Raw genomic sequence first — 144,179 nt, forward strand, 5'->3', positions numbered from 1 at the left:
TGGCAGTGCAGCCACCTGGGACTTGAGGGGGGAATACAGATGACAAACAATAGTAGATTCTCTCTAAGCTGATCTTATCCTATAGAAGGACATCAAACAGACCCCTCATCTTCTGAATGTTTCTACTCAGTGAAGTCCAAGATTGGCTTATAAGAGTGAAAACTCAAGAGGTAAAAACACATTCGATAAATTCAAATGACCGACTTTCAATTTCTAAAGTCACATTTTCTCAACTTGTAAGGGAATCTTAAAAACCAAAGCTCCAGGTGGCATAGACTGTCCCCCACACACGCACTCACACCTGCTGTGAGCAAAGCGTGGCCCTGGGGGACAGATACCAAGGGGGTCCTGCTCCTGCCCTTGGGAACCCAGACCTGGCGCCAAGGCCTGAGCTCTCAAATGCTTTGTATCCTGAAGGCTCTTCTGAAGGACTCCAGGCAATGGGGCAGAGGGTTGCTGACTCCCAGGGACAGCCCACACCCCAGCGGACCTTCCTGGCCCCGCCTGGCTTCCAGACCCAGGGCAGAGAGGCCTGTAGGAGGACAACTCCTCTGAGAGGTGCTGAGGGCAGACTGTCCCAGGGCATGGAGGTCCTGAGAGGAAGGAGGGCTGCCTGGGAGAGGCGGAGGCGAGGCCTGGGAGCACAACTCCGCCTGAGAACGGCAGGTAGGGGTCAAAGCCCAGGGGCTGGGCCCGGGGAGGTGGCCTGGGTTGAAGGCCCTGCGAGGAGCCGCTGTGCATGGAGAGGGCCCAGGAGAGAGGCCACTCCCAACTCCTGAGAGCAGAGCTCTGGAACCTGGGCTCTGGCTTTCTTCCAAAAACCAGGGAACAACCAGCCAGCCTGACCTTCGGAGTTCATCAAACCCGGGGCTTCGCTTTGCAGCAGCAAATGAGAGACAGCGACTTCCTGAGACCACATACCCACCGGAGGGCACTGCCAGCCCTGGAGGCCAGAGCTCTGCTTAGAGTGTGTGGCGCCCAATGGAGAAGGACTGCAGGGAGGATGGAGGCCTGCGTAAAGGCTGGAGACCCTGCGGTGGCCTTGCACATTTCAGGGCTAAACGCTGCCGATGAGCCTGAGGCTCTGTGGCACCAAGTGCCAGGGCTCGGCTTCCAGGTCAGGCGTGGCAGAGACCCCACAAATTCACTATTTCCTGAGCAGATGTGGAGTTGACGACCTGGGAGAGGGGGTTGGGGGGGTTGGGAGTGGGGGTTACAATTTCAAATGTTTTATAGCTGCACCTACAGCTCTAATGCTGAGGGGTGGGATTTTCTTAGGATGGGCTTGGCTGAGAGCTGTGTGGTCCAACACATAGCCTCCAACCACAATGGCTACTCAAAGTTAAATTTAGATTAATTAGAATTACATAACACGAGAAAATCCTGGTCCTTGGTCTCACCAGCCAACGTTCAGGAGCTCGGCATCCCCACGGGGCTAGCAGCTACCACATTAGATAGCACAGAACACGTCCACATCTCAGGAAGTTCTATTGGACAACACGGGTTTATAACAGGAGTCGATGATGCCCCAGCCTTGGGCCAGATCCAGCTGCCACCTGTTGTAGTAAATAAGGTGCACTGGACCACAGCCATGTCCACTCACTGATGTATGTGCACACTCAGAGCTGAGCAGTTACACAGAGAGCCCACGGCTTGCACAGCCTCCCATCCTGATGATGTCATCCTTATCAGATATCAGCCAAGTCCTGGTGCAGATCATCACAAAGCTGCATGAGGACTTTACTGCACAGACACTCACTGGCTTCTGTAGGAGGCACTTGTGTGTCCCCACCACTTGTCCGTCCTGGGAAGCCGGTGGGGGAACATAGAGCTATCAGTGCCATTGCTAAGTTTTACAGGGGTCCAGGAAACACCTCTTCTAGGGTGACTGACCTCAGAGACAGGCAACGGCAGTAGCATATGGGTGGCCACAAGACCACCCAGAAAAGGCACACGGAGAGACTCTTACCATTTGTTTTCTTTATTCTTTCCCATTCTTCCCAGATCAATGAGGCAGCAACATGAGTAAAAAGTGACACATGGCTGTTTGCTCGCTGATAACCCAATGACCCCTCCCTCTGAGGCTCCATGGGTGAGCCTCGGGGTTTCTCAGGGACTTCAGTCTGAGGAGGAAGACCTGCATTCCACACATCAAAAGTGACTCCCACCCGAGAGCGGGAGCAGAGAGGGGCTGGGAGGCCGACCTTCTCCTGGCTGTTTGCAAGTCCCAGCAGGCCACAGAGGAGACCCAGACTAACTCCTGTGGCACCTCTGCAAGGCTGGCACCTCTGGTTCCCCTCCGCCCCAGACACTGACCCCCATGCCTGCTGGGCCAGCAGGGAGTTGGGGGCTTTGGGGGCCCAGATTGCACGCGATAAGCCCAGTGCTGCCTGGCTCCCAGCAAGCACTTCTGTCCCCTTTTGTGGACACGATCTTTGCTGAAAAGGGATACTGGGCTGACCCCGAGGCCCACTGATGTTCACCTGGTAATGTCCCTATTGTCGTCAGAGTGCAGCATTTATCTGTAGCAGTTTGAAATGTCCTGGGGCCAGCCAGAGAGGGCGGGTTCTCTAAGGGCACCCAGGAGCATCTCCAATGGTAGCACTGGGGACGGCAGGCTCCAGGAGGGCTGCAACATCAGCTGGGCCAATCGCAAATGCAGAGGAAATTCCTGCTGACACGCAAGCGGGGAAGCCCTGGTCCTCCGCGCAGCCGCGAGGCCCTGAACCCAGAGTGGCTCCCTCCGCTCCCGGGGTTCACTTGGCGAATTCTGCCCCCTCCAGCCCTTCTTTGCTGCTCTGTCCAAGGTATTTGGAAAAATGGGAACAAAGGAAAGAAAATATCCTAAGCCTCCAGCATCAGATCAACCTCCAATGCACACCCCCGCCCCCCAGACGCTTCTTGAATTACAGAGAAAACAGCTTGAGCGAGTCCTCTACAAGCTACTACTAGGGTGGGTTTCCTTTGCAAGAGTCTGGGACGAGTCTCAGCCGTCCAGGAGGGTCACCCGTGCTGCCGTCTCTTTCTGCCCCTCAGCCTTGGCCGCCGGGCAGGCAGGCTGACAGGCTGCTTCCCAAACTTCTCCATGATCTCCCTGATCCTGGCCAGGTTGGTCTTGCTGAGCGTGAAGTCGCACCGCGTGGCCCCCATGTCGTAGCCGACCATACAGTTCTTGGTGGAGGTGGTGAAGCCCTCGGCCTTGGCCGTGACCACGTATTCGCCAGGGTTCAGGAGGCGCCAGTAATCCCCATCGCTGGCTGTGAAGAGAAACCAGGGCGGAGGCTCAGAGCAGTTCTTTTCTAACACAAATACCAGTGGCCTGTGCCAAGACTGCCCCCTGCGGAGAGCCTCTGAGCCCTGCCGGAACCCAGCCTGCAGAGCAAGCCCTAGTGCCTTCCGGAGGCCAAGATCTCTCCCTCTACTGGAAGCTGCCATAATGGGAAGGGGCTTGGGATGCAAGATACCCCTAATGATCGTGACCACTCCTCTCTCTGTGGCAGTACAAGCCATTCATTATGAATTTGAACTCACAGTGTGCCCTCACCACAAAACGCCATCAGGCCTCCTGATGCCCTTGGCATGGCTACAAATACAGGAAAACAATTTCTGAAAGGGCTGGGGTTCTTCACTTCTGAAAAGAGGAATAGACTACCTCGGAGGGCCTGCTACCTGCGGCCACTCCACAGTCACCGTTCATGGCTGGGGCTGAGGGAGACAGGGCCCTCACACACAGCTGCCATGAGGCAGAGATGCCCTGAGCTCACAAGCTGTGGCTGGACCCAAGGTGGAACCCTGACCCCAGTTAGGCCACTCACCCAGCAGGTACTCATTGACCAGGGTCCATCCCTGGCTCCCTGTGCCTCAGGACAGCCTTTGGCAGGGGCCAGCTCAGGCCTTGACTGATCCCTGTGAGCACCCGCTGTACTGCAGACTCCCCATATCCACCCGCTGTGCTAAGATGGCGTCTGGCCCCTGTTCCCTCATGTCTCTCCATCCCATTCAATGAGGACCACTTGGCAGAGTGCTGGACACACACTTGGAAGGACTTTCCAGCCTAGCCATGGGCCAAGACAGGAGCAGGAGGCCATCATCACTCTCAAGGACAGCGCTGGTGAAGGAGAGGAGGGTGGAGGTCCCGTGAAGGAGGGGCTCGCTCAGTCAGCCCAGGGAGCAGTGGGAGCCAGAGGCGTCTCGAAGGGGACCTGTCTGAGCTCAGCGCCAGGAGAGCCCCAGGAATCTCTCATCTGCTGAAAAGCCAGGAAGGCACTTTGTGTTGTAGAAAACCCTGCACTTTCACAAAAGGAAGAACAGGGAAAAACAGGGAGCCACCTCCCTCCGTGTGTGTGTGTAGGGGGCACCTGGCCTCTCTCATGGAGTCCCCATGTAGCAGACCACGTGCACCTGTGGCAAACAAACACCCCTGAAATTCCCTTTTCATAACAACTTGTGCTCCGGAGAGCTCACTGCATGACACGCAGTGTCCTGATGACTGAGACCATAATGTGAATTCAAACCTGAGGCTGCGAGTGTTGTAAGTGTACAAGGGACTCGTCAGCTTAGGGCTCGGTCAAATCCAGCCTTCGCTCTCAGAGCTCTGGGTGTCCCAGGACAGACCTGCTAGTTACTAGCTGTGTGGCCTCACACAATGGTGCTCAACTCTCAGGGCATCACATGGCACGGGTGGGAAAGGGAATAACCCGGCAGCCTCCATCGCGAGTGGCCTGGAGGGTCCGAGGAGTCAGAGCAAGCCCTGTCCTTCCACATGCCACGTTCTCCAGTGTCTCCTCTTCTGTCTCACAGCCTCTGAGGTGCCAGGGCCTGTGTTCCTGCCAGGCTGGAGGCCTGATGACTTCAGGCCGAAGCTATGTCTGTGCAACAGGGAGATCACACAAGTGGCCAGGGACTAGGAGACAGTGGCCCTGTCAGCTGAGGAGTCCCTACTCACGTAAGAGCTAAGCACTCAGCAAAACGCCACTCAGGTCTGTGGCCCTGCCCACCTCATCGCCGGCCACTGCCCACAGTGGCCACTCCAGCTACACAACTTCTCTTTGTTCCTGGACTCTTGACTCAGTAGCTACCCTTCCCTCCAGCTGCAGTGCTGTTCCCGGCTCTTCACATTCCCCTCTTTCCTGGCCCTGATTATGGTCTGCACTGAACTTGAAGTCTTTCCCTTATCCTCACTTGCAGGCCTCCATGAGAGGGCACATTGCTGGGGAGAGGAGTCCCCTTCTTTTCTCTTGCAGCATTTCCAGTCTGGCACCTAGTAGGTGCTCAGTAAGACATGTTGGAAGAATGAACGGGATTATCAGGAAGATGTGAACAGGAAGTGTGGCTCTGTACTCTGACAGTGTCCACTTCTGAAACCTGACCTGCTTGATTCTCACCTGGGCCGGGCAGGTGCACTATCCCTAGGAGCTCCTGGTCAAGGGGTTCCCCACCTTATCCCCAAGGCTCTGTTATCTCTGCTCCCCCCCCCACCCGACAACCAGAAATGAACATATACTGGATGAAACGTAGGGCACAGCGGCGGGTTCCTGTCCCGCTGAGCGAACCGCTGGGTCAGGGGTGAACACCCCAAGCAGCCACACAGGAGAGGGGATAAGGAATGGCACCACTGGGCATTTGTGGACAGCAGGGGCAGCCCAGGCCCATGAAGGTCCATCCACTAACAGTTCAGGTTGGTATCAACCAAACAAGAACAGTCCACAATGGAATTCCAAGTCAGGTGTTTAGCAATGCGTCCATGCGCATCTCCAAAGCATCCTTGAGCGCTTGGCTCCCTGTGGAATTGTCTGTTTATTTTATGCAAAATCCTCCTGAAACAAAACTTGTCAATAAAACTGGTCGAACAAGTCTCTGAATCAAGGCAAATTCCGAGCTTTTGTTGAGCTCCCAAAGACACTGAGACCAATAAAATAAACAGCCACGTGTAAAGTATGGAACACGCCTGTCAGGAGAACACACTGGGAAATCGCTTACGGGGGAATAAGAGCACGTCCCGTCAGCTCATCCAAACTGCCTCCCTGAATACAGGGGCTTCAAATGCAGAGCTCAGCCAGGCTTCTGCAGCCCAGGGCTTCCCTCCCTCCCACTCAGTTGAAAACCTGGTCTTCTCACATTGCCTCCCAGGCACTAAATAGTCCAAGGAATGATCCAGATGCCTTTATGAATCGCTGTTTTAAAGGATCGCTTAAGGGATATTTAAGATACCAATCCTATGCTGGCCCAGACCCAATGGCCTCCCTCATTCATAGTGACCGCCAGCGACCTGTCTCTAGCACCTTACTGTCCTCAGTTCACATTTGTTGAATTAACAGATGAACAACTGAAGGCAGAGCCTCTGAGGGGCTGCCATGTGTAAAGTCACACAATGAGGCGTGAAGCCTCGGGGTCAGCCGCTATCGGATCCGGGATGGTAAATGGTAAAAAGGTTCCGAAAATACAGAGTGAATAGGTCGGAACTAAATGGGAAGAACGCAATTTACGGCCCAATGAATGATATCATTTCAGACATAATTCATCCATCTAAATCAGTGGCACTGAACCCAAGGGCCAGGGTGGACCCCGCCTGTCCTCCTCCTATGTCCCAGGGTCTGTGTCTTTTCGCAGTTGAATGGACCACAGCTGGAGGGCAGGGTCCGACGACAGCTGTGAGCAGCGAGGACAGCCCCCTGGGTTCCAGGAAGGGGCTCTGGCTGTGGAGCCTCAGACCTGGGCTCCCTCCCAGCTTCGCTCGCTGGGCAACCCTGGAAATGCGTGAGGTCCGCCCACCGAGCGTTCATTCATTCAGGGAATATTCACTTACTGAGCACTGGCTACTCACGGTGGCCAGACAGCGTGCCCAGCAATAGCCAGGGATTCACCCTTGTGTGGGGGTGGGGCAGAAGCCATGATAAGCACAGTAAGTACTGGACGACGGCTGGATCGTATGGGAGATGACAGACGTTCCCTGGACAAAGCTGGGTGCTAAGAGGGACCGTCAAGGCGGGCAGGCTGGTGCATAGTGTTAGGTCGGTGGTCACACTGGCTGCCTTGAGTGGTGACGTCTGAGCAGCCTGGGCAGGGCTGAGGGGGGAGCCAAGGACTCCCTAGGGGTCCAGGCAGAAGGAGGAGCTACAGTGACAACCCTGACATGGGCTCAGTCCAAAGGAACTGCGAGTAGCCAGGTGGAAGGAGCGGTCACCCCTGTTTGCCAGGGACTGGGGATTCCTGGGACTTGGCATCTTCAGTTTTAAACTGAGGTCTCCCAGGCGATGACAGTGCTGGGACCGGAGGGCTTGAAACCCTGACAGTGGGAGCACCTTCTTTCCACTGCAGCGTCCCCGAGTGGATACTACAGAACACCTACAGGCGACCCTCCAGCCCAACCTGGAGTAAGGATGCAAACCAGCTCATCTCTGGAAACTCCATGGGGCCAACCAGCCTCTTGGAGCTTCTGCTTGTCACCTGAATAGGGGAAAGAACGGGCTGTCTCCCTCACAGGGCTAACACAAGAAAAGAAGAGAAAGAACATGTGCGGATGTTCTCAGGGAGGGGGAACAGGTCACAGGAGACAGCATCATGCCCCTGCTGCAGCTGAGTGACCCGGGGGACTTGGGGAGAGTCAGTCCTTTGCTCTCCTGAGGCTGTGTGGTCACGCCATGAATGCATTTGAAAGTGTGAGGTTAGCCGGGAGCAGCGGCACATACCTGTAATCCCAGTGGCTCAAGAGGCTGAGGCAGGAGGATGGCAAGTTTCAAAGCCAGCCTCAGCAACTTAGCGAAGCCCTAGGTAACTTAGCAGGACCCTGTCTCAAAATAAAAAATAAAAAGGACGGGGGATATGGCTCGTGGTTAAGCACCCCTGCCAGACGGGTTCAATCCCAAGAATCAAAAAAAGAAAAAAGAAAAAGGTGTGAGTTTTCTTTGGTATTTTAGGAACTGGACACCAACTTTGTAAGACTGGGTATTGCAAAAGAGTTTGCACAAGATTTCAGCACTGCCTTTTAGATATCATCTTCTAGCCCTTAGAGTATCCAAGATTCTGAATTCTCCACACTCCACTCAAATGGAGGTCAATGTGTGGTCCCTCAAGAGTTAACAGCCCAGCCCCTTTGTCCTTCAGCGGATGGGAGCTGGGTCTCCCTGCTGCACTTCTTCAATCCATGCAAAGCTATGGAGGGTGGCAGGCAGGAGATGCCAAAACAGCATGTGGGCTCATTGTGATCCTCTGCTTTACATCCGGGACTGGAGTCTTCCTAAAGCACGTTTGGTCATTTCCGTGGTTCAACAGAAAAACTGCATCCTCTCTGATCTGCAGTCAAGGCCAGGTTCTTGCCCCTCCCCAGCTGCTCCCTGGATGCGTCCTTTCTGATGGCTCCACCCCAGCCCCACCAGGTCCTCCGTGAGCAGGAACACCCAAGTCTACAGCGTCTCCCTTTAGGGGTGCCTGCCTGCCCTACCGGTCAGGGCTCATCCTGCTGACCTGGATGCCAAGCTGCTGCATAGGCAATGACCCAGGGGAGAAGGAGCTGCTGCTTCCTCCACCTCTCAGAAACTTCCACTGCAGCCAGGAGCCAAAGGGCTGCTCCAAGCCCATCCCAGGAAGCCAGAAGCACAGGCTGAAAACCTGGCTCCCCTGGGTCACTCGGGAAAGTGAAAGGAGGAGACTCTACTTTAGCTCTGAGCAAGGAGTTTCTGGCACTCGGGTCATGATTGGAACAGAAGTAAAGCACCTCAAGAACACAGGTATTTCTTATGGAGAGACAGTTTATAGACATTCTCCGTTACCTGTTCGGACGTCATGGTTAACGCCTTCTACGGAGATGATGGCATTTGGAATCCCCTTTCCATGCAAATCTCTCACCAGGCCTTTGATGCCGCGATGAACCTGCTCGGGACATGGGGAGACACAGTGAGCTCTGCACACTCAGCACAAGGAAGTGGCCCAAACTCCAGCCAGCCCCGTCCCTGCCAAGCAAGCACGCTCCCCGCACCAGGCCAGCCCAAGGACCCTGGCTCTGCACGGACCCAGTGCATTTTCCTGAATTCCATTTAGGGGTCCATGCACCAGAAAGTTTCCCTTTAAAATTAAAATATTCCACAGACTTAAAAAACATCAGGATCCAAGAGTTCATAAAAATACACCCACCCAAAATTAAAACTTAATGTTGATAAAGGCACATTTATTTGGATTTCCCTGGGCTCTATGGACTTAATGACTGAAGAGTCAGAGAGGAAAGAAAAGAACTGAGGCCTTTCTAGAAAGGCCCGCTGTGCCTGGGCACCTTCTGCTCATCAGCTGTATCAGGAGACATGTCAACTCTGAACCTCCTGCCTCGAGCCCCCGGCGTAGGATGACGTGGTGATCCAAGGTGACATGCCCTCATCTCCAAAGACATTCTTTATGCATACAACTGGGCCTGGGCTTCGTATCCACGGGAGGCTCTTTGGCTAAGTCAGATCATTGCTTCAGAATGACAAGTTGCTGCAGTCAAGTCTCGAATGCAAAGGGGAAGGCGCCATCCCTCACAAATTCCCGGGTCGGACAGACATGTTTTCATGGCTTCTCAAGAGAGCAGACTGGCTTGCATCTTTCATGCCAGGGAAGCTCACTGGGGCTGTGCTGAAGCTCCTGGGACCCTTGTGGGGCAGACTGAGAGGTCAGTTCCAGGTGCAGAGGTGCAGCCACAGGCACCAGGAAGCTGGCACCCAAGCCACGGGCGGGCTGCCTGCAGCTTCTGACTCATACACAATAACCCACAGGAGGGCACCTTGTGTGCAGCCCCAGGACTGTTCTTCCTCCAGCAGGGGTTAAGCAGAATCTAATTGGTATGCTGGCGGAGTCCTGGGCTCACTGTGCATATCCTCCTGATCTCCAGGAAGTCTGCTCCTGATCTCCAGGAAGTCTGGGCCTCTTTATGATGCAGCTAGCTTTAGCGTTAGACCTGGCTGACTCATTAATGCTCCATCGTGGGTGTGTCTTGAGAACACGCGGCAGGGAAGGTGTTCCAGGGGTCCAGTGAAGACTCAGGGCCTCATCAGTTGGCTGCAGGACCCTGGTAAAAGTGCTTCAGTCATCTCATGCCACACCCTGCAACGGTGACTCTGAAGGCCTGGGGGTTTCATGGGCTGCACTGGATCCCCCAATGTTTATCATGTGAAGCTTAATGCCTCCGACTGAGGCTGTCAAATGAAGCCATGGGCCCTAATCCAGCAGGACTGGTGATCTGGACACGCACAGATGTGCATGATCAGAGGAGTGACCTCCTGAGGCAGCAAGAGGGCCGCCATCTGCAGGCCACAGAGAGCAGCATCAGAGGAAACCACCCGCTGACCTTGCTCTTGGGCTTCCAGCTCCAGGACTGCCACTGGAGCCACCAGTCAGTGGTATTTTCTCCTGGTGAAAGCAAACTCAGACATGGGCTGCGGGCACACCTGCTCAGACAATGTCACCCACTCCCCACACAGCGCCCGAGAGCCCTGCACTGGCTGTGCCACCAGCGTGTGGAGGAGCCCCACTGGTCGGGAGCATTTCCCCCGCATCTCACTGGGGCTCTGGCCAAGTGCAGACAGGCCAAGGATCCAGGCAGCACTGTGGCTGGCCACGGTGACGGCCGGGCCTGGAGCACTAACTCAGCCCACGCCCTCAGCCACAGGACAGCCCCTTCCTCGGCTGCCCCACCCCAGCCGCGCGCCCCGCCATACCTGCTCCAGGAACACAATCAGCGATTCCCGGTTGTTCTCCCACTCCTCGGGCAGCTGGCTCTCGTGCGGGTACTTATCGCAGCCCACGTAGATGGACAGCTCGAAGCAGTTCGTGTGCAGGTAACTGAAGTCGTTCAGACCTGCCAAGACAAGGGACATTCTCACTGAACTATGCTCCTGGTGGCAGGGGAGCCAGCAGGGGTGTTCCCGAGCACTCGGAGGACGTCACTAAACCCACACGCATCGAGCACCTACCACTGACCAGCACCTGCAGGACCGCAGAAGTGAGGTCTGGAGAGAGTGGGCAGGGAGTGGGGGAAGGGCCAGGGGAGGACACTGCCCCAGGCGTCACTGACAGAGGAAGGGCGGGAGTAGGTGCTTTTATGTATTTATTTTATTAAGGCGGTTTAACCCACTATCAGTCATTAACACGGTGGGGCTTTTAAGTGTTGAATTAAATCTGTCTCCACAGCCACACGGACCCCAGCTTCAGCCCATTTCCTACTCTGAGCCATAAAATTGGCGTAATTCCATGCCATGTTTTACTGAGTGCCTTCTGTCATCCAGGGCCTGTCCTAGGTCCCCTGCATCCCCTGGAGGAGTCACTGTATCCCCCCACCCAAGCACCAGAGGTACGCAGAGGGCACATTTTTACACATAAGAAAATTGAGACCCCGAATGATCAGAATCAGATCTCGACTGTGGGCCCGGGTCTGCCTGGTGACAGCCCTTGCTCTCATCTCCAGACCACGAGTCACCTTCTTGTGGACTGCGGGGCAATCATGCCCACCTCGAGAGCCCCAAGCAGACAACCCCCACATCCAACATGGCCAAGCACGACTAAGCAGGGTGCCAGCGGCCGCCCGGGCAGGCAGACAGGCTCTGTGCAAGGTTCCCAGCCTGCAGCTGCTAAGGGCCGCGTCTGGCTTAAAACGGACTGGAGCTCACTCCCTGTGGTTCTAGAGGCTGGACGTGTGAGATCAAGGTGCCTGCCCTCCCCCAAAGCCTCTGGGGGGTCCCTTCCTGCCTCTCTGCTCTTCGTGGCCCAGGTGTTCCCCTCTCTCTGCCCTGTCTCTACATGGTCTCCTCTGTCCCTTACAAGGACACTTCTCAGGGTTTTAGAGCCCACCTGGGTGACCCAGGATGACTGCATCTTGAGGCCTTTAGTGTAATCAGCTTCAAAGACCGTGGTCTCAATAAGGTGACATTCCCAAGTAGGGGGGCCACCGGTGAAGCCACCGCCTCACCTAATATTTGTGCAAAAGCCACTCTCTACCAGATTCTGGGTTCCAATCACTCAGAAGCCAGCAGCAATGGGCTTTGGTCACTCATTGTGATAACAGAAGGAAGGACAGGAGCGGTGGACGGCGTGGCTGTGTCAGGGAATGTGAGTCCTCCGCCAGGGCCTGGCCTGGCTGCAGAAAGCTGGCCCCGTGCCCAGTCAAGTCACTCAGGCAAGTCCTGCAGAGGGCCTCGGGGCTGGGGCAGTGTCCACTTGGGTTAGCACGGCTCTCCACCGGGGGCTGGACATCTCATGGCACACAGAGTGTCTGTGGCCACCCTCTCGGGCCTTGCGGTACTGATGAGGTGATAAGGAGACCTTTTGCAAATGTCTCTAAAGGTCGGGAAGCCTGAGCGGCAGGATGAGAAAGCAGAACTGGGGGAAGCTCGGGCCAGGCCGGCTTTGCTGCTGACGCCACCCAGGGCCAGGCCCCGCGAGGACGGCTCCCACAGCCAGCTTCCTCCACCCGAGCACAGGGGACGAGGTGCTGCGGCACTGGGCAGTGCTTGTCAGGCCTCCGGTCCTGGCCGTGCAGGGGACATCCCCTGGTGTTTTCGGACTAGACCAGCTTCATGGGGGACACAGGGCCACACACTCCTCAGAGCTCTGTGCACCTGCCTCCTTGGAGGACAAGGCACAGGACCAGAGGCCTAGGACAGGGAACCCGACGTCTGTCTCCGTGGTGCTCGATGCGCACCGTGCCCACGGTGGCTTTGTGAAGTTGACTGAGCCTGGCTCTCAGCTGTCCCTCCCCCATTAACCAGGAAGAACTGGACCAAAAGTGAGAGTGAGAAATCACATTTCATTAACCTCCAAAGGACACACCTGCAGACTGTCGCCCTTTTCGAGGGAGGACAATTAAAAAGGCCCGAGCCAGCAAGGGCTCCGCCACCAGGTCCCTGGAATCATGGGAAATATAATTGAGAGAGAAAAACGCACCCCTGATCGCTGCATAGACCCTCCTTTACTCCCGCCTGGGTGTGTGTGTGGGGGGGTGGTTGCTCTCCTTTTATAAGTGAGATAACTGAGCGTTGGAGACTGGTAGGGGTCTGCCAAGCAAGAAAGGGTCAGGCACAGCTGACTCTGCGAGACGCAGCCGGTGACCCAACCCCAATCCCACTGCGACCACACCCCGCCTCATCACAGCAGCCCCTGAACCGCTGCACTTGAAGGTTTCCCTAGGTAGGTCCTGGGGCTAAAACTGAGCGTGTGAAGTGTGATTTGCCCCTAGGGACTCTTCCTGATAGACGGGGATTTGCAGCTCTTAAACATTTCATATGAGGCAAAAATCATGGCGCAGACAAGAGGGAACACCTCCACTTGGTGTTTAATGGAGAAAGAGTCGGGGAGGGAGGCTCTCTGGGTTTTAAAATGGCCATGGGAACACAGAGTTCTACTTTTTGTCTTTCCCAAGGGTGGAAATATACATGAAAATTACGTGAAGGCGAAATTTAAAGCAAAGTCAAGTCATACGAAAGCTCATTGGTACAGTCTACAGAGAATAAGAAGATCATCAAAAAAGAGATTCACAGTGAGTCTGCCCTGAAAGAAGGAAAGGGCAGGGATGGGAACTTGCCCTGAGGGTCTCTGAGAAGCAGACATTGAGCAGCCCACCCCTCCACCTTCTCAAGACACCTCTCAGGAGACATCACCACCACCACCACCATGGCCACCATCATGCCAACTTTACTAGTGGAAACATATGGGGGTTCAGGGGGGTAAACTAACTTGCTCAGGGTCACACAGCCTCTCAGTGATAGAGGTGAATTTGAATCCAGGTCTTTCTGATGTAGAGTGTCATTCAAATCCATCATTGGATTAACCAACCTTCACAAAATCAAGAAAATAAGCAACAAGAATCATGCTGGGGTCTTACACTCCAACGCTGGGGACCTCGGGGAATATGCCATCCTTATCCCTCTTGGATTAGGAGCCTGGGGATGAGAACAGCCAGAGTCAGGAAGCCAGGTGGAGGTTTCTGGTGGAGGCATCGCCAGGCCTATTGGATTCTAGAAGGAACAACACCTCACGGTTCCCACTCTGCACACAGCTGCTGTGACCACGTGCAGTGGTGAGTCTGGAGGCCAGGCCTGCTGGCCTGCAGTGGACAGCAGATATGGTCTCTACCATGCAGGGGTCTCTGGACACACCTGCAGCCCACTCACTTCACACCTGAGCATGAGATCAGTGCACATCCCCTTCACGGGCTCCAGCACAGCAAACCCCAAACCAGAACAGCTCCGGGTAAAAGCCCAGCTCTGGGCCAGCAGGCTCTGCTTCCTCACGGGGCTTTCTTTGGGGTCCAACACCACCAAGTCCACTTTCGCCCATCTGTGATCCTATAACGTCTGCATAGCTCAGTGGCCAAGAGCAAGGGCAGGCAGACCCCAATTTACCCCTTTCTTGCTTGGCAGACCCCCACCAGTCTCCAAGGCCCAGTTATCTCACCTATAAAAGGAGAGTAACCACCTCCCAGACCCAGGCGGGAGTAAAGGAGGGTCTATGCATCGATCATTAGTAATGGCACTGAGGGTCGCCTGTGGCCTTCCTGTGGGGCCAGCTGTCTGTGAGTGCGTGGCCTCCAGGGCCATGAGACTTACTTCCGGCAACGGTGTGCCAGGAAGCCCCGTTGACGGTGCCCTCCTCCTTCTGGAAGTCCTCTGTGTGGCACACCCTCCTCCTGGCGTCCGTCATGAGGCGGTGGGTGGAGGCGTAGGAGTAGGCCAGCCAGCGGAACACGTGGTCGTCGGGCGTGGGCGTGTGCTCCTGGGTCTTCCAAGTGGAGCGCACCATGTCGTAGGGGTAGGCCACCACCAGCTCGCCCCCCTGCAGGTTGCCACCCAGCACGAAGGGGATCTTTTCCATCCAGCCAATGACCGCTCTGGTCTCCGCGGCCACCTGTGAGCGTGGAAAATGGATGGGTACCATGAGACAGAGACTGCTTCACCCCGGTTCTCAGAACAGCCGCCAGTTCAAAACAGCAGCAATTTCCTAGAATAATCTTAGAATTGCTAGAATTTCAAAATCTGTCCTGGGGAACCTGGACTTGTGAAAACAGTGGATTTAAAACAAAAAAAAAAAAAGGAAGCCAGGAAAGTGTCTGATTTCCATGGTGGGAATATTCCAGTGAACACCATTGTGAGAAGCCCTGGCTGGGTTCAATCCACAGTACTGCAGCTACATTCCCAGCCTTTTTTATTCTTTCTTTTGAGACAGAATCTTGCTAAGTGGCTGAGGCTGGCCTTGAACCTGTGATCCTCCTGCCCCAGCCTCCGGGGTCACTGGCAGAGTGATGATTCACTCCAACACCACTGAATCGGTTCACAGGCAGCACATCACCCACGGCTACCAATGGCACCAGAGACCAGCACCCCGAGTGTGGCCGAGCCCCCACCCAACTGTGGGCCTTGCAGTTTCTGTCACGATGATTCAACTGTGCCCTGCAGCAAAGAAGCAGCACAGACAGAAGGCCAATGTGCACCCACAAAAAACCAGTTGCCACAACAGCCCCGGCGGCCTGGCCCCACTGAGGCCCGCCAACCTACTCTGTCCAGGCTCAGTCCCATGCCAGCTGCCTGGAGGTACCAGGGATGCATGCGTGACATCACGGGACACCACTGGCTGCACCAGACAGCAGAACACGCCAGAGAACCCAGTGGCTCACGGTCCAGCGTTACAGACCACGGGGTCCCAGGGAAAACCCTCAGCTTCAAGGAGACTCAAAAGACTTCAGAGCCTTGAAACCCACGGCTTCATGTGCATCTTGACTTGAGCAAGCTGAGGGGTTAGGGGGACCAAAGGGGCTCAGAGAGGACGGAGGAAGAGTGGAAAATGGGGAGGAAGGGAGCTCACTGACCAGTGTAACAGGGGGAGTGTGGACACTGACCAGACATTTTATAATATTAAGACATTATTTATTTGCCATAATAACGGTAATAGATTATGGTACATTACTGTCTCATTATCATTTACTTCCTATAGTAATGGTAAATACGGCTTTGAAAAAGAGCCCCCATTTTTTACAGATAGCTGTTGCAAAATTGATGGGTGATTGACACAGCCTCTAGGAACCGCTTCAGTCAGTGGGGAGGAAAAGAATGGGGGTGAAGTGTTAGAGTCTGTAAACAAGTCTGGGTGGCGCCTGGCAAAATGCCAGAGAGCCATTAAGTGTGGAGATTCCTGATTGGTTGGCTGCTGTATCTAGTTTATGCTAATTAAGATAAGCTGTGTGGAATGTATAAAAACCTCTGTTGTCCTACAATAAACGGCTCCCATTCCTGCTGTATCAACGTACACAAGTTGTTCGTCACCCCCCCACCCTCCCTGGTTATTTTGCTGCAGCCGGACTGCGGCAGTGAAGGTATCAACAAGTCAAGCCAAGTGACAAAGTCGGCCCCAGCCCCTGAGGGGCTTCCCAACTTACTGGGATGGTGCCTGTTTGACTGCTCATAGCTCCTGCGGATTCCACCCGCCCCACCCCTGGATCCCACTCAGAGGGAACAGACTCCTGAGATGAAGCTCATTTTCTCTGTTTCATCCCATATGCAAATGTCCAAAATATGCGATTTAGTTTCATTTGCTCTTGATCTAAAGAGGAGGGAGTGACCACGCTGATGGCTGACTTGTACATCTTCTCCACTCAACTGATGTTTCTAACGCTCAGCCCCAACGTCGACTCAAGCCATGGTTCAGTCTTTGTCACTTCAGCACTAAGATCTCAATCTATTCATGCTTAAGAGGACGGCATGAAGTAACCTCCAATCTTTGGCTGTAATGGACAGGGTGCTTTGACCTTTCTGGCGCTGTCACCTGGCACCCACCTGCTGAAACTTCTCTTCCCTGTATCACAGCATTGGAATTGCAGGTAACATCACAGGATGTGGAAATGTCCCAGTTTCACAAGGTAATCAAGCTGGTCCCCAAAGTCGCGACTCTCACCACCAAGGTATGACACCCACTGGGCCCATCCTGTCTGACATCTGGGTGTTGCTGGGCCTCTTGTTTTTGCTGCTTGGTGGATGTGCAAGGTTCTCTCGTCCACACTTCCACACGTCCACATCTCCGGTGAGACCAGCCCTACATCTCCTCCTCTGTGAACCTCCTTCCGTGTCTTTTCTGCGGGGCTGCTTACATTTTTCTTGTAACTCTTTATACATATTTTGGAAATTCTACTTCTTTTCAGCTACATAATTTGCAAATAACATCTTCCAGTTTGCATCTTATCATTATAGTTTATTAAATCTTTTGATGAGTAGATTTTCTTATTTTGAGGTAGTTGAATTTATTAATCTTTTATGATTAAGCCTGTGTGCATCTTGCCTAAAATAGGCTTTCTCACCCGGAAAGCTAATCATGTATATCCAGAGGTTTACTGAAGATTTTACTGTGAATTATTTTCAAGCTTTATCAAATGCTCCTTTCTGCAGACAAATTACTTTGTATTTGTGGGGTTTTTTTAATCATTTCATTTCTTGTTATCTTTTTGATAACTTCTCAAATTAATTAATTTTTGGCCTTTCTTCTTTTGCAATAAATTCACTTAAAGATACACGTTTCTCTAAAGCACTATTTTGGGCTGTACTCCATAAATTCTGATAATAATGTTTTGTTACCATTTGCTTAATGTTTTTTGAGTTGCCAGTATAATTATTTTCCTCTGGCCTATTAGTTAGAAGATTTTAAAACTTTTTCTAAATACATACTAATTTTTTCATTCGTCTTATCATCATCTTCCAGTTCAGACAGAAGGTGATGAGATTGTGTTTGCCTGAGTTCTATTCTCTGAAATTCCATCATAGCTCCATTCACCCTCAATTTTTGAAAATGTTCCAGGATTAATGAGAATATTCTCTAATTGTTGGTTGTAGAATTCTTATGGGTTCCTTATGTCAAGCCTATTGGTCTTGTTAATTAAATCTTACTTTTACTGATTTCTCACCTCTAAACTGTCCGTAATTGAGAGAGGGATTGGTGATGCTGTGTAATTCTCCTGTACTTCTAGAGAATGAGAAGCTTAGAAAACTGAATTCCAGGCTTAAAGCAAAGTCTGAACTCTGAGGAGCTGAGCCTGGCTGTGCTGGAGTAATGGGGGGACCAGAGCTGGCAACCAATTCCAATTTTGATCCAAGTGCTCCCAAAATATAGCATCACTTGAATTCTTAAGTTTGCCAGGTATCATTGGGATGTTATGGACCAACTGGGTTGGACTCGAAACCAGGAGAAAGATTGAGAAGACCTGGAGCTCATAGCCAATGAGGTCAATCCCATCCCTGCATCATCTTGTGGGCATCCTCACCAACCACAGGGTACCACCATGGTCTGTTCCCCTCAGTCAACTTCTGGGGACCTGCTTGGCCCTGGGCTGTGGGCCACTGAAGGAGACCACATGCTGACCCTCCACCAGTAAGAGGCCCAGCGTGCTGTGCTGCATGGGCAGGGGCTCGAGGCAGCATCCCTCTGGATTAGCCCGAGCGTGCTACCTAGACTACAGCTTCCCAAAGCAGTGGATGCCCTGTGCAGAGAAACTGCCCAGTGAGATTTCAGCCCAAGTCTGCAGGGATTCTAGGAAGGCCTCCTACAGGACACCGAGCTGCCCGAGAAGGGGACCTTAAAAAAACAAAAACAAAAACAAACACAGGAAAAAAACCTTCTCTCCTCTTTCTTCACAGTCATGACAGCCAGAGCACCGGCTGCCACCCTGGATTATGACCTTGAGGGTGAAAGTCACACGTCTCCATGGTAGAGGCAGAAAGACAGATATTCATCTGGGTTCCTGGGGTTCAACTACAAGGTCGAACTAACACCTAGGTTCCAATCAAGGCAGACCGGGTGAAGGACATATGAGATCAAAGAATAAGGGAAAGGAAAGGAGTTACCGCTGGCAGCGAGGGCACCCCAACCAGGCACGGTGCTTTCATGAGAACATATTTGTGAAACAGGAACAAAGGCATTTGGTGAAAACATTTCCTACCCAATTTCATTTTTTGTTTCCAAAGATGTGACACATGCAATAAACCCACAGGGACTTATTCAAATAGAATCAGATGTGTCAAGCAGTCAGTGAGGGCTGTGGGTAATGTCATGGAAGACTGACAGGGAGGACAGGATGACAGCAACCAACAGGTACAATTCAGACACGTGTGCTGTGGTCTCTGCAACACTGTGCGGTTGTCAAGAAATGTAATTCAGTGATTTCTAGGGAGAACCTCCAAGTACCCATTCGGAGGGGGCTCCCTCCCTGCCCCCTTCCCTGCTTCTGGAGAAAGCAAAAGCACATGGCTTTGCCCTGCTCCTAAGTGCCAGGCCTCGGCCATAGCAGGTGTCCTCTGGCTGCCCGCTGCTCAGCAGATCGGGATACTTTTACTCACGGTGGCATTTTCAGACAGAAACCACTCAGGGATGGCAATGTGGTGATTGGGAACTTTCCTGGGGACGTTCTGCCGATCCTCTGCCTCCCAGAGCAGCGTGTTCAAATCAGGAAAGTTGTTGTTGATGTCAATCCCGTCGTGGGTCCAGCGTCCCAGGGACCAGCCTCCCAGCTCCGAGCCCTGAGAGAAGATTCAGAATGTAAGGAACCCGCAGATGTAGGAAAACCAACCCCTGCCCTAGGAGACGCACATGTCCACCTCCACCCGTGTGTCTCGGAGCCTCTGACACCCTCTGACCTAAAGATGGCATCCAGGAGAGTACCGAAAACCTGCTGCTGGAATTTGATGGGTGACGAAGGGTAATACAGCAAGGTCACTCCACAGAGGGCACCCAGAGAACCACCCCGCCACCTGGCACTGCTCAAAGGGATGAGACCCCTCCTCCCACCTCTTCCTCCTCTCTCCTGCACAGCTCGGTGGGACCTCTGAGTGACCACGAACCTAGGACTCCACCCCTGCAGGGCGACACGAGGCGGGCACAGCCTAGAGTGCTTGTTCTGCCGCCTGCCCAGGTTCTGACCTGCAGATCCCCAGTGAACAGAACCAAAGCTCTGTAACCTAAAGCTTGCATTTGATAGGTGCCACTGTTTATACAGGGGTCCACTTTATCCTCAGATACTATGGTAAATCATCGTGGACCCACAACACAACATAGTTCTAAGTACCGTCAGCACATATTTACGTACATAGGCTTGTTTTATATCTACCGATGACCTACGAAAATTGTGCATCAGAGTTTGGACAGGAATCATAAATAACATCTCAGAATAATAAAAGCAGCTCTCCTTACAGGGCTGTGGAGAGAGTAAAGGTGCTGCACGTGGCTGGCACCTGGTTTCAGGGTGCAGTCAACACAGGGCGTAAGTCTTCCATCATTTCATCCTATATATGTTATTATTCATGTTCTCTCTGTCCATTTAGTGGGCATGTCCCTCTTTCAGGGTCGCCATGGTTTGCATCCCCCATAAACCTCGTGGCTTCCTGGCCACAGCAGGGAGGCACCAAGAAGAAGCCTCCTGAGGACCTCCCGTGGCCGGGTGGCCGAGCACACCCTGGGCTGGGCCTCACTTTACCCCTTCGTAGGCCTTCTCGTAGCCGTCGGGGTTGAGGGAGGGGACGATGTGGATCCGGGTCTCCTCCACCAGGCGGACGATGCGCGCATTCTGGCCCAGGTACTCCTGGCACAGGAACTGCAGCAGCAGCAGCAGCAGCTCGCGGCCCAACACCTCGTTGCCGTGGGCGCCCGCGATGTAGTGGAACTCGGGCTCACCTTCACAGAGAGAGGCACAGGCTGGGCGGGCGTGCACACGGCCAAGGGCGCCTGTCCGTGCCTCTGAATGATACAAACTTAGCTACGTAGCCCAACCTGTTCTTTCCAATAAACCTCCCAAATTATACTGGGATAATTTTTAAATTCCAAAATAGTCAGGTATGTAGGCAAAGACAGAAAAATCCCGGGTGGCACGAGCCACGGGCAGTCCTGCTCATTCTTACGAGGTTTAAGGGTTACAAGTCACAGCAACCATATTCTCTCTCCTTTTCCATGTCTCAGAAAGACACAAAGATGAAAGGACACAAGCAGAAAAGAGTCCTGCAGGGCAGGTTAACAGCAGTACAGTTGGCAAAGGGGCTGAGCATTTTCTCTTTCAAAGCTCAGCTTCTGAAATATGAGGGGTGCTATGGTTTAATGTGGGTCTCTCCAAAATTCACGTGTTGGAACTAAGACCCATGTGATCATATCCAGAGGTAGGGCTGCAGCTGATTAGGAGCTAGTACCCTTTAAAAGGGCCTAAGGGAACCAGCAAGGGCCCTTTCCCCTTCAGGCTTCCGCCCGGAGAGGACACAGCAAGAGGGAGTCTTGAGAGAAACTGGCCTCAGCAAACAATGAACGTGCCGGCCCCTGGTCTTGGATGTCCAGCTTCCAGAACTGCGATAAACAGATTTCTGTTGCTCATATGTGATCCAGTCTCTGGAATTTTGTGAGAGCAGATGCACAGATCAGACATGGGGCCATCTGTGCTGGGCAGAGCTGACAATTCTCTGCCCCTTATTGTCCTCCCCGCTGCTGAGGACAATGTGATTGACCAGCAGAGCTGACATCTGCCCTTCAAAAGAAACTCCTGGGATTCAGCCGAATGCGAGGGCTGAGTGAATCTGACAATCTCTGAACTGAAATGGCAGTGGATTTCTAAGCAGCTGGCAGATTTACCAAAAAGGAATCCAGAGAAGCCCACCCTACCTGCAGGGGCTCAGGATGGGGAGCAGGTGAATGGGAAGTGGCTGAATGCAGGAATGGGTAAAGAGAGGACTGACATGAAAAAATAAAAAAGAGGGAGCCAGCCAGGCATGGTGGCGCACACCTGTAATCCCAGCAGCTTGGGAGGTGAGGTAGGAGGATCAGGAGTTCAAAACCAGGCTCAGCAAAAGCGAGGCGCTAAGCAACTCAGTGAGACCCTGTCTCTAAATAATATATAAAAATAGGGCTGGGGATATAGCTCAGTGGTCAAGTACCCCTGAGTTCAATCCCCAGTCCCCTTCTCCAAAAAACAAAAACAAAAACAAAAACAAAAAAAACAACAGAGTGAAGCGCTGTAGCTTAAGCCATCAATGAGCAGCATTTCCTCCTGGGAGAGGAGTCTAGCCACTTTCTTCCTCGGCTGTTGTGAATGACCTTGGAGGGGACACAGGATCAGGTGCGGGCTCTATGGAGAGAAGGAAGGTGTGTCCAGCTTAAATAATCTGCGGCCTGTGTCACAGGGGCCAGAGGCTCTCAGGTCTCCAATCTGTGTGCCCTGCAGAGTCCACCCTATGAGACGGCTGACGATGGCCAGTGCAGGCCCTGCTTCCTGAACGTTCTCGGGGACAGAACATGATGCCTGAGGAGGCACCGTGGATAAGGCGGATCACCGTCACCCCAGGGCCCCTCACCGACTTCGTGCTCGCCCGGGTGGTCCGAGATCTCCACGGCGTACAGCTTCAGGCCCTGGTGGCTTTTGCCAATGTTGTAGATCCTGGTGATATTGGGGCACATTTCGTTCACGACCTTCATCAACTGAAAGACAAAGTCCATGAACCATTTCAAGTAACGATGGGGCAGACGTCTCAGGAGGTCAGCCGCTTCCCGTTCCCCACAGGGCCCTTCTCCCACAGCCCGGCTGCTCCACGTGGACGCTCCTCCCCACAAGCATCCCCCAAGGCTCTCAGCACCCACCTTTTGTGCCAGCCTGCCCTGGGGTCGTCTCTAAGGAGGCGCTCCTGGCCATTGCCCACCGCGGCTCTGGACGCTGAGCGCCCCTGGCTGTGGTACCACCTCCTGCCGCGGTCTGAATGTTTGCGTCCCCCAAAAGCATACACTGAGACCTAGTCACCAAAGCCACGGTGTCCAGAGGTGAAGCTGGCGGGGCGACTAGGTGCCAGGGCAGAGGCCTGGGGAACAGGAGTGGTGACTGCGTAACTGGGGGAGCTCGCTTGCACGTAGGCACGCGGGGACAGCGCGCCTGTGAGCTGGAGGGAGAAGTCTCCAGACACAGCTCTGCCACTGGCTTCCTCCAGAACCCAAGCAACAGCTGTGGCCAGCAGCTTGTTCATGGTGCTTTTGTCATGGCGGTCCTGTGAGCAAAGAGGTCTCCCTGGCTGTGGCCGTCACCTCCCTCCAATAGGGCTGTCACCTCCTCGACTGTGGCTGTCACCTCCCAGGTTGTGGCTGTCACCTCCCTGGCTGTTCATCACATTTGTCATCACCTCCTTGACTGTGGTCATTATTTTTCACTCTATTTCCTGCTTTCTTAATAAATATCCTTGGACATGGATGGTCCACCTGAGTGTCTCTTGAATACAATTTCTCATGACCTACGCACGCGGTGCTAGGATGGGGGACACTCCCCGCTCCGCGTTCCTGAGCTGCTGTGCCGGCACAGAGGGGCTGAGAGCACCACTCCTGTGAGTGCTGAGTGAGGACGCGTAACCGGTGTCACAGGGGAAGGGCGCAAAGCAGGCGGCAGCACAAAGTGAAATCCGTCTGTGCTGCTTTCTGGATCTTGCCGTTGGAGTTGGCTGGTCAGACTGACAGCTGTGGTCTGCGAGAGCGACACAAGTGCTGAAGGAGTCACCAGGCTCCACAGCCACGCGGACGAGCTGCCCTTGTGGGGGAGGACCAGAGACACCTCCCTGGAGGCTGCCTTGCCTGGACCACTCAAAGAGGCCCCGCCAGTCTGCTTTGGGGCGGCTTGGACTTGCCAGCTTGGTTCAACTTGTTTAGCCACTCCAAGTGCAAGGGTCATGGTCCATTCACTGCATGTTTATTGAGAAGCCTGCCCCTTACCAGGCCCCGTGCTCCTGGTGGACGCTTCACTCATCATGGGACAGCTGCACCATCCTCTGTGAATGTCAGGAAGGGTGCAGCCAGGATGGTTGGCAGATAGCACCCATTAGGAAGGGCTCCACCTTTCTGAAAGATGAGCTGGACTGCTCAGCAAGGGAAAGGCACAGTCCCCGAGGGACAGCAGGGGCCTGCAGGCACTGGAACGATCTTTCAAAGGTTCCTGGTCAGCAGAATGATCCACTGAAGGTCCTTGTAAATTGTAAATAGGCTGCTGCAACTTTTATAGTGGATGAAAATCTATTCAAACTGGAAAACTGATATTACACAGAGCCTAGGACACAGACAGGTGTCATGCTGTGGTCGTTGTCACCTGCAGAACACGGCATTCTGCCATCACCGGGCAGAGCAGGTTAAGGAGCATTCCTGAGGGCTGAAGGATTTATCCTCACTACCTTGGCTTCCGGCACACCTTCGAGGGGTGACAGGCGCTCCTCTGGTTAGGAATTCAGGGTCTAATTCTCTCGTTGAATCTGGGGGAGAGTGTGCTTCACTCTGCAGCGACTCACTTTGTGTCGCAATATTCAGTTGGGAGAAAGCCAATTGCTAAAGACCCATGTTGGCAAGACAGCTGAGGCAGACACCTGCCACAGGGGAGGTGCGTGAACATCACAGGGACACACACAGGTGGCAACAAAAATGGCTACAAGAAAGAGCACCCACATCCCTGCCAACATAAAGGAGACAGCAAAAATGTGTCATCTCACCACCAAGACCTCCAGGTGAGGTAGACAAGGCAGAGAGACTGCCCCCATTCTAAAGACAGCCGGGCTGAAACTCGGAGACACACCGCGTTTCCTGCCCTGAGTCGCTAAGGGGTGATATGCGGAAACCTAAGATCCAATGAGATGCTCTATAGAGATGGGCCTTCAGGGGGTGTCCTAATGAATGAAATGAATATCCTTTTAAAAGGTCTGTAGGGAACTGTAGCGAGGCCCTTTCCCTCTTCCACCTCCCACCACAGGAGGAGAGAGCAACAAGGTGCCATCTTGGAAGTGGACAGCAGCACTTACCAGACATCAGATGAGCTGATGCCTTGACCTTGAACTCCAGAACATGAGAAATACCCTTCTGTTGTTTGTGAATTATCCGTTCTCTGGTATTTTGTTACCATAAGTATGAACAGACTGAGACATGTGAGAAAATGTAAGACTGAGGCAGGTAAGAAAGTTTGAGAAGGATCTATCTGTAGGTTTGGGGTCACATATTGATACAACAGTGTTTGTCCAGTGAATGAAAATGTTTAAAGAATAAACAAAAGGAGGCAGAGGAGAAAAAGTTCTCTTCCATGGTCTTTCTTCATTCACCTGGGAAACAGACTGCGCCGGGTCAATGGGAAAGGAATTCCACAGGGCGGGAAGAGGGAGAGGATCGCTGGGAGGGACCTCCTGGCTCAGGACTTTGGTGTGTCTGGACCCCCAGGCCGCTGCCCTGCCCTGTCCCCCCACCACGACCTCCCCCAGGGCCAGGCTCAGCATGGAGAGGCTCATGTCTTGTCCCTTTACCTTCATCTGCCTGAACCTCACTCTCCACAGATCAGCCAAGCAACCAGGGCTTCCTGAGCACGGGGCCCCGGCAACACTGTGCCCCCCAAAAAGAGTCAAGTTAAACCTAGTCCTCAAAATCACTCTCTCCTTCCTGGGAAAGCACCCACTCCCCTGCAGGACACGGCCAGAGTCCTCTCTCTCCCCAACTCACTTCACCAGGTGGCCTCAGACTAGCCAGAGGGCCTCAGAGAAGCCTCCCTCCATCTTTGTCCAGGCCCAGGAGGCCCCTGGCCTGGGGACCCAATGGCTCTTATTCACCTTCTCTCCACACAGATAAGAGGCCCAGCCTTGCTCAGCGAGGAACCCCAGGACCAGGCTCATTCCCAGCCCACTGCCCACTGTGGCGGACACTCCCTGAACGCCCCACCTCCAGGCCGTGGTTCTCGCTGCCCTTGCTGCTGGCCATGCCCTCCTCTGTGCCCGCCTGCCAAAGCCCTCACCGGCTCCAATGAGGGAGACGGACAAGGTGTCTGTGAAGGAAGAGCAGCCAAGTGATCATAAGTTGTGACCCGCTCTGAAGGCCTTCTGCTTCTCCTGGCCCGGCTCTCCCATTCGGCCTCCACCTTCTCCCCTGCTTCTCGGCTCCCCCCCGCCCACCCCTGCACCTCCCTGGGTCTGGGCAGAGCCTCTCAAGTTGGTGCTCAGGAGAGTTCCTGAGCCCGGGAGGCTGCACACCTGGCCTCTCCCTCCCATAAGGTGTAAGATTTTTCACTTTCTCTTCTTGCTTTTCACTGCTGTTTCTCTTTTTATTTTTTTACTCATCACAAATGTCTCTGTCAACAGTAGGGTAAACTAACCATTGTCCCCAAGGTAGAGAGACGTCTACGGTAACCAGCCGATGCCACGAGGGAATCCAAGTGGCAAGTCACACTCGGGAACTTGCCATGCAATGGAGAAACGCTCCCTGGACAGTCTCCAGTTGAGCACTGCCAGGCAGGCGGACCCTTGAGGACTCAGTCAGTGTCCCTGAGGCAGCTGACTGATGATTCTATGTCCTTGGAGTGGCTTTGACACCCGCCCCCCTCCAAGTGACAGTGACCTTGCGTGATGAAGGCTGCTCCACCAGCTCTCCTTGAGAGAGGAGCCCCGTTGTCTGTGTGCAATGGCTACTGACCAACACCAGCACCCACACACTTCGGTGCAGCCTGCTGCCTTTAAGTGCAGATTTATGGCTCAGATTTACGGCTCTTGATGTTCACTGCACCAACTAAATTGATATTTTTCTCTCTTCTGGACTCAGTGGGATGTCCTGAGATGTCCAGAAAGCAGTTCTGGGTCAATCCATGGTGCCCCTGTGATAGAACTGGGGGCAGAGCCACAGACACCCCAAGAATGCATAGCCGCAGGCATGAGTCACGGACCTCAAGTCCAAGGACATCATCTTGGTTTCCGAAGAGCAAGAGGCTCAGCACTGCCATCTCCCGAGTCAGTGCTGACAGGTATCTGGAAGCTGCCTGTCAATTAAATGACCCTGGGCTGCCGGGCGTGTTCCCTTCATGGACTGGGCTCAGCCTAGAGGCCCCGAGCTCAGACACGTCTTCCACATTTGTCTTGGCGTCTGCTCCTTCCCTCTGCTCCTCCAGCCCTCCCTTGAGCCTCAGTAATTTGCCTGAGTGAATCCTTCTCTGAAAATACATTCTCACGAACAGTCCTGCTCGTTCTGACTCTTCAGACTGACGCTTTGATCTCTAGGGACTTCTTGTCTGCCCACACCCCCTGTGCATTTCCAGCACATGTGGGGGGCAGACATGGAACAGGATGTCAGGGGCAATGCGCTCCACCCAGGGGCTGTCCCTTACCTGTTCTGATGAGTGGTGGCCCTCCCCCCCTTCCTCAGCCAGCAGGCACAGGCTGCCACTGCTCAGACTGCGGGCCTCGCTGATCAAACCTGGGGAATCTCCTCTGATGGTCTTTACCTGCCAACTGTACCCCCCACTATAAAGGTGTCAAGCAGAAGCTCGGAGACCTGGCTCTGCAGCAGAAGCCCAAGGTCAGCTTTTAAAATCTTGAGTCCCCAGGTCCTTCTCCTAAGGGTTCTGCTTTACTTGTTCTGAAGCGAGTTCAGGAAAGCGTATTTTTACAAATTCCCCCAGTGTGACTGTGACAGGCAACCAAGATGGAGACTGAGAATCTGTGTAACACAGGGAAGTGCTGTGCAGTGACTTGGTGACTTGGTTTCCTCATCTGTAAGAAAGGATGACCGCAGTGCTACCCTCCTGGGGTGTTAGAGGACTGAACGCAGTGATGTGGGCTCCAGCAGAGTCCTGCCAACAGCAGGGTCCCCATGTGCTTCCTCTTCTTCGGCTCTGCACATGACTGACTTCCTCCGTCCCTGACCTGGCTCACACACACGGTGGTTCTTAGGAACTGGAGTGTTAAATGAGAAGAGAGTCTGGATTTCAGGCCCATTTCAACCCTGGTCACTGAATCCCAGAAAGACCCCTCAGTCTTGAAGCTGCGAGCATTCAGTGTGTCTTCCACAGCCAAAGGGACCATTCAGGTTCCTGTCCCTTGAACATGAACCCTACATACGAAGTGCTTAGGGCATTTGCCCTGCACAAACTCCTGGCCTGAGGCTACAAGCTCTGTTTCTTGTTTGGTTCTGTGTTTATGTTGTGAGGTGCTGGTGTTGAACCCAGGGCCTCATGCACGCTAGAGGAGAGCTCTACCACGGAGCCACGGCCCCACTCCCCGTGTCCTGGGTCTTACCTGGCGCATTTCCTTATAGTTGTGGTGCTTAAAATCCAGGTCATCCGTGGTGGTCATTTCATTCCGTCGGTGGTAATAGTTATTAGGATCTGGGGACAGAGAGATGACCTTGAATTCATTCACACCATTCTGTTACTTGTGGTGACCCTGTTAGGGCTTGTCTCATGCCAGCACCGGGGGGATGGCAAAGCCTTCCCAGCCCAGTCCAACCTCGAGCTCCTAACATTGGCTCAGAGGCAGAGAACCGAGACACAGGGAGCAAGACAGGGTTTGGAATCACCCAGTGGCTAAGGGTGCAGAGCCAGGGTGCCTGGGTCCAGATCTTTTCCATTTATGTGCTATGTGACCTTGAGCAAGTCACTAGTCAGTCTTTGCCTTCGTTTTTCACCCATAAACAGGGAATAGAGTGGTTCTGGCCTCACCGATCTACTGGTAGTGGTAGAGGGGACATCCTATGTGCCTAGCAAACAGCCACTCTAAAGAAATAGATGCAACATCAAAGCTGCGCGCATATGCGGAGACTTTAGGAAGTGTGTGGACACTGCTGGGCTCTTACTGGGGACACATTCCTTTGGTTCTTCCTAACAGAGGCCCCACATTTGGAAATCCCCTCTTCCCACCTCTAGAAAACTCAGGGCCCCAGCTCCAGGCCATCAAAGCACGCCCCCCCCCCCCGCCACTCTAACTGCTCCAGCACTTGGGCACAGAGGAGGACGGGGAAAGTGTGCAGAAGCACATCGCCTGCTTGCCACAGTGGGCATCTGACTACAAGAGGAACTAGCCCCAGGAGGACGTCAGGGACATGGACTACCAGGAGCAAAAGACAGAGAAGCCCAACTACATCAGGAGCTGCTGAATAGCCAGCCCCGCAGCCCGGCCCTCCCTGGACTTGCACTCACAAGACACAGAGTGACCATAATGCCGAAGTCAGTGAGTTCCCTTCACGGGAGCAGAAGTTCCTTGGTAGGTGTAATCAGACCATATTAACCGCGGTGACCCTGAGGACGAGGGCTTGGGCTCTGGGGAGGACATGCATGCTCTTCGCTTGATTCCCTTCCAGAAGCATAAGTTGATTTTTAACCCTTTAATTTCTTAAGCTTGTATTCTGCATATAATTATGAAAACCAAAGAACACACAGAAAGAAGGGGACACGGAGGAGGAAGAACAAGGAGGACAGCAGGAAGGGACATCAGCTGGTGCTGAGGTCCTTCTCCTCATCTGATGATGACTGGAAAGGAGGGTGGCAGGCCCCAGCCAGCCTGGTAGCATCTCCACCAGCACCAGCTCCCGACAGGAAGAACATGGGAGCTTTGGAAGGCCGACCCACAACCCTAGGAGCATGTGAGCAGCTGGAGAGTCACAGCGGCCTCGGCTTGATGCAGGAGGCTCCAAGGTCATTCTGGAAGCAGAGCCAAGGTAGGTGGCAGAAGGACGGGCACTTGCTCCCTAGGGTGGCAGGCTGGGCCCTATCTCTGATCCGAATGTGCAGCACTGGCCCTTTGTCAGAACCAACCTGACAGAACCTTCTGACTCAGCAGGCTAGAACCACACTTTAACAGAACGCCAGCTGACCCTGCAGGCCGGAAGGCTGAGAGCCGCCCAGTGTGTGGCGGCAGGGAGGAGGCATCAGCGACGTTCCACCCAGCCGGTCAGCTGAGCCAGCCCTGCGCCCTTGAAGATGGCTTCACCCTTCAGAACTGAGGTCGCCTGCCACAAGGTAAGAATCACAGACGGACCCAAACACTGAAAATAGAATTTTAAATCTTCACAAAAGGTTTTCCAGTGATACAATCAGATACGAGTAACCAAGGAGGAAAGGGAGTGTCTCCGGAGGCAGGCGGGCATGCTGGCCAGCAAGAACAGAGAGGCTCGGCCAGAGGCCCACTCATTTCTCCAACACTTTCCTTTGGGGAGTGGGCTGACCACACCTCTGGCAAGCTGCCTTCCCTTTGAATTCCAAACCTGCAGATTTCAAAGCAAATGAGAAGCATATTTTTTTTTGCATTCATTTCCACCACACCTACCCAGTCATCTACAGTGAACCTAACCAGAGCTGTGTGCTGAGAGCTATTCCACACCCTGCCCCAGTCTCTGGGGCCTCTTTCCAAAGGACTTGAAAGCCCCCTTTGTTTTCCAACACAAGTTCTGCCTTCAAGGTTGTGAAAAGGAGTGAAGAAAAACTGAGAGCCTCCAGGACAAAAGAACTCTGTGTCTGGGATATTCTTCCTTCCTTACGACTAATCAGTTTGCTGAAAGGTTCAGGTACAAGTTCCAGAACTGTCTCAAAGCCACGGCGAGTTTGCACAACTTTCAGTCTCCCTATCCTGAAAAAAATCCTTCTTTCCTGTCCATTTATTCTGACTGGCCAAGGTTTTAATTGAGGCTCTACTAGGAGCCACGCACTGAAGTAATGAGTGCACACAGAGCACTTGGCATCCCAATTGTCCATCCCCAACTTCCCTCTGTGGACAAAAGAATTCCTTTCCCTGTGAGTTCTCAGGGAGCTGCCCTGCCATGTGACTCAGGCCAGCCAGTTAACACACTTGTTCTGGCCACAGTCACTGGGCCCAGTGATCCCAGGATCCACACGGGGCCACCAGAAGACTCTTAGCCCAGAGCTGAGGAGTCTCCCCTACTGGAATCTCTCTGAAGAGAGGACGACTTTGGTCATCAGTGGCCACCTGCCTGTCTGCAAGAGACCAAGTGAGCCCTGACCTAGAAGGCCCTGAGACAGTAGACCTACCCTAACCTGAAGCCAAAATCAGACCCGCTCCTAAGATTTGACATCAGCCCACTTTTTTCTCTTAAGCTAGCTGGAACAGCGGGCTCCCATCTGAAGCCCCAGCTGCCTCAGTCTACAAGCCCGACTGTCTCAGACGGAGCTTTGGCTCCTGTCTCCTTCGGGGCACATCCCATATGCTGAAAAACAGCTGATTCCTTAGAGACACCCTAGTTACAGGGACAAACTCCAGACCTTGGTACCTAAAACTGTCTTCCCAACAGACTCCCCTTACCAAACTCCCCAAATGCTCTGTTCCCCTGATTCTGCTGACTGAGATGTGGTCTAACCAGAGAGAGGCCACCATGTGCTGGTTTGCTTGGGGCTGTCCTGGTTGATAAATTGAAAACTTCCTGTGTCCCAGACAATTGGGATGGGTGGTCACCCCATCTAGCAAACAACTCTAGCAAGCAGATCTCCCTTTACAAGGCAGTATACTCATGCAGCTTAAAGGCTCAACTCTCACAGCAGATGCACATGTATTCCTATTAAATAATTAACTGTTAATTCGTTGGCCCATTGTTCACTACCTCAATGACCACAGTAAATGAGAGCAATCTTGTGATCTCATCTTCAGTTGGATCTGGCCTGGGTCCGGCTGACACCCCCGGTGCTTGATGGAGACATGGCTTCCGTCTTGGAGCGAAAGGCCTTCCCTCGCTTGGTGCCATTGTTACGGAACACTGCTATATGCCCCGTGCTTCACACAATATGGGCAGCACTATCCAGCTACAGAACATTTTTCATCTTGCAGACCTGAAACTCTAAACCCATGCAACTACAGCTCCCCATTTTCTTTTACTTCTGAGCTTTAAAAATCCTATTAATAGTCCATGGTCTATGGTAATGCACTTTCCAGCTCAAAGATTTCTGGAAATATTCACCAAGTCTTAAAAAGCAACCCGCACCCTCCAAGTCCGCCTCCACCAGAGGCCTCACAGGAAGAGGAGAAGGGAGGGCATGGTTGGAATGCAGAGATGCAGAATGGAGGTAAGTACATTTTTCATAAAAAGAATTCCAGGAAGAATGGAACTGGTGGCTGCATTTAGACCTCAAGGTCACCTTGGGTTTGGGGAACTGCATTGTCTGCACAACTCTGGCTTCAATCTCATTAACTTTCATGAAGGTATCTTTTCCGCACAGCGATGATGAGAGGCTCAATTTGGACCTTTGTGCCGCCCTGGTCCTCGGACCTGACTACCACCAGGCGGCATGTGTGAACACTAGTGCACCTCTGGACAGAGTGCTAAGTAACTTCTAGAAGAAAAATGGCCCTAAATATTTAGGGGGGGGGGACAGCAGAACCCTGCTGAGGCCATACTTGACAGCCACCCAGATTTCACAACGCAACTGTCTCTGCGAGTGATTCAACAGCTCCCAGGACCTATCTTCAAACACACCCCAAGAATAACTTCACAGGGAAATATTTATTTCGTGAGACTCGCACAGGCTGCCCTCTGCCCTCTGCTAACAACAGATGAATTCCTGCCTGCAGAGAAGAACCATGACCCTTCTCTTTAAAGCAAACAGACTGACGGTTGCTGAACAAGAGTCCCAGGTTCATGTAAAGAGGGCCAGAGCCCATGACTCCCCCTCTGCAGATACCTACTGACTTCAGGACCTTAGGGCACACTGAGCCCGGCAGGCCCCGGATGGCAACAGGCTGGACCTGGACAGCAGTGCCCAGTTCCAACACAACAGGCCACAAAAGGAGCCTTCAATCTCAAACCAGGCAGCCTCTCCCCAAGCCGTCCTTGACAATGGGCGCTTCCTTTGTCCCAGCAACCCCACTCTCCCCAAGGCCATCCTGGGAATTAACCGTGGACATGCACACGTGGAATAGTGACATGGAATGGTGATGGAGGAACAGGGATGCCCACTGCGGGTGTTCACGGAATCAGGACGCTGGAAACAACTCCACTTCCAACTCTCCAGGGCAGATTAAAAACACAGGATCTCTCCATGGATTAGGAGAGAAAGCATCAGTAAGACAGTGGGACTCTGCCAGTTTTAATGACATACAAAAAAAGGTAGGTGTGAACAATTATAAAACAAAATATCTGACATGAGGGAAATTAAGTAGGTACCTAGATTCAACTTGGTCTCTAAAAATCCATGGTTGCCAAAGCGAGTTCATAGAAACTATGGGATTGAGAGGAAAAGAGCACAATGACAGAAACACACTTGAAAACCCAGTAAAAGTGAGTTCATGATAGGGGTGGGGTCGTGATAGACACAGCCTCAGAGCTGGAGGTGCCAGGCCCCCAGAGCACTAGGAAGAACTGGGGGTCCAGAGGGAGCTGGGGTCAGCTCACACCTGCAAGATCAATTGCAGGGAGGCTCCCTGGAGGAGCAGCCTGGGAGAGATGAGTCATGGCTCGCTCTGGGTCCTCCTGACTCAGGGTGCCCAGGAATGAGAAAGTTCCTGCCTGCTGCCTTCCCTGGAGATGTCAGGGCAGGAGGAAGAGGCTGCTACCACAGGTCCCTGAGCACACAAGCCAACCATCTATGAGAGCCGGCTCAGGCCAGCCTGTCCAGAGCAAGACAGAGCAGGGACCCAGCTGGCTCAGGAGTCCCCACCATTCTCCCTGTTACCCTAGGGTCACACACTAAGACCATCATGTAGAGATAGGACCAAGAAAACACAACCAATAAGAATAAGTGACCCAAGACACAGGCATCCCGTGAAGCTCTCTAAACAAGACCACATCAAGGGTCAAGTTTAAAGTGAACTTCTGCTGCTGCTGCCCTACCTCCTCTACCTAGAAGAGTGGGATCTGAAGAGACAAATAAATGTGGCCTCCAAAACTTTTTTTTTTTTCTTTTTTGTAGTGCTAGGAATGGAACCCAGGGCCTTGCACATGCTCACAAGAGCTCGATGGCTGAGTTGTACCCCAATGCTCCAAAACCCCTCTATAGAGTCTCTGCTCACCCTTGAGTGGTGGGGTTGGGTAACTGTCAACCTTGAAATATGCACAATGGGAAAAACCTCCCTTGGCAAAAGACCTCGATACCCCCCATGTTCATGATGCCTCTTAGCAGGATAATGGGGGTACTTGTTTTCTTTTGGGCTCACTTGTATTTTCAAAATATTCTAAATAGACACATCTCTTCTTTTTAACACCAGAAAACAATTGTGCGGCTTAATTTTACTCACCCCGGCTGGCACCTGTTTTGTGTCAGCATCCTGTCCTGCAGGAAGTGCAGGTGGGTGGACTCACCTGGCAGTGGGCAGCCTAGGATCTCCATCCTCAGACAGATGCTGCCGTTGTCAAACCAGGACTGCGGGTTGATGCGGATGTAGCGGGCCACCATGGGGACAGGCAGCTCGTTGAGCACAGGGATCTCCTTTTCACTGTTTCCTTCAAATATCTATTTATGTTCAAGGGGGAAAGGAGGCTCTTGTAGGGTTTGATTATCGGGGGTGCAAGATTGGCAGTCCACTGGCTCAACAAGAGGCTGTTGAGGAATACCTAATGTGTGTTGAGCGCTGAGGGGAGGGAGAAAGGAGTCAGGTCCCAGGAAGCCCCCATCGATTGGGGCCTGGGGAGAACCTGTTGACTGTAGGATAACTATCAAGGTCAGGGCAAAGGGACACCACAGAGCTTTTGGATTTCAGCAGAAGAAGACCAAGCAAAGCTGTGGGGAAGCAGTTGCATTTGACCTGACATGGGGGGAAAGACATACCTATCTTGGAATATTCTAGAGAAAGACACAGCAATGGGTTCCCAGGTAGAAGAGCAGCTGGCACCCTTCTACCAGGACACAGGGATGTGGGTGATAAGGAATCTGCAGGTGGTGTGCGAGATGGGTGTGGGACAGGGGACATGGTGCTGGGAATGTACCCTTGAGGATCTCAGTGTGACTGCAGTGTGAAGCTGCACCACATCACAGAGCTAGAGATCCAAGGGCATTAGAAAAAGTTAGGAAACTCATAACCGAACAGCTGTGAGGGGCCCTGCATGCTGTCTCTCTCCAGGGCTGGCCTGGGTGTGGGTAAGAGGCTGGGTTCAGACCCTGCGACAGGAGGAAGGCAGGAGTCCACATCGTCCCCAAAGGTGACCACCTGGTGCTGAGCTTTGGGCCATGGAAAGGGGTCACTGTCCATCACACTCTCAGGGTTGGCTGGAGTGGACCCAGAAATGGTAAGTCCCAGGTGACTGGGCATATCACGTCTCTCTGCAGGCTCCCACACAGCCAGAACCAAGAAGAGACTCACCATGTCTCCAGATCCGTTCTTGACAGTGACCCACGTGTGGCTGTCATTGCTCACCATGACCTTATAGGACGTCACCCAGTCACTCCTAGGAGAAAACAAAGCATCACTGGATCTGTACAATGTTTACCTCCTCCGGGTGGGTGGAGAAATAAGACAGCAGAGGCTCTTGTGGGGTTCAATTACTGGGGGTGTGAGAGTCGACGGTCCACTCGTTCAACAAGAGGCTGTTGAGGAACACCTAACGTGTGTGCAGTGCTGAGGGGGAGGGAGAAAGGAGAAAGGTCCAGGAAGCAGACATGCTCTTCCCAGCACTGGGCCAAACCCTGGTTCCAAGACACCGGCTATGCAACCTTGGCCAGGTAATTGACCCATCTATGCCGCTGGTTACTCATCCTTAGGCTGGGAATCATGGAAGCACCTACCTTAAAGGATTTGGGAAGCAAAGAACAGTTTGATACCCTCTAACATGTGGGACCATGCCCAGCCCCAGGCAGCGCTCAGCAGTAACCACACATAACAGGGCATTTGTTTGTAGTCAACAGTGACATAGCCCACAGGAAGAGTTTGGGGAAATAGTCTCAGGACAGGCCAGAAACTGCTTAAACATTTCATTCGGGAAACTGACTTGGGAATGTAACAAACCAGATCCTGCAATTGCAAACCAGATCCTGCAACCGGAAACCGAACCGCTTGGGTCTCTGAGAGACGCTGAGTCTCTCCCTGGCTGTCCTGGCCACACAGGTGGTCCCTGCCAGTGGTGTCCAGACTCAAAGCCCAACCTCTGTCAGTACATCCTACTGCCCCAACGTCACGGGGGACAAAGCAGCTGTAATCTGACTTCCCGGAGAAAAGCTCAAGGGGAGAGACTCAGCAAACTCAGAGCAAGAACTTGCATGTGGTGAGAACACTTCTTCCCTCTGCCTCATTTCTCATAATATCAATTCTTAGGCAGGGTAGACAGTTCCCCTCTGCCTTCACCCTTCCTCATTTCTTAAATACTGGCCCTAAGCACCTTCCCTGGTTTTCTCGCAGACTCTGCCCGCTGAACTGCTTGGAATCCTTCCCGTGCTGTGAAGTCCACTTGGTCTCGGGGTCCAGAGCTTTCCCAAGAAGGTTCTGAGCTTCCTGTCGAGTCAGGAGTGGCCAGTGAGTCTTCAGACACAGCAGCTGGTTTTATTCATTCTGGTTCATCTGACAGACGTGGCATGAAAGTTCTTCTCGGGGGCTTTCACACAGGCTTGGAAACAAACCCGCGCCTGTCACCTTCTCCCCTCTTCCCTGCTCCCCACCAACTGCTCCAGATCCCTGCAAGAAGCCAGAATCTCCCGAGCAACACGACTCCCCCTGCGAGCCCCAGGCTGGAGCCCACCACTGCAGTGGACGCAGCAAACAGGCCCTTGAGAAGCACCTCCCTCGGCTCAGGTGTCCTCTGCTGGACAACCACCCTCCCCCCAAACAGCAGCCCCTTTACCCCATCTCGATTCCCTAATGACTCACAGGAGGTGCCGCTTTGTGTCAGCTGACACGTCCCCACTGGGCTCTGGAGGCAGAGGTCAGAGGTGGGGTCTGCAGCTATTGAGGGAGAGGTGGCACATTTAGGTGACCCCTCAGGCAAAAGAAACACACACCCCATAAAAGGGAGGTAGAAAGAAAAATGGAAATAAATCCTCCGAAGAAGGAAAGAGAGAGAAACAAAGAGAAGGAAACAACTTCTCAAACTTAAAAAACATAAAGATAAAAATTGTGTTTGTTTGAATAATGCCTCGGTGATGCCTGGGAACTCTGTCTGAACTGTAGAGCAGCCGGGTCTCCTGCCCACCTTACCCCCTACTTGATGTCTAAGTGACATCTCTGAGCTTTCTGCCACTGTGCACCCCAACATGGTGGCCTCGGGAAAGTACCACCATGCTCCCAGGCGTCAGGGTCCAGGAACCATCCTTGGCTCTCACACCCCGCCCCCCCCTACATTCCAGTCACCATGTTTAGGCTATTCGACCACCCACATCTTTGCAGAAGGCTCACAACTCTGTCCTGCCTCCCTTGTGACCAACCCAGCCCATTCTCTGGGGCCGGGACTATTACAGTTGCCTCTACATGGTCTCCTGGAATCTAAACTGCTCCCCAATAAATCCCAGAGTCAGAGGCTCACTTTGCTAGTGAAATATCATGTCACCTCCTGCTTGAAATACCTCTTAACTTTAAGCATCTGGCCTTCCAACGGCAGGTGTACCCTCATCTTAGTATGAAGACCAAAATCCTCACCATGCTGTGCAAGACCCTAGCTCACCTCTTGTTTTCTGTGTTCTCTCCTTCAATGCCCCATATGGAAACACACTCTGCTGCCTCAGGGTCTTTAACCTACAGTTCCATCCGTCTCAACTGCTTCTTCTGTTTGCCTCTAAATTATTCAGAAATCAAACTGTATCAAAAAGCCTGTCCTGGCCCTCGTATCTAGCCAAGTTTTCATTGTATGTCCTCTTCCTTCTTAGTTTGGGTTTGGGATTTTAAACTCCTTTTTTGAAATCGTCTGATAGTGTCCTTTATCCCCTACTGGAGTCCAAACAGCTCACAGATGGAGAAAGGAGAGACCGGGTGCTCTGGAGGCCACACAGGAAGCCTGGAGCACCCAGTGAGGGCCAAAGGGGCAGGGCCAGGCCAGGTGGGCTCTGGAGGCCATGTGGTGGGAGTGGGACTTCTCTGCCATGCAGTAGGGAGCTGGCCCCCAGCCCTGAAGTCCACCAAGCAGCCCGGCCAAAAGTACCTGAAGGCCAACTAGAAGTTCTCCTCTGCCTCCTAAATTTGCCTCATCACAGGATGCTTGCTTTTCGGAGACGTAGGTCCCTGTTTACACTGTAAAGCTGCCTCTCCTTCCCCGACCTTTGAACCCAGCTGGGGTGAACACGCCCACAGAGGGGTCTTCTGGCCCCAAGTTCTCCTGAGGCCTTTGCTCATTTTGTCTCAGACTTTGTCTTACTGTCTCATGATGCAACGCTGTAGATGCAACCCGGGGCCTCTGCCTGGCACACGCTGGGTGAGTGCTCTGCCCTGGGCCACGCCCCAGCCCGCTGTCTCCCGCGGTTCCTATTATCACCTACAGCCATGATTTTCCTTCCACTCTCCGTGCTTTCCAGTATTCCTCTCTGAGCAGATACTCCACCTTATCTGCCCACTTTACTGCCAGTGAGGATCTGAGTCGTTTGGGGTCTGAACTATTAAAAGCAGTGCTCCTGTAAATATTTTTGTTATGTGTCTTTTGGCAAATTTATACAAAATCCTGTTTGGTGTATAATTGGGAGAAGAATTTCTGGGTCACTGAGTCATAGATGTCTATTTATATATGTATGTTCAGCTGCAGCCATTTTCCAAGTTAATTGGAACTATTTGCACTCAGGCCCCAGAGAGCCCCCACTGCTCCGGGTTCTCGCCAACATGTGGCACGTCTTTCCCCTTCATCTTTGCCATTCGGGTGAGTGTTAAGTGAACTACTTGGCAACTAACAGAGCCCTAGGTTTCACAGGTCTATTGACATCTGAGTAACATCTGTGAGGTTCTTACATTCCCCCCTTCTCCAGTTAAGTCAGTCACTTTTTTAATACAGGTTTTCAAGAGTTCTTTCTGCATTCTAGAGATGAGATTTTTGATTGAATATATGGTCTGAAAGTATTATCTCTGATTCCGTCATTTCATTCACTTTCTTTTTACCTTTTGACAAAAAGATTTTCTTAATACCAATCAATTAACTATTTTTCTTTATTATTTTTTAGTATTTGTGCCCTTTTCAATAAATTTTTGTTTCCTCTTGAAAGCTTCATTGCTTTATCTTTCACATTTACTTCTGCAACCCATCTGAAATTGATTATCGTATGGTGTGAAGTAGGGGTTAAGATACATTAGGTGCAGGGTCTCTATTCTAGTGCCTAAGTCTTTGATCCACTCTGAGTTGATTTTTGTGCAGGGTGAGAGATAGAGGTTTAATTTCATCTTGCTACATATGGATTTCCAGTTTTGCCAGCTCCATTTTTTGAATAATCTATCTTTTCTCCAGTGAATGTTTTGGGCACCTTTGTCTAATATAAGATAACTGTATCTGTGTGGGTTTGTCTCTGTGTCTTCTGTTCTGTACCATTGGTCTACAAGTCTATTTTGGTGCCGTTTTTATTACTATAGCTCTGTAGTATAGTTTAATGTCTGGTATTGTGATGCCTCCTGTTTCACTTTTCCTGCTAAGGATTGTTTTGGCTATTCTGGGTTTCTTATTTTTCCAAATAAATTTCATGATTGCTTTTTCTATTTCTATGAAGAATGTCCAAATCTTCACCATGTTGGCCTAATATCTGACTTCCTTAATAAGACCCCTAAAGCACAAGAAGTAAAATCAAGAAATTTAAATTAAATTAAAAAGCTTCTTCTCAGCAGAGGAAACAAACAATAATGTGAGGAGAGAGCTTAAGATTGGGAGAAAATCTTTACCACATGCACCTCTGATGAAGCATTAATCTGTACAATATATAAAGAACTCAAAAAATTTGACACCAAAAAAACACAAATAACTCAATCAATAAATAGGCTAAGCAATTGAACAGACACTTCACAGAAGAAGAAATACAATTGATAAATAAAATATATGAAAAAATGTTCAACATCTCTAGTAATTAGAGAAATGCAAATAAAAATTACACTAAGATTTCATCTCACTCCAGTCAGAATGGCAGTTATCAAGAACACAAGCAACAATAAATGTTGGCAAGGATGTGGGGGAAAAGGTACACTCATACATTTCTGGTGGGGCTGCAAATTGGTACTACCACTATGGAAAGCAGTATGGAGATTCCTCAGAAAACTTGGAATGGAATCACCATTTGACCCAGTTATCCCACTCCTCTATTTATACCCAAATGACTTAAAATCAGCATACTACAATGATGCAGCCACATCAATGTTTATAGCAGCTCAATTCACAATAGCTAAACTTTGGAACCAACCTAGGGGTCCCTCAATAGATGAATGGGTAAAGAAAATATGGTATATATATACACAATGGAATATTACTCAGCTTTAAAGAAAAATGAAATCACAGCATTTGCTAGTAAATGGATGGAGGTGGAGAATATCATGGGAAGCAAAATAAGCCAATCTCAAAAAACAAAGGCTGAATGTTTTCTCTAATATGCAGATGCTAATTCACAAAGAGGGAGGGGCACTAGAGAAGTATAAAGTTACTTTATTTACATAGAGGGAAGTAAAGAGAGGGGAGGGGATGTGGGGAGAGGAAGGATAGTAGGCTGAAACAGACATTATTACTTTATGTACCTATATGACCACATGACCATCGTGATTCTACAACATGTGTACTCAGAAAAATGAGAAATTATATCCCATATATCTATGTATATCAAAGTACATAATGCATTCTGTTGTCATGTATAACTAATTAAAACAAATTTTAACAAATCTTTTAAAGATATATTGTTTTCCATATGGGCTTCCAATTAACTCAGGAAATTTACATGATGATCTTACTGCTGCTCCTCTGTGGCACTTTTGTTATAAGTTGTATTACTATTCATGTGGAGGTATGTTTCTAGACCCTCTATTCTGTTCCCTTGGTCTATTCCATACCTTATCCTAAACCTGCCTTAATTTCTACAGATTTATGACAGATTTTAATATCTTGCATTGTGTTTCCCCACTTTGATTTTGCTTTTCTAATTTATCTATCCTTGGCCCTCCCATATAAATTTTAGGATCAGTATGTTAATTGCCAAAACAGAGTCTTCTGGGATTTTAACTGGCATAACATGACATTGAGTATAGAAATGAGTTTTATACTTTTGCATCTTTACAATATTAACTCTTCCAATCCATAAACATGGTATACCCACCTATTTATTTACATTGATTGCCAGATTTGCTATATTTATTCTTAAGTAGTTGATTTTTCAATGATTTTAAAGATGATATCACTTTAAACTTTATTTTCAACTTGTTTATTGTAAGGATATATAAATGCTTTTTGTATCCAGCTATTTTGCTAATTCATTAGTTAATTCTAATAGTTTGTAGATCTCTTTAGCTATTTTATGGATATGATTATGTCATCCAAAAGCAATGGCAGTTCTGTTTATTTCCAATCATTAGGTTTTCAATTTCTTTTTCTTGCTTTAGTACTTGCTAAGACTTCTAGTTGAATGCTGAAAGCCGTGGTAATAACGGACATTTTTGTCTCCTCGCTGGGACTGAAGGAAAGATTTCAACATTTCACCATTGAACAAGACCACACATGTCCACGTTTAAAACCACTTGGCCTTTAGTAAATGTACAATAATAATATGAGCAGAGAAATGAATTCTAACCATTTTATTAGCTCTAATCCAGTTTTATTCTTTGTAACTACATGAACTTAAAAAGCCACCTCTTCTTCTGAAAATAATAGCTACCAGGAGAATGTGTGTTCATTTTTAAATTAAGAGATGTTATAGTGGAAGGTTAAGACTGCTGGTTCTGAGGTCAAGAAGCCAAAAGTTAAATTCTAGTTCTTCCACTTCCTGCCCTGTGACTTCTTACAGCTCGGCTGTAAAAAAAAGACACCAACTCTACCTTCTTGTTCAGTCAATGAGATGGACCAAAGCAGTAGGGGCTGAGCTCAGTGCCAGATGCACAGCAGGTGCCCTCTCTAGAGGGGCTGTTAGTAAGGATTCCCTCCTCCTGGGCGTCTGTCAGATCCCAGGCTGGCCCCGGGATGTCAGGCTGGACGGAAGCACAAGCGGAGGCTTCTCCAGGTGCTCTGGGGAGCGGCTCTTCAGGCTTAACCTTCCTGCCCTCGTGATGGGAATGAGCTGTCAGAGCCATAAAGAAATTAAGAAGGAGTTGTTTTAATTAAAATTAATAGGTTGATAATACAGGGTGAGAGAAGAGCCACCTGCCCGTCATTGTGACGCTGGGACTGACTGTGCCTTCCACAGGAAGAGGCTAAAGCCACGGGATGGCTAAGTCCTGCTCCCAGCCCTACAGCTACAGCACCCCTGACATTTCCAGCTCCAGCGTGTGGCGGAGGGAGTGAGGCGCCCGCAGCAGAGGCGGGGAGGCGGGGCAGGCTGGCTGGCACACCTCACCCTTGTCCACTCCAAGGCTGCATATTGGATTCCTTTGTCAGGGCTCACTCATTGTGTGGAGAGCTAGCCGTGTAGACTGCAGCCACAATGGCCCTGCTCTTTGGTCTCCTGATCCTTAGGGAAGGCTTGAAATTCATAGCACTTTTGTGGCTTTTCTTCCACTTCCCTGAGAGAGATTATTCCACATCACAAAGCCACCTTGATATTCAATCCTCAGCACTGAAGGCTTTGACTCAAAGCCCCAGGGTCCAAGCAAAGAAGCCCTGCATCAGAGGCTTCTGGAGAGCAGACAGGGTCCTGGTGACGCTCCTCTGGGGCCGCAGCAGCTCCCTCAGCTTAGAAATGTGAAAACACAACAAAACACCCTCCTATGCCATTATCACACCCCCAGTCCAGCCTCCCTTAAAACCAGGGAAACAGAGGAGTGGGCCACAAAGAAGAAGCGGAACTCGGGGAGACAGGACTGCGTGGTGAAGACCTGGTGTCCATACAAATAAAACGCCACAGCAAAGGGTCACGGAGCCTCCACTGTGGCTCAGCCGCGCCCTGGTTACCCTGAAGCAGCCCTCAGAGGGCAAAGAAGGGGTGTCTGCACGCAGGGCCCTGCATAGGGGCCAGGTTAGGGGGGGAGGAAAAGAACAGCAAGCAGCGTGCCAAGGAGACACCTGGGCTGCGGGGGAGGGCATCCAGACATTACGCCAGGAAAGCTGGACTTTTCCCAGGACTCTCAAAGGGACAAAAATGGCCTTACACAGGAGCGCCTACTCGGTTCCCGAGGAGCACCCAGGAGGTTCTCTGAGGTTTCACTGGTGGGATCTAGAAGAGCTGGCAATCTTAAAACATCATTGAACCTATGAGAAAACATCCCCTGGGAGAAACAGCTCATTTAGATCCCAAAGAACTTCAGATTTTGAAACTATTGCATACATATTTTTTATTTTCTTTATCAAAGATGCAAACAGATGCTCCTCCACTCAGGATGCAGTCACATTCCCACAAACACAGGTTCTGACCTACTGTGCATCACGGCTTGGTGACTCGGCCCACTAGAGGCCACATGGGCAGGGCCAAAGCTCACTGCCACTGCCCAGCATCAGGAGAGAGCTTCCTACCAGCCCAGGAAGAGAGACATCGCCTGCACCTGCACTGCCTTCGCAGCCCTGGCGGGGTCTGGCTCAGTGGCATGGTGGGCTCATGGTGTTGGTTTTATTGTGATGCTTAAAGCCTTACAAATAGATTACACTCATCTTTTGTATCCATCAAATGTTACAGAAGGAGAAAGAGAAAATATTTATTTGAATGTTGTATAATAGGCTGACAAACAGGACAGTACCATAGTTCTCTTGCAAAAAAGGGTGTATGTGAAGATGCCACTCATCTCCTAAAGGCAGACTTTAAGAAAAAAAAGATAAATCTTATATAACTTCTTATATGCAATTTTTCTGTCCTTGAAAGAACAATTCTATTAAGATTTCCTAGTAATAATTCAAATGGCACGTTAGTCTTCAAAATGCCTCTGCCTACTTGGTCTGATTTCATCCCAGAAAAACAAGCAAAGTTCCTCATTAGGCACATGGTTGCTAACTGGCTTGGTAGGGAAAGGGCCATGTCACTTTTATTCCTATACATAAATGCTCCAGTCTCTCCTCTGGTCTTCATCAAACTTCTCTCGTCCCTTGGTTCTGGGTACAAGGTTTCAGTACCCAGACCTATCCAGTGCTCCAGGGGTGTGTGAGCAAGCTATTGTAAGCCACATGTGATGAACAGTAGCTGTTCTTCTCAAAAGTACCTATCACCAGCACTTCTCAGTCATTTGCAAATAACCTCCCTTTCTACAAACACAGTCTGGGGCTGATGCACCATCACAAAACAGTTCCCGAATGTGGAACACAGAAAGCACCAGACAAACATCTTGCATCACTCCCCCCCCCCAACCACCACGAGGCCCTCTCCTGAAGAGCCAGAGTCCAAGGAAACAAAGAAAATTCCGTCCCACCTGACAACTCATGATCGACTTCTCAACCCACTGACTGTAATTAAAACTCCCTGGTATTTCTCAAGATATCTGGCTCCTTCTACAGGGTCAAAGCTGTGTTCCTGGAAGAGGCGGTCCACTCCTCACCCAGAGTCAGCCCAACTGGCAGGAGACATAGTGTCGGCCACTGCAGATTCCAGAAACCCCTCCCGTGTCAGCCCAGGCTCCCTGCACTCCTCTGGGCCCCCAGCAATCATGCAGGTGTAGCCCACGGCTCTGCAAGTACAGCGAGGGCTCTCCAAGAGGGTGTTTCTGCCCCCGGGGGCATCTGCAGTGTCTGGGGCCATTTCTGGTTTTTATGACTGTGGGGCTGGGGTAGGCCGCTACTGCAGGGTGAGGAGCATCTCCTGGGCAGAGGCCAAGGGTGCTGCTGAACATCCGAAAATACACAGGAACGATTCCCATAGCAAAGACTTATCCTCCCCAGACTGCAACAGTGCTAGGGTGGAGAAGCCCCATTCTCAACCATTCAAATAGCAAGATGGGTATTCTCCACTGAGGTTGTTCAAAACTATACTGAGGGAAGAGTGATGTCACCCCAATTTATCAGTGTGGAAACTAAGGCACAGCATTGTCAGGGGCTATGACACTTTAGAGACCAGAGTGGATATCAGATAATACAGGCTTCTTCAACATGCCTGTTGATTTGCCTGAAAGAACAGGAAGGACTCAGAAGCAGGTATGCGGTAGCAAGAGCAGTTTTTCAGAATGTGGCTCAGTTACCTGTCAGACACGTGCAATGAACAACTGTTCAGTGAACAGAAACTGGTTCTTCCAAAATATTTTCAAATGTTTTGGACACCCCTGCACCAGGCAATCCTATTTCTCTCTTACCAAAACTTGTCTTTACAGACAGCCTGGGGTGCAGCCCAGACCTGGCTCATATTACCCTAGAAGCCACAATGTAGACTCGTGTTATGGTTTGGATGTGCGGTGTCCCCCAAAAGCACATGGGTGAGATAATGCAAGAAGTTTTGGAGGAGAAATGATTGAGTTATGAGAGCCTTAATTCAATCAGTGAATTAATCACCTAATGGGATTAATTGAATGGTAGCTGAAGGCAGGTGGAGTGTGGCTGGAGGAGGTGGGGTGTCAGGAGGCATGACTTTGTATCTGGCAAATGGAGTCTCTTTCTCTCCTTCTGGTCAACCCCTCTGCCACACTCTTCCACCATGATGTTCAGCCTCACCTTGAGCCCTGAGGAATAAAGCCTTCTGTCCATGGACTGAGACCTCTGAGACCATGAGCCCCCCAAAAAACTTTTCCTCCTCTACAATTGTAGTGGTTGCATCTTTTAGTCATGGTGGTGAAAACCCCGAATAAAACAACTCATGACCAATACTTGTCAACAGCAGGGACAGGGAGTAGGCCAGCCCCTGCTCAGTGACCCTGGGCACAGGGAGTTTACAGTCTAGAGAAGAAGGCAGAGATTGCATAATTAATAATGCAATTAATAATTGAACTGCCATTGTGATGTTGTTCAAAGGAGGAATATACAAGGCTTTTAAATGGGGCAGGGGTTGACTTCGTCCAGGGCTGGTTGGAGAAGGCATTCCTGGGGAGGCTGTCTTTGAGCTGAGACATGAAGAGCAAACAGGAATAACTAGGTAAGAATCAGATTCATTTTAATCCAGTAAGAAAAAAAGCTGAGATTTAATAGGTAAATAATAATTCTAAAAAAAGCAGAAGAAAATGGAGCAGAGATTAATAGTAAGAACAATAACATAATATAAATAGAATACCTTAGAGCTAAAAAGTATGAGTTCCTGTATTTCAAGGTCATATCAAGTTTCAGCTATAACAAAGTACAATATTGTGTGGGTTTTAGCACAAGAGATATAAAAATAACCCTAAAAACTTCATAGAGGAAGAATTATTCAAAGATTCTTAGTAAGTATGATGTCCTCAGACAAATATATCATTAACATTGAAGGTAAAGAAGCAACAGAAAAATTCAAGACTTTGAGAGGTAACATGGTTTCTTTCTGGCATAATGAAAATGTTCTAAAATTGATCACGTGATGATTGCACCATCTTGTGAATATATCAAAACACTAAATCATGCCTTTAAATAGGTGACTGTATGGTATGCATTATAGTACAGCAGATGACCTGGCTGTAAATAATAACTCAATATGACCATGATATAAGAATTAAGTGCTGATTTCACAAAAGATTTTTTGAGAGAGAGAGAGAGAGAGAGAGAATTTTTTTAATATTTATTTTTTAGTTTTCGGTGGACACAACATCTTTATTTTATTTTTATGTGGTGCTGAGGATCGAACCCAGAGCCCTGTGCATGCCAGGCAAGCGCACTACCGCTTGAACAACATCCCCAGCCCCACAAAAGTTTTAATATAGCTCCTTAGGAAGAATGAAATGAGAGAGGGGGGGTAGAATATGCTGGACACAGGTCAATAAGAGTTCCATTCTTACTTTTCATAGCAGAATGTCAGCAGATAACTAATTTAAAAGATTAAGAAAGAGCACTGAGAACATTTTATTTAGAACCTGGGGATTAAGAAAAATAAAACACAAGAACTAGCTGTCCCAGAGACTAGGAGATGGGACTGTTATTTGTAATTGTCATTAATGCTATTTGACTTTTTAAACAGCAAAATAATTTTCAATTAAAGAATAAACCCACGTTTTTCTCATTTCCTCTTCATTTCTCTGACACTTTTTAAATTCTTCACTCATTCAAGGTCTTTTTCTTCCAACACATGCGCGAATTGAGGGCAATTTATATGTTACAAATTCAAAGCAAGATGAAAAAGCAGAATTTCTTTTTTCCTTTTAAGAGTTCACATTTTACTATGGTGTGAACTCGAGAGAAGGTCAGGGGAATTTTATGAGAACAATTGGGAAGCACGTGGCCTTTCGCCCCTGTTGGGCGCCCTGTGTTCTGAAGCGCTGCCAATGGACTACTTAGCTGGCAGCACGAATGTTATTTTTTAGATGGACTTTAAAGAAAAACTGGAGAACCGATGGTTATTTTAAAAGAATAAAAACAAAGTCTTCCGTGAAACTTAGCCAAGAGTTTACTTTCAAAAATGCTGGGAAAACCTTGTACTTGATCGCTCCTTCAACCTGGATGGACAGCTAGCATAATACGAAAATTCTGCACTTGAAAGAGATCTTTGTAGAAATAGGAAGCTTCCTACCAGGCATGGAAGAGGGAATCAAGTGAGCAAAATGCACACCATGAGAGCTGCCTGCCCTTCAGCCCTGCTGGAGAGGGAGCAGGCACACCTGCTGCAGAGGCTGGTGTGGTGGAGGGCCTCCTACGAGGCAGCAGCATGGGGCTCCAGGATGCCCTCTGACCCATACTGACCATGCCACTCTGGCAGGTGCAGCTCTTTGCACCAAGCTGATAAACCTAACTTCCAAAGGCGTTGGGAGGAACGATTACCAGCACTTGCCATGATGGTAGCTCAGGACAGACTAGCTGTTTCCACCAAGACCGTTTCGTGATGAAACATGCCATCTTCCAGCATCTTCTATCCTGCATGACAGGGAGCAAGGACGCAGGCATTCAACTGACAGCATTTTTCCAGGACCAGAGAGGAGCCCGGCCAATACAGAACAGGCACCTAGAGGAAGCAGGTCTTCTCCTAGTTGTGTCTCTTTTTTCCCTCCAATCAAAATTAGAAGATAATGATTAAAAAATTTCCAAGGTGACAGCTGAACATGTACCAGAAATCTAAGACCAGAGTTTTGTGGTGTAGGATGAAGAAGGGAAAGTTTTCCTCTTCTAGACCTTGATGACCTGTGCCTTGACGACTTGGAATGGACTTCATGAAACTGGGAAGCCACTGGCTAGATGTCCTGTAGGCCTCTCACACTTTGGCTCTATCCAGATACACAGCGTGCATATACTCCATAGAGGAAAGAGAGAGAGAGGAATAATGCCAGCAAAAATCCAAACCACCATCAACTCCAGCCAGCGTCACTGGCTCATCACTGACACGGCAAATGGGCAAAGCCAGTCACGCACAGGTGGAGGAGACCTGATCTGGAAATCCAAAATCTGAAACTCTGAGCACCCATGTGACGACCCAGTGGAAAACCCCCCACCTCACCTGATGTGATGGGTCACAGTCACACCACAAGCATCTAAAAACAGAGGAAACTGCCTTCAGGCTGTGTGCTGAAGGTGCGAGGGAATAAATGAATTCTGTGTTTAGACTTGGGTCCCCTTACCAATGCACATAATGTATGTCAAATATTCAAAAATAATAATAAGAAGCCCAAATCCAAAATACTTCTGGTTCCAAGCATTTCGGATAAGGGGTACTAGGCCTGCTGCAGGATCACCACTGGCCCTTGGCCCCTGGTGGTGACCAGTACCAGGTGTCACCCACTTCCATACAGAAGCAGGGCCAGCAGCGCCAAGTTCCTCTTCAGTTAGAAGAGGGAGAGTCCCAGGGCTCAGGCCTTTGTAGGCCAACTCTCTGCTGGAGCCGTGAGGAAGCTGGCAGCTCCCCGTCTGTCACCTCACGAGGCAGCGTTCCAGCAGCCTGGCAGGCTCGAGTCTTGCTGGAGGCCAAGCTATAACTTTGGGCAGGAATACTGATCCCAAGAGGCCTAGACCGCCTTCAGCAGCTTCTGGAGACAACGTGTAAAAAGCGAAGTCCTATCTCTTGTCTACAATAAGCAGAGGCATGCACAGCAGCAAGAACACAGTGTCCTCATTCTGCCTGTCTGTCCATCTGTCTGTCTCCCCCCCACTCTTACTCCCCAGCCCTTCTCTGCTGGAACCACTCTCAACAGCTGAATGGTGCTGCCACATCCTCAGAACAGCCAGACGTTGGACACTGTGTGAAACATCAGCCCACTGATTTATGGGATTTCTCACTTTGGGCTAGTTACCATGGCTCTTCGAGACAGCAGGAAGGAATGTTATAAGCTTAGAAATACTATCTATTTTCCATTACCTCCAGTAAAAACGTCTACCGGGGAAACGGGAGGGGAAATGCCACTTTCAGAGCCAGGTTGCAATAAATCTGGATAAATGGTAAAGTGTTAAAACCCACTGTAGAGAACTAATAGTAAAAAAAAGGTATGCGACCCCCACCTAGACCTGGAACAGTCACGTGAGGGGCCAGGAGGAAAGGAACAAAAAAGTGAGACCCCTCTGAACGCCACAGGATGGAGCCTCCAGAGGGCTGGCCCCATCCTGCTCCCTGCCTGGCAAGCACTGCCCCCGGCCAGAGAGTGCCAAGGAACGTGGCCTGCACAGAGAAGCCAGGGCTCGGCCGAGTTGGATTTGCACCGTCCGTGGGGCCGAGGAGGCACTCTGCATTTGTAGGCACTGTTCATAGTTTAAATAGCACAAACTTATTCTCTCACAATTCTGGGGTCAGAAGCCCTAAAATCAAGGCGTTGGCAGAGCTGTATTCCTTCTGGGGGCCCCAGGGAGAATCTGTTTTTCCTTGTCACTCCATTCCTTGGTCATTGCCCCTTCCAAGCCAGCAGGAGGGAAGATCTTCTCAAGCCACCATCTCTCTGGCTTTCCCTGCTGCCTCCCTCTGCATTTAAAGCCCCTGGTGATTCCATGGGCCCCATCTGTACAGTCCAGGATCATCTCCCACGTTCAGGTCAGCCGCTCAGCAGCCTCAATCCCAGGCCGACTTCGTGCCCCTTGACTGTGCAAACTTGCGTGTTCACAGGTTCCAGGAATCAGGCCACTGACACGGTGGAGGAGGGTCTCATCCTGCTGACTGCCCGCCCCCTTCCTCTGTCACCGTCATAGTCTACAACTGCACCAGCACAAAGACAAACAGGTCAACGTCATAGGGTAAAGAGATTGCTTCAACCTAAGAGTTAATTTTTTCTTCTGATTTTAAAAGAAATTAAAAACTTCACGGGCTCGTGAAGGTCTCATGGCCCCAGGTATCACAACTGCTGCTCCAAGGCCCCAGCCTTGGATGCCCTCAGATGAAGTCCACACGGTCCAGGCGCGGCCTCCACATTCACCCAGCCTGTGGCAGGAGGGCAGACCCTGAGCACTAGCCAGGAGTGGGCAGGAGGAGGAGCAGAGGACAAGCATCTTGACTGTGGCAGACCAGATTAGAACACGCTACTTAGGCTTTCTACCCCTCAGTTTCTTCATAGTCCATAAAATGGGGACAAAAAAAGGGCCCTACCTGGCAGGTCACTGGGGTCATTGCAGGTGGCAAGGTGAGGTGCCCAGCAGCCCTGATCTAGAGCCAGTGTACCTTTATTTAAAGAAACTTCCTATCCACCATTGTGTTTCAAAGAAACGCAGGTGTGTGGCAGGAAATTCTCACGCAATCAGACTCAAGTTCTTGGTGGTCACATGATACAGTTCTGGTCTTTCCTAGGGGTGTCTAAGGAGAGGCGCTGGCCACACTGGCGGTCCCTGCTCGGGATGCTGGGGAGGGGCTCCAGGCTGAGGCTGCTGGGTAAGGAGCAGCACCAGCTCGTGGTCTCGGGCCTCCCACCTGCAGCCCAAGGTCTCGGGCCTCCCACCTGCAGCCCAAGCTGAGAGTGCAGAGCAAGGCAGCACCTCTCTCGGCTCAGGGGGGTGAGATGATCTACTTGGGGCTGGTGACAGCAGCCTTCTGGTTAAAGACACTGAGAACAGAGAATGTGGTCTGAGCACTCCAAGAGGCAGAGCGCACTTCAGATTGGCTGGAGAGGAGAAAGAAGGAGGGCAGGCACCAGTGTGTGAACGGGACTGTCCTCCAGGGGGAGGGAGTCTTAGGACAATCACAGCAACAGCAGGGCACCCGCCGTGTGCCAAGGAAGGACAACCTCAGCCCATGAATGCGCTTGCCCAGTCCCCACGACACTAAGCCAATGGCATTATTACTACCCCATGCTACCAATGAGGAAACTGAGGCACAGAGAGGCCAGAAACCTGTCCCAGGACATGCAGCTAGGCAGGTCTGGAATCCTGGTCTCAGTCTGGGCTCCAACTCCAGGGGAGCCCTGATCAGCCGAGGACCAGAGCTGCCCTGGGGAATGGCTGCTTCCTTCCCCTGCGGGCAGCTCTGGGTGGCTGACCTCTGGAGGAGGGTGGGTGAGCAGGGGCTGGTTACGCAGACCTTCCCTGGCAGGACGCTGACCTAGCACTGGAGATGCAGCGGCAACCGGCTGCCTGCTCCTCAGGAGTAGCCAACACAGATGCCAATCGGGGCCAAACCGAGCGGGAGGACTCAGAGCAACAGGGAGCGGGTTTCAGAAGGTGGCCCAAGGACAGCCCCTGGTGCAGAGAGAGTCGAGTCTTCAGGCAGAGGGCAAGGCCACGCAAAGACCCCTGCAGGAGCATGCCTGGTGCAGCTGGGGAAGGAAAAGAGGGTTCTGGCTCCACACTCAGTGAGCAAAGGGAACGAGGCCACCCAGGGCAAGGGCCAAGCTGACCAGGGGCGGCTGCAGGAGGCCCTCCCCACCAAGAAACAGAGAGAGAAAAAGCAGGGGACGCCCAGGAAGCCTCTAGAAGGTCTCCCAGGGAACCAAAAGGCAGGGGGTGCCCAGAAACCATCCAGAGGCATTTCCAGGGAGCCAGGCTGGGGCGTAAAGCCCCTGAATAAGGAAGGGTGAAGCTTGCCACCCAGGAACAAGCTCTGCAATTGTTTCCACTTCACACGTGGAATCCCCCGAGAGCTCACTCCTCAGTCAACGCCCAGAAAACCACCCAGGAGCCTTGGATGCCATTTTGAGAGCACTATTTGATTTCAAGTAGCTATCTCTGCATCGTTGAAGTTTCACATAAGATAGAGGAAATGACTTAGTGCCTGACCTCATAATTGAACTTGAAGATGTTTTTGCTAAAATCCGTTCCCTGACAAGCTCTGCTGTTCAGAGTGACAGTTCTCAAAGAGGTTAGAAAGGAGTTTGGCAACTTCTCTCTCCCCAGCCCCCCACAGGTGCCAAACTTTTCATTTCCCTGTGAAGGGAGGAGACGCAGCGTGACAGTTCTGCAAACACACCCGCTCTCCAGGAAGGTACCGTGTGAGTGAGAAGCCTCCGCTGAGCTCTGCTTCCTGAGCTCCCGCCTGGCCCTGGCGCCTCTTCCCTCTGCACCTTGGCTGCTGCGGTGCTGGGACCCAGACCCACCCTGGAGGATGACCCGACCCGGCAGCAAAGGCTGGGAGGGGTCCTCAGGGAGCAGAAAACAGATACATCTGAGCACTTCTGGGTGGGGAAGTGGGACCCCCAGTCAAAGAAGGAGTTTGGCGAGACCCCTGCTGGTCCCCAGCCCCAGGCCAACGTCCTCCAGCTGCTCATCTGCCACAGCCTCTTGTCACCCTCTCTCTTCCTTCTGCTACAGCCCTACTGTCCTGAGCAGCCCCCTCTGCTGAGCCCTGTCCAGCCTGCCCTGCAGACCCCCCCCCCGCAGGGCAAGCACAGAGCAGCAACCCTGAGCCTCGGGGTCCCAGATGTCTGTCCTCTCTGCCCTTCGGCTAGCTCCATAAGCCCCCGGCACCCTGACTCCAATCATCACCTTCACTGCCTCATGGAGTCCTCAGATTGGCCTCTGCCCTCCGAGACCAAGTCTCCATCACATCTTATGCCCTCTCTCTCTCAGAGATTCCACGAACTGTGGCTTTAGCTCCTGCACCCCAGCCTCCCCTAATACAAGTCATGTTCTAGAAGCACACAGTGCCTCCTCCCGGCCCTCCTCCACTGCAACTGCCGGACTCTACCGCCCCTGAGGGCATAACAGACAACCCAGTGGGACAAGGACAATTGTGTACCCTCTCTAGGCACACACTGAGCCCTCTCTGCAACTGAAGAAACTCCCTGTGCTTTTTCTCAACGTGGATCTTACACTCTCTGCATTTCCACTCCCTAAACCTGCTACTCTCTGAGAGGACCCGCCGCTGCCTTCTCTAAGACTCGACAGCCCTCCAGGAGCAGGCCCTGAGCCCCTCAGCACCGGCTTCCCTGCCTGGACTGCCTCGGGGACCAGGCCCCTCTTCCTTTCCAGGCCAAGCTCTCCCTGTGGGTGTCCCTGTGCCCCTCCTGCACCCGTGCCATCACAGAGCCCCCTCGTGTCAAGGCCCATGTCTCCCGTCAACCTGATCGTCCCCTCCAGGGCATGGACGGCGGTCTGACCAGAAAAGGGCAACTTGCCTTTCCTGACCTTCTGCTTCTGACTTGGGTACCTTGGTCTTCTCAGGGTCTCCACTTTGAATGGCACCAGCTTCCTGGGCTCTGCCAAGCCTGCCTCCTTGGGCACCAAGCCTGCCTCCTTGGGCACCAAGCCTGGCTCCTGGCAGGGGCTGTGCTCGTCCTCCCGAACCAGCCCAACTACTTTACAAATTCAGCAATTAGCCAGCCTTGCTCAGCCCCCACCTTACAAACCCAATGCTGGCTTGCTGGGAGGCGAGACCGTCCTACCTATTAAACAGTTAAAATGTAAAGCATTTGGCTATTTTAAGTTGCCTGTATCTATTCTAAGTTCTTAGAAGCATCTATTCCCCTCAAGAAGATTAATTAACTTTTCAATCATCTCACTGGTTATAATTGTAACTCTCATACATCTAATAAACTTTCTGTCATTGGGAAATAAAAGATTGGTTTTATTAGTAAACTAACATTTCACTCAAGTGCAATGCAGTGGGAAGGACAATTTATATTGGTAAAAAAAATCATTCAATGTCATTAAAACAATTGCATTTTATTGCTTTCAAATAGAATTAATTATCTAAAAAATATTAAAACTGGAATTGTAGGCTTGTCAACTTGGCCATGAACTGGCAGTAAGACTATGGTGGCCAAGACTCAAGACCTCACTGCATCTCTGTCTGATGGAAGCTCCTGTCTGTCTCAAGTCAGTGGCACCAACAAGGGGCTGGACTGAAAGCTCACTGCAAACAAGACCCCTTTTTTGCTCATGCTATATATATAGTCCCAATGCTTAGAACAGAGCATTCAGTAATCATCACATAGATTAAAATTAATAAACACATAAAGAGGATGTCAGGAAGAAACATCCATCTAGCAAACTCCAAAGGACCAGCACCCTCTTTCTCTTCCATGTCTATGAATGTTACCAATCAAAATGCAGCACTCTTCGAGAATGGATCTGTTCTGCATGCTTACTTAGAAAAATAAAACTCTAATCCCAGCTCTGGCACAGCTTGTCTTGGCTTGAATCCCACACCTGTCCGTGACCTGCAGAACAGGGATGTGGCAATGGGCATCTGATGGTGGTCCAGAATTATCACCTGCATGGAGGCACCTTGGCTGTCCAGTATGCTTTCACACAGAGACACTGGCATGGATCTGTCTTTCAGGGGTGTCCCGTGCAAGGAGAGATGAGGGCCAGGCAGGCAGCACCCCTGCCACCCAGAGATCCACACAGAGTCGCCTCACCTGTCTGTATTTTCTAAATATTTTCAAGAAAGATCTTATTTGAGAAAAAGCTCAGTGGCTAAAAATAAAGCTAGAAATCCACTGTTGTACATAAACCCAAAGAGGTGCTGAGGGAAGAACCTACCATTTACTGAGTGCTATGTGCTGGGTAATTTTCACACATGATTAATTCCACCTAACCCTCATCACATCTTGATGAGATAAAGAATAATTATCCCTTTTTAGGGAATTGAAAACTGAGGCTCAGAGAAGGAAAATCTCATAACCAGTGAGAGCCATGACATGATTTCAAATCCGTCAGTTCTGCAAGGCAGCCATCTCTATGTCTCTGTCATCTCTCAGCCTCTCTTTCCGAGTCCCTTCCTTCTTCCCCTTACATCTGACGCCAGCTGTCAGTCGTGTATAGTCATGGGTCATCTCGTTACTATTCAGTGTGAGTGAACCTTCGTGAACTTGCTTCATGCTGGTATTCGTTCATCAGAGTCATTTATAGAGCACCTACTAGATGCCTGGGACCAGACAGGGTCCCAAGGATGCAGAACATCAAGTCCTGCCAGTATCGTCAAGGGTCTCACTGCCCGGTGGAGAGAGAAACAGAAACCAATGGACAGGAGCATTAAAACTGATGCTATCTGCCAAGGGCAGAGTGGGGACAGGGCGTGGGGGGTAGAGGAACCACAGCTCTCTTCTCACTGTCAGTACTTAACGATGTCTATTATTGACGTGCTTTCTGGTCCCGCTGGGTAGTCCCGTTGCCTCTGACATTATTCATGCTCCCGGGAGAAAAGAGCTGGGTACCACAATGTACCCGTGTCCACTGCGGCAGTCCTGGGTGGAGGCAGCCCTTCCATGAGGTAAGACACACTGGGACGCATCAGGTTTCTTCTTTCCATCATCCCTGAATAATAATTCAACTTGAAATACATTTAGACACTTTTAAAAATCTAACTCTGAAAAGAAATTCTATGCCTTGCCTTCCCCCTTAAATGTTTCTGTCCTGGCCAAACCAGAGAGATAATGCTCCCTCGCTGCCTGCCTTGCTCTCCCCAGGCCCTCTGGTGCCTCCAATTGAAATGGAACATGAGCAACGTTCCTACCTTACTCTTATTTCCTAATCCAATGAAGGGACTGCATGGATCTCCAATGACAGAGGCCAGACAGGTTAATATCTATGCATGAAGGTAAAAATCTCTGCCTCGTCCCTTTGGAGAATCTCAAACCACTCTTTCCATCTGAATCTCCATTTTCCCTGAGCAATCCAACTTCCGTGCCCCCTCCCCTTCGAAGACTCCCGTCTTTCAGAATCTAAACAGTAAAGACAATTATCATGGCAGTAAGCCACCGAGGAGAGCAGAAGGCAAGCTGCAGAACAAAAGCCGGCACCCAGGCACACGCTCAAAGAGCCACTGCAAAGCCGAGCAGAGGAGACGCGTCCGCAAGGCAGCACAGATACGCCACCAAATGCTGTCCAAGGGCACGAATGATTCCCGCTCTGGAAATTCATTTGAAGGAAATAATTTAAATGAAGAAAAGTGCAATGTGCTACGTGACAGCAGAAAAGGCATGGCTGAGTAAATTACAGGCCATTAACAATGATCATTATGAAGCCACAGTCCCAGCACGAAACACGTTACCGAGATATTAGGTTAAAAATAACACCCCTGGATACGCAATATGACGGCCATATGTAAAAAAATCTGTCTGCATAATGACAGTGGGATCCGGGATAATGTTTTAAAATGCTGCGAGATGCTACAATATCCTCTGAATAATAAAAAGAAATTGAGAGGAAAACAGGTGATGAGTCATGGCCTGACAATTGTCACTGTGTGATACAACGTCCCCTTTGCAGGGACAATGACAGGTGGTTAAATGTGAGTACAGAGACCAGGTTCAGCTCTTTTATCCTGGGTTATTATTAACATCGACCTCTCCAGAAATTAATCTCACTGGCAAGTTACACACTGATCTCACCTGGTTGCCAATAGGTAATTCATAAATATTGAAGGATGCCAAGAAATGGAACTGGAGAGGGCTGCAGGTATGTGTGAGGGGGAGGACACTGCAGCCAGGGGGGCCTTGGCAGAGGGTCATGACTAGTCACAGTGTCACCATGTGGGTATCTGTGTCCTTGGTGTCTCGGCGCAGGCCCGAGGTTAGGGGAACCAGAAGCATGCTCATTTAAATTCAGCAAGTGTGGAAGTCCTTCCCAGGCCAGCATGCCCAGGTCCCTGTATGCCCTGTCCACGGGGTGGTGCCACAGGAGGTCTCCTGAAGTGTCAGCTGCACTTCCACCTCCACAATTAGCCCAGGGCTGGGCCGGGGGGAAGGTGGATGGTTTCATACGTGTCTGTTGTTTGTTGTCATAAAATATACATGACCCAAAATGGATCATCTTAACCCCTTTCAAGTGTGGAGACTGTGGCACTAAGTATGGTCCCAGTGATTTGCAACCGTTGCCATTTCACCCTCCCCACGTGAAACACTGTACATTCAGCTTCCAACCCTACTGCCAGCCCCTGGCAGCCATAGTCCACTTCTGACTCCACGCATCCCACTACGCTGGGTCCGTGGAAGAGGAACGCATAGCTGTTGCTCTTGGTGACTCACTGATTGGACCTAGCACAAGAGCCCCAGGTCCATCCACATGCAGCGTGTGTCAGCATTCCCCCCCTCTCTAAGCTGAACACAGCTCCCCTGGAGGCACATGCCATGGGATGGGGCTGTTCCTCTAGGAAGTACCATCAAGTCACACTTATACTGCCCCAGCTCGACCCCACACTCAATTCTGAGAAATGGCCTTGCATCTCACTCGGGCCTCAGGCCAGGTCACTGGTACAACTTCTCGAGTGTTCCTTCACTTGGGAAGCTGTCAAGGCTTCTGGCCCTTCTTCTCAGCGTGTGAATGGTTCATACCCTCCAGCCCAGGACAAGCTCACTGCTTGTCCAGAGTTCCCACCTGGGCCTGTGCTTGTGCACCTGTCTGGATTGTGCCATGGATCCAAGATGGCAGCCACTTGCCTACAGCTTTGTTTGGACTGTACTTTTGCCTACTCTATCCTACCTTCCAAGTGGATCCTGCTCTCTGATATACATAGGAAGGTGTCTTTCTAGGAGATGGACCTTTGATCCAGTCCACATTTCGATTTTCTTTTTTTTGCATTACCCATTGCCAGATATCTTGCTCCAGCCTCCCATCTGTCGAAACCCTCCAACACTAGACTGAGGACACAGAGCCCCAAAAGCAGAGATGCAGGTCACTTACAGCCAGAGTGAGTTCCGTCCCTGCGTGATGACCCCTGTGAACCTGGTCAGGCGCCTGGCGTCCACTTCAATCCACTGATGAAGGTCATTCCTACCCGCGCACCATGCACCGTCGTAAAAATCATTTTCATTAATGCCTGCCTGGAAAGAAAAGAAGGGTGTGTTTCAGAAAGACCTGAACTGAAGAATAGTAAGACAAACATTTTCCTGAGGCTGAGAGGAGGAAGGTGAGATAGGAGAAAATTATCAAGGGGATAAAGGAAAACAGCGATTGTGCCCTCAAATCCTCTAAGTCACAAAAGGGAGTTGCTCAGTACTAACAAGTTGGAACTATCTCAATGTGGTATGTCCTCTTCTTGCCCAGTGTGAAAGATGAAATTTAATGAGTTCTCCTATTACTCATTCATCCAACACACAAAAAATGTCTCCCACACCCCAGCCCACACACGCCAGGTGCTGGGGAATCAAAGGTGAATCATTCCATCTCAAAATTTCACCATCCAGGCAGGAAGGAAGATGAAAACATAAATCAGAACCCAGCAGGACAAGTGCTATTCCAGGAATATGGACAACCTCCTACGAAGCTTAAGGGTAGCACAACGAATCTTAGGAGACTGCACAGAAAGCCCCAAGGTGAGGGGGTACTTGAGCTGGGTGCTGAGCTGGGTGCTGAGGTTGTTTACCGAGTGAATATCTGTCTGGTAGTGTCTGACTTATTTGATGTGCTCAGTATCTGTTACTATTATTACCAAAAAATCTTTGGCTCTGAATTTCCAAGGCAGGTGAAGTTTCTGCTCTGAAAATTTGCCAGCAGTATTACCATTTGAAGAGATGAGACCTTGACCAAAATAAATAAATAAATAAGGACATTGAAGCCAAAAGAAGCATCCGGGTTTACCAGACCATTCTGCATTGACTCTGCTTCTCCATGGCTGTTTCTCAAGGACCTAATGAATGAGATGTCTGGACAGAGAATGGCAGGTCAGCTCACGCTCCCTGCCTCAACTCCAATTCTGCACAGGGCCTGACTTTTAATGGGCATCAGGAAGGTGCAGTTCACCGTACAGTGACATCACGGCCAAGGGTTCCTGCGAACCAACAGAGGCTTTGTATCAGGACCACCCTGCGGCCTGCGCAGTCCCAGGCCACCCTGACACCCACCTCCGTGAACTCTGAGGGCAAATGCTGGAGTACAACACAGCACTGACGCCTCACACGCGGGCCAGCGTCAGAAGCTGCTTGTCAACAGAAACCCACACTCTCCATAACCAGATGGCCTTGGAGACCTCTGTGAGGACCCCGAGGGGCTGCAGGTTCTGCCTTGGAGAACCGTCAGAGAAAGGCTGCTCTTATCACGTGTGTGTCACAAATGCTCCCGTGTGCTGGTGACATGCTAATTCTTAGGAAGTGGTGGGGCCTCTACTCAGCACAGCATCTCAGCTCCCAGCCCGCCATCCAGCAAGGAGGCCCAGAATCCAGCCGGAGGGCTGTAATTATGCCCCTGCTTCCTTTCTGCACTGGAAGGTAATTACCCTGCTAATGACAGAGATTTGCAACACATTAATGACCTACAATATCACAACTCAGCTCCTCTCATGAAGCCCTAACATGCACTTACTGTTTGTTGTGACTCCCCTTTCCTCATCAACCACAGGCGAGACTGCAGTTTAGAATGGTCCCATTCATTTAGCAAAGCAAACCTTCACTATGCCTCTGCCATACTTCAATTATTGGTCCAGGGAACAGGGACATAAAAGTGAACAATGTGTGCAGCCCTGTCCTCTGGTTGGCAGATGAATTAGTCTACCCAGACTGCCATCTTCAAATTAGCCATCACACAGAGCTTTGGCTCTGAGGTCCCCCTACCTGGCCGGCCAGGAATCCTAACTTGGCCACTTAAATGCAGTGGGCCCCAACTTGAGCCTTGGTTTCTCCCTCTGTCAGTATGGAAGCAACGATCATTTTTCCCTGAGGATGTTGGTTGTGTTTACAACTGGGTCTGGCACATAGGGTGAGCTCAGAGTTTGTACTCCATAAACATTACTTATCAAAATATTTAAAGCAGTGTAATTCAGTTAGCCCTGGCAAAATGTGGAAATGTGGATGGTTTATGAATTTTCTCAAGTTTCACAAAATTCCAGGGAATTCTGAAACTAATTCCAGTTAACTTCTGTCATATTTTCTACAACTTCAAACACCCAGAACAGAATTATACAGAACTTGAAGAAAAAGGAGACCCATAACATTAAAGTCCTTCACAGGAGCCCAATGCTGCCCCTCTGGGGTGTTTGGAAATGTCTGGAATCATTTTTGACTGTCCCTACTGGGAGTGGGGGTGTCCCTGCCTCCACTGGGTAGAAGCCAGGGATGCTTGTTGGACATTCCGCGGTCACATCCTACAGTGCACAGGAAAACTGCCACCTTGCTAAACAGCCTGGCTTAAATGTCCAGGAGGCCAAGGTTGTATAATCCTGGCCTAAGGAAAAGTCAACTAGCACAGAGCCGCCCTGGGGCTTGAGATGTTTACAATATGGAATCCCAGAAGCCTGGATGGAAGAGCTATCCTCAGCTATTAAATCAACATCTACTGAACAGGATTTGCAATTAAATTTAAGGTTCCTGGTTTGCTAGCTAGGAGATTTTGCCTCCGCTGCCAATCTCAGTTCTTTCTGAAGACGCCAGTCAATTAAATGCAGTTCAGTGTCAGGGGAATGGAGAGCCCTGCCTGAAGATGACGCATTGCAAGGTGACAGCCACCTCCTTAAAATCAATTACTGAACTTAAAGGACAAGCACCTGGGAGAATTTAGTGAAAGAGGAGGTACCAGCCTCAGAGATGTCACCAAATTGTGCCACACTGCAACATGCAATATTTATAAGATGCCTCTGAGGAACCAGGAAGAGAGCACATTTGTCCCTTTCTGGTTAATAATACAGGGAAATACTTGGAAAATTTAGGAGAAATTTTAATTGAGAGTTGCTGAAATAAAAGGTTTGATTCTTAAATGTATGATTTAACACTGTAAGATTCATTCTACTATAGCAGCAAATTAACTGAGGATTAATGTAATTTTCTCAAGGTGATGAAGTTATGTGCATCATTTCTTTACCTTAAAGAATTAATGCACCTAACAGAGTTTTATATAAGATAAATGTGGCAGTCACTAAGACTATAACAAAGAGAAAACCTGATATTACCTATTTAAGATCAACCAAATAGAATTTCTCCGCTTTGAGAGGATGGAGGAAATATCTTATTTTTTTTTTTCCGTGTTCTTTTCTCGAGTTTCCTCCCAAAGAAAAAAAGATATAGAAATAGAACCTCAAACTCTGGCAAAAAAATAGAAGGTATTTATAATCCCTAAATTACAGTACATGAATATCTGAGATCAAATGGAAGAATCCTGGATGACTCCAGAAGAGAAGGAATGCAAACCTCTAAGCAGCACATGGAGAAGCAAGCCACCTAAACTTTAGAAAAGCTCAGAACTTACATTTCAAGGTGTCTTTTGAAGGTGATCTGGGACTGAAACAGGGGACTGCTTTCTAATGCATGTCAGAAAACAATTAGAGCCTACATCCTTACCCTCACTCCACAAAGAATTTAAATTCTTTTTTAATTTTTCTAATAAAAAGCAAACCAAAGAGCCTCTGGATTTGGGTATACTAGGCACAGAGGAAGGCAGGGAATCTGTGAGGGTCTCAGGGGTTATCAGCAAAATGAGAGTAAAATGCACCAGCTTCCTCCCTCAACTCAGCTAGAAAACTATGCAGTCATGCTTATAACAAAAATATGACAGAGGATAGAAGAAAACGTCAGATAAACTGTTCTTCACGTCTCCAGAAAGAACAGCTTGCCTACCTAAAACAAGAACAGAGAAAGAAAAAGCAATGAACAAGAAGGGGTCTTGGAAATTAGGATTGGAAAGGTTAAAATTTTTAAAAGCCATAAAGAGAAAATTGGAAAAATCTCACAAAAAAAGTAAGCACAGAAATAGACAATAGGAAAGAGAGAAAAGCAGTGAGAAAAAAAATCAAGAAGAATCTTGGGGGTGGGGGGGTGGGGGATGTGCCAAATAAAAAACTATAAGATCATTTCCCATATCTGAAAGGTTTAAGTCTCCAAAATGCTAACAACAGAACACAGCATGTCATTATGAAACTTCAAAATATCAGAAATAAAGGGAAGATTTTAAAAGCTACCAAAGAAGAAACAAGTAGCAAAGCAAATGCATATAAAACTAAAGAGGAATAAAGATGGTACCAGAATTCCCAACAGCAGCATCTGAAGCTGCAAGATTAGAGAGACCAGGCCTTCAAAATTCTGAATTCTCAAAAAGATTTTTCACCCTAGAATTTTATGCTCAGCAAAACCAATCAGTTGTGATAGTAAAATAGATCCATGCACCACTTCCATGAAGCTACTCAAGGATGCACTCCACAAAAATAAGGCAGAAAACAAGAAAGAGGAATCAATGGGACCCGGAAATCAAGAGCTTCAACATAGGAGAGTTCTCAGAATGATGGTGAAGGAAGTCCCAAGGCAGTAGCTATCTGTGCAGAAGACCCAAGAGGAATCTGCTCAGAATGCAGCAGGCAAGGGCTCCTCGGGGGATGTCTAGAGAAACATAAAAAATAAAAGCAGAACTAAAAATTATTCAACAGTTTTGACCTTGTAGAAAATTATATTGCCAGGTGTTTACAGGACCCAGTCATTATAAAGGTATGGAGAGATTTTTTTTAAAAAATCGAGGTAGTCCTAGGAAAACAAAATGTCTATAAATATGAAATGACTTTTTCTAGGCTCAAAAGTATGATACTTCTTGGTTAAGTTTAAAAAAAGTCATATTTATACTGTTATAATAATAAATACCTTGAATGTGGATCAACTCAAATACTAAGATAGAATTTGATTGGCAGCATTAAAGAGGGGCAAGAGAATGATTAAAAAAATGAACTGACAGCCTCATTCTGCATGGTAAGAATCCAAAAGACATAGTCAAAAATTCACAAATGATTACATGTCACTCTGTTCATATTATTTCAAAATAAAGATTAAATTTCCCAAAGAAATAAAAAGTTTAAAGCAGTTGTCCCATTCACAGAGCTTAAGGACTGTCACTGGTGGTATGGAATGGAGACCACATTGGACAGGAGCCCAGTTTTTTGTTATAATTATTTCAACACTTGGATTTTCTACTTTCTAACAAAACTGTTAAACATACTTTTTAACTTCAAAAAGCAAAACGAAGGGATATATAGCTATCCAGAGTGGCAGGCAGGAAGCCTTTTGTTTTTCTTTGATGTTCCAGGTGTCTACAGAGAACCTACTGTGTGCTAGGCATTACGCAAGGTGTTTTGCTGTATTGTCTGTACAGAAAATGGTACACTCCCAAATCCTCTGCTTTGGTGAAGCCATTGGTCTGCACTGTTCCTGTCTCATTTTCATGAGAAGCAATGCAAAAACATCTGGAAGCAAATTAAAAAGTCATATCCAAGTGAATGTAACTATTTAGCAATTCTAAGATAATTGACTTACAGCTGCTCCTCTGCAGATGTAGCCCAGGGCTATCCAGACAGAGAATAAAATGATCCTTATTTTAAAATATTTTTGAGGAAAAAAAAAATTAGAAGCAATGGCTGAAACTTTACAGGTTACTGACAAGCTACCACTTTGGGGGGTGGTGGCAGGGTTACTTAAAAAAGTTAGATGTGACATCTGATTAGTACAGTTAAGTAACTAATCTGCCATCAAATGGCCATAATGCCATCTGAATTGTCTGCCTTCCATAAATCTCTGTGATAAACCTATAAAACTGACCAGGTACAAATCAGTTGATCCTTCTGCAAATTAGCAAAACACCTTGTCCCAATTCAGACCTCAATCATCAGTCAAGTCAGATAAAAAGAAATACTCGCAGGTTTTATAGATATTTTTTAAACCCCAAACCAATTATATTAATCATTTTCTTGCATTGGCCCAGAAAACCAGTATAGATCCAGAGCTTGAAATTAAAAATGCTGAAAAACGAAATCTATTAAATAAACCATGTGTTAATTGTTTTATAAAAGGAAACATGAGGGCAGAAATATACTAACTGAAAAAAAAACAAAACTAAAGAATATTTTTACATCAACATTCTAACTCAATTCAACTAAAATCAGAGAAACACTTTGGCCATTAAGATTGGATAACTGTGGGATAAGTTGAATTCTCAGAACAAACCATCAATGGTTCACTTCCCAGCAATTCACGGAAAGAAAGGCCAGGCTCCCTGCACTCCAGGGAGGCGGCTCCCCGTGGAATGCCCCTTGCCATTCACGCTGTCCCAGTTCAAGTCCTGGTTTGACAGTTCACATCTGAGTGTCTCCCATTGTATTTACCTGTCCCTAAACTAGGGTCAGCAATGGAATCTACACGATAGAACCGTTGGGCTGGAGACACCAGTCACAGGTAAAAACTTCCCACAGTCCTGGCACGAATAAACACCGGAGAAGTGGAAGCCCTTGTGGTTACAGGCACGATTCATCTTTTCTGAGGTCCACTTCTGCTGTGGCCTGGGGTCACATTCATTTGATGACAAATCAGTTTTCTTCTATTACTAGGGGAATTTAGTCCATTGACAGATATTCACTAATGCATCAATTTTTCTTGTCTATTTTTATTGTTTCTTTCAGCTTTTGTTTTTTTAAATATATATATAATTATATTATATATTATGTATAAATAATATATAGATATTTTAGCTTTTGTTTTATTTTAGCAATTGACATGTTTAATTTGCTCGATGTTCAAATTGCCTCTGGAAATTTTAAAGGTTTGACTCTTTTAGTGGTCGATTTAGTAACCATACCTTTTATGTAGCATAGTCATTTCTGTATTTTTTTTTTTACAAACTTTCTTTTAACTTCTTACTACAGACAGTGAAATCGTGATTTCTACTTCCTGTTGCCTCTTCCTTTACCCCCTTCATCATCTCATTTATTACATTATTCTTACATTCATTTTATACACTTTTTAATTTTAATTGACTGGTTTTTAATTTAATTATGATATATGTATAATGTAGTAATTATACATCTATTTATGGGGCCCAGAGTGACATGTTAGTACCTATATACAATGTACAAGGATCAGATCATGGTAATTGGCAAATCTAAAACTTCACACACCCATTTCTTTGTACCAGAAGCGTTAAAATCCTCTCAAGAAGCTATTTTGAAATAATCAATTAACTGTTGAAAACCACAGTCATCTTTCAGTGCTACAGATCATCAAAAATGATTCTCCCATTCGACAGCACACCTGCACCCGTTCACCATCCTCGCTCCATCTCTCTCTTCCCCACTCCCTTCCCAGCCTCTGGTAACCACTATTCTACTCTCTACTTCTTCAACCTCAACTTTTTTAGCTTCCAAGACCATGCAGTATGTGTCTGTGGAATTTTCTTCGAGTGGTTTCACAGTGCCAGGCCTCACATTTAAGCTCTTGAGCCTTTTGGGTTGATTTTTGTATATGGTAAAAGATAGAGGTCTACTTTCTTTCTTCTGTATATGCATATCCCGCTTTCCCAGCACCACTTACTAAGGAGGCTTTCCTTCAATACATTCGTTCTTGCTGTTTCAAAAATCAGTTGGTTATAAATATGTGAAGCTAGAGGGACTGCATTCCATCCCAGGGGTCTTGGTGTTGAGTCTCAGCTCTGCGCTTAGTGGCTGGGGGAGAGGGCGGCTCCTCAGCCTCTGACTTGGGCTTCCGCGTCTCTAAAGCAGGGCTCTCCCTCTGGGGATATTGAAGGCTATACGAAGTACTAATTTCAAGACATTCAGTGACACACTAAAGAAAAACTCCCGTGGTAAGCAGAATAGGGGCTATGCCTGGGCCAGGTACCTGTGGTTCCTTCACAGTCCATGACCACAGGTCGAGGCTCCGGGCTCTGGGCCCTTGGACCTCCACGGTACTGTCCCAGCAGCTCCTGTGTTCACAATGGAAGTTTCTCCAGAAATAAGAGCAGCACACTGTCATCATTTCGGTAAACACACATTTTTAGTTTTCCGGGGCAGTCCAATTTTAAGCATTTGGTCCTGCTATTTTCATAAAAATCCAAATATCAAAAATTCCAGGGTTTTGGCACCCAAACTGTCTCCTAAGACTGTTGCTTGAAGCCAGATGCAGAACAAAGGCCCTTTATCAGAAAAGATGCAACATTCCCAGACTCAAAAACGACAACTGCCGCTTTGCCTCCGCAGCCCCTGCCCCTGCTAGCCCCTCAGAAGGACTTGCTGAGTCACAGCGAGGTCTGTGCAGGCAGAAACCAAAAGGAGGCTGAGCTTAGAGAGTCAGGAAGGTTGAAGGTCCGGGCAGGCTTTAGGGTCCAGGACTTGGTGCAGGGTCCAGCATCGGCAGGCACAGGACCTGCAGGGGCAAAGCTGAGAAAATGACTCCAGGTTCTTCCCACCAGGTGAGGCATGGTCGCCACCTTGGCCAGGGGGCCCCAGGTACAGCAGGGCCGAGTGTGGGCTGTGCCCAGGCACATGAACTCCAACCGCAGGATAAAACTCTGTTGGTTCCCTATTCTAAAGCTGAGTTCCTGTCGTCAGGAACAGAAGGCACCCAGGAAGCCACAGGCATGGGCTACCTTCAAGGCTTACCCTTCATTTCAGGTGAAAAGAGATCAGAGTGCTGGAATTGGGTCCCAACACCAGCATCCAGGTGTTCTGTAGATGTCCCTCAAAGGAAGGACCAGAGAGAAGCCATGCTGATTCCAGGGTGGAGGGAGAGAGAGGTTCTATTATATCCAGACAGTTCAGGAAAGAGGAACAACGTGAGGCCAAACTGAGCGTTCTCTAACACTGGAGATGGGGGCCACCAAGTGTCCGACATGGCAGCCAGACCATCACCGAGACAGCGGGAGGTGTGAATGTGGTGCCACCTTCCGTCTCGGGACTGTAAGCACTGGCCCCTCCCTCCCAGCTCTGGTCCCAGCACCAGCTTTCTTACATTCTCAGCTGTAGGCAGGAACCTAGGGATACCTGCCCCGGGCACTTGTTCAGGGTTCCTTTGCTCCTGGGTTGGGCTCTCCCAACCATAACCTTGAGGACTTACAAGGGAGATAGAAACCAGTCCTTCAAAACAGCCAAGGCAGGAGGCTCAGAAATCTCCAGCTCAGGAAGCCCCAGCACCCTGGCAGTTGTGAGACACCTCACTGAGCAGGGGGCGCTACCTCCGAACCCCCTGCCTTAGAGTACAAGCATGGAAAGGGGGTCCTCAGAGGATGCTCTGGGAAGGGGACAGGTGAAGAGCTGCCATTAGACAACCCATCTAACTACCGGGCTACCTCTGCACAGTGACTGCAAGCAATTCAGAGGCAATTGTCAACGTGCTCTCCTGGAGACTCGGAATGCCAATTTCCAATCTGCGGCTTCCAGAGCAGGAGAGCCCACTGATGCTTTCTACGTGAGATCAAGCCTCCTCTCAGGACTCAGTATAGACGGTCCTGTGCACACTGGAAGAGTAATCAGAGGGAGAGGACAGCCTTCACTTTCCGCCTGCCTGACTGTCTCCTGAAATTCCTGGAAAATCTATCTTGTCCTGGTGTCCTCTCTGAGCTTATATTATTAAATTAACACAAGTAAAAGTCTACTTGGAAAAAAAGGAAGCTGTAAGCTGAGCTAGGAGGATTCTTTCAAAGTCCTCTGCTTAAAATGAGGGCAGAAGAGGGAGGTGCTTCTGCTACACCGTGGCAGATGCTTTCCAGTAAAAGGTCACAGTCTGCAATATCTGGCACCACAAAAACCAAGTTCATGGAGAAAACCAGGTAACAGCCAGACCTTCCAAAAATCCACGCAGCTCCATAATCAGAAGACTCAAAAACAATCAATTCTAACAATATTAGCACAGTTTAGACAGGTTGAATGCAGCAATCATGATAGGATTCGGCTTTAGAGAAGCAAACAAACAGCACAGGCAGGTGAGGGAAGGGGCAGAAGGCAGAGTGGAGCTGCTGAGCTGCAGGGACAAGGACAATGCTTACAAAGGATCAGAACACAAGGCAGCACATGGGCACTCTGGGTCAGAGGAACAGGAGGTGAGAGGATCCTGCAGGACCTTGTTCCCTGCAGACTCTGCACTCGCCCAGGCTAGTGCACTCCACGCTCAGGGGCTGGGACTTGGTCCCACCAACATTACTGCACACTGGGCCTTCCAGCCGATTCCACCAACCATGAATCAAAACCCTTCCGAATCAGGATTTGTGTTTGTGCTGAACACGTACATGTTTCTTATCACTACTCCTTAAACAATGCAGAATAACAACCATGGAGCCTGCATTTACACTGTATTGGGTATTGCAAGTCATCTAGAGAGGATTTAAAATATATGGGAGGATGTGGTGGGTTGCATGCAAACACAGCCGTTATTTTACATAAGGGACTTGAGTAGCTTGGATTTTGGAATCCAAGGAGTGGGGGGGCTGGAACCAAACCCCCACAACATCAAAAGATGGCTATAGTAGCAAAAATCACACATGAACCAATGCTACTTGTGTGTGTCATGATGACATCATTCCTGCGTCTGCCAATCACCTAGAAGAAAGTGTGTCAATGACAGCTGACCTGCCTCCTTCAGGACAGCTCCACTGTCGCTATGGAACCCATACGCATGGCAGCAACTGTCCCGAAGCCCGTGTGAAGCACGTGTGCAGACACTGCATGGACACTGTGCAGGAGGACCCAAGAAAGCAGGATGCACATGATTGGGAAGGGGCTCATCACCTGGCCAAGGGACCGATGAGTACATCTACATGCGCTCCCTGTCAGAAAAGAGAGGAACACAGCCAAGCCATCATTCCAGATGTTGTAGCTGGAACACCCCAGCTGCCACCGTGGGAAGCAGCTTTATGGCACTGGCTGGGCGACAAATGGAGGTTCCAAGCTGCTGGGATTCATGATCTACCCCTCCTGGGAAATTCTAGCTGAGTCTGTCCCTCCTGTTGAGAAATAAATGAAGGCACATATGCAAGGTACTGAGCACAGTGTGGACACCTCTCAGGGCCCTCCTGTCACTGATCAAAGCCTCTGGAAGGTGGGCAGCCAGCAGGGGCTTTCTGTGCCTGGCCAGAGGAGGCACTCTGCAAGGTCCCCTGAGAGTATGAACAAGGCCTCGGAGGGACAAATCTCCTTCTTTACTCCTCTTTGTCCTCACACTACCAGGACAGAGTCAGAGGTGGGACCTGTGCTTTCCTGATGGTGACACGGAGTCTCCAAGGAGGTGGGCATCTCACTAAAGCCACTCCAGCTAACTGGAGCCTCCCAGCCTGTGCCTCTGTGTGCTCCAGCCTGGACTGTGGCCACTGTGTGCCCAGAGAGCCCTGGGCCCGTGCAGGGCTGCACTCAACATGCTCACGTCCCACGAGCGCTACAGAATATGCATTTAAAATACGACTTCTAATTCTGACACCTTGCTGTTTCTCGCACTTAAAATCCCATTAGCTTGACACGCCTACAAAATACTCATATGTGAGACAAGATGTAGTTATTTTTAAGTTGCATTTGAAACCGTGATGTGTGGGGAGAAGTATTTTTGGATTGACTTTAATTGTGCACCTGCGGCAGCGGAATCACGAAGCTTATGGAGCTGACGGGGAGGTACAAACCCCAGCGGGGGCCCGACCTAGTCTACTTGCTGTGGGGGTTGGAATCGAGCCTGGTGCAGGCCCATCTCCACACTCTGGGGCCAACACCAGGTAGCACAGGTGGTGTCCAGAGGCTGAGGGATGGGTGGCCTCGCCCTGGCCATTAAAGCAGCACATTCACACTCCGAGAGCAGGTCTCAAGATGTTCTTGTGAGGGGACATCAGGGCAAAGAATCTACCACTGAAGAGAAAAATCCCCATAAAGACAAATGTGACTTCCATCCACCCTGACGGAGGGCAGGGGAGTGGGCTCTGCTGACTCACTCATGGTGGGGAGCCTGGTTGCTCCCTGCACTCTGTCTCCCATGGGTAAAGGACAAAGGAGAAGGTAAGATGGCCAGGAAGTGAGCACAGGACACATCCACCAGGGGACTGCTGCACAGCCCAGTGAGGCAGGCCATGAGCACTCTGTCCACGTCAGCCAGTTCTCTGGCCACATTCTCTGTGTGCTTCAGGGACTATTTTGGGGTACCTGGGGAGAGAGGAGCTGAAGACCAGGCCCCTCTCCTGGAGGATGGCTCAGATAACACCATAAAGAAACAGTCAGAGACGGGTACACACGTAGAGTCCGAGAGGGCTCGGGCACCCAGGGACTAACTGGGGGTTCTTCAAAGAACAGCCGGGAGCCACCAGGGGTGTTCAGCAGAGGAACGAGGCAACCCAGCAAATGCTTCAGAATTGTTGTCCCTGCTCAATCAACCCTGTGGACGCTCAGGAGGCTCATTTTTCTGATGAGGCAACTGAGGCTCAGAGACATGAGGTGATCATTCCAAGACAAGCTCAAACATAGCATGTCTGACCCCGCACTCTTGCTGCCATGCTCTGCCCGTCCAGCCTGCTGGTGGACAGTCCTTCCAGGTCAGCACCCCACCTTCTCACTCCAGGCCCTACAAGTTTAGGGTCAACAGGGCCTTGCCATTGATGGCAGACAGCATGAATAAATATGGGCTCTTTTACTTAAAGAATAACTTCATTTGTAGAGAAAGCATCGAAGGCATCAGATGAGCCCCCCTTGTCGATGCACAAAACAGCCCCACGCTCCCATGTGGATCTAACCCCTTGGGTCTGACTCTGGTTCCCTTTTGGAGGCATCCCAGGTGCCTGGGACACTCAGGGATCGACAGCAGGAACTTCTGGTCAAACTCCTTTCAGAGTTCCTGTGTAAAATACAGGAGTTTTTTTTTGTTGTTGTTTTTATTCTCATTTTATTTTATTTTTTTCTGTAGTTTCCAGTTGTATATAACCAAATGTTTCTTCACAGTTTTTTTTTTCTTTAAAAAGAGTATTTCTAAACCAATCTGGATGGGCTCAAGTCTTAGAAAACCCTGAGCCCCTGCACTCCCTGGGAAGGGGCCTCTGGCACAGCACACTTACAATGACCGCAGGGGTCCACACTGTCACTTAGAAGCCACTAGCCTGAGTGTAGCACGGATGGAAGGACCTGAGCAAGATGGCACTTGTGCATAAGGCTTTGGAACCTGCATAGTTACAGAGCGGACGGGGAAAGAGAAATGAAATGTGGAACAGGAGAGAGCAACACAGGGCAGGACAGATCAGACGCTTCATTGAGAAGAACTGACCAGCAGGAGCCAGGGTCGGGGAACGGCACCCGAGAGAGGTGGGCAAAATCGTGTCCCCCAAGAGACCCATGTCCCATGCACATGTCAGGCTACATGGCAAGGAGGGATGGAGACTACAGATGGGATCTGGGTTGCAGAAGGGGAGGGAGAAGGTCCTGGGGCATCTGGGCAGGCCCAGCATAATCGACAGGGTCCTCAAAAGTGAAATCGAAGAGAGAAGCAGAGAGACAGCTGCTCCCAAGGACTCGGCCCGCCCTGCAGGCTCCCAAGAAAGAAAGGCCGCAAGCCAGGAGCAGGTCGGCCTCGGGGTGCTGGGACAGGGAAGGAAACACCTGCTCCGGAGCCTCCAGAAGGAACCAGCCCACCCACACCTTGACCTCACCCAGTGAGACCTCCAACCGCCACATGGTGAGGGAATACATGGGGCTGACTTAAGAGGCCACAGGAGTTGTTGGAGCAGGGACAGCAGGGATCAGCGGGGATTTCTACTGTGAGAGGTAAAGGGGTTCCAGGCAGAGAAACCCACCTGAGGAAAGGTGTGGAGTCAAGAACCATGTGGTGCGTGGAGTGTGTGGGGCCATCCCTTGAGAGGGACACTTGACAGTATGGAGGGCCAAGGTCACAGTGGCCCTGGAGCCTCAGGGAAGAAAGAAAGGCCGGATGCACCCAGCCCCAGGAAGCACTAAGGATTCGACCTCGGGGGACCTTTGAGGTCACTGAGCAGCCTGGAGGAGGTGGGCACAGTGGAGATGAGAAGAGATAGAGATTGGCAGGGAGCCAAGGAGCAGCAGTGCCACCACCTCTCTGTCCCACGCCTCAGCCACAAGCAGGCCCCTAGGCCTGTCTCGCTTTGCTCCAGCTCCTCCCAGACAGAGGGCCTGTGGAGGGACAAGCTCAAGAGGGAGGCAGACCTACCTGGTCTAGGTGCCAGGGACCTTACTTCTACCAAAGGCCATCTTTGAAGAAGACACGCCCTCTCTGCACCTCAGCGTGCTCTCTGCACAGTGAGATTTACGCAGCGATGCCGCATTTGTCGTGAGAGCCCGGACCAACAGATTTGAAATGCCATGCATGGCGTCCAACCCGAGCTCAGTGAACCCTGGCTGCATCTGTGACTGGAGCCATCGGAGTGGCAAGCAGAGTGCACCAGAAGGGCTGGTACCTGGATGTTGAGTCTCCCTCGATGCGCTCCCAGCCCGTAGCGCTTCACCGTGGAGGCGTGGAGCTGGAAGTCTGTGATCTTTAGGGTCTCCAGACCAAGAGGCGGGCAACCTGGAAGAGCAAGGCGCATTATAAACAAGGCCAGCTGCTGCAAGAAACCTTCCTGGTTTTCTAAAGGTGGTCATGTGCTTTTCCTTTCCCTCTGAGGACTGGCCTCCGGCACACGTGTTTCTAGACAGATAGGGTCCCCGTGACTGTCAGTGCTCTCGTCTCTTGCCGCCACCTGCTTTCTGGTGCTTCAGCCCTGGTATTCCTTCTCTGTAGCTGTCCCTGCTGCTGTCTGAGCCTGTTCCCGATTAAGGGCCCTTCCACAAGGTGACTCAGTCAGGCAGCAGCATTGGGTAACAATTTCAGAAGGATCCCATGGTTGAGCTCTGCAAATTAATCAGAAGTTGTTGATTTTGCTTCAGTAACTCTGGCCTCCGCATTGTGCATGCTAATGAAGAGGACGCCAAAATAGAAAGACTCTATTGTTGTCTGTTCTGACAACTTTGAAAACAGCTACTAGTTCACTTTGCCCCTGGAATAAAACGCCAGTGCTTAGGCAGACCCTGGGGATCGGCCAAGTTCAGCCCATCATCCCTACACATGGGAGTACTAACAGCAGCCGGGGCTGAGCCACAGGCCTCCCCCATCGGAGCTGTCATTCTTACCTACAGAGCACTGGGTGGCCGTCATCTTGCCAGGCTCTCCAGCCCCCTGAGACCAGCAGGTCTTTTCCAATGGGACTCCTCCTGGATGTACAGAAGCCCCACATCCCCTGGGCCGCCCTGAGATCCAGGGCACTTCCTGCCCAGTCGTGACCCACACCACTGCTTGCACCTGGTGTGCTCACCTGCAGACCTGCCACTGTGCTGGAATCCAAGTCTCCGGTGGCACCTCCACCTTAGCACCTGACTTGGAGAAGCCCACAAAACTCCCAAGTAGGAGTGAACCAACCCATCCCTACCAGAAGTTAGACAGCTCCAAACGTAATGGGGTAAATGCAAATAGTCATGTGGGTCACCACTGAGAAGCTGTCCCAGGATCCCAGGGCCCCCAGGAGATGTGGGGCACCTGAACATCCCGGATGACTCCCCTCAGGGAAAAGCCTGCTGGTCCCAGGGGGCTGCAGGACTGGCAAGCGGACAGCCAGCAGGCCTTCTGTGGGCACTTGCCGGCCAGGACCCAAGACACCACCAGGCCTTCCTTGAGTTCTCAGAAAAGGAATCCAAGGCCCTGAGAGCTGAGGCTGGTCACCAGAGACAAGCCTGCTGGCCTCAGAGCTCCGGCTGACACATGATGCCACTCAGCTCCCTGGCCCTGCCGACACCCACTGGGAGGAGGCTTCCTGGACCAGGAACTGTTCATTTGCCATCTGCACTGTGTGTGGGAGGCAGAGGGACAGGGTCCTGCCATGATGAGGAGCAGGAGCCCGCAGGTGAGGTGTGGCTGTCCACCTACTGGGCACTGCAAGAGGACAGGGAAGCTTCCGGTGAGCACTGGTGCTCTAAAGAGGTTCTCTGAAAGTATCCTGCAGCAAGGGGGGATGGAATGGGGGAGATTGAGTCGGGCAACACGTGAATGGGGGTCCTGCAATGTGCCTGGGGAGAGGCATATAGGAAGTGAAGGGGCCACGGGATGGGGCCACACAGCAAATGGGAGCCATGCAGTGAGCCAGAGAGAGGCCGTGCAATAAGGGATGACCAGGCAGCAAGTACCCAGAACCACCAGAGGCTGATATGCACTACCAGGAGGGGCACAAACTTCAGGTGAGAGCTGGTGGGAGGAAGTGGGTCTCTGGAGGCATGTCCTTGGGGATTACGTCTGACCCCTGATTCTTCCTCCCTCTTTGCTTCCAAGCAGCCAGGAGGAAAGCCTCCTCCACACACCCTCCCACCCAGATGCCCTGCCTTGCCTCAGGCCCAGACACAGCAAAGCCAAAGATGGGCTGCACTCTGGACCCCAGGCCCCAGACACAGTGGGGGACAGCTGCTAACAGCACAGCTGCAAAGCCTGCTTCTCTGGAGCAAGAGCAGCCTCGCCAAATCCACAGCAAGGATGAACGGCTCCAAGGACACCTCCATGTCTCAGAACCAGAAATCCCGGAGGACAGGGGAGACCAACGGCATCCCCAGCTGGTCCTCCTGTGACTCCTGGAGAGGACCAAGTGCAGTCATCAAACCAACAAGACTCCTCGTTGGCAGTTCCTGCATCGAAGGCTTGAAAACAAATGAATTGGAATCTGGGCTCCATTACCAACCAACTACCAGTCCACAATCAAGACAATTAAGGGCATTTTAGACATACGAGTACTCGGAAAATGACCCTCCCATCATAAGCATAGACCTTCCTGAGATAGTGTGCTGGGATAACGTGCCAGAGACAAGCAGATAAACCCTGGGGACAGCAAGAAGTGAGGACCCTGCCAGCCAAAGGACTCCCAACACAACACAGAGTTGGAACAAGAACTTAGAATTCCTTTAGTTTAAATTCTCAAAGAAACATCTGTCCTTGGCCAAGGACGTGCCAATCACAACACTGCCTTTCAACAAGGAGGCCTTTCCTTCAACCTCCAGGACACAAAGCGGAGGAAGACAGGTGCATTAATGATCAAGCAGAATGAAGGAGGAAAAAAGGGGTTTCAAGGCAATTTAAACATCTATAAGCAGAAAGCAAAAGACAAATCTTGGATGAACTATAACGTATTTCTATTATTATGTCAAGCCATGAGAGAATTATTGTGCTTAAAGAATGATTGAAATAAATGGGAGTCTCATTCAGAGCAATTCAGCCCTTGTCAGTGTTCTGCTAAGCTCCCAGCCCGGCTGAGGGAGAGCCCCTTCCCTGGCACCAGGACCCGGCTCCCCAGCGGATCTGGGCCAGCAGTGCCACCCACTTCCTCAGGCAAGCTCCCCCACCATCTAGAAAAACAAGAAGTCATGTCTTTTACCATCAAATCACGTTTCCATTGCTTCTAGGAAGAAAAAGGCTCTAATCCTGAGAAGCATGTGGGTGAGCAGAAAGGTGTGAACAAACATTTCAGGAATATATTATTTAAGATCTGAGATGTGTCACAATTTGGAGAAAGGAGAGTGACAGTCATCAAGGATGAACATACTTTCTCTTAAAGCAAGTGGGGCTGTCTCCCAGCACCTCTGTTGAGTAGGGTGCCTGCCGTCTCCCAGCCCTGGGCTCTGTTCCTTGGGAGGTGAAGATGGGCCCCTGCCTCACCCCACCCTGTCCACCCCATGCTTCATTAGGTCTGTCCCTTGCTAGCACCCTCTGCACTGCAGATACTTTGCAGTGGTCCCTACTACCACCTAAATCACCCCATGGGTACATCAGCCCTTGAGCCAACTGGGTGTGTGCATCATCTTTAATACCAAAGAGGTCTTTGTGACCCATAAGCTACAGGGCACAGTCAGAACATGGCATGTGAGTCCTGAATCGGGGCCACCAGTCCCAACACTCCACTCCCAATATCCCAACTCTGCTAGGGTGTACACAGGTTGGAGGGAAAGCTGTTATATGAAGGTCGAGTCATAAGAAATAGCTGAAAGGGTAGTGATTTGGAGGCCATTAGGAATGTGCAAACAACCTCCAGGCCCTCTGGAAGTTTCTTCACTAATTCATAAGAATAAATCTTCATAATGACCATAAGACATGGGCATATCATTCCATTCCCCACAGGAACAAACGGAAACTCAGGGAGACTAAGCTGAGCTTAGCAGCTACTAAGTGTCTGAGTTAGAACCTGAAAATCAAGTGCAACGCGCATCCCATATAGCCTTAAGCCTCCTGTTTGACTTGAAAACTCCAAACTATACTACAAATGCTAATTGCTTGTTGTTGTTGGGTCACACCAGGAAAAGCGCACTGGAGCTGGGACAATTGTCACCAAATTGGCAGAGGGGAGCTCAGGGTCCTTGTCCTTGCGGCCTGCGGTGGCTGCCTGTTGGAAATGGAGCAAGGAATTTCTAGGGGCAAGGGACAGGCTCCTAGTTATAATTCCCAGCCCTCCTGAACTTTTTGCTTCCATTGTGGCCTATAAGTGGAATAGCTGTGATTTACGGAATGCCTTCCTTCCCCTTTCTGAACTTGACATTCCCTTTGACAAATGAGGCGCACGGAGGCAGCTTCCTGGTGCCTGGGATGTCCTTTGAGTGGCTTCTACCTGACAGACACCACTGACTCCAGCAGGGCACAGGCCTCTCAGGGTGTTGGGAAATCTCTGAGCTGGTCTTTGTTTTAATGTTAATGGAAACACAGGAATGTAAAAGGAAATTTTATCACCAGAAGGTGACTTAGGAAAAGTCCTCAAGATGTTGGGGGAGGCAAGAAATACTTAAATAAAGAAAAAAGCACTAATCATAAAACCTTTATGATTTTTTAAATTTAAAATTCACATTTTAAATTTAAGAACATCTTTTATTTAAAAGACGCCATTGCTGGAGTGATAAGATAAGCCAAGGAGTGGGAGAAGATACTTGCAATGCACATATCCAACAGGAACTCATATCTGCAGCATTTTTAGGGAAAGCAAATAAACAGAAAACCCTCCTATAAATGAGTAAATGAGCAAAAGACCTGGATGAGTAGTCACAAAAGAAGTCAGCCTGATGGCAAGTCATCAAGAAAACGCCAATTAAGACCACTGTGGCATAGCAGTACACAGCTCCCAGTACACAGCTCCCAGTACAAATAAAATCTTAAAAACTGATAATGCCAAAGGTGAGCCTCCAAAGAAAAGAAGCAACTGGATTCTCACTCACTGCTGGTAGGAGTGTTAACTGGTCTAATCAATCAGAAAAAAATCTCTAGCAATACTAACTAAAGGTCATACTCACACCCTAGGACCCAGCAATTCCACTGAATGCATTCACACATGCACCTGAAGGCGGGCACAAGAATGACCCTGACCGCACCACGTGTAATAGCCCGACACTGAAAACAACCCCAATGTCCATCAATATGAAAATGAGTGACAAGCTCAGTCTTGCAAGAGAATACTGTAAATCAATGCACCACAGTAGGGCGAATCTCCAAAACACAAAGCTGAGCAAAAGGAGTCTGGTTCAAGAGTATATGATGAAAACCACCAAGTTCACCCAGGCAGGTCATCTCTAATTGTGGGGATCTCTGAGGAGAAGCTGGGGAGTGCCAAGCTGGGGCAGCGGGGGACCCCAGAGGTATTGCTGGTTCCTCCTCCTTCTAAGCCATAGTTTAATGGCTCATTCACACAGGGTGCAAGTGGAGTCTAGGACAATTCATTTCTATGACGATTCCATATGATTTCTATAATCTTCTGTATACATGTTACACTTCAACAAATTTTAAAAAGGCCTCAGCTTTTCCTAACTACAACACCATACTGATTACAGACTAAACCCGTTTTTCCAATTCAGAAGGCATAAAAGAGAATTATGTTGAATGTAAAAAAAAAAAGGCTATTTCAAAAGTTACATACTTATGATTCCATATATCTAATTGTCTAAGAACAAAAAATAATTATAGAGAAGAAAACAGATAAGTGGTTGCAGGAGTTAGGAACAGGGTGAGGGACATGCGGCTACCAAGCAGCAGCACAAGGGTGCTTTGGTGGGACAGCGGTCTTTCCACGAGCCTGCACAGGACTGCACTCAGGCACACCGGCACACGCACAGCTGATGAAGTCAGATCATGCTCCATGGCTTGTACCAACGCCAATGTCTCAATTGTGTTATTGTACCACAGTTGTGCAAAATGTCAGTGCTAAAGGGGGAGAGTGAAGGCTGTACGCGATTCTTCTCCCCAAAATCTTTTTGCAACTTCCCGTGGTTCTGTAATTACTTCAGGAGGACAAAAAGTTGCATTTTTTAAAGAGAATTTAAAAGGAAAAACTCTCTTACACTATGTTCAAGATTATTTAATATATCTCATAAAACCACTGGTTGTTCACAGACTTTGGGGAATTCTCATTTAAAATTTTGCAACCTCCCCCAAACTTGCCCAAAAACACATGAAAAAATAAAATAGGAAAGTCTCCCGACAGGGCTTCAACCTAATGCCAGATGTGGACTAACAATCACCACGTGTGAGTCAGATGGAGACGGTTAGGGGAAAATAGGGCTTCCCAAGGAGGGGGCAAAAAACCTTTCATCCCTCTCTTGCTATGAGTGCCTCCAGCAAATCCAGGGTCTGCAGCAACTAGAAAATTAGACGCTGTCTATAAAAGCCCACATGTGGCTTTCTGGAATGGCCAGGAGCTTACCTCTCCATCCAAGGAACTTTCTAGAACTATCCGTCTGATTCAGAAATTCTCAGAAAACAGCTGGACAGAAAGTAGGGGGAAGGCAGTGCCCACAAGAGGAGACAAGAAGAACACTGTCCCCAAAACACAGGTGATTACAGATCTTCCCAGTGTTTAAGGGCTCACAGTGGGAAACCAACTTTGGCCTCTCAGAAGAAAACCAGCGGCAAGATAAAAGGCTGCTAGAAACCAGGGTCAGTGCTGTCGGGGGACTGGGTGGGGGGACGACCTGGGCGACATCTGTACCTCTGAGAAAAGCCTTAGACTGCCCCCCAATGGAAGAAATCGGAGTAGATCTTGCCGCATTCAAAGACGAGTAAAGACAAACACAAAAGTGCAGTCGTGGGCAATAAAAATGTCTCAAAAGAAGATGAAAAGGGTACACCATCCAAAGGACACAGAGAAATAATGCAGCTTTGAGAGTGGTTTGGTGTAATAGCCGGAAAATACTTTTCTCAGAAATTATTCCTCTTAACTATTGCCCAAGAGACTCAACCTTTACTTAACAACATCAACAAAAAAAATGATATGATAAAGTTAAGAAATGAAAATATATTATAGGTTTTTAAATATTTAAAATAAGGACACATGTGAAGAAAACTAAATATTTAAAGGCAGAAATTAATCCAAAAGGAAAAAGCTATTCTTTCTAAAGTGGGATCTTGACCAATGCAGCAAAGAAAAATAAATAAAAGATTTAAGGAATGGAAAGAAAAACCAAAATTGTCATTATTTAGTACATCTTACAATTTTGCACCCAAATCCAAAATAATGTATTTTTATAAATAATAACAGTTTAGTAAGGTTGCTGGATATAAAATCAACATACAAAAATCAACTATATGTCTGTATCCTAGCAATAAAGAGTTGGAAAGTTAAAATTAAAAGCATCACAAAAATAGCAAGTATCTAGGAATAAATCTATTAAAAATGCACATGACCTATAGAAAAAAAAATTATGAGCAATAGGAAAGAAGATATAACAACTGAGGAGATATACCATGTTCATGGATTAGAAGATTCAATGTTATAAATATGTTTATTCTCTCCAAATTGATTTGTAAAATTAATGAAAATTTAACCAAAATTCCAAGAGTTTTTGTAGGATTTGACTAGATAACATAAATGTATGCTTGTGTGGTTCTACATACATGTGCACACAGTGGGTCAAGAATAACTAAAAGAAGGAAGAGAGGGGAGAAGAACAAGTAGAGGAGGAGGAGGAGGAGGAGGGAGGAGGAGAAAAACTACCAGATATAAAGATCTGTTAGAAAATTAGAGTAATGTAGAGATTGGAGTGTTTCATGCATGGGTAGAACAATGAAGGAGTGATAAGTGGAGTAATGAGCCTGAAATCACTCATATGTAAGTGGACACTTGAAATCCAACAGACAGAGGCAGCACTGTAGAGCATCATCTTCCTGCTGGAGCACTCTCTGGTTCCACTCACGTTGCTCTACCTGCATACCAAAGATTATGTGGCTTATAAGCAACAGAAATTTGCTTCTCACAGTTATGGAGGCTGAAAAGTTCAAGATCAAGCCACCAGCAGACTCAGTGTCCAGGAAAGGCCTGTTTTCTGATTGACATGCAGCAGCCATTTTCTCCCTGCATTCACACTGGTGGAAGGAGCTAGGGCGCTTTGGGGGACTCTCTTTTATAGAGGCACTAATCCCACTCATGAGGACTTGCCCTTCATGACTTAATTACCTCCCCCAAACCCACTTTGAAACACCTAGATTCCCTAGAGAACAAACTCTTCTCGGGCCACCCATGTGTGCTACCAAGACATCAGAGCTCTGTCTCCTGTACCCCTGCCTGGACAAACACCCAAGTCTTTGTCCTGAACACTGAAGTGTTAGTTCTGGCACACTGCATGTGCCCACTAAACAGGTGTGCCATTCTTTCCAAGTGCTACTACCAATAGTGAGTGCACCCCATGACAGGTCTGTAGGAGCCCTGCACTTGAGCATTCATACTCTCTCAGAATCAAAGAGCCACGCATAGGAATCACTATGAGACAATGAGAAAAAGGCACAGGAGTGTGAAAGAGAGGTGTGCCAGGGAGGTTCTCTGGAGGCAGCACTTGCCAAACACTCATTCTGAGGCAGGGCTAGCAAACCACATCCTCAGGAGAGCCAGATAGGGTCTACCACCAGCAGATTTTGCATGACCCATAAGAATGAATTTTATATTTTTAAGGGTTACATTTTAGGTGGTTATATAAGTTCTTACATAATGTCCTCAGTTTTGCCTCTTAACCAATAACATATTTACAATTTGATATTTTATAAAACTTTTCTGAACTCTCTTCCAAGGAATACAAAAAAAAATCCCAAGTTAGCAATCAAAATCAGCAAACTTTGCTAAGATCTTAGCGTGTCCTACATGTGCTACACTCAGCAGACACCGTATAATCTTCACAGGATGCCACTAAAGAAGATGTTATCTCCACTTTACAGAGGCAGAAACTGAGCCATAGCAAAGTTAATAACTTATCCAGAGTCTCACAGCCAAGAAGCATATTACCCAATCCCAAAAGCTGTCCTCTCAACCACCTGCTCAGCCACTGGTCCAAGTCCCTAGAGAAAGGATGTACAAGCAGAGGCTTAACCCACAGGACATCTGTGAGAAACACCCTTCCATCTGGCTGGAAAAAGGAAAGCAGAGGCCAGAAATGGGTCCAGCCATTGCCAAGTAGAAAATCATTTTGCAAGCTACACATGGTAAAAGGCATGGCATATGGTAATTTCACTACAACACTGTTTATAGTAGCAAAAGATTGGAAACAACATAAATGTCCATCACTGGATGATTAAATGATAAAAATATCCAATTGGTGAAACACTAAACAATCAAGGATATTCTTTATCTCTGTTGTAGTAGTCAGCTATTGCTGTGTAACAAACCATTAAAAATCTTAAAGGCACACAACAAGCATTTCTTTCTCAAGTGTGTTGTTGATCAGCTGGGCTCAGCACAATGGCTGTAATCTACAGGCTGGATCCACATCTGTTCCACTCCCTGCTCAGCCTCCTTGGACCAGTGACCTAAGTGCGTACATTTGGCAACCAGCAATACCTTTAAAGCCCTCAGCTCAGCATTGGCACATGGTCCCTTCTCCTCATTCTATTGGCCTAAAAAAGCCCATGGACCAGCCCAAAGTCAAGGGGCTTTCATCTTTTAAGAAGAGAACTGAGAAACTGCATGGCAAAGAGTGTGGATATAGAGAGATGAAGCAGACCAGTAAGTAACCAACCCTGTACCTCATTACAGAACAACATCTGGAATGCAGGTGGGGCCCTGATGCAAGAGCTGCTCCTTAGTCATAGCGACAGCCAGATTCCTGTTCTCTCCCATGACACTAGAGCTCCCCAAGGTGACGTCCCCACAACTGAGACAAGCCCTTCAATGCCATCCGCCCCACAACCCGATGTGGTTAAGATCTGCACTGGAAACTGCCTTGGACATGACATCATGGACGCCTGCCCTGCCCACCACCTTGAACTTGGTATACTGGCCATCTGCACTGTCCATCACCCTGAACTTGATGTAGTGGCCATCTGTACTGTCCACCATCCTGAACTTGATGTAGTGGCCATCTGCACTCCCCCAGCCTTCTGCCACATCTCCATCATCACCCATCACTCATCATCCTCCACATCCTCATCACGCCCCCAGCATGGCCTGAGGAGATGCAGAGAGGAGGTTGACGCTGTCCTGAGAATGCCCAGCTGTGCACCTGAGACCCTGTCATGCTCAGCACCACCCCACAGGTGCAGCTGCCTGACTCCAGGCCTGTCGCTAACCGCTGTGCCACCCCACACACCCCCCCCCAGAGCATTGTCACCCAGCTCTCTTCCACAGCTGCACATCAGGGACATCCAGCTGCTCGTCCCCTCCCAGGCTCTCCTCAATCTTATTTTTTTTAATTTTCAGACTAAAATCAGAGCCACGGTGGCCGCCTTTGAAGTGAGTGGTCCTATCCTAACGAAACCATGAGGCCAGGTCAGGAAAATCATCCCTAATGATCCAGGGGCAGGAGTGGGGGGTCACAAAAGGAGGCGACTTCAGACATCAGTACGAAAAGAGAAGGAGAAAATGGGCCTCCAAAAATCTTTCTCAAAATGTCTCCCCAAATTTTAATAACTTCAATTCTCAGCATGAAGAACTAAGAGCATTCAAACCAATCCCTCTGCTGAAACTACTAAACATCTGCACCAGATATATGTGAAAGCATTAGAATAAACAAGGTAGTGAAGAACAACCTGACCCAGCTCTTAACAGCGGCCAGAACCAGGGCACTACTAAGGCCGAGCTCAAAGCCACCTCAGCCCTGCAGCCTTTGTGAGCAAGCATTTTACCAACCTGTTTGGATGGAAGGACAGAAAGTCAGCACCCCAGGCTCACTCAGGCTGAGGCCATCACCACCCAGTTAGTTCAGACTCTGGGAGAAACCCAGAAACACACACAGCCCCCACGCCACACTGGATCCTCCACACAGCCTTTTGACAGCAGGGGTATAGAGCCACCCACCCACCTCAAGGCGGAATGGACTTTTTCTTTGGTAGGTGCCTGCAGAAGTCCATTTATTATTGACTTCTGTTTTTATTTTAGAATGTTCGTCCTACCCGTGATTTCTTTGCTGGTGGGTTCTTAGAAACACAGTTCCAAATCCCACATTGTGCCTGGGGGTACATGCAATTCCCTCTGTGACAGCTCACTGTGTGACACAGTTTATGGGTTCACATGGCAGATGAAAACGAGTCCTATCTGTGTGAGATGTTCTGCTTATTTTAAGCAGCAGTACTGCTAAGCAAACGTGTAGCGTCAGAGAACTTTGGGTTCAAATTTGTTTTGTCAACTGTAAACAGCATAACACAGTGTTGCATTCCTCATTTGCAAAATATGGATAACAACAATGATAATAACACCCTCAATGCTCAGGGTGCACTGGGAGACGTCAAATACTAGGCCAAGTACCTGGCAATTTACTTAAGTATTTAACAAACGCTGCTATTGCTAGTATCAGCAGAAAGGCGATATGGGATATGATAGTTCAAAACAATAAAGAGGCAATAATAGTAATGGGATAGTTAATAATAGTAAATACTCAGCTAGTGGATCAGAGCTTGGCCATGAGTCTCAAACTAACTCCTTGGAACATCCTGAGCTAAGTAGTTACAGGAGTGATATGTTCACATAGTGCAAGACGCCAGGCCGGCCCGCAGACTGTCAAAATAGAAGGCTTGATCTCTGATTCCAAGGGCCCCTGGGTCAGGTTGGGAGGTGAGAAGTGCACAACCAGGGCTGTGGGCAGCTAAGAGGTCCCACAAGAAAGGAAATGATGTCTTGGGGAAGGGGAAGAGGCGGGAGAGCACCAAGGGCCCCAGGAGAGTCAGAAATGACCTGCATGAACCGATCCGAAAATCAGGCTGGGAGCTGGGACGTGAGTGTCTTCACCACCGCGGTGGCTCCCCATGCTCAGGCTGCAGCAGCAGGGGCCTGTGCCTACCCTGCACAGCTCGGCTGACGGAGGGGGGGGGGGGCTCCCCAAGAGGCTCACTTACTTTCTCTGACAACGTCTCCAGGCGCGGGGACACTGTGGTCGTCACTGGCGGTCTTGTCCAGACTCTTGCTTCTTCTGCCTTTTCTGTTGCTGTTTTTCCCTAAAAAGAGAAAGATTCCTTTACTTCCACATGTCAGAGCTACCTGGGGTGTCAGAGCTCACCGTCCTCTCCTGCACGTCAGCCATCTGCAGCTCTGTGTCCCTGTCCCTAGAGACGGTGCCTTGGACTCTGGGGCATCTTGTAGGTAATGACACCGTGTTAAACGCACACCTGGTGAAAGCTACGCACCTGCACATTGTTATGATCATGAGACTGCAGAAGGCTCCTGCCCTCCCTGAGGCCCGGCCGTGCCACACACAGCTGCTGGAGCTGGAAGTGAAACCCTGGAGTTCTGACTCCAGCGTTTCCCCCACAGGGGGCTGCCCCCGCCTAAATCTCTCCAAGGCCCTGGCTTGGGAGCCTGCAGGTAATGATGCTGCCCATCTACTGGAAAGCCACCTCGCCGTGGCCCAAGAAGGCCGCCGGCTGCGCTCCTGCTTCTCCTTGCGCTGTGCTCCACTGACAGCCCCCGGCACCCTTCAGCTCATGCCTCCTCTCCCCAGAACTGGTGTGCTGCTCAGCCTCCCCGAGTGCCCTTCCCCTCACTCCTGAACTAGCTCGCTCCTGCCCCCCTGCAAGTCTCAGCATGGACTTGCCTCCTTAAGCGGGCTTTCCTGACCTCTCCGCCTAAATCCAGCCCTCCACTGATGGCTCTGATAGCCTCCAATGAGGGTCCAGTTGCTTCCAGGCAGAGTCTGATGTAGGAGTTTGGGTGCATTTAAGGAACCAAGGAAGAGAGGTAGGGAGAGAAGCAGGGGGAGGCCAGGCAAGTGGCCAAGCAAGGCTGTGGTCTCCTCGGCCTGAGACTGGCTTGGCTAGTCACCCAGGAGCTCTGGAGCCGAAGCCGCACACACAGTTGTCCCCATCTGAGACGAGGGGCTGCCTCTGACTGCAGACTGACATCTGGGAAGTGGGAGATGCAGCCTCCACCAGGATTTCTCCAGGAAGAGAGGAGCTGTGAGCAACCAAGGCCCAGGCCCCAGAGCCTAGGGAATAGTTTTGGGGAAATGACTGGGGGCTCCAGCAGCCTCCTCACAGCTCCACACACCTGTCCTGTGTGCATCATTACAGTGGCTCCGTGACGTGTCTACACAGAAGGCAGGGGCTGCACCTGGCTCTGCTCACTGTCTACTGCCAGAGACTGTGCATAACAACGGGATGAATGACTGGGTGGCCAAAAGGACAAAAGCCAAAGGAGGGCAGATCCACGAGGAGAGACACTCAAAGAATAAGAGTCTCTAAATTAAAGAGACTTTAAGCTGCAAGCGAAAATGTCAAAAACAGCTCGTGACTTGCACCAATTAATGAAGCTATTTCAGATTACTAGTCACCTGCTTCCCAAGAAAACCCTAGTTCTTCAAGAAATGGCAAGGAACATTGGGCCCAGCCCAGGGAAGTCCTCTTTTGTTGTATTCTTGGGTGATGCCCTCTGGGAATAGCTTTCATTTCTCATGTAAGTTGAAACAAAGTTACAAAACTGGGTGTCCCCTTCAGAGTCTAGAAGCCAAAAAAACTGACACTTCATAATGGCTGGAAGAGGACCGACTCAGAGACCTGGTCACATCAATACCTGCTCAGTGTCACCATTGCAGCGGTCCTGATTCTGTGGGTGGGAATGTCATGACCAGTGTCCACCACAGACAAGATGGCCACTTCCAAAAGAGCCTGATGAGCAGTGTGCCCAAAAGACCTTAGTTATTCAGGGAGATTGTAGCACAACTGTTGGTGACACTGAGCCTGGTGTGGGAGGGAGATCAGGGGTTCCACCAAAAAATAAAGGTTCACAAGATGTGACCAACATGTGGGAACAGGGTGCCCAGTGGTCGTGGCAAGTAGTACTGAAATCACAGTCGGGAGGGCCCAGCCACCTTCTCTGGGCCAGAGACCGCAGTGGTCAGGAGCACCATCATGGGAGCCTGGCTCCAGTGTGGGGCCCCGTCCCGTGTGCCCTGCATGGCCAGGGACCTGCCTTACTCATCCGGGCTCCTCTTCAGCAGAAGACACAGTACCACCACAGAGGAAGCTCCAGGGAGGAAACAAAGCCATGTGTGTGACCCGTGGTCACCCCCAAACAAAAGAAGGCTTCTATCTTTTCGTGGCCAGCGTCTTCCCTGAGCCCCACATGTCACAGTTGCTAAGAGCGAACCCGTGTGGCGCGACGGTCCACCAGGCATTCCTGCAGTGACTCCAGCCCTCGACCTTGGCAAAGACCCCCCAGGGGCAGAAAGCTTATTAAGAAGAGCATTTTGCAGATGGGGACACCAAGGCTCAGCAGGAGGAAGAGGTCTCCACAAGGTCACTGACGGAGCAGGAGGTGACGGAGCAGGAGACTGACTCCAAACCTGAGCCCTTCCCAGCTGGCTTGCAGGCTCCCTTCCACAGTCCCCGCCTCTCTGGAAGAAGAAGGGCAACATATGGTCTATACAGATGAAAGAAGAAATGGGGGGGGGAGTCTTCAGAGAAGGAGCCAGAATCAAATCAGCATCTCCATCTGGGCCGCGTGACAACACAGAATTCCTTAAAAGTAGCAAACTGAAGTGCCAGTGAGGGCCACATGTTCTATTCTGGTCTACAGTGACAAATATACTTCATCTGGCTTAATAGAAAACCATTCCCCTCTCTGCACAAGCAGCTTACAGTAGCAACCCCCAGGCACCGAAAACCCTTGGCTTTCTGCAGCTTTGCCATTCCCCAGGAAATTCCAGCCCCAGAGGGCACTGTGTCCCCTCTGGAGGAGGGACCTGGCTCAGGGCTCTGAGGACCCTGCCTGCTTCTCCTCAAGGAATGAACCCCCTTGAGGAGAAAAACCCCAGCAAGTGGGTCCTCGGGAGCACCCCAGAAATGTCGCCTTGAGGCCTCAGGCAGACAGTCATCGGGGGTCCCTTAGCCAGGGCCAGGGGGACTTGGCAGGTGCACACACACAGCCTCGAGGACAGTGGCTAGATGTTCCTGCTCCACGTGGCTGTGAGCAGGAAGGGGCGGCGTGCAGAGGGAACAGCCTCGGCCCCATCCTTTCTGAGGACGGGCAGCTCCCAGAGGAAACAAGGATCCCGGGGGATCGCGTGAATCCTGAGAGGCGGCTCAGTGGCTGAGGATGTGTTCCCTTCCAGTCACTGGTGACCTCTGTGGTCTGGCGGGGAGGGGACACTGGGGACATGGAAGCAACAGTGAAACTTCCCAAGTATGTTTTATCAGGACCAGACCAAACCCAGGCAATCGGGCAACCAAAGAGCCCCTCCCCCTCCTCTCGTCTGCTGTGTCTTCCCTGAGAACCAGGCTGGTTGGCTCCTGCCCCTAGGGTCCAGCCTGTCATGCAGAAGACCGTCTCCACCAGACCAAGGCATGAGGGACAGTGGGGTCAGCTGGGGCCACAGGGCCTTTGTGGCCACCACTCCCACCCTCTGTGCAGTCAGCAGTCCCTCCCTGACCCATAACCAGATGGAGTTACTTACTTTTCATTTAAGGAGGCTCCGTGCTACCAGCAGCAGGTAGGTGCAGGCAGGGCACGGGTGGGCACAGGTAGGCACTGTGCAGTACCTGCCTGTTTCAGTTTGGGTTCCGCCTGAACAGAGCTGGGGACAGGAAGGTCTGGAGAGCAGGACTGTGTCTGAGAGGTGATTTTAGGCAGCACAGTGAAAGGACAATACCAACAGCTCAGGGGTGTGGCTGGCAGGACCGCTGGGGCACAACCTGGCAAGGACTTGAGGAACAGGGGAGAGGTGCCTCTGAGCTGCCTTCCACTGAGCAGGCTGGACACAGACCATCCAACGTCACAGCTCCTCCAGAAGTGTGAGGGTATTATTGCCTCCACAGTGAGGAATCAAGGTTTGGAAATGTCACAAGCCCCCGTAGTGGCAGAGCCAGACGCCAATACCAGCTATGTGGATCCTGGGATCACTCCTCACATGGACCAGGTGTTCCAAATAAACATGCAACATCAGAGGTTCAAATTAAAATTGAAAGGTGTTCTATGCTGTGCCAACCATCCCATGATGCCCAGTGCATAGTCAGTTGGCTGCCAGCCAGGTGGGGACACCAGTCCTTTCCCAGAGCCAGCCAAAGAAACCATGATCACAGAGCCACAGCCACAGTGGCAGAGACCTGAGTGGGCCACAGGCGGCTGAACCTTCATTGCTGACAATGCCAAGCGGGTGCTCAGGGTCCCCACCCCCAGGGGACATCCAGATGATGCTCCATCTCAATCCAGGCTCCAAGGCCAGGCTTCCTGCATCCCAGCAGTGAAGGCACCAACCACCATGAAACCTGACAGCCACGGACCTTGAGGCGCACAGGGAAGCATGAGCCACAGCATGCAAGCCAGCTTCCCCGACTGTCACGAGCCATCCACGGGCTGTGTGTGGAGCTCTGTGCATTTGTGCATGCGAGGGGACTGGTCTGGCATTGCACACTGATTGGGCTGTGCCACACAAGTGCACCTTTCCTCTCCTTCTGCCTGTGATCCCACACAGCACCTGAGATGGGTGTGACTTGCCAAGATGTCAATCAATCTGCTGACCACAAGACAAAGCAAGACTCCACCTTTGAAACCCTACTCCCTGCCTTATTTGGTAAAGAACATTCCATCAAACTCCCCTGTGTGTTTCCCCCAAATAAAATAAAAAGAATCCGGTGCACTCTCTCTTTCCAGCGCTGCTCAGTGTGGAGCTGACCCTTGGGGTCGGAGAGCAGTCCCTCCCTCGATCTTAGAAACTCATGTTTGTGTGCTGCGTGCGTGGTTTCTTCACCGTTTTCTTAGTTATTGATACAGCCAGTTCCTCTAACCCCAGCTCATCTCATCAGCCCGGCCAGCTGGCGAAGGGTCCCCCCACCCTTTATTATCCAAGCCTAAGCCCTTATTTCTGGAACCATGGGCATAGGCAGGAGAGAATGTGCCAATGCTAAGTTGACTTTGGAAAGCATTTTGGAAAGGGCGGTGGTGCCTCAGAAAGCTGATTTAAAAAAAAAAAAACATGTCCTTTCCCTTGGAGTTTTGTAGGAAGTTGACCTGGACAAAACACACTTATGATTAAACCCAGAGTGAGCCTGGAGGTTTGCTTGTTGGTCGTTTGGGTGCTATAATAGCATCATGGTGATACTGAAATATTTATAAACACATTCTCCTAATCCTCACACTCCAGCTTTCCCAAGAGAAGACACTTCCATCCAAAGGCCACACTGCCCGATGCTGGGGGAGAGATGCAGCAAAGCTGAGAAGTGAAGCACCCTGTCCACCAACCGGTGGCAGCGCACACAACAGAAAGGCCTTTGTTGACAATCACACACGCTCAGATAACAGCTCTGGCTACTTCCCCCGCAACTGAGACACAACACAGTACAAAATGCAGACTGGATGATTCTGGGCACAGACATACGAGCAAACATGGCTCACTGCCCACTCTGCAAATTCCATGGGCTCAGGACGACAGTGGCGGTGGGTTTGTACATCCTCTAACACCACACAGCCTCACTGCTGCCTGAAGAAACCGCAAACAAAGGGATACGCAGGAACCCACCTGTGATGCTACATATCTGAGCCTACTTCTGAGCCAAGGTGCCCTGGAGGGAGAAAAGAAAATCTTCCAATCACTTTTTCTGAGTCTTGTTTATTATTTTGTTTCTAACAGTTAAGTGGAGGGGGTAAGTTATGTAACTATGGTTAATTACTCTATGCCATCGTATTCTTTAAAAAGAGTAAGGCCACTAACCAAAGTCATCAATTTGGAGATGTTATGCAAAGAAAGCACACCCCAAATCCATGGTGTGCCTACCATGGAGGCACGGGACATGCAGACCAGGGTCCTGGGGCTCCCTCCCTGAGCCCCAAAGCATTCCAGCTTCAGGAACCTGGAAACCATGGAGTTTAACTCGAAGCAGCTGAATAAATAGAACTAGAGGGAAGCAGGTTGTCAAGCCCGTGTGAGGAAGAACATTCTAGCAACCAGTACTGTTCATCCAGTGAACCAGCAGCCTCCAGATGGTAAGAGCCCAGGTTGTGACCAGGGACTGTGCATCCCCCTCTCACAGTCCTGCTCAGACAGGAAGTCTTTCTCAATGACCATTTAGGCTCCTCCAAGTTGTAATGTTCGGGACTGAGCTGAGGTTCATGAAGGAGGACTTCAGAAATTGCATGACACCCAAGTCCACCTCAAACTCAAAAAAAAAAAAAAAAGGATTCCATAGCCTCAAGGGGACATGTACACAGAAGCACAGTAAAAACTAGTGGAATGTGACATTGTAATCTGGTTAACATTGTTTTCAAATGTCATTTTCCTAGTTTCCATACTGTATACAGCAGTGTCTCTCAACCCCCTGGGGATGTTTGGCAGTGTCTAAAGACATCTATGGCTGTGACAATGACAACTGGGGGAACGTGCTACTGACACCCCAGTGGGTCGATGCCAGGGATGCTGCCACATCCTCCAACCTCCTTGGACCTGCACACAGTTGGTCCAAGATGTCACGGTTGCCACTGCTGAGAAACCCTGCGCTCCAGTTAGCTAAGGTTTATCTCTGGTGGAAACTGCAGAGTCGGGTGGTGGGACCTCACTGTGCTATTTTTGCAATTTCCTGTTAGTCTATAATTATTTTAAACTAAAAACTTAAATAAATGTTTTCAAGGATTTCATCCCACTCTGTATATCAGGGTTCTCCTCGTGGAAGATGCAGTATTATCCAAAAATGCCTGGGACCAAAAGGGTTTCAAGCTTTGGAATTTCTTGAATTTTAGAATATTTGCATATACCTGATGAGATATTGTGGAGATGAGAATCAAATCTGTACACAGTATTCATTCGTGTTTATATACCTTGTACACATAGCCTAAAGGTAATTCTACACACTTTTAATAGTTTTGCATATGAACCATTTCGTGGTGTGGAAGTCTCCACGGTGCCTCCTCAGCGCCCAGCCCGTATTTGGTACCCAGTGTGCAACATCCACCCAGTGCAGAGATTCAGCCTGTAGGCTGGGGCCTTGTGTTCCCTCCTCCATAAGAACCTTTCCAAGATAATGTGACGCCCTGCTTACACAGCAGCCACTGAAGAGATGCACACTCCTACGGCATCGTGAGCAGGGTTCAGGTCAGGGCCCCACTCCAAGGGGGAAACCACTGTTTCCTGGCACAGTTTAACTGCACAAGACTGACCCCCTTCATCAAGGTCACTCTTATACCTGTCTCTCCCACTACTCGAGATCAGGTCTACTGAGCGAACACCAAAATTTAAAACCAAATTTAAAAAAAAATAGTAATAAAACCAGCCACAAAATAAAAATGTGAGATAAGAGTCCCCACACACGGATGACCCTCGTGGAGAGGAGCTCTAGAAAGCCCCACACAATTCATTGGAAGTAGCAGAAAGCTTGGAAGCAGCTCCCCAGCAGGCCAGCTTCCTAAGATAGTCTGGAATTCTCCAGGACCTGTTTGGGGTTTGGGGGACCCTGTCTGGGTGGATGCTAGAGGCGCATTTCCTGCGGGAGCCAGGGCTAGCTATTCAATAGGAATAAACAGCTTCTTGCCCCACAATCAATCTCTATCTGCAAGACAAATTTCCAAAAGCAAATGACATCCTTCATGCAGATTAGGATGCACCTTGATTTCTCCTTCAGAGACCCCCATTCCAACACCAACAAGTGCTATCTATGCTCAAAGGGCAAAGGAGAGCCACAACCCCATATCTGAGTCCACAGACATATTAGGCAGTGAATGCTGCTGAGGGCAGACTATGACTTTCTGAGCTGTTTTCTTTAGTGGAGACAGCTGTCTCAGGATTGATGGCTAGTCACTAGTAAGAGTCCCCCAAAAACAAATTGGCTCACTAGTCAGGCCCTAAACATCAGCATTGCCCAAGCTCCCTTATTTATTTCTTTTATACTCCATACTCTCATACTTCTACCTCTGTTTTCTCCAAGTCCCCTAATTTCCATGAGGCCCATGAGGGTAGGGGACAGGTGGTCTTACGCTTTCTATCCCTAGGGTCTCCCCAGCACCTGGTGAACAGGTTCTTAGGGATGAAAGAAGGGCTCCCAGGAGAATGAGAACACCTGTGAGGTGCAGGTGCGCTGTAAGCTACAGTCAAAAGGCTTTTGCATCAATGGACAGAGTCAGAGGTAGCAGCAGGTTCTACTAGTCTTCCTATCTGAAGGTGGAGAAGTTGAGGCTCCAGAAGCATAGCCAGGAGCCCCAGACCCCCAATTTGGTGAGCCTAAGACCTGGCTGGTAAGCAGTCTGGAGCTTCAGCCACCTTTCCCTACCACCACCCCAGGGACTACCAGCAGCTAGTCATGCTAACTAAGCACATTGCAGATAAAACAACAACAACAATAACCCATGCAAATTCGACTCCAACCATTAAACCAAAGAGCACAGGAGAAGGGCTTTCAAATCTCACATGTCAGCAAGTGACATTGAGCAAGTTACTTCAACTGTCAGCGCTGCCAGTTCCTCATCAGTAATTCAGCAAGGACATCCACTCTCCAGAACCACAGAAAGAACTATATGAGTCTGGTGCACATAAAGACCAGTCACTGTCAACATCCTACAAGTGGGAGCCTCTCTGTCCACTTCCATTAGCAGCCACTGTGGCTTTTACACATCTTAATGTCCACAAATATGGATGGTTCAGTTTAAGGTCACACAACTCATAGAGCCACCTGTGAAACACAGCAGGGCCTCATGTATGTGTAAAGAGGATGCTCAGACAGGGACACCCTCTCAAGAGTGTCCCAACCACCAGTTCCCTGCTACCCTCACTGGTGACTTTCAGGAGCAGTTTAACCAAACAAAGGTGTCATCTTCTATGCCCCGGCTCTGTGACAGCGTCCCTGTGCTTCAAGAAAGGCTCCTGCAGGGTTGGAGAGTCTGGCCAGAGCCCTGGTGGAATGGCCCTTGCTCATTCCCCACTGCTGAAACACCAAGCCTGGGGCATGTGCAATGAGCAAGGACCACTGGAAGGGACAATTAAGAGAGAGTTCCACCTCCCAAGGTTAGTGCAGTGAACCAAGTGGAAGTCATTCCCAAGACAGAGCTGGCAGAAACAGGAGGGACTGGAGAAGGGTGTGAGGGATGGATGGAAACAGCCCACTCCAGGCTGCCAGCCCCCACAGAGCTTTCCAGGACTCAGGCAGCCTGGCCTCCCCACCATGGTACACCTGGGGCACTGGGTCCTGAGCCGCACAGGGTCCCCAGCTGGGGCTGTATGGGCCATGTTGCCCCAACTGGGTGGAGGATTCAAGGGACCCACTGACAAGAGGAGGGAGGGACTGAGAGGAACACAGGCTGGGTAAAGGCACTCTGGCAGAACTTTCCACAGAGGGCCACCTGCCAAAACAGGCCAGTCATTCACATGGCCAGAAAGGAAATTCACTCTCAAGAAAACGCTGCCTGTGAAGACTGAGGAAGAAGGCAGAGCAGGAGGAAGTGCCCAGCAGAAAGATCCTCCGCCCCAGGAATGTCAAGCTTGGGGGCAAAAGGGTCCTGGCTCCCCCGGGCAGCTTCCCAATGTCTGAGCTCTGGTCCCACCTGAAGAGACAGAGCGGGAGTGATCCTCGAAGCTCAGTGTGGGGAGCGCAGAGCACCAAGGAGGCAGATGAAGTCCCCAGGGAGGCGTGGGCACCACAGGAGGTTGGCTGGAAGCCAGTGTCCCCTGGAGGCCAGTGATGTACGGGCAGCGCCCCCCAGCCAGCCCCTGCAAAAAGATACCTGGTGGAGGCGGAGGCGACTCTGCGTATAACTTTTCCCTTTTAGGCGCTTTCTTGGGTTTGGTGGCCCTGGTGGGCGGCCTGGGTTGGGGCGGGTGCGGCTCCCGCTCCTCCTCCCCGGGCCCCTCGGGCAGCAGCGGCGAAAAGGGCTCCAGCTCGGGCTCCGGGCTCTGGTCGTGGGGCTCCCGGCTCCAAAGTTCCTGCACGTAATAGTCGGGGTCCTCGACGGTCGCGCGCTGGGCTCCGACCCCAGCCGTGGCCACGGCCAGGAGGGCTAGGGCCAGCGCGGGCGAGGCGGCCCCTGGGCCGGCCATGCCCATTCCTCCTCGCGCCCTGGCCAGGGTCCGGGCCTCGGGAGCGCCGGCGGGCCGCGGGAGGACGAGGCGCGGGGCAGGGGCGCAGGCACTGCAGCGGGCGCGGGGCGCGGGAGTCGGCGGCCTGGCGGGTGTGACCGGCCCTCCCGGGCGGGGCTGGGCCGGGCGGCGCGGGGCGGGCGCAGGGGCTCGTCCCGCCTCCCTCCTGCCCCGGTCCGCCGTCCCGCAGCCCCGCTGCGCCCGCAGGTGTTGGAGTCCTGCCAGTCTCGGACTGTCCCCGACCTTTCTCTTCCACCATGCTGGCCAGCGTGCTGCCCCGCTGGGCACCCCTTTCCCCTGGAGTCCGGAGTTTTACGTTAGAAGGAAACTTCCAGGCATCTCTCTTATTCCTTCCTTTTCCAGGTGGAGAAACGTGCCCCTAGCGGAGACCAGACTGGCCCGTGGTGCAAATGCAGATAGAGCCCAAGGCCTGGGTTTCTGCCCTCCTGCCCCGCCCCGCCCCCGCCCGCCACATGCGCCAGACCTGCTGGCTCAGGAGCAGTGAATGCGAATTCCAGAGGTCCCTGGGGCCTTCGGTAAACCTCCCTCTGGGCAGGGCCTACTGACCCTGGAGGACACTGTGTGTGATTCGTTGGAGAGAGAATGAAGTCACCCAAGGACCACCATCCCAGAGTCAAGAGGGACATTTGATAGTCCTGAGAGCAGGTCTGCCCAGAGTACCCTGCACTGCCTCCTTTCCCGAAAGTGCCTCCCACCTTAGACCACTGTGTGCAGGTTTCTCTTATGTAGGGAGGGACCCTACCATCCTCTCACTTATAGTCTCCAGACTCGGGGTATTTGGGGAACCAGGAACAGCTCTGCGTTTCTTTTCCTACCTCAAAAAATCCCAACATACTCTATGACTTAAAGCAACACCTGCTTTTTACCTGGAAACTCTGCAGGTCAGCAGCCTGACTCCCGTGTCTCTGTCTAAAGTCCAGGTGCGGGCAAGGATGGGGTCCTCTGCAAACCCTGGAGGAAATTCTGCCTCTGAGCCCACTCAGGGTAGCTGAAGCTGGTCAGTTCTGGCAGTTGTTGGACGGAGGCCCTGTTTGCTTTCTGACTACGGAGACCAGACTTCACTGTTGTTGACTGTATCCCTTCCGGGGCTTTCCACAGCTCCTAGAGGCCTGTCTTATACCTGCACATGGGCCTGAGTCTCAGAGCCAGTAGTGACACATCAACTCCACCCCACAGCTTCAAATCTTCCACTTTTGCCACATCTTTTCTCCTTGCGGTGGGAGAAATTCTTCACTTTAAATGGCTTATGAGATTAGAGGGGTCCACAAGTAATCCAGGACCTCCACCCTCTCTGCAAGTGCTGACCTTAATCTGTCGGCACCATCCATTCTGTAACTTAGTCACAGGTTCTAGGGATTCAAGTACAGCCATCTTTGATGGCTGATATAAGGACAGAGGACCCTCGAGCCGTGGGTTGGGCTCTCACCTTCCAAGTCCCGTTTGGCTTGGGATGTGATTCCAGGATACCACGGAGTTGAATCTGGATACCAGCGCAAGGCCTCCATCTTCCCCTGGGAGCGTGGGGAGTCCCATTTCTGAGCCCCACAGTGGGCAGAGCTTGGGCCAGGAGAGTTGCTATTCTCTGCCCAGGCCCCTCTTGCCACTTCATTCTCCCTCATTGCCCACCTAAGCCACCCAGCCAGGCCATTCTTTGGGGCAGTCTTCTGGGTTTCTAGGTCAAGTCCGAAGCAGAATGGCCAGGTGAGAAGGAGGGCTGCAGGTGAGGCAGTGCCTACTGGGAAGCACCAGGATTCTTGGACCTGGCTGTCAAACCCCCAGGACATTCTGGAATACAACCAGCAGAGATTTCCAGAGGGAAAGGGGAGGAGACTCCCTCCCTGCCCTGATGTTCCAAGCAGCCTGGGATGGGCTGGATCCCACCTGCTCTTCCATGATGTGTCCCCAGAGCTCACTCACAGGATCTGTTTTATCTGAAGCCAACTACCCCAGACAATGGGACAGGTCAGCATGGGGCTTCAGTGGCAAAAAAGAAAGGCTCCGAAATGAGCCACACATCTGGAGGACCCAGCTAGCCTGGCAGCCCTCGCCAGAGGGGCTGCAGAGATTGCCCAGGCCAAATGTGTGCCCTGGACCACCTCATCAGAGCCCTAGGACTCGCTAAGCATGCAGACTTAGGCCCACCCAGACCTAAGGACCTCTTACGGGTGGGCTCAGGCACTCCCACCCTATAAAAACACCTCAGCTAACTCACAGAGTTGCATTTTACAGAGGAGGCTGAGGGCCCAGACCCACCCCAGGAGGCCAAGGTCAGGAGGAAACTCGGCTTCGTTGGTAGTTCAGCGTCAGGCTGAGTAAATCTTGGCAGCCCCAATCCATGAGTTCCTAAAACATTGTGCTTCTTTCCTGACACTTCTAAGGTAAATAATAGAACACAAACCTGTACTGTAGTGTCTGGGAAGCATCCAGAGAATGTCCCCAAGTGTAATTCTCGGCACATCCCCGGAATCAGGAAACAGTCCCCCTCTGGCTGTGTGCTTGTTTGTTTTCCCTGGAGAGACACATAATTAAAGCAAGCAGAACAAACAGAATGGGAATTGATTGCAGCATGCCAACTCTCTGGGTACTGCAGTCCGTGGCAGTTCCTGGAGCGCCCTTTGTCTGCCTCTCTCTGGGGCTGGATGCCTGGAGATTGGTGGGAACAGTTGGAGTTCACAAGTGTAGGAAGAGAGGGCGGCGAAGCTGAGCTCATTCTCCTGGTCTCCAAGCCTCTTCTTGCCTCCCATCTTCTGCCTGGCTGCCCAGGAAGGGCACTGAATTCTTCTGCTTCCCCAATGAAGCCTTCCTAGGTCACCTTTGTGTCCCATCTGTCCTTTAGCCTCTGCTATAGCTCACCTATCAAAAGTCCCAGGGCCTCTTATTCAACTTATTCTTCAACTCACCTCCTCTCCTGTTCCCACTACCACTCTTCTGAGGCCCAAGCCAGAATATTGGAATACTGCTCATGGGGTGTCCCTGCTCTTGCTACTCTGACTTGCAGTTTACCCTGCGCTCAAGGTTCCCAACTACTCTCCATGTACAACATCACCCCCTACTGAAGAGCCCACGCAGGTCTAATCTCTCTACTTCTCTCCCCTTTCAGTGGGCAAGAACAGTAATGCCTACTCTTTATGGATTCCTGCACAGCATCTGTAAACTCTTTTAAACTAGTGATTATTATAATCTACTAATTTTATATCCCCCAAGAAACCAACAGAGTTCAAGAAAGAAAATCCTCCATGACTCCTTGTTGCATGTTGGCTAAGGTCTTCCATGGCATCAAAGAGGGTTGCTTTTTTTTTTGACCTTTTTGTTCCCAACCTAGCAATATGTCTGTTTAACTTCAGTCTTGGACCCTACCCAAAGGGCTGTGAGCATCTCTTGAAAGCATAAGTGAGCTAATGCCGAGGATTCTGGACGACAGTCATGCTATAAAACCAGACACTCCCACTGGGAGCAGCAGCTGGGCTGAAGGAAACCTAAATGGCAGCTCAGATCCCCGGTTTCTGAGTTCCCCAAACAGTGTTCATTAAAGGCAAGCCATTGTCTGCTTCCCTCGAGAATCCATTAATGCATTTCTGTTAAGCAAGATAAGCCAATGTTTGTCTGCTCATTCATCCCTCAGACTCAGGATGCTGTTAAGCCAGTTTCTGTTATACAACATAAATCTGTGCTTGTCAAATAATCCTCAAACACCTTACACAGCTAATAATTGTTCAAATATTTATGAGCCCCACAGAGGAGATTTATGTTAAGCTGCTTGACAAGGAACAAGAGCCTGTGCAGGTCCAAGGAACATTCTGTTGAAACAAATATTGCCAAGACATCAATACTTTCCTAGCATTTTTCATAACGGACTTTTGCACCTGCTCATTTCCCTAATTATCCCCGAAGCTTTACACTTTCAGAGAGAGAACGAAAATGGAATTTTTTGAAAGATCAGTAATTTGAAAAATTAGCTTCTATATAAAGAAAAATACATACTCAGGCACAGCCATTTCTAAAAATACGGTCTGGAGATGGATGCTTAGAGAGAGATATCAAGTTGTTATGGCAACTATGATTATAATTATGAAGCTGGAGGGTTTTCCCGTTCATTACTATGTTGAGATGTGGTGATTTAAATGGCAGCGTCCTTTGTAATATCCTCAATCTCATTACTACATAATTACCCATTTCATATTTAATCTTCGGTGTGTTTGTTCTTACTCCCATGCCCTGTGGAGATGGCATCTTTTGACAAGCCTTATTCTTAGTTCATGGGTCCCACTTGCACCTCAGCTCCTCTCCCCACCATTGCCTCTACTCTGTGATTTCATTTTCACTTTGACCTCTGGGGAGACTTGCTTGGGCACGAGCTAGTCCATTTGTAAACAAGAAGACACTGTTATGAAAGTTGTTAAGAAACCACCCCAACAGACATGTGGGGAGATGCTCAACTCAGAAGAGCCAGAGCCTGCTGGGCATCCTAGGAAATCCAGAATTTCTTGTTCGCCTACTGTGTGCAGGGTTATTTACAGCAGCAATGATGTTTCACCTCTGTGTTGGCTTTCCTGTGTGCACCCCTGGGTCTGCAACCCTCTTGCGCTCCTGTATACTGGAGGCACCCCCTTGAGGCCTGAGGTCCAGTGTCCTCTGGTTTCTGATTGGCATTGGCCAATGGGAGGTGCCAGCAGGAGGCAGGAAGATGAGAGAAAGGAGAGGAGGTTTGAGTATTTCTTCCCCTTGACCCCAACCCTTTCCCATCCCTGCCCCTGGGGACCTGCTGGTGGCTGCATTTATTCACTACCCTGGAGTCCTCTTTCTCAGCCCCAGTTTTGGAAGCCTGTGGGTGGTAATGACTTCCTGCAGGCCTGAGCCTGCAACAACTAGGTTCTGGTACCTCAGTATCCCTCACGTGTCCCCTCATCCCTGCCCACACCTCTGAGCTTCAGTCATCTGTGTGTGCCACTCTTTCCTGCTGGTCTCTGCTGGTTGATATACTCCTCCCAAAGCACTAAGAGAGGAGAAATAAGTCTCCTCTGTCTTGCAGCTGAAGAAACTAGAATAGTTAAGTCACTTGTTGAAGGACACCTAAATAACAAGTCACAGAGTTGAATGAACCTCCAACTGTTTGGGTCCAGAACCTCTGTTCCACCAGGTATGCTGCAGCCTCAGGCCAAGGGAGTGCCTGCCCACACATGGCCCGAGATGCATTCGGGCAGAGCAGCTGAGTGCAGGTGGAGCATGAGCCCTCCACGGTGGTCACCAGTTGGGGTGGCTTTAGACCCCAGCATTTCTCTAGCTCCTCCTTTCAATACGATTGCTTAAGGTTTAAGTCCCTCCAAGTTAAAAATTCTGGGGCTGTTCCTGTTGTCACTGAATGCACAAAGCCCAAGAGAAAAGAAGCAATAACCCTTTTGGAGTCTCCATTTTCATGAAGAGGAACTCCAGGTGAGAAGCCAAGACACAAGCCTTAGGAAGATACCACCCTCTCTCCAGCCCATCACCTCCACATGCATGGAACAACTATGTTCCAGCCCAGAACCAGAAGAAAGGGTCAGGAAGGCCTGAAGCTCAAGCACCTTACGCTTTATCCCCTGTGCCAGGGTCACGGCTCTGAACCGCATCAGCGAGTGCTACTGGTATACCCATCTGGAGAGCCAAGAACAGCCAGGCCTATAGTCCATGGTAAACAAAACCCCAACAGGTCCTCGTGGAGACTCTGCAGTGGGGCCTCTCTGCTCTCTCCCACACCTACCACCCACTGAGCCAGACAGAGGGAAACTAAAAAGATTCAAAGCATTGTGAACCTAACAAATTTGAAAGTCTAATAAATTCCCAGAAAAAAAAAAAATGCTAGGTTTGACATGAGAAGAGAGAACCCAAACAGAATAATATTAAAGGAATTGAAATGGGAGTCAGCCAACTCTGCAAAAAAAAAAAAAAGTTCTAAGTAGTTTTCCAGGTGAATTTGCCAAGCTTAAAAAAGATATGGGTTTTTCCCCAGAATGGAAGAGTGAAACCTATCATCTTATCATTTTATTAGGCTAATGTGACCTTAATACTAAAACCAGAGAATGAAAATGTCAAAAAATAATCAAATAGGTTTATTTTGTTTTACACATAGATGCAAAAATATCTAAGTCAAATATTAACTAACAACTAATTTTTTAAAAATTAAGATATAATCATATAGGCTTTATTTTAGGAATACAAGGATGGTTCAACCATAGAACATCCATGTAATTCATCATATCAATAGATCAAAAGAAAGCATTTTATAAACTCCAACATCTCTCTTGAAAAGAAACTTTTAGCAAACTATAAATGAAAGGAAACTCTTGATAAGGTTATAAAATAAAAATTTATAGCAAACATAATAATTAGTTGAACAAGTTTAGATAAACTCTCTGGAAGACCTGATTTAAGGCTGGGATATCATTTCTTGATCCTGTACATTATGGCCAAAGCTCATAGGGAAAGAAAAAGATACCAAAAAAAATGTAAATTTCAGAAGAAAATAAAAATATATTTATTTTACAGGTTAAACAGTCAGGAAAAACCAATAGAAATATCAGACAAAATAAGACTTAGTTTTACAAGATTGTTTGATCAAATATAAACATTAAAAAATCAATTCCATTTCTCTAAACTAGTAATAACCAACCAGAAAATGTAATACAACATAGAATCATTTATAATATCAGCTAACCTATGAATTATTTGGAATTTATTAGCCAAGAATACAGAAGAAAGCAAGAATCCTATAACAAGGCAATTTTGAAACTTTAGTCAAAGTCATAGAAAATGTATTGAACAAAAAAGCAAGATACCCTTGCTCTCATGTAGGACAACTTGGCAAGATACAGATTCAGTTCCTCCCCAACAAATTGATCTGTGAATAAATTAATCATAAGAATAAATAAAGTATATGCAATCAAAATTCCAGTTTTTTAAGGAACTCTAAAATGCATAAGGAAGGAACATGTCCTCAAACAGCTGAAATAGTGTTGATTTACCCGCCTAGAAGTTAAGACACATCACAAAGCCATATTCAAAAATATAAAGAAGGAGAAAGAAAGAAGGGGAGAGGGAGTGAGGAGGAGAAGGGAAAGGAAGGCAGGGAGAGAAGATGAAAGGAAGGTTTTTGCTCAAAAATAGGCCACCATCTAATGTATGCGAAGAGAGAACTACATGCCGACTTCTGTGTCGTATTTGGGGATGATACATTCATTATGTGAGAACATGACAGGTCAAGGTGATTCTTTACTCTGTGGCCACGAGAAACCCAACTCCACATAGAGAAGTGAAACTGGATCCTTACCTCACACCACACAGAAAGGTGGACTCCAGATGGTCTGAAGAATTAAACATGAAAATGGGAAACATAAGATAAAAAGGAAAATGTTTTTGCATCCTACAGATGGAGATGAACTTCTTAAATAAAATCTCTATAAAAAGTGAATGTCTGTGATCCATAAGGAAGAGAAAGAGGGGTCCCAGTAGAAAAATGGGCAAAGGCCATGAACAGGCAGAAGAGAAAACTGAAGTTTGATCCCTGAAAATGAGACACTCAAAGTGATTCGGAGCCAGAGAAAGGCATATTTGAATGAAGAAATGTCATCTGACGGCTACCAGCTGGGCAAGCGTCACAAACTGGATGGCATCAAGTGCTGGAGATGATGTGGGACAGGAGGAGCACTGCTGGTGAGGCTGCAAGAGTGTCCCATCCAAGGCTGGGCTGGGGCTCAGTGGTGGAGCACTTGCCTCACATGTATGAGGCACCGGGTTCAATCCTCATCACCACATAAAAATAAATAAATAAAGTAAAGGTATTGTGTCCATCTACAACTAAAAAAAAAAAAAAAAAAAAAAAAAAGTGTCCCATCTGGAAGCAGATGTGTGTCCCTTGATGAATCCCAACATTCACATTTGCCACCACTGAATGCTGATCACTGCCCTTCTGCATCTGCAGGCTCCATATCCACAGATTCAACCAACCTCAGATCAAAAAATATTTGGAAAAAAAAAATAATTGCATCTATATTGAACATGTACATGCTTTTTGTTTTCAGCATTCTCTAAACAATACGGTATCACAACTGTTTGCAGAGCATTTATGATGTATTAGGTATAAATAACCTAGTATTCAGGAGGTTGTGCATGAGTCCTATGCAAATACGATACCCTTTTATATAAGGGACGTGAACTTCCACAGTATCTGCAGGGGGACTGCAAAATTGTGTCCCCTTATCCTTGCTGGATGTGGTGGCACATGCCTGAAATCCCAGCTGCTCTGGAGGCTGAGGCAGGAAGATTGCAAGGTCAAAGCCAGCCTCAGCAATGTCAAGGTGTTAAGCAATTCAGTGAGACCCTGTCTCTAAATAAAGTACAAAATAGGAGTGGGGATGTGGCTCAGTGGTTGAGTTCAATCCCTGTACCTGCCCCTCCCCCACAAAAATGATTATCCTTGAATAAAAGAAAATGTCAGAGATCATGAGCTCAATAAAAATGAAAAAATGTACCTGAGAAGAATTTTTTCCATTAAATGTTTGTGCCGATAGGGATTTATTTGAATATTACATTAACTCAGGACACACATCACTAAATAATTTCTACATGTTGCCATTTGATAACATAAAACTTAGGTCAATCAACATAACTGTTTTTTTTCTTTTCCACTGAATTGAATAAGCCAATCATTTTTATGGCAGTATCTTCCAGAGTCAGCCCAAATTAATTATTGGGAAAAGTGGATTAACCTTTTATTCTTCCACACTTTCTGATGGCCTCAAGGGAATGAGATACATGACAGAGAAGCAAGCAAACGCACGGATTAGAAGCAGGTGTAAAATGACCCCCTACCATCCAAGGACTATGTTACATAAATGCCCCATTCAGTAAGAAAAATAGATTTCCCAATAGCGGAGCTACTATTACCAAAAGGAGAGACACAATAGTTTATTACATCCAATTACTTCTATCCTCAGGGGCACGGTCAGGAAAAACATTTTTTTAAAAGTCTTAACATCATTTCTTTGAACCTGGATTTCACCCAGGTCTTGCCCCCATGTTGTAGATCACTGGCTGAGCTCCAGCCTGCTTTGAGGGAGCCAGGCATCAAAGGTGGGAGCTTGGAGCAGCACGGACATTGTTTTCCTTCCACCCAAGCTCTTTAATCCCTCCAGATGCAAACGAAGGTAAGTTGTCCCATGGGTTGATAAACTCTGTCACTAAGACTCCATTTCTATTTCTAAGAAGATCAATGTTCCAAGTCCAAGACCTGATGCTCTGGGTATGCAACTTACACTGGCAACCTTTGCCACAGTCTGGGTAAAATTCTTACCACTTTTTCAAATCTAAGTGTGTTTGTCAGCTTTTCATGGCTGTGACCAAAACACCTGACCAGAACAGCTGAGAGGAGGAAAACTATTTGGGGGTCAATCTCTGGTCAGCAGACTGCATCACTCTGGGCCTGAGGTGAGGCAGGACGTCCTGGTGGAGGAGTGTCACAGAGGAAGCAGAGAGAGAGTGCCCGTGGAGCCAGGTCCTAAACGTAACCCCCGTGGTTCTCCCCTAGGGACCTGCTTCCTCCAGCCCTGCCCCACCTGTCTGTGGTCACCACCCAGAAATCCATCCAGACTTATTAATCCAGCAAATGGATCAATCCACTGATTAGGTCACAACTCTCATAATCTAATCATGTCACCTCTGAACACTCCTGATTTCCAAGTGAGCTTTGGGGGATACCTCATATCTAAGCCATAACACTAAGCTTTTCAAACCCCAGTGGATAAGATAGAAAGCATTTTCGTCCTTATTGTTTCAGTGTTCTATCACAAAGGTGAATGAGGGTGTTAAATATGGAGTGTTTAAATGTTATAATTTAATAAAGAAACAAATTCTGCATGGAGGTATCTGAACCAGCAGTGGCCTATTTGAGGACATGTACAGGCAGGTGACAGGCCATCAGCTCAGTGTGGGCATGAGGCCTCCCATCCTGACTCCACCCTGCCAGCTGCGCAACCTGGAGCAGGTATGACTGCCAGGTGACATGACCCCGTGACAACCTCATAGAGAATGATGGTGAGATTTTAATGAGATAATGTGCATAACAGGTAGCATAAAACTTGCCATATACTGCCTTATTCTGTTTGGTCCACCAAACAAAATACCATAGATTCTGTGGCTTATAAACAGCCGCAGTTTAATTCTTACAGTTCTGGGGGCCAGGAAGTCCATGATGGAGGCACCAGCAGATTCAGCGTGTGGTGAGGGCCCGTTTCATAGATGGTGCTTTCTCATTGTAGGCTCATGTGGTGGAAAAGGCAAAAGATCCCTCCACCTGTTCATAAAGATATGAATCCCACTCACAAGGGCGCCTTCCTCTTGATCTAATCATCCCTCAAAGGCCCCACTTCCTGACACCATTGGCCTGGGGGTGAGGATTCCAACAAGGGTGCGTTTGGCCCACAGAGCCTGGTGAGCACTCAGCAAGGGTTTGCAGCTGCTGTTTACCCCTGCCGTCGTTCCTGTTTGTCCCATCAGCGTGAGGTGCAAGCTGTCACTGCCTCCTGAGGAAGACACCCTCGGCACCATGCCCTTACATTCTCTGCCTGTCACTACCTGGAGTGTCCTGGGACCCTCCTCTCTCAGTGGACTCCTGCTCTCACGTGGAGCACTGCCAGCAGTGGGCAAGCTCCTGTCTCTCTGAGCCTGAGCTCTCCAGCTCCCTCCCTGTGCATGGATCTCATGTGGAGGGAGGACTCTGAAGTGGTTCCTGCTAATGGATGGCTGCATCCAAGGGAGCAGGCATCTCTACCGCATTCAGAAGGTGCTCAGTAAGTGTGGTTGAATGTCTGGGGAAACGATTTTGAGAGTGAGGTCCAAAATCGGATTCTCCTCTGCATCCTGCCCAGGGACTCCCCCACCCCCCCCACCCCCCGGGTTTGGCATGCGGTGGGTGCTCTACAAAGGTTCACATAGAAGTTGACTTTCCAGGTCTGCCTGGACTGCACTCCCTCTGAGTGCCTCCTCCCCAGCCCTTATCTCAGCAGGGACCAAGGCCACCTGCCCTGCTGCCCTGCTCTCCCCACCCAGCCTCAGGTCCCTCTTGGCATCAGTGGAGTCTGCTCTGGGGCTGGGACAGATCCTGGTATTCCCGTGAGACTGGGCTGTGGCCCTTCCTTGTCCCACAGTGGGGAGCCCTGAGACTTAGGACCCGGGGACTTCATAGTGTGCAGTGTCCTCAGGTGGCACAGCCACTTGAAACTTTAGGTCTCATTCTCCAAGAAGCAAAAGCTGGTGCCAAACCAATTAATTTTTTGAACAGCCAAGAGAGCCAAATTAAGCTAACTGCCAGGCACAGCTATTGTGTGACAGAAGTTGGGATTTACTGGGGAGGCTCTGAGGATATCACCTCTCCTATCGGCCTTTGCAAGGTCTCAGCATGATCTAAACCCCACCTCAGTGAATCAGCTTTGGACAAAACAGTAGATGAGCTTAGGAAGCAAGATGAGAACAGCCTAATCATTAACATCAGTAAACACTGTTTTCTTTTCCAAACAAAACAAGCTCTCCAGTTATTAGTTACATGAATAAGATGATTTTCATATTTCAGGTCTCAATTTAAAGTGCATTTCCTCGGGGAGCCCTTTCCAGAAAATTCTATCTGGAGACTCCCTCTACAGGGCCTCCCTGCCACCTTGAGGATGGTGTTCATGCTCTGTCCCCGAGTCTCTGTTGGGTTGCCCTGGTCAGGCCTGCCTTCCTGCTCTCCACTTGTCACTCACCAGCCATGAACACTGGAGTGAGGTCACACCACCTCATGGCTCCCCACACCCTTGCTCCCTGACTTCCCACTGCCAGCAGAGGCCTCACCAACTCCAGCCAACCCCTGACAACTTCTCCCCCATATCCCCTTCCTGACTCCCAACCTGGCACATTTCACTCCAGAAATCTTCCTCAGCCAACGCCAGCAGACCACGTGCTGATCTCCCTCTCTAAGTGTATGGAGCCTCAGTCTCCTGGTGTGTAAAATGGGACCCTCAGGCCTGCTCGGCTGCCCCAACTGGAAACGCTGCACCTATGTCAGGGCTGGTGCTAAGTAAAGTTAGCCATGCCCCTGCCCATCCACCCAGGCACCTCCCACGCAGCGGGGAGGGAGCCTTTCTTCCTTTAGACAGCTATGGGATCTATGCCAAAGCACGTCCCCAACACCCCAACCACATGTGGTGTCAGCCCCAGCAGCTCCTTCTGAGCTCCTGGACACGACAGAGCAGAGCTTAAACTCAATCCAGAAGCTGTACCACATCATAAACCTCAAAATGCACATCCCCCACTGTGGGACACAGAACCAACAAAGGGACCATAAATAAGTACCACATCTTGCCCACGCAACCCTGAATACCCTAACTTGGCTCCAAAGGAATATGGGGAGGCTCCCAAAGATAAGGAGTCTCTGCAGGAAGCATCTCCCATGGTTAGGAGTCAAGCCACTCTCATGAATTTTCTAGAAGAGAAGCAGGGTCCCAGACCACTGAGACCAAGAAGCAGGGAAGGCAGCCCAGGATGGTGCAGGGAGGACACCCTGGCTGCCTCCCCTGAGGCTGCCTCCCTGGCGAGGCCCAGCTCTCCTTCTCCAGGGAAATGCCTGTGATCAGTCTGGAGTCACCGCTGGGATTCGTGAGTCTCTGCCCTGCAGGTTCATGCTGAGAGGCACCTGCAGGAACCTGGGCAAGGTGTTTGAGTATATTTTCTAGGTAATCCGACTCCAGAAGGGCTCCCTTCAGCCTGGAATGTTTGCCAGAGGCTGCTGCCCAGGTGGGGACACCTGCTTCTGGGGCCAGAGTGATTTGCAAAGGTAATTAACACTCATGCTGAAATGGAGAAGGTGCTTCTAATCACAATGGCTATTTTTAAAGACCTCCTAATGGAAAACTCTTTTCTTTTCAAACCACACACAGCTTTCAGTAATTGGAAGAGAGACCATTATTCAAGTCAGATTGTGCTTTTTTTCTCGAACTTTTGTGCTTTGTAAGATATTATCATGAAAATGCATTTACTTGGGGCTGACCACAGTGAGAGCAAGCAGCATCACCCGGTCCTCACAGTGTGCTTCATCACTTATGCAGGGGAGGGAGATGGAGTCACCCACTCCAAGGCCCACGCTGTCCCTCTTGGCATCACCTGGTGAGGTGGGGCAGGACCAGGTGGCCTCTCCCCTCACCCCTCTCTGCCCCAGCCCTCCCCTGTAGCCTTGACCTCCTGGGGAGGTGATCCTCATTTGCAGGCCTGTCGCCTGGAGGCTGTAGCTTCATCCCACAGCCAGGCTCCCAGGCCTGCCCAGGGGCTAGCTCTCTGTGAGCACTGACATCACTGAACAATTATTTTAAATGTTTCTTCCACTGTTTCCATCAGAGAGTCACAGATACCCTCCCCCAGGTCCCTATGTGCAGCGTCAAATAGTGAGCACCTGCTTGGTGCCAAGAGAGGTACTGGACCCTGCCAGGGACCACGCTGATGGACAGGAGGCCTCATGCCGTGGTGGTCTTTGGCCTCACAGAGCTCACATCCCAGTGTGGGGGAGGCTGGGATAAATAAATAAGCTAATCATCAATAAAACAAGCTGCTTTTGATAAATACTGGAGAGCCAAAGAAGATTAGAAGAGGGACCAGAAGAAGGGAAGGAGCGGGGAAGGAGAGGAAGAAAAAAGGGAGAGAAGAAAGGAGAGGCCAGGAGGAGGCGGGCAGGAGCAGAGGGTCTGGGATTCGAGTGGGAATCGAGGGTGCAGGTAGACCTGTCTGCGGGCCACCTCGCTATCCATGGGAGGGATGGTGGTGGCTTGGGGTCAGCACAGGGACCATGGAGAAGGAAAGGAGGGGTGGCTTTCAGCCAGCTAGTAGGATAGAGTCCCAGGATTTGCTGGGGGTGGCTGTAAGTGGAGGAGGGAGGAGGAAACATGGGTGGGGGGGCTGGAGCAGGGCCCTTGTGTTGGAGAAAGACTAGGAATGAGAGGGGTTCGAGATCTCAGCTGGAGCAGCACTATTGACAAGGCTCCAGCCAAATGCAGAAACCATCCTGTTTGCAGCTGAGCCAGGTCACTGGTCACTTATTCAGCAAACACCTGGGCAGGCCTGGGGTCTTGCTGTGGGGACCACATGCAGCTGAGCAAGGAGACAGGCATGCAAGTGAGATCCACCTGGATCTGCCTGCTGGGGGCACCAGGAGCAGCTGCTCCAGGCCAGACCACTGAGCAGAATCTTCCAGAACAGCTGGATATGGACAGAATCTGTCCATGTGTGCTGAGTTGATCTAGAGTGGAAATAGCCAGAGGTCACTAACTGGAGAGGTTCTGCAGCAACAGAGTCGCACATTGTGACTGGTGTGGGTTTCATGTTGATGAAAACTCAGCCCTCTGTGCGCTGCCCATCCATTTCACTGTACGTAAATGTCACTATAGGTAAATGATACCCTAAATTCAAAAAACAACAACAAAAAAAAGATTTAAAGTAGTAAACATAAAAAAGCCAGGAAGTGTATCATTAAGTTTAACTGAACATTTTCTTACGACCCAAAGTATTGCCTCTCCCTTTTAAGAGGCAAGTCTGTCCTTTTGAAGCTCTGGTTTCAAGCTTCCTGCAGGGCTTAGGCACATCCTGCCATCCAGCTCAGGCACCATGGTCCTCATGGGAGACAATCAAGAATAGGTCTCAGCATCGCACAGGTCACATAAGGGACCCTCGCTTCCCTCTGCCCTGAGGTTCCCAGTCCAGGAAAGGCTTCCAGGGAGCCTGTGGGGGCCCATGCCTTCCTGCTGCCTGTCTCTGTCCTAGGCTGCAGGTAGGACTTTTGCCCTGGCCAGGGCCTCTCACCTCTGGATTCTGTTTCTGTAAGTTCACACCACACACTACCCTGGGCTTCCCTGCTTTTTTTTTTTTTTAATAACAAACTTTGCTCAAGTAACAAATATGTGTTGAGTAAAGAAATTAAGTGGTGCTATGCCCAGGAAGAGAAAGAGCTCTGTGATTTATGTTCTGCTGGGCTACAAGGCCAAGTGGAGGCCTGAGACCAGCCTCTTGCCACCTTTCCTCTGCCCTGAGTTTCTTCTAAAGCCTTTGTCCAGACTGCTCTCCGACATGTTTAATTGCTGGGCCATTCAAAGCCTCCAGATACTTCTTTCCATTGTTCGGTAGTAAATCTTTGTTAACAAATCCCCAAAAGCAGAGGTTGACAGTCAGCCTTCAATGTCTAAAGTATGACTCAAATGGAAAGCCAATAAAAAATCCCCAAGGGACATCTTTCAACAAGTCATTCTGGCTGCAGGCTGAGGGAAGAGCTGCCACCACACTTCTCTCCCCTGCTGTGGTTTTGAAATCAGAGACCACACAGGTATGATTCAGGGCTTCCCCCAAGAAGACGTGGTCCCCCGCGTCCCCCGCTAGGATGACCTGGAAGGTTTGGGGGAGTATCCCAAGGACAATCTCATACCAAAACCTGAGCCTGCGTCTGATGCTTGAGAAACAAAGATGCCTCCCAGCAGAGTGTCCCCAGCCCCCACATCTCCAGCCTATTAGGGTCACCTGTTAGGGTGACCTGCCTGCATCTGTGGGTGCAGCCAGGCAGCTCCAGAGCCCACACAACCAGTGCAGGTTAAGGGCAGAGCTTCAGTCCACTACAGGCCACCGCCGCAGAAAGTGCCAGCAGTGGGCACCTACACCACGTCCCCACTGACCCAGCCCCACGCTGGAGGCCAACCTGCACACTGCCTCTGCTCCCTACGCAGCCCTTCGTTGGCTCATTGTGCAGACAGGGACCTTACCCTGCGTGCCAGCGTTGGACCAAGGCTCTTTTAATCCTTCTCCTGAGGGCTGGGGATGGGTTCTGTGTCCCCATGACTTTAGATGCAGGATTCTTCTTCAAATGAATGACCCAGACCTGATATCTACCCTGCAGAGCCCACCAGGTCCCATCCGCATTGACCAAAGCTCACATCACACACTCACAGATGCTGGGGTGCATCACTGGCCCCGGCCTCCGTGCTAGACTTCAGGTGGTGGAGATCTCCCTACCCCATCCCACTGGACCCCAGTTTTCGTCACCTCTCACCAGCTAGTCCTCAGCAGACCTCCCAATAGCACCTACAGATGCCAACACCAGTTGACCTCAGACATGAGTGACAGTGAGCCAGACTGGAACAGATAGAGGACACGTACAGTTTCTCATCCCACATGCCCAGCTCTGACTTGTTGTCTTTGTACCCACTTCCCAGGGTGGCTGTAGCACTACAAAGGTGGAAGCTTGAAGCAGCACAGGTTTACTCTCTCGCAGGTCCAGAGGTCATGAATCTGAAATTCAGGTGTCAACAGGGCCACACTCCCTCCAAAGGTCCTCGCCTACCAGCCCCCGGGTCCCTTGACTTGAGCCACATCTTTCCATTCTGTCTCATCGCTACATAGTGCTCCTCCGGGTCATTGGTTTTCCACATGGTGGTCTCCTCTGTGTCTGTGGTTATGTTCAACTTCCCTCTTCTAATAAGGACAGCAGTCACCAATGACTTCATCTTAACTTCATTAAGTCTACAAAGCCATTATGTCTGATTTCAAATAAGATTTCATTCACAGGCACCAGGGGTTAGAACTTCAATGTAGCTTTTTTGAGGGACACAAATCAGCCCACAACAGACGGACCTGTGTTTCCTGCCATACATCCATTTTAGTGACTTCTTCATTCACTGACTTGTTCAGCAAGCACTTATTAAGCACCAATTCATCCCAGGCACTGTGCTAGGTGCTAGGGACTCCAGCCCTCGAGAGCTCATGGTCCAGGGGACAAGTCAGCAGGCAGCCACAATGAAGTGTGACATGAGGACACCAGGTGGGCTTCTGTACCAGTCTTGGGACATCAATCATGTTTCTCAGAGGGAACAACGACAGAGCTGAGGCTGAGGCTGAGTGCCAGTTCCGCAAAGAGGCCATGGACAGGAAGAGTCCTGCCAAGAATCCAGGGATGAGAGGAGCCTCAAGTCTTCAGACACTTCAGATGGTTCTGCCAGCTGGTAATTGACAGGAGGAACGAGATGAGCCCGAAGGGACACCGGGAGGCAGCTCTGGGTCACGCCAGGCCTCACGTGACACTGAAAAGTCATGGCACACACAGGGTACCTGCAATGACAGGTGCCACAGTGAGCAACAGCTCTACCTGCACCGGCAAGCCCGCAGAGCAGGGCTCCCCGACACGGCACAGCGGAGGAAGCCGAGGCTCCCTGCACCTACATCTCTCTCTCCGGCCCTCAGAGGCAGAAGCTTGACTCTCGGCTCTGCTCCAAGCCCAGGCCTCCGTCTGTAGACTGGCTGTTGTCCCAGGAGCAAAAGAGGGGCTGGTGGCCACTATGAGCTGGGGGTGAGCACTTGTTATTGTCTGGGACACCTTCTCAGGTTCTCACCCACGTTCACCAGTTTAGATGAACCGCCAGGAACAGGTGCGAACCCAAACACACACCCCGGCCACTCCATCCAGTGGAGGGCTTCTGAGCCCTCGCTGTCAGTCTCTCTGCCATTTTGACTCCCATGAACTTTTTTTTTTTTAACCACCTCATTCCAGGCAACCATCTATGGTTCCTCTTTTTCTCTCTCATATCAGACATTCACTCTTTGCCAACAGGCTGCACAGTGTCAGGTGGGAACTGTCAACTCATCTCTACCATGGCCTCACCCAGGACTCTGACTAAACCAGTACCACCCGGAAGTTCACGGCCAGGACCGGAAGAGCCAACCTGCTAGAAGAGTGCGGGAGAGGTGCCCCCAGATCCCAGGGCCCAACTCTGAAGAGATGAAGAGCTCAAATCTGGATTCTCTGACTTCTGTGGGCTCTTGGGCTCTCTGCCTTGATTTGATTCATGACTATAGCGTTTGGCAGACGTGTTCCTGGAAGATTCTGGATTGGTTGTGTGTACACATAAAATAAAAGATGCACTGCAGGTATTTTTAGCTGAACATGACTGACAGCTATGCTTATTAGGAGAGGAGCAACCCAGGCTGTTTTAAGTCATACATCTTATCTAAATGCAGAGTTGCAGGATAAATGGGGAAAAATCCTTAAACTGCAAGTAGCATGTGGTGAACGGCAGGCTGGGATACATTTTTCCTCACTCCTTATTTCTTTTCCTAATAATTGTTTGAGTAGCGTTGGCGTGGAAAGAGCTCTGGGATTATAAATGTGTTTGTGTGTGTAGGTGGTGTGTGTACATATAAGTGAATATACGTATGTGCGCGATACCTTATTCCCTCAAAGGGAATTAAAGGGGACTAACAAAACTGTATAACAGAATTTTTTTTTTTTTTTTAATGGATAAGGAAATCAGGACAAGTGAGATGGAAAGTGAGGAGTAAAAATAGAAGGAAAACTGTAGCGGGAAGAGAGCGAGTGGGTGTGAGGACAGGAAAGAAAGAAAAGGGGGAGGAGGAGGAGGGTTGAGAAAAACCGGAGAGGAAGTGGTGAACAAAGGCTTCTGTTTCCATGGTGACCAGCAGCTCCAGGTCTGCAGAGAAAAAGCTCTGGAAGGTGCTGGGATGGACTGTTTAACCCAATGCCGTGGGCATCCTTCCAAGCATTGGTCCAGTGCAGAAGGTCCCCACCTCCTGTGCCCTGGAAGCTGGAAGCTGCCATCAGTCCCTGACACCATGCCATGGCTAACCATCAGACCAATAGTACTGGCTCCCTCAGGGGCCTGCAGTTGTGTCTGCTTGTTGAGTGTGGCAAGTTGCAAGGGGCTCCAGACTCCCCTGGGATTGAGGGGCAAAAAAAAATAAGTTGGATCAACTGAAGGTCAAAACACCTTTTACCAAGGTCATCTGTGGACTCCATGAGGATGACATAACTGTCCACTTGGTCAATCTCTCTGCAGTGTTAGGCACTTGACCAGGGCTTCCTCCTCCCTGCAACGCTCCCATCTTGGGCCCAGAAGGCCACTCTGCCTTTTCCCCCTGGCCTGACAGGCTCCCCGCCTCCCTGCCTTGCTGAGCCTCTGGAAGCACATGCTGGTTAGTGCTTGTTCTTGGTCCCTTTTCTAGCTTTCCACTCCCTCTCCAGGGGACACCCTCCATTCCTATGCCTTAAATAGCATTCCTGCAGATGGTCCCCATGTCACCCTCGGGCCCCAACATCTCCCTGAGCTCCCAGTCTGTCTACCCAAAGCTTCCTGACACCTGCCCTCAGATAATCACATCTGTGTCCCAAACTTAAATCCAAAAGCAAACTCCGGATTTTCTCCCCAACATGTGTTTCCCTCCTTTCAGTCGATGACATCATCCTCCACTCAGTTACTTATGCCAGAGACCTGGGGCTCAGCCTTAACTTCTGCCTCTACCCTCCGCACAGCACCCATCTTCCTGTCTGGTCACCCCAACCTCCAAGATGGACAGTGACTCTGTTTCCCTCTCTGACTCTCTGAAATCACCTGATCCTTCAGGTCACCACGGTCTCCAGTCTGACTTGTTCAGCAGCCTGCAAACTAGTCCTACTTCCACTCTTGCTCACAGATGGTTTGTTCTCGATGCAGCATCCAGGGGACCAGTTCAAACAATGAATCCACCGCAGCCCTGCTTCCACCCTTCCAGTGCTTGCCCTCGCAGGGTGCCATGCAGAACTCCTTTCCCTGGGCTTTGGGTTGGAACTGTCCCTGTCCTGTCCCCTCCAACACAACAGCAACTCTGGTTCCCTTCCCACTTCTCCCCCACCAGCTTCTTTTGGTTTCTCCAAAAGGAGATGCTTTCCTGCCCTGGAGCCTTTGCCCCCCTGGGCTGCCTGCTGTTTGTCTGGCCCTGCCACCTCCTCCCACTTCTCCATACAAAAGAAGCCTCCTATTGTCTCCATCTCAGCTCTGGCTGTTCCCAACACTTGACCAACTGGTAAGTTTTTTCATTAGTCTGTTGCCTTGTGTAACTTCAACTGTAGCTCCCGGGAGAAAGAACTGTGTCTGATTTACCCACATTGTATCCCTAGGATCTGTCCATAGTGACATTTACAAGTATTACTCGGAAGGAATCAGAGAAGATAATGGGGGATTCAGAAAGTTTCCTAGGGTCCTTCCAGTTCCCCAACCAAGTCACTCGGGAAGTCAGCCTGCACCCCCAGCCCTGGGGTCCCAACCAACACTCTTGGGGGCCTCCAGCAAAGCCCCTGATGGCCTTGAACAATTCTCTGCTCTTGGAACTGACACCTAGCACCTGCACCAGAGCCTTTTCGGTGGCTTCCAGGAGCCCAGCCATCAGCCTTGGAAACTGGTGGGCCCCAGGGCACTGGGTGCAAGACTTGTTCTCTTATTGGGATTGGAGTTCAAAACTGCTTTTTTGCTTTTGTAGGAAAACAAACTACAGGCAGGGAGACAGCTCAGCTATCTGTCATTCCAGCTCTGAGTGTGCTCTGTTGGCCACTGTCAAACTTGAATTGTATCCAGAGGGTCGGGGTGGGACGTCTTTATTTGTGTGATTAGAAGTGGGAGCTATGGAGCAGGGGCTGGGAGTTGCCGGGTAGAGAAGCCCCTCGGCACTGATGAGCTACTCACGAGATAAGACTGTGGATTGCTCTGGGCCTCTGTTGAGAAGCCAGAGCCATCAAGTTCAAAGTCCTGGTTCCTTTACCCTCAGTCAGACACACCAAAGAGCTGCAGCAGGCTGACTCCACCCGGGTCTAGAGGCCTCCTGGCACTCCTGCCCGCTGCATTGGCCGCTCTTCCAGACCCTGCCAAGTGCTCTCTTCTGAGTCTGCTGATGCCACAGCTCTCCACGGGCACCTGACCTCCGTCTCAGGAGCTCCTCCAGGGCAGGGGCCTTGGATCACTCCCTCCCCTAGCTCAGAACCTGGCAAACAGCAGGCATCAAATTAATGCTTGTCGGTTTGATCTCCAGGGTTCCGTGCAGCTCTCGGGCTCAAGCTGCCTCCTGCCATTTGATTCTCCTCTTGATTCCAGTTGCTTGCTGGGTGGAGTGGGCAGGCAGGAGAGAAGCAGATGGAAAAGCGGGGGGCAGGAGGGAGGCAAGGATGGGGGTGCCGGGCCTGGTGGAGGCACAGACGTTGAGAGAGACCTTGAGGCAGAGGGAGAGCGGTGGGGTTGGAGGCAGATCTATACAATCTCCAGGTGCCAAAGCACTCAGAATGTCCGAGTCTCCCTAGAACACCCCTCCAGAGGCCCGGAGCAAAGATCTTTTATCCCCGTCTCTAATTAAGGATCCGCTATGATGGGCTCAGGCACAGGAAGGAAAGTTACAATGACTAACATTTTTAATGTCATTACAAATAATTAAATTACAGAGTCATTTCTTACACCCAGCCTGGACTTTTTTCAGCACTTTCTTTCAGAAGGAAATATTGCAGAGCCGTGGGGGTGTTGGCAAGCGCTGCAGACCAAGCCTTCACTTCACGGAGGCTCTGGGGAGAGGTTGTAATGGGCTTTGCAATCCCCAGGAATTTTTCCTGCTATTTTCTATGCATAATAGTAGACATAATGCCTTGAATTTTAATGTCACCTTCCTACCTCACAACCAAATGTGCTCTCACAACCTGAAGGATTACTAGTCCTTGGTGCAGAAGGAGGAATTTGAAAGCAGCACGTAAGCATTGGGTCTATGAATGTCCGCTGCACCAGGCCCCAAGCTTGTCATGCATTATCCTTCAATACTCTTTTGAGATCTGAGCCAGGATTTAAATCCAGCAGTCTAAGAACACATAGGTTGAAAGACTATGCTGTATTTCTTGTTTGACAAACATTTAATGAGCTTCTACTATGTGCCAAGCACTATATGGCTACTGGGATATAGTGGAGGAGGAGAGAGACAGATCCCTTCCTGGAGGGGATGACCTTATAAGACTATGAAACACACAGCAGATGAGCTAGGTGGTAGAAGAGTCAGGTGCTTCCTGAGGTGTTAAATGACAAGAAAGTCCAATTCATGGGAAAATATGGTGCAGAATGTCCCAGAAAGCAGGTAGCACAGGGGTCTAAAGATGTTCCCTGGAATGTTTGACTCAGTATTCCACTCCTGGATACCTGTAGTAAGGCAACTAGTCTTCAAACAGAAACAGATACTCCCTGCTTATTTATAATACTGAAAACAAGGTGAAATGACTTCAAATCCAATAGGAGAAAATTTCAAGGAATCACGAAATACTGGCTTGCTGAAATGTTACACAGCAATGAAAAATAATCTGACGGGCCCAGATTGTGGCTAGGAGGTACACGCCCTCCTGCCTCTCCCACTGATTACAACTAAAATTTCAGGGTAGAAGATATAAAATAGCTATGGGAGTATTCTGAGAAATAAATAAGAAAGGGAGTGGGAGGGAAATCAAAATGGAGAGATACAGATGTGGCAGTGGGAGTCCTGGTCCCCTGCCCCCATATTTCCTGGCTTAGAGACAGGACAGCCAAACCCCAGAGCTATGCAGAGATGTGGCCAGAACAAGTTCCAGGAGAACCCTCTCTTTCTGGTAGAGAAGCAGAGAAGCAGCCCCTGAGTGCAGAGCGTGGGGTGCCCAGGCTCTCTTTCTCCTGCTGTGGCTCTCCCAGCTCTGCCCTGGGCAAGCCTCTGCCACAGAGCTGTGGTCCTTCATCCCCAGCCCCACGGCAGCAAGGTGAGCCTTAGAATTCTGAGAAGGACCTTTTCTCTGACAAGGGGAACTTTGAAAAATGGTCCTTGTGGTCTAATGAGTGAGATGGGAAGGATGCCTGTTATTTATCTGGGTCCCTCTTACTTTTCCAAGCCTTGCTCCAGGTAAGACGCCATCACAGGAAGTTTGTGAAAATATAAGGAAGATAATAATAATAATAATAATAACAACAACAATAGATTTCCAGCCAGAGAACCAGGGACTGGAAATAGTAGAAGAATCTAGAAGAGCAGGAAGCTAGAGAAAGAGACATCGTACTTTTGTGCTTGAAGGCTGGTCTCTGTGCTGTGTGTATGGAACTAACACAAAGCAACACACACCAGGTTGCAGGACTCGACTTCAGGGTGACCCTGTCCCAGCCTGGATCCTGGGTGGTGTCTGCACACTACATATCCAAATACCACTGTGAAGGTTTTGTAAACAAGGTTAACATTGCAACGGCAGGGGAAGATGAATGGGGGACTAATTGGGGAAATCGCCTGCTAAAATGAAACACAGTAAAGAAATTAACACTCACCGGAGGACTTCAACAGCACCCAAAATCTCATAAATATTCAAAACATCCAAGATAAGATCAAAAATTATTCAACATACAGAAACTACATAAAAAAAATACATGCCAAACACAAGATTACCTAGATGTTTGAATTATCAAATAGTTAAAGTAGGTTTGACAGTCCTACTTCATAGTAAGGGGCCGGGGATGAGGCTCTGTGGTAGAGCACCTGCCTGGCATGTGTGTGGCTCTGGGGTCCATCCCCAGTATGAGGGGGAAAACGTAAGGGTCAACACTCTTGAAACAAATAGAAAGTTAAAAGTTCTCAGCCAAGAAATAGAAATGATACATAGAAAATTTTAAACTGGACATTATAATAGCAGAATGTTTTCAAAGAAATCCTCAGAGGGGGACAATAACAAAATGGAGGTGAAAAAGGAAGGAGTCAGTTTAAGATAGGTCAATAGAAATTATCCAATAATAGAAAAAAGAGCGAAAAAAAAATTAGACTCAAAATCCCGTGGAATCACAGCAAGTCTAACACTGATGCCACTGAGGACCCACAAGGAGTGGGTGCAAAAGACATTTGAATAAAGATCTTTAAACTTCTCCTGAATTTAGCAAGAGACATAAATTTATAAATTCGAGAAACTCAGCAAACCTTAAGTAAAATAAAGTCAGAGAAAACCCATGCCAAGTTATCATAATCAGACTGCTGAAAGCCAAAGATGAAGGGGAAATCTTGCAACTGTCAGAGAAAGAGGAGGCTTTAGGCATCCGGAGCCACAATTTGCATGACGGCAGATTTCTCACCAGAAACCATGGAGACCAGGAGACAGTTGAAAATTATTTTTAAAGTTCTCAGAGTCAAGAATCCTTTATCTAACAAAAATAATCTTTAGGAGTGGAGATGAGATTAAGATGTACTCAGATAAAGGAAGACAAAAAAAAATTACCACCTGTAGTACATAAAATTAAAATTTTTTTTTAAAATTTTACCAAGGGGTTGCAATAACTTTGAAAAATTCCTATGATCTGATGTTTTAAAAAACCATGATTCTGAATTTAAAAGACAGTATGATTGCAGTTATGTCCAAACATTCTATTCAGAGAGGAAAAGCAAGATGAAAGTGAAATAAAGTGTCATTTGAGACTTATTTTAGTTATAGAACTATCAGTAATTCTCCTTTTAATATTTTCTAAAATTTCAATGGATAATCCACTATTTTATAATAGTATTTCTAAATGGATTGGCTAGTTGGGAAAAGGATAGAGTTAATCTCTAAATTTTAGTACAAAAAAAAAAACATGTTTAAGACTGAAGGTTTCTGTAGGGGGGGCGGGGGTGAGAGAATGCCCCTCAGGTGAAGAAAGTGGCCCATTATTTCAGTTTCATTCATTTTCTTGAAATTCCAATTATCTGAGATAGTTGAGATTTTTAAAAATAAAACCTAAAGTTCAAAATCACTACATGTTACACATGCCTGACCGTTCTCAACTCTGTTTACATAGAGAAAAAGGTCTCACCCTCCAAGATGCTAACAGTCACCACAGCCCCACCATTAGTAAGTCATCCACTGCAAAGAAGGAAAAAAAAATCCACTAGCCTCAGATGGCAGACGCCGACCTAAAAGCTGAAGGAACGTTCTGTGTGGCAAATAGGACAAGTGGCAGCCACCTCCCAAACCATCATGTGTGAAGAGCACTGTCAGAGTTCCTGAGTTCAGGCTGCACACTGAGGCCAGGACAAAGGAGACGCAAATGCAAACGTCCCCGATGCCCAATGATTCAGGGGACCTGCAGGGTGGTGTGGGAAATGAAGAGGCAGACATCCAGGAGGCAAAGAGTCCCAAGAGACGTGGCAGTTTACTTCCCTGACAGCTTCCAACCATGGGCGGGAGAGCACATTCCCGACTTAGAGGCCTTCCAGGAACGGGAGGGAGGGGCTGAGGCCTGAAAACTGTGGTGTGTAATGTCTGATCCCTCCCCTTTGCTCTTTTCTTCCTCTCTCCATCCTTCCCTGCACAGTCCCTTGAATGCTCTGCCTTTAAGAATATCTCTTATTCTGTTTCTGGATTTTCCAAGGAAATTGAGAAGTTGCACTACTGACCTTTTGGGGCAGGTATTTCCTTACTGTAGGGAAATCCAGTGGGTCGTAGGATGTTTAGCAGCATCCCTGCCCTGGATCATAGAGACCAGTAGCACCCACGCCCCATGGTTGTGACAAACACAAATGCCTCCAGACACTGCCAAATGTACCCTGCCTCAAAAATGGTTCAGGATCACGGTGTAGCCATTTGGGAAACTGCACGGGTTGTAGTTTCTAAAGAAGCAGGAGGTGGATCCAGGTGTCCTAAGTACAGGGGTGGCCACTGAGCCCAGCAGAGCCTAAGAGAATAAGGAGAGAACATAGAAGTTTCAAGATTTTTAAATATTTGAAAAGAGTAAAACTTCTTTTGTGGATATAATGTAGTTTTGTTCTTCTTAAAAAGGTCTTGCTGTCCCTCTTGGACCTCTGGGTTAGGGACTTACCTGCTCATTTCTTTATTCAAGGAACACAAAGAATTGGGTTCCAGTGCTCCTCGTCCAAGAGCAGCTGCCACTTGAATCTACAGTTAGTCTTCCCAGTTTGCAGACGGGGATGCCGCAGTTCATGACGTATACTTTTATCATGAAGTACACCTCTCAGCACTTCTGAGAACTGAGACTAAATTCTCCAAAGGAAAGGAGAGTAGGAGAGGTGAGAGAGGGGGTGGGACAGGGAGGTCCTCCTCCTGGAATGTCACCAGTGACCATGCAGAAGGAAGGGAGGGAGAGGTCCATTTTTCAACCCTGATGTAATGAGTCAGGCCAGAATCATCAGTGGGTGACAAGCTCCTGGGAAACAAGATGCTCACAGGTGGCAAAGTTTCACCCCAAGACACCTGGCCCATTGCAAAGAGATGGTGGGCTCAGCATGGACACATCTCACGGTTGACTCCCCCAAGCCATTGGACCACCACCTGTAGCACAGATCAATGACGTGGATACCACGTCCCATCCTCGCCAGGGACGTACCACCCAAGAAGTGAAATCAAACCTCTAGGACTAAAGCCCAGCTCAGAGGTGCTATAGGGGACCACACATGAGAGAGATGCAAGGACAAACCAGTGACAAGCCTATCAGGCAAGGTCTGGAGACAAGAATCCAAGCTGAGGGGTATTCCAAAAGACCGCCACCCTGCGGACTTCAGAGAGTCAGAGTCATGGAAAAGAAAAGCGGAGGGACCATCCTAGATTCAAAGGGATTGATCCAGGACCCTGGGCAGTGCTGAGTGCACCTGGAGCCGATCCTGATTTTTAAGAAACAGGCATGACACGGTCTCGGGACAGGGAGGTGGACATTTTACAGTTGACATGGTTCGCTTTTCAAGTGTAATAGTAGTCTTGTGCCTATTTAAGTGAAAAGGAAGCAAATAAAACCCTCTTTTCCCTGTTGGCTCTCACACCCTCACTTTGGACAGCACCCGGGTGGGACTTCTCCAGTCTCCCAGCTGCCTGCAGGTCAGTGATGCAGGAGCTACTGGAGGTGATGGGTGAGGGGTCTGCTCTGCAGGACTGCCTCCACTTCAGAGGCCAGCGACTGCTTAGTGGGTCCCTGGTGTGGCCACCAATGGAGGACCCCTAGGAACCCCTCCTTGAGATCAACAACTTGCCATAATGACTGACTGGCAGAACCTAGGGAGACTTGTGTTGACCGGTTTATTATGAGTGACATGATAAAGGACACAGAGGAACAGCCAGAGGAAGAGGGACACTGGAGGAGGCCTGGAAGGGTTCCCCATGCAGGGCTTCTGTCCCACTGAAGTAGGGGACCACCACCCTCTCAGCTCAGGGGTGTTTTAACCAACCCAGAAGCTCTCTGGATCTCATTATCGTGGGATTTTTATGCCTCCCGCTTGTAGGCATTGCGACTGTGACTTATTCAATCTCCAGCCCCCTCCCCCTTTAGGAGTGTGGGGATGAGACAGGAAGCATTAAGCTTCTGACCATGGCTCACTCTTTCTAAAGACCAGACCCAATTCTGTAGCTGTCCAGGAGCCCAAGACTCTTCTCATTAGAGCAAAAGACACCCATCCCCCAAGAATTCCAAGGGATTAGGATTCTGTGCCAGAAATCAAGAGACAGAGACCAAGTATGTCATTTTTATTATGTCACATGAAGAAAATGTCTTTGTTCCTGGAAGATATGTGCTGAAGGATTAGATTCGGGGTGAAGTGTCATAATAGTCTCAACTTATGTCCAAATGATTTATGTGGACATATCTATATATCTAAAAATGTATGCATATTATGTATACGTAACATCACAATATATATTTATACACATATATTCACTCTATATGCTCACAGACATATAGAGGGAGATAGATCAAATGTGGCAATATCGACCTTGGAGGATTCCAAATTTTCTGTAAGTTTGACCAATTGTATTAAGGGACAGATAGGGTTCCGGCTCCCATGCAATTCCCGGATGTCTCCATTCAGCACCGGACAGTTGAGCACCTGCTCTCTGCAGCCCTGTGCTGTGCTTAAGGGCTAGCTAGCAACCTCAAGCCTGGCTGGGCGGGGTCCTGTTCTCAAAAGCCCACCTCCCACAGAGGGTGGAGCCAGATCTGGTGCTTTTCCCTTACACCTGAGGGCCAGCGGGGAGGCTCAGGGAATGACCTCCTGAATAGATCTATTTTTTTCAGCTAGGTGTAATCTCTGACATTGAAAAACAGCAACAAAGAAAGAAAGACAGAAAGAAAGTCAGAAAGACTGGAGTACTAGCCTAGCTCTGTGGCAAGTTTCCAGGCCTCATTAAGCCGTGGAGATTATTAGAAAGAATTGCACACACTTATTAATTTTGTTTTCAAGTAAATCAAAGATCATCTTTGTCAGCCTTCGCTGAATCCACAGAACACATTGGCAGCTTGATTGCTAATTAGTGTATAGGGAAGGAGAGCAGATCCAACAACAATTCCACATAGTGGAGCGAGTTTGATTGAAACGCATAAATTCTAAAAACACTCTAATTTGTAAACATCCTCTTGGAAGTCTAAGCCTATGCCAAAATATTGGTGAGTTCCACACATCCAAGGCGACGGGCATCTTCATCTGTACCGAGGGAATGAAGAGGCAGGCACGGAGTTCCTGCACCCTCCCCCCCGCCCCCCTCATACTGTGTGATCCTCTGAGGGCCTGTCTAGCTCACACTCAACCATGAAGACCACCCGCCCATTCGTTCTCTCAACAACTCCAAACTGAAGGTGTTGCATTGAACAAACCGTGGAGCTTCCAGACATGATCCTAGCACAGGGCATTAACATCACAGTAAAAGGTAGGCTCCAAGATCGTGCATTAGGCAAACGTGCCCTGTTTGCATTGCCTCTCAGTGGAATTCCAGTGACAGGGGTATGCACCAATGCTTAAAACTGCAGCAAGATCTCAGGGCTGGATGGGCCCTGGGATACAGCCCCTGAGCCCCGCCCTGTAGAGACACTGTCCTGGCAGGCTCTTCCCCTAGTGAATCACAGGAGGGCCAGAGGGCACACGGGATGTGCCTGTGCCTTGTCCATCACTTCCCATTGGCCATAGAAAGTCACTGGCCCACACCAACCCTGGGGCTGAGAAGAACTGGGAAAACAATCCCATCTTCCAGTGCCCAGTCTTGCACTGGGGTAGCCACTCCCTCCACCCTGCTCTGCTCCTCTTCTAGCTCCCGCTCTCCCTAAGCCTCACCTCAGACATTGCCTCCTCCCCCTGGTCCTCCCCGGTGGGTGCCCCTTGATGGCTTCTCAGAGTCCTGGGCATCCCTCTGCAATGGTCCCTGGCACAGCTTGTTGGAATCATCTGCTTACATCCCCATCTGTCCCCCTGGACCCGAACTCAAGTGGCAGTGGGTCCCGTTGTAACTACTCACCTTCCCAGGTCCTCTTTCCATTAACCAGCCGTACACACCAGTCTAGCTTTGATAAAACTTTCTTTTTCTTTTTCTTTCTTTCTTTTTTTTTTTTTTTTTTTGTGTGGTACTGGCAATTGAGCCCAGGGCCTTATGCATGCAAGGAAAGCATTCTACCAACTAAGCTATATCCCCAGCCCCCTGATAAAACTTTTTTAAAGGGCAGCTACCCAGCTACCTTGGCTCTGTTTTGGTTTTGGCCTTTGCTCTTCCTCTTTCATCTTGCCTGGAACTTGAATGTGATGTCTGGAGGTACTGCAGCCAAATTGTTTCCCATGGGGACTAAAGTCATAATTTAAGACAGGAGGTAAAATCAGATAAAGTCCCCAGTGGCTTCTGAGCGGCTGCACCAGCCCTGCACTGCCTGGCTGCAGATTTACTGTTTTGCCAAGAAAACCCCCTAACTTCCTTAAGTCACTGCTGTTTTGGTTTCCTGGGTGTCCAAGCCAAATGGGCCCTAACTGATAGAGCCCCTCAGAGAAGGGGCAGACCTCCTCGTTGAGTTCCCAGACCCCGAGGGCCTGGCACGTAACAGGACCCAGCTGTGGATTTCTCCACAGGAGCCTCCCCGTGTGCCCAAGCTCCAGCCACCTCTGGGCCCTGAGAAGGTGGCTTCCTTCTCAGGAAAGACATCTCCCCTCTCTCCTTACCTCCCATGAGGCCCCTGGGCCCCTCCTCTGGAGGCTTCCTGTGCTCCACCTTCCGATGATACTAGATCTTAACCTGACGTGACAACAGCGCCGGGCTCCTGGGTCGTGGTGAGACTCGAGTCAGCCTCTCACGAACAATGAGGAGAGCAGACACGGCCGTGCCGGGCACCACTCTAGACAACTCACAGGTCACTGACTCGTTCACTTCCCTGTGGCCTCCGCCTGCAGACACTCCCACTCTGCAGAGGAGCGGACGAGGCACAGGACTGCGAGCCCCTGCCCAGCTCCTGACTGGCAGATTGGGATTCTCTCTGAGCCGTTGGTGGTGGCCTCTGTGCTCTTGCCTGTTGCTCTGTATGATCTTGGGGTTCCCCGTAGCCTCCGCTTCCTTGGCTCCCAACAGGCTCTTGTCACTCTTGATGTGACTCTCACGGAGTGTGACCCCCCCGGTGAATGCAAACGAGTCCCATCCACAACCTCATCCAGCATCTTATGGCTTTAGTTTCCACCCACTTGATGGTGACATCTGCCACCTGCTCCCTGCATCCCCTCAGAGTGCCCCAGGGATGGCGGAAGGTACCAGACATTTCCATTCCTTGGTCCACCCGGCTCCACAGGGCCCAAGAAGGACTGGTGGGTTAACCTTGACCAGCCTCTCACCTGCTCCAGGACCATGTGTACAGCACTGAGCTGGCCTCTGGGGCCAGGTGGGTGCTGCTCCAGGTGCAGCGGCCCAGCTTCCTGGCTGCTGGCTGGACGAACACCTGCCATCGCTCCCGCAACAGCTGCGTAGTCCACTAATTCACAGTTGTGAACTGGTTTCTGGGTGATGAACCAAGTGGTCACCAGAGATCTTTGATCCACCCCAGAGATTGTCGTAGACGCCTGGCCAGTCCATCCAGACTGCTGGTCCCTGATCTCTCCAGTAACTCTGTAAAGATAGCCAGGGCGAACAGTCTGGTGGCCTCTGGGGCAGTGGGTTGTGTTTTCCAGATATAATCTGCATGTTTAATATGGGGTTTAAATGTCTGCAATTAAATTATATTTCTACAAAGCAGAAAAAAAAAAAGCAGTGCATATGGCCTCAACAGCTCCTCTGACAGCCTAGTCCTGACACTGCTCCACCTGATGGTAGCATCTCTGTCCCTTCCCCTTGATCCTGCTACTGTGCTGGCCCTGAGTGACTGCTGAGGTGAGGTCAAGACGTGCAGCTCTGCTCTCTTGGGACATTGTGCCAGGACACCATCCAGCAGCTGTGAAGCCCAGGCAGCCCACAGAGAGGTTGCCCGCAGGCGCCCACTGAGAACCCTAGGAGGTCCCAGACCCCAGCCGGCCTCAGTCTTCCTGAACACCAGAAAAGAGGAGCCAGCCGTCCCCAGCTTCTTCAGGTTCCTGGCCCACAGACTCTGTGAGAATAAAAAATTGCTTTACGCCTCTCGACTGGGGGTCTGTTGTACGACAGTAGTGATCAGGATGTGGGGCTTCCCCAGAGTGTAAAGGAAGTCAAAAAGACACAGAGAGGTAGGCCAGGTGCAGGGACAAAGCAAAAGGGGCTGCTCGTATGTCTGAGGACGAGGCTGACGAGACTCTAGCACAGAGCCTCCTCAGGAAGGACATTACCGCAGCAGCTGGCATTGAGCATGCATGAGTCATCTTACAGTTCCAGGGAGAAACCGTAGAATATTCCAATGTGGACAGCAGGGCTCCTGCTACCCTCTGGGAGTTTGCTCACCAGAGGAACGCTGCCCTGGACCTATCCACAGCCACAATCCTGACAGCTCCCCTGTCTTGTTTTGTGTGGCCTTTTGGATGAATAACATCTTTTCTCTTTCATATTGGTGGAGGCCAAAAATAGGGTAGGTATTAACAGTAACAAGCAGAACATAAAAATCCCAGTATTGCTAAACATCCGATTATGAACAAGGAGCCTGATTTTTTTTTTTTTTTCTGGATTTCCCATAGCTGGGGTACAACAGCAAAACAACGTCATCAGGATCAAAACATTTACAGAATTTTGTGTGTAAGTTTAGCAAACAAAGCCGTAACCAGATTTTCTGGGGTGCATTTTAACACCTTTTGAGCCAACAAATGTTGAGTTGAGGCTGTTAACGATTTTCTATCTCCCCAAGTCACTGGAGGTCAGGTATCTTGGGGCCCTCTGTGGGGTCCTTCTCTTTCAAGGAGAGTGATTGTCTTTTTGTTTGGTAGGGATCCTCCTCATCCAAGGTCAAGTGAAACTTGGGGATCAGGTTGTGAAGGTCCTGATTCAACCCATAACTGACAGGTCTCATGCACGGAGCCAGAATCCAAACAGGACCTGCTGGTGTAAGTGCAGTTGCATATCTTTCTCCCCACGTATCAGAGGCATGATCGTAACTCAGGTGAGGTGGCCTCTAGAGGAATCTTAGGTAAGGTGTTTTATTTTTTTAAATAATCTTAATCTCTTTCTTAAATATTGTTTTATAAAGTTTTTATATATCATTTTTGAGTCTATGTGAATCAGTTAACATAACTTAACATTACATCTGAAATATAAATCAAACAAGAGAGCTTCTAACTCTTGTGTGGGAAAGAGGAAAAGTAATTTTACATCTCATATTGTAAAAACCTTAAATAAAACAGTCTTTCTTTATTGCCTATTTAAAGTATATTTGGGTTTACCTCTCATTGTAGAGAGTAACACAGATTATTTTTATCTAATTATAGGATTCTAAAATCACACAAATAAATTTTTAACTAAATTTGTTATTTTTATAATAGACCACTGTTACAGAGAAATTTAACTTGGAGAACACGGGCTTTGTAAAGGTATTCTTTCTCCTGGGGCTGGGGTTGGGGCTTAGTGGTAGAGCACTCACCCAGCATGTGCGAGGCCCTGGGTTTGATTCTCAGCACCATATAAAAATAAATAAACAAAGATATCATGTCCAATTAAAAAATGAATATTAAAAAAGATATTCTTTCTCCTAAACTTTATATTCAAAAGATTTTATGACTACTTTTAGAATATAAAGAAAAAGTTAACAGCATCACACTTATATTGATGTTTATAATTAATCGATGTTTTTATATTAATCAAGTTTAAATTTGAAGAAAAATTTAGAATCAGGAATGTAACATAATACTCTAAAATAATAGTTTGAGTTGGACAAACAATAACTTCTTTAAGCCCTATTTTTTGATAAAACTTTCATTACACATAATTTTTAGTTTGGAGAGCACCAATTTGGCAAAATGTTCGCCTAAGCTTTCCATTTAACTAAGTTTAACTTGTAGACTTTAGAATTCAGAGTGTATAGTAATGATAATTACAGATCTGTATGGGTTAACAAAAATCAAAGGATAGCCTTAAATATCTTATACATTTAGGGAATAGTGTAGAAATTGACTTAGTCAAGGCAAACAGATATAAGGCAGGTCTTTAAACTTTGACACAACACTAGATGTAGTTCTCAGATGCACGCATATACCTAGACAAAGGTTGCTTTGGATGTCAACAATATTGTTATAACCTAAATAACAGTTGTTTGTTTAACAGTTACAAAGTAATCATTTAAGACTTTGGAACAGAAACACACCTTAATTTCCTTAAGAGTTAACTTTCCCAAGTAATAAAACCTAACAAATAGAAGAAAATTATAGAATTTTAAAATCACACAAGTTAATTTTACTGATAAGAGTAGACCAATGTTTCAGACTTTGCTTTATATCAGAATTTTAAATTTCAAATAAATTTAATGGACTGTGCTAATTATAGTCAATTTAATCGGAAACACAAACTTTTTGAAATGTACCCTTCACTTACACAGACTCTCCTGTCACTCTTTCAGACCCTCTTATTGTGTTTCGACTTTTACAACACAAAGACTTTCTTATCTAGAAACATTTTCTTTTTTCTTTATATCCTAATAAAAACTTTCTATCAATTTCCATTGCGAACCTTATGTCTAATTCTCTCCACAAGCCTTATATCTAATTTCCCATCATAAATCATCTTATATTTAATTCCCCATTATAAACAATCTTATGTATCTTTCTCTCCCTTTAAGTTTATAATTTGAAAATAGCCTTTATAAAATTTTGAATTTAGATAAATTACTCCTTTAAGATGAAATACTTTGTTTTTTTTACAGTATTTTAATTGAACATAGTTGAAACTTTTGAATCTTTTGCATATAGAATTACACCTGTTAGAACTTTATCTCTTAGTAACCTTGCTTTAGTGAAGACCCAGACAAAGCAATTTAAAACTTCTTTCTTAATTTATCCATTTCAGAAAATATATTTATGAAGATTAATTCTATTTATGATAAATTTAATTTACTTATTTTAACTGTAAAAAAATAAAAATATCAGAAAAAATGTTATTAACAATATTAATCATCTCTTTCCTGTTAAAGAAAAATCCTAGAAGCAATGAATGCTACATTACATTTTAGAGATTTATAGAAATCAACACTTTATTAATTGTCTGACCATCTAGAAAAAAATTTGTGAGTTAGAATTTTAAAATCATCTATGTTTTTATTTGATTACTTGATTTGAATTAAATTATTTGGATTTGTTTTTGTGTTTAAATTTTCATTTATGAGCACTCATTTGTCTAAATGCCAATTTTGATGCCAAGTACCTAATATATAGACACAGGACAGGCCTGTACAAGTGGAAATGTCAGGTATAAAGTTCAACAGCCACAATGGACACTGAAATCAGAGGTTTCAGATAGCCGGTTATTTGTCCTCGATGGTCATCAGATAACATGGTTATCAGATTTAGCCCCAACATCACCATGTCTATATCCTCCTAAGGATTTAGTAAAAGAAATTTTTTAATGTATTTGAGAGATAACCCTGGAGAAATTGGCTTCTGGACAAAGACAGAATATAAAAACTTTTATAGTTAGATAAAATAAGACTGATCAAAAAAATACATTAACTTATGAAGAATATTAAACAATGTACATGGCCATAATATTAACTTCTTCATCAGGTTAGAGTGTACCTTTAGCTCAGATAATAATCAGTTGGAAGTCTGTGAAATTCTCAAAAAAAAAAAAAATTTTTTTTTTTTTTTTTTAAATAAACCATGGGGCTGGGGTTGTGGCTCAGTGGTAGAGCGCTTGTCTAGCATGTGTGAGGCACTGGGCTCGATTCTCAGCACCACATATAAATAAGTAAATAAAATAAAGGCCCATGAACGACTAATAAAAATATTAAAAATAAAAATAAAGCTTGTACATTTGGAATTTTTCCACTTTTATCTTTCTGTGTTGTAACATTAGGGAGGAACTGGTTAAGAAAGCTGGCTGAAAACAGTTAAGATGGCCAGTTAAGCAGTTTGGATTTAAAAGGGAGACTTTTTTCCTCTTTTGTCTCAACTGGTTTTCTATAAGCCTGGTAAATTTTGTAGGCCTGTAATTCACATTTTAAATATAAGGCTAGGAGACCAGAGATCCGGGAGAGGCTAAGAAGTAATGAAAACTGCTGGAACCATTTTTTCTCAAAGCATGGTGTTGTAGTTTATATTGTCTTTTTTTTCTTTTTCTTTTTTAATTGTTCATGCTCTAATTGGCAAGTGGGATTCAGCCTAATAGGCAGATTGCTAAATTATGAAATTCTCCTCACTCCTATGTTTGTTGCATTTAAGTGTGGCAGATAATTTAAAGGGACCCCACACCCAGGAGGCTCTGGGATTGTGGCAGCAGGCAGCGTGTTGAGCATGGGAGGGGAAGAGAGTGTGGGCTGAGAATTATAAAGCTTAAGTTTAGAAATGGCATCATGACAGAGAAACCAAGTTTGCAGCAGAAGCACAGGAGCCCATGGCTCCTCATGAAGCCCCTTACCTATATCTTCCTAATCTTTGGAATATAAAAAACCACTTTCTGGGTACCAGGAGCAAAGAGAATCTATTCCTGCCAGCAAAGCAGCAAGGTTAGCATTACTTACAGTATGTCCACCTGTGAAGTAAATAGAAAGTTCAGCCTGATGATGACAACGTTGAGCATCAGACAGGGCATTTCCCATAGCTTGCTGATTAGGGATCAGTACCAGCCGATGAAAGAGGTGCGTCAAAAGCCTGTTCCAGGTGGTAAGCTACTCCCTTCCCCTGTTAACATGTTCACCCAGAAGGGTCCCTGTTCGGGCACCAGCTGTAAAGAAAAACAAAAAGAGACAGAGAAGTAAGCAAGGTGCAGGGACAAAGTAAAAGGGGCTGCTCATGGGAGCTGCCAGCTTTATTTATATCCAAAGGTTACATTAGGTCATTGACATCAGTAGTACACATTGCCCATAGTATAAAGTTACTATTATGTGGGCAGGTTTAGGCCCAGTGACACATTGGTGATGTCTAAGAGAGTTCCTTTATTCCCAGAAGCTGAGCGTCTAAGGTCGAGGCTGATAAGACTCCAGCACAGAACCTCCTCAGGAAGGACATTACCACAGCAGCTGGCATTGAGCATTGTTTAGGCACTTTACTATTTCCAGGGAGAAAGTGTAGAATATTCCAAGTGTGGATAACAGGGCTCCTGTTACCCTCCGGGAGTTGGCTCACCAGAGGAACACTGCCTTGTACATATCCACAGCTAGAATCCCGACACAGAGCAGCCTGGGTAGCTAGCTGCCTGTAACCCTGCCTGAAACTGAGTCCTCCTGCGTAGTCCTTATGCTGGACAGAGGCCGAGCCCAGGAACCCTGCAAAGATCAGCAGACTTAGGGCCACAAGACACCTTGATTCTTTGTCAGGAGACCAGAGAAGGGGCTGTCATGGTGACAGGGGAGCAGGTACAGCAAGGACAGGCAGGACTCAGAGTGCAAGTCCAAGGGGCTAGGGGGAGGGGATCTGACGAGCTGGTGTCTAGAGCCCCAACAGGGTCAGGGAGGGTGGGTTCTGGCGGGTCCGGAGAGAGCTGGTGTACTGCTGGCTGATGGGAATTGGGGCTTTCCTAGTGGGGCCCATTCACGGCTTTGTGGATCAGAGTCCCTGGGACCTCTAACAAAAGGGAGGTTGCTAAACAATGACTGAATCTAGTGACCAGGAAACTGAGGTCCCAGCCAACAGCAGGGCGAGGAGGGGAGGGCTGGGAGGGCTCCCTGGAGGAAACCTCCTTTGCCACCTGGAGCTGCTGTCTCACTTTCTTTCAGATCCTTGGGCACTCAGTGTAAAACGGCACCCACAAGTGACCCATTGTCCAAGATCAGCTGCTTTGGTAACAGCCTAGAGGACAAGCAGGGCAGCGTGCACCAGGGCCAGGTGAGCACCCTGCCCTCACCAGGCCTTCCCCTGAGTGCCCTGTCATGCCCAAAGACCCCATCCATAATCACCAGGAAGGAGCGAGAAGTCTAGGGACACACAGCCCTGACCACCAGGTCACAGTCCCCTCCTGGCAGAGGCCCTGCTAAAGCAGACTCAATAAACACCCCCTCGGCCTTCCAGCCCATGCCAGGCTCTGCCCAGGGCCACCCAGGGCCACCTTGGCTGTGTTCCTGAGAGGCCCTTCTTCCCTGAGGAGCTGAGTTCCCCACTTACACTTGGCCACCACCTGGGGCCTCCTCTCACACTGGGAAACGCTACCCACTGGAAAGGAAGATCTGCAGCTAATACCCAATGGCTTTGCCAGCTTTCTTGGGAAAACTGTCCCCAAGTGCACAAAGAGGACCTGTGGGGCATCCCAGACCTGCCCCTCAGCCTCTCACTGGCCCCCAGGCTGGCCGACAAATGCTGGAGGACCCTGCTTCTTGTTCCTCTCATTTTATCCTGGGCCTCAAACATTCCAAAGGCAGTGGCCCTCCTGCTGCCAGCAACCAGGCCCAAGGAGAGGTCAGGTGAATGCTGGTGCCCGCGGGGTCCAGGGCACTCCAGCCCCACTCCATGGGCTGCTTCAAAGCAGCTCTGGTGTCCACTTCCCCAGGAACCTCAAAGTACACGCAAACACCAGCCAGCCCAGGAGCAGTCCAGATGCTCCAACCTCCAGTTAAAGAGTCAGGATTTGAAAATTCAAAACATGCCCTAAAGCTGCCACATGATTTTAATTTCTCTGTTATCACAAAAGCAGGGGGAGGTGTCCAGCGAGCAGCTCCAGCCAGTCAGTGAAAGAATGCTCCCAAACAGTTCACGATGGCACTTTCTGGCCTTGACCTTAACTGGGCAGTTGATGCTCTATTATCACAGGCCCTTCACAGTTCCAGAAAATGAGCAGCCAGCACTGCCCTCTCCAGTGTACAGGGCTGTGAGGGCAGGAGCCACCCAACCTGAATTTTCCGGGATATCTGGGTTACAGCCCAGGCTTTGAGGTCAGGCACGTCCTTGGGTACAACTTGACCACTGGTAATCTCAGCAAGGAGAATGAATTAATGAGGTTTTTCGATCAAGTGGGTGTCCTGAAGATGGGACAGAGACATCGAGGGAGGGCTGGGGAGTGGGAGACGCAGTCCTCCATTCCCTAATCAGCAGAGGAGAAAGGGACGGGACTGAAAGGGAAGGGAATCATTCAATGATGGCTCCTTGGACAACCCAGAACATTCAACACACTGATGTACATGTGTAGCCATGTCTGCTCATAGGGACAGGGATGGGTGTATGTTCCACCCTGTGTTCACATACATGTATGTGTGTGTGCTGACATGTGTGTAACTCATGTGCAGATGTGGGGGGTATGTGTGTGGAACTGTGGTTTGTGTACACGAACATACTCAGGTACTTACTATATGGTAAAGTAGCAACCTTAACCAGAGAGAGGCTGGCCTTTGCCCTTGACCCCTGGATGGTCATCTCTAAACCTATGGAAGGTTAAATCTGGTCAGAATGTCCCAGGAGACTTGAGCCACAACAGATGGTGAAGCAAGGTGGTTTCTGGTGGGGCTTTGGGCTCTGAAGGGCTGGAGACCACGGTCAACCACTCAGGAACGTCCAAGGGCCCCTCTTCTCCTAAGCACACTGGTCATAACCTCATCTTAGCTCAATTGCATCTGCAAAGACCCTAGTTCTCCATAAAGTCTCAGTCACAGGCTCCTGTAGACATGAGTCTGGGGGAGACATTTTCAGCCCCTCAGGGCCCCAAGCACAGGGTGGCATCCTGCCGACACTGAACAGCGAGGCTGATCTCCAACTGGACTACTGGGGGGACAGAAGCAGGTGTGGACATCTCTGCTGTCCTGCAGGAGGCCCTTCTTCCTGCGCTCCCCCACCCACATGGAGGGGGAGGGCTGGCCACTGTCCTTGCTCCCTTTCTTCCTGTGTCTCTGTTTTCTGCCATGTATCACCTCTCGCTCAGACCCAGCTTGGTGCAAAGTGGGGCAACTGTGTGTCCTGTTGGCCGTGTGTTGAGACCATTTCAGGTTCTTCTTGATCCTGATGCTTGGACTTCACATTCTGCCGGGCTGCAGCGAGCTGGAATTCTCGCCACCAAAAATTAGAAGAAGCGGCTGAGGCTATCCTGGGGCAAAAGCGTAAGGCAGCCAAGCCAGGAGGAAGCCCCTGGCATTCTCTTGCCCCACCTCTCCGCCGGCTCTGGCATTTATTACAAGCTACTTCACTGACATCTGCTGTCTCTTTCCCTGTTAGGAAGGGGGCTGTGGTATGAGACCATAGGGCTAACTGGCCTGCCACGAGGCCCCACGCACAGAGCCCTCCGTCCTGTTAACCTTTGGCTATTAATGCTCTAGTACACAGAGGGGACACAAAGGACTCCTAGAAAGGCTGCCTGCCCTGATTGAAAGTGTGGCCATCCCAGGGAGAGTTACACTTTAAATGAATAAGGCCTCAAGTTGGTGGCATTTCCAGATGTTGGGGGGGGGGGGGGGCTCAAGCAGAGGTAATTGTGATGCAAACAGGAACTGAGGGGTCAGCTCTGGGCAAAACCCTCCAGGGAGGGCCTGCTAGGAAGAGCCTCAAGGACTACATGGTGCCTGCCTCTGCCAGCTCAGGACACAGGACACAGGACTGAGCTTCTGTCTTTTGGAACCCCACCTCTGGTGGCATGAATCTGCGAATACAAACTCTGGAGAAATTATGCATGGGGCTGGGGCTGGACAACTTCAGCAGGAGCCAAATGGGCATCCTGGCCCCTATCCTGTGTCCTATCTGCTCCCCCCATAGAAGATGGTTAGTGTCCCAGTTCTGGTAGGAGTAGGAACTCAGGCCTGAGAGTTAAGAGGGAAAAGAGCTAAGATAAGGAATGATGTCAGTGAGAGACTCTGAGCAAAGATCCAATCAGAGGAGCATCATACCATCATCATCACCATCAACACCATCATCACCATCACCATCATCATCACCATCACCATCATCACTGTCACCATCATCATCACCATCATCATCACTGCACTTTATATTAAAAGAAGGCTCTGAGGTCAGCGTTATTATCCTCATTTTATAGATGACCAAACTAAGGCTCAGGGACTGAGCCTTCCAAAGCCACCAGGCAGTAAGGGCAGAAGGGACCATATGGTAAAGCATTATGCCTTCCTGTCTCCTCAAGATCATTCAGTAACAAAGTGGCAGAGGAGTCAGGAACTCAGCGATTAGTCAGAAGATTCCAGAAGTGTCTGCGGCTCTTTTGGACTGCAGACCAGTTTCCTGTAGTGTGGGTGGGTCAGGCTGGGGCAGGAGTTCTGTCTCTGGGCCACAGCCCCATGGAAAAGATATTCTCCCTCTTTTGCACATCTCCCAAGAAAAAGAGGACACCTTGAACTCTGCCTCACACCATGATGCACCCGAACAAATGGGAACGGCAGCTCCAATGAGCTTTGGGAAGGAACGAAGACACTGTCTTTCTTATGAGGACAGGTGTCACACAACATTAAGGTTTCTTTAAAATGGTCTGCTCTTTCTCAAGTCTCACTCCACACAGCATTTCCTTTTCCACGTCCCCTCCCTGCCCCTGTGGTCTGGGTCCACTGCCACCTCCCACCGTCCCAAGTCTCCTCCTCTATGGGGAGCCCCCAGCTCCCTTCCCCTGGCATTCCTCCTGTGTGTCTCTCTACCCTCCCTTCACTCTGCAGGAGCATCAGTGCTCAAGGCTGCTCCTTGGAGCCACCACCTGCCTTTCCTTATCCACATCTTAATCAGATGAGAAGCTGAGGCTCAGAGAGGTCAACAAACTAGGAACAGAGGCCAACTTGGGACCTTTGCAAATTTTGAGCACACTGCCATTTCCCCCTCGCTAGTTCCCAGGCTTCCTGCTCAAATTAGGATGAGTACAGGTGACCCCAAAGTATTCATGCCTGTAACTCGGGCCTGGGGCCAGTGCTAACAGTGGAGAAAGAAGCCTGGACCTGGGTTCTAGCCCTGACCCACCTCTTACCAGCTGTGGGGCCTCAGGGAAGCCTCAACCCACTCGGAGCCTCACGTCTCCCTCTGTATGAGGCGCATGGAGGAGGGAAGCCTGCGACGGCATCCAGGGTGCCTTGCTGCAACAACACTGAGAAACCTCTCCAATGTCCTGCCACTCTGAGATCCCCCTCCCCAGACCCCTAGCCGCCCACAGGCTCACCAGCTTTCAGCTTTGTCAGGAACAAACAAACCAACAAAAACATGAAAATTCTGTTTCCTTGGAATCTGCGTTCTTCTTTCACTTCCAGAATCAAATATCCTTGCTCAAGACGGAGCTCCCTTCTCAGCAGCCTCTTGACAATGCCTGGAAGCTGAAACCCACAGCAGTTTCCTCTCGGGAGCCCCTGTCTCTTATCTGAGGAGGGAAACAAGCTTTTTGAATGAGAAAGCTTCAGGCAGAGCTTTATTTTTCAGGGAAAGTTTTTGATCTTCCTAAACTTAGAGGCCAGACTTCTAAGAGGAGGAAGATCAATCCAAATGCCCATGTCCCCTGTGTCCCATGGACTGTGGTTCTGCAAGGAACCCCAACATCTGCTTGGGCAGCTAGGTGCTGTGGGGGCTCGAGGGAGGGGCCAGCTCCCTCTTCCCTTTGAAGAGTGAGAGGGTCCCCTTGCTCCTGACTCAAAGACGCAGGAGCGCAAACATGCCTTCCAGAAAACAAATTTCCAGAAAGTCAGTTCTTTCAAGGGGGCCACACTTCTTTGCCCAATCTCGCTTTCTCTCTGGGTGGTGGTCTTGTCTCTGCTCACACTTCCGAGTGGACATGGTCACTTGGTGATCTTTTTCACTCCCAGCGCAGCATGTGGTTGAACAGGTGTGGGGGAGGGGCTGCAGCCTGCACTTCTCCCAGGCTCCCCGGGACCTGCAGCTGGGATCGCACCAGAAGCAATGAGGCCCTGGCATAGGAGAGCTCCTGTGTCTCAGAGCAAGAGGCAGGTGCAGGGTGGTTTGAGCTCGGCTGTATCAGGGTGCTCATTCAGCCCCTAATCTCTGGGTCAAAAGATGCCTCCAAAGAGCATGTCTGGTCCCTAAGAGAAGGAAGAAGGGCTCTTCCTCGGGTCTCTTTCCTTTTACCAGGAAGGGAATTAAAACTTTTCCTTCCCCAGGAAGTCTCCCAGGAAGCCTGCCCTCTTCTATCTTATTGGCCACCTCTCTGCCACATGGCCACCTGGAACTGCAAGGGAACCTCGGAAAGATGCACTTGGAAAGATCACCATGATGGATGCCTTCAGCAAGAAAGAAAGGGGAATTTTGACTGAGTGACAGGCCAGCAACGTCTGCCACAGCCCTCGTTCAGACAGTAGAGGCCACCCCTGTGTTCTCTGATCTACTGCGTTCAGCAGAGAGACCTGGGGGGGGGGGCTGGGTCCTCAATATGGAGTGGACAATGGCAGGGGAGCAACCCTCATCTGAAAGCCCAGGTGACGCTCGATGGGGGAACATACGTGACCTGGGGACACACTGGACACAACCCAGGTGCTTTACAGCCCACCAAGCTCCAGGTCGGCCAACCCCTCTGATCAGCCCATGCAGAGGGCACAGCCAGGCTGCCCCTCCCACTCCTCTTGGAGCAAAGGCCTGGTGTTTCCTGGTATCCTGGATACCACGTCATGGACACAAAGCCCAGAGTGTGTCCACTGAGCCAATTGCGAACAGTGCCAATTAAACCGCCCCTCAGCCCTGCAGAGCACTAAGCATTGGGAACCAAGTTTCATTTTTTCCTGCAGCAACGTGGCCGCTGGAAGCCGGGGTTGCCATGGTGATGATTCCTACCTGGGCCTGCTTTGCAGGACTGGAAATGGCTCTCATGTTTAAGCCAAACTAGAAAAGCCGTGCAGGAGGTGGGCCAGAAGGTGGGCCCAGGTGGGTGTGGAAGGTCTCTCTCCCCTGTGGGCACCCCGGGGTTCTCACGATGGCCCTTGGTGAGGAGAGGTGGAAGGATCCCAACTCTGGGGTCAGACAGGCCTGGATTTTAACCCTGTCTCTGCTGCTGACCTGCTGGGTAGCCTTGAGCCAGAATTAAGCTCAGCCTCAGTTTCTTCATCTTAAAAGTGGGGAAGAGGCGAACGTGCTCCCTGACACACAGGGTCATGGGGACTGCATGAGCCACATCTGGTAAAGTGGGCATCACAGCCCACACTGTCCTTGTCCCCTGGTGCTGGGGTAGGGAGCAATGAGCTCTACTGTGCGCAGGGCCCCTGTCTCAGAGCCTGGGTGCAGCTCTGTCAGGCACAGACAGGCAGGGCATGCTGGCCCGCACAGACACGAGAGGCAGGGAGCACTCCTATCCTGCAGACAGACTGATCCCAGCGTGGCTGACCAGGGAACTGACCCACATCTGGGAGCCACATGGCCAGCTCTCCGTGACAGCCCCGGAAGAGCGGAAGGAATGTGGGACCAGGACATTCTTCCCTTGCACCCAGGCAGGAGTAGCGGGGCACATCCACAGGCTGGACCCCAAGGGAGCAGAAGGAGGAGATGTAGAAGACTGGGGTGTTTGATGGTCCTGCCTCACCATGGAGACAGCAGCCCCAGATCCAGAATCCCCCTTAAACTCGTCTAAGTCTCCCTGTAGCTCTCCATAGCAGGATCACAAACCCTCCCCCACTGTCTGCACCCAGCTCACCCCGAGACCCCAGCCCACCTTCAGGGCAGAGAGGATGCCAAATCCACAGCCTCAAGCCCCCCACTTCCCTGGGAGGTGCTGCCCAGACTTGTCCTTGTGCCTCTTCTGGGACCCACCCATGATTGACAGGCACTGGTCCCAATGTCCATGGAGATTCCTGGGGTCCACCCAGGAATCCTGCCTGGTGAGATGGTGTCCAAGCCTGAAAGCCACCCACCACTTTCTGCCCACCCTCTGAGTGTTGATCACAGCTCTCAGTGAGCAGGCTGGTTGCCTCATTTCCTAGGACATCTGCCTGATAGGCATCCACATCTGTCCAAAGCTTTTCCCTTTCACCTTCTGGCATTTAAGGCATTGGTGAACTTTTGATGGAGGATCATAAAATAGAGCAAGATTCCCACACTGGCAGGCACAACTGTGGTCCTCAAAGCCATAGGACAAGCTCGATGGTTCTTCCCGGAGCGTCCACTGTCTCCATGGTGACTGCATTAGTTTCTTGGCACAGTCACAGCAACACGCTATTGCCAACTGGGTATTTAAAACACTGAGATTCGTTATCCTACAGTTCTTGGGTCTAGAAGTCAAAAGAAAGATGTTGGCAAGGCTGTGCTCCCTCGATGGCTCTTCCAGCGTCTGGTGGCTGCCACTATCCCTGGGGCTCCTGGCCTGGCAGCTGTAGCCCTTCAAGCCCCACTTGAATCACCTAGCCTTCTCCCTCTTGGGTCTGCATCTCTTCTTAGAAGGACACTAATCATATTGGATTCAGGACCCACCCTACTTCAATATGACCTCTAGTAAATTTAACTAATTTTACCTGAAACATCCCTATTTCAAATAAGGTCCCATTCTGAGATACTTGGGATTGGGCCCTCAGCATACATTTCTGGAGGACACAATTTGACCCACACTAATTAAAACATTGTTTTTATGTTTAGCCCAACCTGTATTTAAGAGGGAATGAAATATAAAATTTGTAAGAAGTAAAGATTGCTCACACATGCAGCAAGCTATGGCCTGTGGCCCTCACCAGTTCTTGAATGTCTTCTCCCCAGGCTGCGTTGGGAAAGAGCCAGAACCCGAGGCCAGGAGACTGGCTCTCTCCCTTACCTAGAGCAAGCCCCCTGCCCTCTCTGAGCCTCATCTGAGGATGAGAGAAGCCAAAACACATACCCTAAAATCGTTAGGCACTTTAACTCACAGGTAAACACACCTGTGTCCTTAGGAGAGAGTCAGGAGAAACTCTAAGAATCTAAAATAGAAACATATTGGGTACCCTGCCTCATGTACCCTCCAGGGTTCCAGATTCTCCAGGGGCTTGCTCCTTTCCTGCCTTTGAGTGATTTGACAATCTGTAGGTTGTAGAATACTAATTCATGAAATGGATTTTTGTCTGTAGAAGTGCTGCGTGCCCCTCCGGTGAGATGCAGTTGCTGAGTGCCTGGTGGGAACTGACCAGCTTGGCCTGTTTATGAATCTGCTACCCTGTTCCTGCTTACCTCCAAAGCCGTGTTCTTTGAATTTTCCTTTGAACTGGATGTAGCATACTAATGGTTTTCCCATTAAACAATGGGTTAAATAAGTTTGATGTGTGTTCATTCATTCTTTATGTCAGTCATAATTTAAGAATATTATCCTTTTAATATGGGCAGCAGGACAAAGCATGTGGATATACACATTAGTGTGCAATTGCAAGGTATCTGTGGTCAAAAACAGCCGTGACAAGGGTAAAGATATCAGACTTGATACCTCAAGGGTATCTCGGGAGCCTCAAATAAAATCTCAGAGGGGATATTTCTATCTGTGCAGGACATGGGTGACCAGCAAGAGGCAAAACTTCAGGTGGCCAGCAGGCTGCAGGAAAGCCAGAGCCCCAGTGGGCCCCGCAGAGGGCTGCGTTTCAGCTCCTGGAGGGCAGAGTGATGAGGTTAGGTCTGAAAAATAACAAACAGGGTCATAAAAGCGTGCCTGCCAGCAGTACAGTCGGCCACGTGTGCGCCAACTGGCGCTGCCAGGGTGCAGGGATGCTGCTGACAGCCGGGAGGGCGGAGGTCCAGGACTGAGGCATGTCACGTGAGACTGTCACAAGATGAATCCACCTGCACAGAGAAGCACAGCCCATCTCCGCTTGGAGGGGTCCCACCCTCTTGGTCCTCTTCCCAAATGGAAGAGGCAGAGCTCCTGCTGTCCAGGAGCAACGAGCTCTCCCTCCCAGCAGCCGTGTCTGCTGCTAGTGCAGAGGTGGGCAGGTCCTCGAGGCATTCGAATTAAAGAGCCCACAGCCCGGGTCAGTGCTGCTGTTTCCGCCCGGGGCCATCCTAACTGCTCACAGCTTGGGAGAGGATGTGTTGCCCCTCAAGGTTAAAATGCCAGGAACTCTGTCCAGGCGGTTTCACAAAGACCCTGGGCTAGCGTGGGAGGCCAACCTTATCTGAGTCCCAGCCCTTCCTGTTGCTGCTGTGTGGCCTCAGGAGAGGTGCTGAACTCAGTTTCCTTGGTCCACCAACAGAGCAACAGTGGTGTGGACCAGGCGAGCTGTGGGAGTCACCTGGGACATAGGAACCATGTTGACGTCCCCTGGACACCTGCCTGCACCTGCTTCTTCTGGTAGAGTGGCCAATGGGTCTTTCACAGGCTCTCATGATCCAGCACGGATCCAGACAGTCTCCACGAGCCACAAGACCAAGTGCTAGTTCCAGCCCAGACACACACTCACTGGCTCCTCTGTGGGGCCTGAGCCAGTATGGAGCCCTTGCATAAAACCTCTCCACTCTTCAGGAGCTGGGAAACTGACTGCTCTTCTAATAAATGGCTACAACATTTCAGCAAAGAGTTCTTCCTCACTCTTTCCTCTTGACTCTCCCTAAATAGAACTTTACCCTTGGCTGGACTTTCTGGACAGGGTAAAGAGAGGTTGCTTGGAGTTATTTGTGCAATTTTCTGTAATCCCACTGCCCTCTGGACGGCAGATAGAATTCCGGCTGCATTTCCAATAGTCTATTTCCAAAGGGGAAAAGCAACATCACTTCTTGCCCTGATTAAGATGCTCAGCTGTTCTCAGGCATCCTGAGCAGGTGTGGGCCCCAGCTGTCCCAGAGAAGCCAGCCAGCCACAGGTCAGTGTGGGCAGCTCAGCCTGTTATTCCAAGTGATGGAATTCTCTGGCCCTGAAAGCTCACCTCCCTGTTCCTGCCAAATGATTAAAATGCTAAGCAAAAAACATTGCTGAGAATCGAAGGGAGCACAATGTGTCCTCAAATAACTCCCGAGGCTGCTCCGCCGCTCCTCCTCCGCTCCTCACCCTGCAGTTCTGGTCCAGTGTTGGCCTCAGGAGAGGCCAGGAGCGGGATTCTTTTTCTCTCCTACAAAGACCACAGGTTTTTCTGGAGGCCACTTCCTCCTTTGATGACTGCTCCAGGAATGCAAGAAGAGGCAATGGGTTCTTTCTAAAAATGATGCTTCTAGACTTTGAGCTCTGGTAATACAGATGCATGGACAGCTAAGAGTCAGCCACCATGCGCTGCCCACAGGGGAACTGACAGCCCAAGAGACACCTTTACACAGCCCTGGAAGGCCCCCCCCCAGAGCTGTTCCCAGGGGTTCAAAGCCATCCATTATGCAACCCACATGTCGGCGGGGTCTCCAGGCCTCCAAGGACCTGCTTAGCCCTTCCCTGCCTTTCCTACTCTGGTCTGTGGAAGTCCACAGTTCTGAGAGAGCAGGGCAGGAGTCACGTCCATGTCCTCGAGTTACCCTCATCCTGGATGGTGTGTGCCCCCCACTTTCCTCCCCCCACACACTTTCTGTTGCTCATGGAGCCACCTGGGACCTGAACTCTGCAATTTACACACACATGCCACACAATTTACACTCATGCATGGCATTTGTGTATTTATAGATTTTTATGGGGTAATTGGGCAGGGGCAGTGCTAACCAGTTCACACAATAGGCTCCATTCCTGTGGGCACATAAACTGCACCTCCCAGCTTCCCTTGCAGCTGGTTTGACCATGTGCCTTGCGTCCTAGCCGATGGAAGGGAGCGGAGGCAAAGGCACAGGAGCTACCCACGCAATGGAACGCACTTCAGCCGTAGAAAGGAACAGTCTCTGACCTAAAAAACACGATGCCAAGGGAAGGGAAACCAGACACAGGAGAACACATGTTGTGTGATTCCTTTCAAGTTCAATGATGGAGAAGGCACATTGGGGCTGGGAACGCAGCTCAGCAGTAGAGTGCACCTGACATGGTAAGGCTCTGGGCTCTGCCCCCAAAAGCAGAACAACATCAACCAAAAAGAGATGGGCAAATCCACAGAGACGTAAGGAGAGTGGGCTGCCTGCAGGGAAGACCAGAGCTTAACAGGACATAGGCACAGGGGACCTCACTGCTGGGTATAAAAGATTCTAAAACTGATTCATGGCAATGGGTCACTACTTGATAAAGCTAACAAAAATCCTTGAATTGTACAGCTGACACAGTTAAATTTTATATGCAAAATGACCTGGATGAAGTTGTTTAAAAAACAGAAGATGTGAGGGCACCATCCAGGCCTGCTCTGAACCCTCCCCAGGTTCTCCCGAAGGCCATTCCCCTCATGCGGATAGATGCAGACAGCATGGAAACCAGAGGAAGGACCCTGGCTGCCAAAGTGACTTGGTGAAGAAGGTTCCCTAAGCAAGAAGTGAGCTGCCCAGGAGCCGTCCCTTGCCTGGACATTGCTGTTAAAGCAGCTGCCTACACACACTCACAGACTCCCCGCCCACAGGGGTCCGTCTGGATGGCCTCCTGGTTCTTTGGCCACTCTCCCCCTGGAACTGTGATTTTAAGCCATGAGTTTTATCGTCTTCTTCAGACTCACTGGGTCCTCTCTTCCTCCCTACCCTCCCTCTCTCTGCCTCACCCCCTAGTGGATTTACTAGGAATTCACACTCCTCTCTCTCTCTTTTACAGGGAGATTGTCAGTAAATCACAGGAGAGCAGGGAGCGGAAACCGGTTCTTGTGGTTTCGAGAAGGAAAATGTAAAATCAGACACCAAAAGCTGTGCAAGAGGACTTTGTTAAGTGTGAAAGTGACATGAGGCTCAAGCAGAGAGCACTCTCCAGGGAGCGAGTGGCTCACCTTGAGCAGAGAAAACCAAGGAAACTGCTGTCTCCCAATCTATCGCTGATTGGCATCTGCTTGAGAACTGGGGTCCACCTCACCAGTCAGGTGTGCACCTCCTCTTCCATGTCAGCATGACATGGGCTCTAGTCGGTACTCTCTGGAACTGTCACGTGGCTGCCCCATTCAGGTGGCTTCGTCTACAGCCAATCCTATTAATGTGGGCATTGGGTCAATGGCCCATCAGAAGTTACCTTATTACGCCCATTACTAAACAAACCCCCATTCCAAAATACACGGAGACACCAGTAGCCAAAAATCTTAGCTGTGCCCTGACCTCAGTGGACTCTGTCCAGAGTTAGTCCCATCAACCCTTTCTTGACCTATTTCCCCAATTAGCTCCTCTCATTTCAATCAGTTCTCATCTGATGTTTCTCTACAAGTTATCTGCGACAAATTATTTACTTATCTACCTCAACAGAAATTTAAAGGAAACTTGAAGAGCAACTCCAAGAAAATCTGAGACCTTGCCACGCACATCGCTGCCCATTACTAACCACCCGACAAGTGGAGGACGGGCAGTTCTCAGGGTAGCCCTGGAGGTGAGGGGCTTCTCCCTGTGATGTGAGGCTGGAGTGGTAGAGTGGACAGGTGGCAAGCTTTGGGATCAGACTGCCAAATTCTGCTGGAGCTAACAGGCCCAGCAGGGACCCCAGCCCGACCATGGGAGGGGCTACGGGCATATGGGGTCCTGGCAAACGGGCGGCACAAGCCTGTTCCATCTGAAGCATCCGAGCTTTCCTGCTTCTCCAGAGCCAAGCTGGTGCGTGGGTGGTAGGAGTCAAGAACGTTTCTTTGAGTCATAGATGAGAAAGGTATTGAATATTAGCACGGAAGAGACACGGATATGGAAAGGCCTCCAAGTGTGCACATTATCTCCAGCGAGCAAAGCAATTTTTCAAGCATCATTGAAACTGTGGAGGAGAAAAATCCTGGAAAGTCTCTGAGACATAGGCAGCGGCCGACAGAAGCCAGCTTTCCAAGCTCCGGTGCTGCTCGGGAAG

The 144,179-nt window shown here is 49.5% G+C and overlaps 1 protein-coding gene across 1 annotated transcript; it reads right to left on the reverse strand.

The window, feature by feature from the left end:
- Positions 1–2,968: 2,968 nt before the first annotated feature.
- On the reverse strand, positions 2,969–94,231 carry Cpxm2 (carboxypeptidase X, M14 family member 2). The gene is made up of 14 exons (XM_077105403.1): positions 93,919–94,231; positions 84,123–84,221; positions 72,223–72,332; positions 57,790–57,929; positions 35,028–35,112; positions 34,030–34,180; positions 28,029–28,117; positions 22,323–22,446; positions 20,468–20,664; positions 19,335–19,514; positions 14,568–14,865; positions 10,686–10,825; positions 8,769–8,868; positions 2,969–3,257 (listed from the first exon to the last, which is right to left on the reverse strand). Exons 1-14 carry the CDS (start codon positions 94,229–94,231, stop codon positions 3,004–3,006), a joined length of 2,280 nt encoding a protein of 759 aa, XP_076961518.1. The 3' UTR covers positions 2,969–3,003.
- Positions 94,232–144,179: the final 49,948 nt, after the last annotated feature.

The sequence above is a fragment of the Callospermophilus lateralis genome, chromosome 15, assembly GCF_048772815.1.
Source record: "Callospermophilus lateralis isolate mCalLat2 chromosome 15, mCalLat2.hap1, whole genome shotgun sequence".
Taxonomy (NCBI): Eukaryota; Metazoa; Chordata; class Mammalia; order Rodentia; family Sciuridae; genus Callospermophilus; species Callospermophilus lateralis.

Excerpts from the sequence above, each read along its gene's own strand:
- Cpxm2 (XM_077105403.1), bottom strand. The coding sequence starts at position 94,231 with ATGGCCGGCCCAGGGGCCGCCTCGCCCGCGCTGGCCCTAGCCCTCCTG. Across the intron at positions 35,113-57,789 it reads GGACGGAACTCACTCTGGCT|GAGTGACTGGGTGACGTCCT; the intron begins GTAAGTGACCTG and ends GTTTTCTCCTAG. Across the intron at positions 8,869-10,685 it reads TGATTGTGTTCCTGGAGCAG|GTTCATCGCGGCATCAAAGG; the intron begins GTATGGCGGGGC and ends TGTCCCGAGCAG.